Below are 132,382 nucleotides of genomic sequence, written 5' to 3' on the forward strand. Positions count from 1 at the left end.
CCAGCTGGCTCTATATAAGTAAAGCAGGCACAGTGCCTGGCTAGTGCTTAGGTGACTCTCGCGCCGCGATGTGATGTAGTTTTAAAGTTATGAGGTGACCTTAAGGGATGCTGGGTGGCAGCTGGCTCTATATAAGTAAAGCAGTCACAGTGCCTGGCCAGTGCTTAGGTGACTCTCGCGCCGCGATGTGATGTAGTTTTAAAGTCGTGAGGTGACCTTATGGGATGCTGGGTGCCAGCTGGCTCTATATAAGTAAAGCAGGCACAGTGCCTGGCTAGTGCTTAGGTGACTCTCGCGCCGCGATGTGATGTAGTTTTAAAGTGGTGAGGTGACCTTATGGGATGCTGGGTGCCAGCTGGCTCTATATAAGTAAAGCAGGCACAGTGCCTGGTCAGTGCTTAGGTGACTCTCGCGCCGCGATGTGATGTAGTTTTAAAGTCGTGAGGTGACCTTATGGGATGCTGGGTGCCAGCTGGCTCTATATAAGTAAAGCAGGCACAGTGCCTGGCCAGTGCTTAGGTGACTCTCGCGCCGCGATGGGATGTAGTTTTAAAGTCGTGAGGTGACCTTATGGGATGCTGGGTGCCAGCTGGCTCTATATAAGTAAAGCAGGCACAGTGCCTGGTCAGTGCTTAGGTGACTCTCGCGCCGCGATGTGATCTAGTTTTAAAGTCGTGAGGTGACCTTATGGGATGCTGGGTGCCAGCTGGCTCTATATAAGTAAAGCAGGCACAGTGCCTGGCCAGTGCTTAGGTGACTCTCGCGCCGCGATGTGATGTAGTTTTAAAGTCGTGAGGTGACCTTATGGGATGCTGGGTGCCAGCTGGCTCTATATAAGTAAAGCAGGCACAGTGCCTGGTCAGTGCTTAGGTGACTATCGCGCCGCGATGTGATGTAGTTTTAAAGTCGTGAGGTGACCTTATGGGATGCTGGGTGCCAGCTGGCTCTATATAAGTAAAGCAGGCACAGTGCCTGGCCAGTGCTTAGGTGACTCTCGCGCCGCGATGTGATGTAGTTTTAAAGTCGTGAGGTGACCTTATGGGATGCTGGGTGCCAGCTGGCTCTATATAAGTAAAGCAGGCACAGTGCCTGGTCAGTGCTTAGGTGACTCTCGCGCCGCGATGTGATGTAGTTTTAAAGTCGTGAGGTGACCTTATGGGATGCTGGGTGCCAGCTGGCTCTATATAAGTAAAGCAGGCACAGTGCCTGGCCAGTGCTTAGGTGATACTCGCGCCGCGATGTGATGTAGTTTTAAAGTCGTGAGGTGACCTTATGGGATGCTGGGTGCCAGCTGGCTCTATATAAGTAAAGCAGGCACAGTGCCTGGCTAGTGCTTAGGTACCTCTCGCGCCGCAATGTGATGTAGTTTTAAAGTTGTGAGGTGACCTCACGAGAAGCTGACTGCCCAGCAGGCACCGGGTGTTTTACATGTTTCTATGTTTCATGTAGTGGCGAATATGTTAGAAAATGGTGAATTCCTTACGCGGTGTTTTTAAGTTCTGTTAGCCGTCCATTCGAGCAGCATACAACATTCGATTTGCACATTCTCTGTATTTTACGTTCCCTGCCTACTTCGACCACCGGCAGCTAATATAAACTCTCTCCCTCGCTCTCTTTCGGCCAGTTCGTAAATGTTGCTACAAACAATGTTGTTAGCAACATTTGAATGTTGAAAATTACTTTTCGGCTGTCTGCGCCAGCAAAATACACCATAACAGTTAAAACATGTGTTTTAAAACGCATTTCCTCGTAAAATATCGTGCCTGTTTTTTATTATTAGGTTTTTAGATGCATGCACCACCTTTAAATTCATTTATGCACACCCCGCGCAACTAATTAACACACACAAAAAGTCGGGAAAAATCGACAGAGTTCAAATCAACATCTTCATAGCCGGCATTGGTGTTGGCACATAGTAGCTCAAGATACAGGTAAACGCTACGGTTTTCATTTCAAATTACGCCACAGGGCGACGTACGCCCGCGGTGAGAAGGTCATCAGTGGTACAGCGCAGACGTCGTACATCAACAGACCGACGCAGCCATTCAGAAAAGATATGAAAACTACGAGACAGTTGAAAAGTGACTACGAAATCGGAAAGTGGTGTCTGGCGCGCAGCATTGGACACCCTCTGGCTCGTTGTGGGGCAAAAGGCGCAGTACGTGCTCACTTAAATGACCGCCGTATGCCTTCAAGTGTATATTTGGTTCTTTTTTCTCAACTGTTCAGGCCGTATGCGGCAATCGTGGCAGCTGTGTACAAAGATGCTAATGTGCAGTGTAATTCAATACTCTGACGATGGCAGCGGACGCGGGAGAGCAGGCGCATAACCAAAGAGTTCAACAAAAGGGTTCAATTAATGGCGTGCAAGCGTTTTGTTTTGTTTTTTTGTAATTTCATTACCTGTTTGTTATTATTTTTGTAAATTCGTCTCTGAAAGTTCTTATAATGCTGACCAGCGTTTTGGTGGCAGTCGCATGCGCAGCAATTCTTGTGTGCAATTTATATTAACAACCACATAAACTACTCACTTTTCTTGTTGCTGCCTCCAACATTTTGCTCTTTGAAATTGCTTCCAAATTTTTTCTGAACCCGTCTTATAAGCGCGTGTGCATGCTGTGGAGTATTTATTTTACCTTGTTTCACGTTTCAGTTTGTTTAGCCCAAAGTGAAAGGATGCAGTGCATACAAATGCGAGATGATAAGGATGCATCAGCATTTTACTTGATTGGTTTGTTTGTTTTGTTTTCGTATTTGTGTATTTTTTGTTGTGTTTGTGTTGAGTTGGCCCGAAGGTGACGTGTAGGAGCGCGTCAAGTCAAGTCAAGCAAACTACTTAAGTTCATAAATCAGTCAAGTTGTCAGAGTTGTGCATAAGCAGTTGCTCCACTTATGCTCTTTTGGTGGTCCATGTTTGTAAATAACTGTAGTAGATTAGCGCAAGTAGACTTGCATACCCGCTTCAGAGCAACCGAAAGGATTATGTTGTACGAAATTGGATTAACTGATAATTGTTGGGGTAAATATTTACACGAATTACTCAGAATATAAGGAAAGCCTTCTTAGAAATAACAAAGAACAGACAGATGAAACACGTTCAATTTGAAAATTCCTAATTAGAATTTTTGAATCGGAAAATCTTTTGGCAAATATTTGAAAAAACACTCGTACTTATTTCAATATGCTATTAAAGCTTAAGCAATATTGTAACAAGTTATTATTCCTAGCTTTATACAAATAATTTGCATCAAATAAAGAAATCACGATTTTGGAAATCATAAAAATGCATTAATTCAATATGCATGCTCATATATATGTTTATACATACATATACTCGTATAGACACTAGTAGTCATTTTAGAATGTGCTACGGTGTCTCAATAGATATTTTCTCAGAACTTCTTCGTCTTAGCGCGTCTGAAGGCCATAGAAGAGAAGAAGCTCCTCTACAACAATGGCAAAACCAGCCGAATGCCAAAAACATATTGTACAAAGTAAACGCATAGGCATGCGCATCGCTTTGTTAGAACAAGTATTCGAAGACCAGCCGTGCCGTTACGCCCACAACGATTTGTGTGGCGGCGCTGGTGCTGATGCTTACGGCTGCGCCAACAACACTGGTATGCGAGTTTATAACAACGACACGAAATGGCAATTTGTTAAAATTTTATTGCAGAAAATGTGAAAACGCGCAGCACCAATGCTTAAGACACAGCCACACATGCGCACATCCATATTATATATGTATATAGATAGACATATGTTAGATAGTGAAGCGCGTCTGAGCGACGATCCGAAAGCGCAATTTCATTTAACCAACAACGCAAACAATGCGAATAAAGCGCTGCGTTGTTGTCGTAGTTGCTGTTGTTATACTCTTGCAACATATTCCTACACAGTATAGTAGTTTTATTCACTTATCAGTTGTATACAGCTAAAACTGATCGAGATAGATATAGGATTAGATATATATTGTAATATTATATAAGAATAATCAGGATGACGAAACGACTTGAATTCCGGTTATCTGACTGTCCATCCGTCTGTATGTCTGTATATACACAAACATGTCCCACAGTGTATGGATCCGAAATTTTTCACACGTCCCTTTCCCCTCAATAAGCAAAGAGTTCATTGAACTCGAAAAAAGCTAAACAAACAGGTCATTGTCCTAATAATGTAAACAAAGGAGTCATTGACCGCATAAAATGTAAACAAAAGGGTCACTGAACCCAAATGTAAACAAAGGTTGTTGTCTTGGCTAAATTTAAAAACAGGTTGTGGACTTGGCTAAATGTAAACAAAGGGTCATTGAACTCATAAAATGTAAACAAAGGGTTCATTGACCTCGGAAAAAGGTAAACAAACAGGTCATTGTCCTCATAATGTAAACAAAGGAATCATTGACCGCATAAAATGTAAACAAAAGGGTCACTGAACCCAAATGTAAACAAAGGTAGTTGTCTTTGCTAAATTTAAAAATAGGTTGTGGACTTGGCTAAATGTAAACAAAGGGTCATTGAACTCATAAAATGTAAACAAAGGGTTCATTGACCTCGATAAAAGGTAAACAAACAGGTCAATGTCCTCAAAATGTAAACAAAGGAGTCATTGACCGCATAAAATGTAAACAAAAGGGTCACTGAACCCAAATGTAAACAAAGGTTGTTGTCTTGGCTAAATTTAAAAATAGGTTGTGGACTTGGCTAAATGTAAACAAAGGGTCATTGAACTCATAAAATGTAAACAAAGGGTTCATTGACCTCGGAAAAAGGTAAACAAACAGGTCATTGTCCTCATAATGTAAACAAAGGAGTCATTGACCGCATAAAATGTAAACAAAAGGGTCACTGAACCCAAATGTAAACAAAGGTTGTTGTCTTGGCTAAATTTAAAAATAGGTTGTGGACTTGGCTAAATGTAAACAAAGGGTCATTGAACTCATAAAATGTAAACAAAGGGTTCATTGACCTCGGAAAAAGGTAAACAAACAGGTCATTGTCCTCATAATGTAAACAAAGGAGTCATTGACCGCATAAAATGTAAACAAAAGGGTCACTGAACCCAAATGTAAACAAAGGTTGTTGTCTTGGCTAAATTTAAAAATAGGTTGTGGACTTGGCTAAATGTAAACAAAGGGTCATTGAACTCATAAAATGTAAACAAAGGGTTCATTGACCTCGGAAAAAGGTAAACAAACAGGTCATTGTCCTCATAATGTAAACAAAGGAGTCATTGACCGCATAAAATGTAAACAAAAGGGTCACTGAACCCAAATGTAAACAAAGGTTGTTGTCTTGGCTAAATTTAAAAATAGGTTGTGGACTTGGCTAAATGTAAACAAAGGGTCATTGAACTCATAAAATGTAAACAAAGGGTTCATTGACCTCGGAAAAAGGTAAACAAACAGGTCATTGTCCTCATAATGTAAACAAAGGAGTCATTGACCGCATAAAATGTAAACAAAAGGGTCACTGAACCCAAATGTAAACAAAGGTTGTTGTCTTGGCTAAATTTAAAAATAGGTTGTGGACTTGGCTAAATGTAAACAAAGGGTCATTGAACTCATAAAATGTAAACAAAGGGTTCATTGACCTCGGAAAAAGGTAAACAAACAGGTCATTGTCCTCATAATGTAAACAAAGGAGTCATTGACCGCATAAAATGTAAACAAAAGGGTCACTGAACCCAAATGTAAACAAAGGTTGTTGTCTTGGCTAAATTTAAAAATAGGTTGTGGACTTGGCTAAATGTAAACAAAGGGTCATTGAACTCATAAAATGTAAACAAAGGGTTCATTGACCGCGGAAAAAGGTAAACAAACAGGTCATTGTCCTCATAATGTAAACAAAGGAGTCATTGACCGCATAAAATGTAAACAAAAGGGTCACTGAACCCAAATGTAAACAAAGGTTGTTGTCTTGGCTAAATTTAAAAATAGGTTGTGGACTTGGCTAAATGTAAACAAAGGGTCATTGAACTCATAAAATGTAAACAAAGGGTTCATTGACCGCGGAAAAAGGTAAACAAACAGGTCGTTGTCCTCATAATGTAAGCAAAGGAGTCATTGACCTCGATAAAAGGTAAACAAACAGGTCATTGCCCTCAAAATGTAAACAAAGGTTGTGGACTTGGGTAAATGTAAACAAAAGAGTCATTGAACTCGTAAAATGCAAACATAAAAGTCTTTCTATACCCTTTGTGCTAAAATAAATACTCCTGTGAAGGGTATTAAAGCTTCGGTGCAGCTGAAGTTAATGTGTTTTCAAATTTAATATAAAGTTTTGCCACACCTGGAGGTATTTTCCCTGCTTCGATCCTTCCAAGTGGCAAAAGTATAAATTGTTGGGTTCACCCGAACATAGCTCTTCCGTACTTTTAATTGTTTGCAGAAGCAGGAAACCAAAAGAATTTCGCACATTGTGCCGCACGGCTTGGCAGTGATAGTTTTCGAATGTAGTGGCAATTAACCCGCCGCGTGAGTGTAGGTCAAGTTGCCGCCACTCGACACGCGGCACTCGCTGCGTAGATACACACACTCGCGGGCACAAGCTAGCACAATGAAGAGGAAGAGTGCGATCGCGACATGCGAATCGTTTCTTTATTATTATTATCAGCAGCAACCAAACATTATTTTCGCGCACATTTTTATATTTCGGTTTTTTTTTGAGCATTTTTGTGGCGATTATAATTGCCATGCAGTAGCACGGCAGCGGCGGCTTACAAATGAAATGTGGCAGCAGACAGTCGCTGAGTAGCCATTAGTTGAGTCGTTGTCTTGTTGTTGACTGGCGTGTTGTTGTTGTGAATGGCGTTTACCAAAGTCGTTAGCCAAGTTAACAAGACAACGCTGCGTTGTTAAGACTAAAGCTGAAAGCTTTTTGTTGCCATCGCAATTGATTTTACTGTTGCTTTTTATGCTCTTTACACCACCGAGTCACCACGAAGCACTGCGACTGCGCAGATTCTGAAGCCTTTGTCACACTTCATTTCACTTCCTCCATAAGTTAACTGCTTTATTGTGTTCAGGTGAAAGAGCAATTGTGCAGACATTAATCTGGCGAAATGGGTGACAAACGCAACATGTTGCACCAAGCAGTGCCATAAAAGAAACGGTATAAATATGTGTATGTTTGTATTTAAGCACTTGGATACATGCATACCTTTCAAAAATATTGGGTTTGTAGTTTTTTTAGAATGCAAAATTTTTTCCAAATTTTAGATCTAAGAGTATACCATATACAGTACCCAGTAACAATTTGATACTTCAACTTTAAAATTCCTCTCAATTCATTACTCTCCTCTTCATATGACTGCAATACGCCAAAGTAGCGGTTTTCATTACCACTCCGTTAGCATAAATGTCAATATATCAACACATTTGCAACGTTTTATTAAATAAATCATCATTTTCAACAACAACAATGTCTATATTGAAGACAACATTCATTCATTAGCCTATCCACACGCCAATCTGACTCGCATGCACCTCTTGGTTGCATGTGCAACGCAGTGACATTCGCATGCAGCCACTCACAACAACACCGCTTCCAGCTCCGAGCATCGTATTCAAGCTGTTATCACGCGCATTGCCGCCAAATGGCTGTCACCAGTTTATATGCCTTTGCAACTCTCGCAGCCATGTGGCTGTGTAGGTGTGCATGTGCTGGTATCTATTGGAAGCGCATGCTTCAGCGCGTCGTCGCCATTAGCCGCACAGTTCCTGCATTGACATTTCAGATTGTGCGCCAAAGCGAAGCGTTAATGCGTTGTTATGCGCTAACGAAGTTGACATTTTGACATATGAACGCGTAGCATGAAATTGTTGGCGATATTCTCGCATGTTTCATTTAAGCTCTTCACTTTGTTGCTGCCTCACATGCAGCGCCACCTTCACGTTCAACATGTTGCAGCTGCAGTTTCCACTCTCTGGGTAAGAATTTAAAATAACTGGTTCACTACTTGTAGAAATCAGCGCAGACATACAATCCGGCGTGTCAAGAAATACATAAACGCAAATATTTCAGCGATAAAAAGTACTTAGCAATAAATTCTTTCAGCCGATCAACGCTGATTGATGTGACATTTGGTTGCTGCGGTGGCGTTGGCGGCCTGACAGTAGGGCAGTGCACATTCGCGATTCAATTTGCGGTTGCATATTTGTTTTGAAAACTCTCGAGCTACCAAATGTAGTCACGCAGCGACTTCGGAATTGTGCACACGCATTTTCAATTGGCGTGGCAATCCTGGCTTCAGCTAAACGGTGAACTTGCTTAATTGTAGAATATATTTTTAAATTAATTTTTTTTTTTGCACGAATACATTTTTCAATCTTAAATCATAAAAGCGAAATTGTTTCGATACATAATGCTTCCACTAAAATGCAGTTGTTGAAGGTTGTGTGAAGTGTCAACTGTTACCTTTTACTTAACTTTTTTCTGGTACAGAGCTAATTGTAGTACGAAGCATTTAAAAGCGTTAGTTGACGAAGAGAGACTATAATAGTATGGGCTGTAATATGGCTGCACTAACGAAGTGACCGAATGATGGCTTCATATTGATCAATGGTTCAATACATATTTATAACTGTTCTTCGAAAATGGATCGCTTTTCTCAATTTTTCAAAATCTTTCCATTTGCGATACTTGCCGTAAAAGAAAACTAATTTATTTTTATAGCAGGTATATTTTTATATTTTTTCTGTACTAGAAAACTTCAAACACCTTTTCTTATCTTATCGTGCATATACGAGTAATCGTTCAATATGCAAGTGAAGACGAATAATAAAAATTAGTTTATGTAAACTAGTATAATAAGTATGAACCATACGTTTTGAATTAGAAAATCACCCATTATAACAGTGTATTCCATACAATAAGACAGAATTGAAGTTCTTAAACAAAACATTAAATAATTAAATAATTAAGTAAGCAAATTAAGTTAATGTACAACAATACTCATGCTAAACTAGCGCTAATACAAAAGTAAAAAATGAGTTAATTCCACTATATTTTACTAAAGCCAACATTAAACTAATGTCTCTTATCAGTGGTGTTATTTAGTTGGTTTCTCGAACTTTATAGTTTCGCCTTAACTAATGAACTTGACTCAACGGTGGTTTGTTGCGGCGCCACTTTTTCGCCACACTTTTTGCTCTCCTCCAGCCACTGCTCCTCGGTCAGCAAGTTTCCAGCCGCGAAAATATTTTTCGGGTCGAGTTGTCTTTTCGCCGCCAGATACAGTGCACTGCCGGATTTGGAAACAATACTCTGGTACCATTTGCTGCGTATTTTACCAACACCATGGTGATGCGATAGCGAGCCGCCCGAGGCGAGTATCTCGTCGCGCGCACTCATCTCAATCTGTTCGAATGTGTCGACAGGATCGGCAATGCCGGTATGCCTAAAGCCGAAGTAGAAGTAAACGCAGGCGCCAGCATCATAGGTCTGTGTTACGCGACAGGATATGATGACGTTTTTAATATTGCGCTTGTGACATTCCTAAAATACACAGACAGATAGTTAAGGGCTTTCGTTAATTGAGTCAACATTTTGAGAGCAGAAGCAAAACAGGAAGTGTCAAGCTGTGTACCATGTACACAAAATGACGTTTTATACTCTCACAGCAATGTTAAACAAGAAGTAATTATACCAATGATAAACAACTCACCGCTTCCAAACGGCGTTTTACATTCCGACACAACGTACTGCAGCGGTCCCATGGCACAGATGTCTCAAAGGACTCTGCAACGATTTCTTGCTTCAATGCGAAATCCTGCAGTGGAGTAGAAATAAATAATATTACAAATAGTATTGGATTTCTTTTGTTTCTCTCACTCACCCTTATGTACGCTATGACGAATGTTAGTATGTAGCCACGTTCGCCATTTTCACCACCTGCCGGAAATCCTTTAAACTGCTTAGCAATCTGATAAATGAGCGCCTCCTCTCGTCGCACATCTTCCTCATTACCCTCAAATAACAAAGTTGCTGCACACATTTTCGTTAAATCCAATCCCTTCCAAGTCGTGATGTAGGTTTTCTTCAATGAATCAACCAAACCAGCCAACCATCCTCTTACTGGCTTCAGTGTTTGCCCCATAATGAATTGCTCGTTATCCATTAGCCGTACTGATGCCGGTTGGCAGCGGCGGCGAGCAACTTCTCGCATAAAATGTACACCGCTCTCGAAATCGGGAAAAACGAGTGAGCCATAACGTTTAACGGCGGGTAGTGGTCGCACTTTCAGTACCACCTCAGTTACCACGCCCAGTGTGCCTTCGGAGCCCATTATCACATGGTTGAAATCCGGACCGCACGATACACGCGGCGCCATGCACTCACGCTCCAGCACCTCACCAGACGCGGTAACCATACGCACACGCACCACCAAATCCTCAATATTGCCATAGACGTTCTTCTTCATGCCGGAGGCGCGTGTCGCCACCCAACCACCGAGTGTGGAGAACTCATAACTGTCCGGTTCATGACCCACCGTCAATCCGAGCTTATGCAATTCACGCTCCAAATCCTGTCCCACAATGCCCGCCTCAAAGCACACAGTCAAATTAGCTTTGTTCAGCCACAGCATGCCATTCATCTGTGACGTATCCAACACGCAGATCATACGTTGCTCACCTTGCGGACATGTAATTGAGCCAGAGACAGAGGTGCCACCGCCATAAGGTATAATCACAACATTATACTTATTGGCGAGCGCCACAAGCCGCACCACATCCTCATGACTGTGCGGCCAGACGACTATGTCGGGAATACGTTTAAATTCATTGCGCCAAAGATTGTAGATATCATGCAGCGTCTGGCCGTGACAACGAATGAGACGATCCTCACCAGACTGCGAGCTTGTCAGCTTAGTCGCCTCGAGTTCACGCAAGAAGGGCGCATTCACGGTGGGAGCTGGAAACTCGGTAGGCATTTTCGGAGACGGTATATTTTTCTCGATACGTAAATTGAATTTACCGTAAACCCATTCGGTGAAGTAGGGCAACATGCAGCCTTCAAGTGGATATCTGAAAAGACGAATAGCTACAATATAGATATCACTCCACTCATAGGTAAGTCTTATTGTTTGAATGTATGTATCGGAGTACTTTATTGTCAGCAGGAAGAATTGGAGACTACATTGAGTACGACTCAGCTACTTCCACGCCGGCTCAGTGATTCATTCGGCCGCTAAATTAGCGAACAGGAAATACCCAATATTGCCGTTAAACTAACTCGCTGACAATTTATAGCCACTAAACTCTGGCTAATACTAGTTCAGCATAAACAAAGCACTTGCTTACATATTTACATACAAACAATTAAGTCATTACGTAGACTAAACAGCAAACACTACAAAAAACGTGTCTACACAAGCGCGTAGACACACACACACAACCACGAGGTTAATTACATACTTGTCACCCTTGAAGCCGATGATGCCATTGTCCACAAAGAACTGTGAATCTTTGTAGCCCCAGCCGTACCACTTCAGCACGTCCTGACTGCAGCGACCCGGGAACAATATAGATATGTATTTTTAATTAAAAAAATCAGCAATAAATAAATTTTTTTTTAAGTTTCTTCAGTACTCACCGTCTCTGGGGATACACACCCTGCACTTGCCGCGAGAAGCGCTTATCCAGCAGCACAGTGGCGGGCGCAGCGACCGGTCCGTTGGCGTCGCCGAGTTTACCGCTGCAGTTGTTATTTCTGCATTCATCGGCGCTGTGACTACCGCAGCGGGGGGCTTGAGGCAGCGGTTCGAAGCGTATATTTTCTGTCTCCATTCTTAATTATAACGCAGTTTTGGTATAGTTTCCGAAATTCCGCTATTAAAATGCAATTGGCTTGTGTTTACGTGCGTCTCTTTGTTTTTGTGTGCGCGTATGTGTGAAAAGTATGTATTTTTTAAAAGCTTCGCCGCCTTGCGCGCACTTTGTCCGTGTCTTGCTCACGCACAAAAATCGATTTTTTTCAAACTCTCGCCCAATAATCTTTTAGTCTGTGGGTTTCACGTGTTTTTCCTACTTTTTGATATATTATTATGTAGTAAATTATTTGGTTTGTAGTTTCTTAAGTAAACCGTTATTTCGCTGAAATTTTCATTCAACTTATGCACTTTGTTTTCGATAGTATTTTTTCCTTAAATTTGCCAGCCATTCAGTTATACTGTTAAGCACACACGTTGTCGCCTGCCGTTCAACTAACTAAACTCTAGTAGTGAGTAGCATTTCAGGGGTGGTGCAGTGCTTTCGTGGCAAAGCATCAAAGGGAGGCATTTTTCTGTCATATAATATTAACGCTTTGAGTGTTTCTAAGCATAGCCGGCACTCAATAAGTTAACCTAAAAGCGCTCAAGTAGAGCGTCACTACTTTGAAATGCGTGAGAGCGTACGCTTATGGCTAAATGCTTCCTAATGTAAATTGAAATTCTACTCTTGTTTAATTTTGTGCACAGCTGTGTGGCCCAGTTTCGCACAATAATATATTGCACAGTAGTCGCCGTATGCAAATACTTATACATATTGAAATGTTTATATATTTCAGATCAGAAGGCAAGCCCTCGCGTTGTTGTTACTCGTAAATGCTGCCTTTAAATTATTTTTCTAATCAATTTGTCATTTGATAATTTAATAAATTAGAAAGAAATGGCTTTAAAGGCCAAAAAGTGTATCGAGTCCAGAATTATAAAATTAAATTTTAATTTTTAATTTTTTTTTTTTTAATTTAATTTTAACAAAATGCATAGTAGACAAATAAAAAAATGTTTACGCATTGATTTTTTAATTAAATTTTCATTTTTATATTCTCATTAGAGATGCATTGGTTCAAAGTTCGTTAGTTTTCTTAAAGTTCGTTAGTCTTGCTCAAAGTCCACTAGCCTCTCAAAATGTATATTACTCTTCAATTTGCAGGTGTTCAATTGAAATGTAATTATTTGATTAGTTTATTATGATAATTAAAAACATACAACAAACCAAAAAAGTAATTGCGATAACTGTATGATTTACTTGGCCACGTGTTTTTTTTTTCATTTTTTACATATGTGGGCATTGAAAAACTTGATTACAGTTAGCAATAAGCTAAAAGTAATAATATTATTACGCTATTACGCACAAGTAATAATATTATGACGCTATGCAATCTCCACTAAACTCTCCGCTATGCCTGCATTCTCCATCATAGATTTGTGTGATATCACCTTTAAGAGCTTTCAAGTCGTGCATTAAAAAATTTTTATACGAGAAAAGGTCATAAAATTCTAATCTTAAATAAATAAAATTTATGTGCAAGGTGTGAGAATACCCAAACTAGAAAATCCCTGCATTTTTCATATATGTATGTACATATGTAAGTATGCACAAGGTGCGTAAGTGTCTTGGCGGGCAAATATGACACATACTATTGTATTTCTTAGAAATATACACACACCCAACTAAATTTATATTAATATATAAAAATGTACATATGTATATTACTGCTCCCCTTCCCAAAAATGTCAACGCCATGTGCACGCTGCTGATAATAGTCAGCCGTACGGGTACTTGGCTTCGAAAGTGGCGCAATTTTTGTATGACTAAACTCACTCTCGCAGTGAAAACGCTCCAAAGCATTGCACGATTAGCTCATTTCTTTTACGCGGGGGTGCAAAATGAGTGCAAAAGCTGGCGTTTACCGGCTAGACAAAAAATATACGAACTAATAATGATGAATTACTTAAAGAGAACTATGCCCTGTTACGCTCTTCTATAAATGGCTCAAGAGAAAAGATAAAAACATGCTATCGCAAAGAATTTTACTTAAAATTAAACATGTGCCCATAAAACACTGATAGCGCAAAAACATGCTATCGCAAAGAATTTTACTTAAAATTAAACGTGTGCCCATAAATCACTGATATCGCAAAAACATGCTATCGCAAAGAATTTTACTTAAAATTAAGCGTGTGCCCATAAAACACTGACATCGCAAAAACATGCTATCGCAAAGAATTTTACTTAAAATTAAACGTGTGCCCATAAATCACTGATATCGCAAAAACATGCTATCGCAAAGATTTTTACTTAAAATTAAACGTGTGCCCATAAAACACTGATAGCGCAAAAACATGCTATCGCAAAGAATTTTACTTAAAATTAAACGTGTGCCCATAAAACACTGATATCGCAAAAACATGCTATCGCAAAGAATTTTACTTAAAATTAAGCGTGTGCCAATAAAACACTGATAGCGCAAAAACATGCTATCGCAAAGAATTTTACTTAAAATTAAACGTGTGCCCATAAAACACTGATATCGCAAAAACATGCTATCGCAAAGAATTTTACTTAAAATTAAACGTGTGCCCATAAATCACTGATATCGCAAAAACATGCTATCGCAAAGAATTTTACTTAAAATTAAACGTGTGCCCATAAAACACTGATAGCGCAAAAACATGCTATCGGAAAGATTTTTACTTAAAATTAAACGTGTGCCCATAAAACACTGATATCGCAAAAACATGCTATCGCAAAGATTTTTACTTAAAATTAAATATGTGCCCATAAAACACTGATATCGCATCGTTCGGTGTAGATAAGAAAGAGCTGGTAGTATGCGGGACCATACAAGCTGGGCAGCTCTTCAAGCTCATTAAAAAATTAAATAATCTTGCGCTTTGGGCTTTTTAATATAGAAACGTTTTTTTAACACAAAATATATTGTAGAAACACTTTAATTTTCAGCTATAACATACATATTTATTGTAATATAATATAATTAATATTAATATGATAAATCAACACTTTGAAACACTTTTTTATTGTCAAAGTTCCGTCCTTCAATTAAGAAACAAACCTTGTGTCGAAGTTTGTTTAGGGTTGTTTACATCGCACTATTATTATTCTTTTATGTTTCCTTACATTTTTATTAAGCACTTAAACTACTACACATGTATTTTTCATAAAAACTTTAGAATTAACAATTCTCCTTTATTATTAGTTAGTCCTCACACCTGGCAATTTCACATCGTTAATTATAATTATACCACACATAGAAAGCATTTAACTTGGCAGTGGTCACAAAGAGCCAACGTAAATTTAGAACTGAGTTTTTAGTTTATGATTTATTAATTTCTTCACTCACGAAGGTTCCCGCGACTGCTGTTTTTCTTATGTCAATGCAATTGCTGCACTAAAAATTCACTTTAGAATTCAGCATATACATATGTATGCACACAAAAATTTGTACGTTCTTTTCAACCACACTTTGTCGCGTCAAATTCAAATGTTTCAATCAAATGCGCGCCTTTCGCAATTTAAATCGCAACTGACAGCCAGCAATCTGCGACTTTATCAGTTGCAACGCCAATGTTTTGTGAATGGTGATGAAACCAAGCACATACCGATTTGTATTCGTAATTGTTGTATTTGTTAAACACACACATAACAAATGGCAAATATTGTATCATAGAGTTTTATTGCTTTTCCAATTTATTCGGTTTTGTTAATCCCTTCTAAAAAGCGGCATACTCGTGTAATAAGTACCAAATTGTGTTCAATATTTACAAACATCTGAAGTATCGATATCCGTATGTACACATGTGAACGCAACTACAAATATAACAACGTACAGTAAACTGTTTTAGACAAATATTTAAATACCTTTGGGTGTCGCCCAATATTTATAAATGCAAGTGAATTTGCATGCATACATAAACGTACAATAAGTATGCTTATATGTATGTATAAAGGGTATAATTGCGAAATGTGTGAATGTGTTTGAACACCGGAAATTGGTACTGCATGGCTCGAGTATGGAAAAAAAATTTACATTAAAGTCTTTTTTTTTCATACGAAATACTTTACAGTCAGCATTTAGAGAATAGAATTTGAAATTTTACTAGCTTTATAAATAAGTTTCATACAAGGTAAACATATACAGGAGGTATATAAAACATATATAATAAAAGGAGTAACGCATATACACAAACATACATACATGCATGTGTACACATAATATATTTGCCTTGAATGTGCAGCGAAAGCCCAAACCACTTTCGGTTGCAAACGTATTTGTCGAACTTAATAATTATATGTACATATGTATGTATGTAGCCATGTCGCGTTTGGGCGAAAAGTGCTCTGTGTTCATCACCAAATTTGCACTGCACTTGAAGGTGCTTTGTTTGTCTAAACACAGACACAACTCTATGTATATACCAAATACTACGTAGTCATATGATGCCCCACACAAGTTTTCCAATTTTTTACCGTTAAAAGGCTGTTAGAGACAAAAAGCATAAAAACGCGTTAACATCGTGGTTAACATGTTATTTATCCATTAACAATGTTTTGACAAAGTGATAACAAGCAAATTTTCGCGGCACACCCTATAACAGCATTTACATACATATGTTAGCAATTAGAAAAGATGTTAGGCCGCGGAGTAATTAAATTTCACTCCAAATCAGTAGAAACAAAACTACATTTATATAAAATAATGCTACAACAATGCCTTTTTAACCATTTAATTGTTTTTTTTTATTTAATACTACCACATACATATATACGTACGTACCTATAACATACCTATACATATGTTATAACATAAAAAAATGTAAAGCGCACTAATTTACAAAAAGTCCGTTAAAACTTAATCGCAATCACAAACTGCTCATATTAAACATTGCAACCCTGCGTTACAGCTGTGCTTATTAAACACAGTAAGGAAATAAACATGTGTGATATATCGTGTTTTGTTTATAAAATATTTTTTGTTGAGCAAGTGCTTTTGCTTTAAAACTGCATAAATATGGCTGATGACAAATTGGATTTGCAAAAAACGTGGACGGATGAGGAGCGTTTAGCCTTGGCCGCAAAATTGGATGAGGAATTAGATGCGTACATTGATAGTTTAGAGAAGAAACGCTATGAGGAAGGTTGGCCGGAGGATCGGTGGCAGGAAGTATGTAGAAAGTTTTAAAGAAAAGTAAACAAATAAAATATGTTTTGTGCATAGGAAATGGACAAGCATCCGTTCTTTATGAAAAAAGCGCCGCAACCTGGTGACGATGTGCACCCAATGTTCGAGGGTTTGCAAAAGTTGAAATACGACCCAGAGGAAAACACAGCGGAGGAATTGGCTCTTAATTATAAGGAGGATGGCAACTTTTATATGAAGCATAAAAAATTTCGTACTGCAATATATAGTTTCACGGAGGGCTTAAAAGCTAAATGTGATAAACCGGAAGTAAAATCTGTGCTATACAACAATCGTTCAGCTGCACATTTCTTTCTAAAAAATTACCGGTAAGACGAGCTGAAACATATCTATTTTCAGACTACAACTTCTTGTAATTATAGCTCGGCACTCAGTGATGCGCAAAAGGCATTGGAATATAACGCAGAATATGCCAAATCGCGTTGGCGCGCAGCACAGTGTGCCTTTTATTTAGAAAAGTTTGAATTATGCGCTCAACTATGTGAAGAACTACTGAAACGGAATGAAAATAATAACGAAGCACGGGACTTGTTAAAAAGAAACAAAACGAGAAAGGTTGTGTGTTCACGAAAAATTCTTAGCTGAAATATATAACTTTTATATACCTACATATATAGCTGGAAACTGAACGAGATCAACGCAAAGAAGCTGCAGAGGCAAAGAGACGCATTGTGAGCTTTCAACGGCTAACTGAAGCGCTAAAGTCACGCGGTATTAAATTCGATGATCTAAAAAATAATAAACCCATAACGGAGGAATTGTTGCGGCCAAAATTTCTACCGTTAGAAGATCATCCAGTTCATTTGGACCACGACAGTGAGACCCTTGTGTGGCCAACAGCCTTTTCATATCCAGAATTTCTATTTAGCGATTTCCAGCAACAACTGTCGGAGGATGTAGTGTAAGAACATGCATATGGATTTATAAAGTTATAAATTATTTCACAACAATATTTTTGCAGTATGGAAGATTGTGTCAATGACATGTTTAAAGAGCCACTGCCATGTGACAAATCAAATAGCTATCGACCTGGCAATTTAAATATTTACTATGAGAACCGTAAAGTGGGTTGCGTGCGTAAAGTGGATTTAAATAAAACTATAAAGGAGATTCTAAACGAAAACGGGTATGTTGAACGAAAGTATTATTATTTTCCAATATGATTTATCAAAAAAATTGTTTTTTTGACACGCAGATTCTTTGTCACTGGCGGCTCACTGTTATTTTATGTTGTACCAAAGAACTCTCAAGTTGAATGCGAATTCGTTAATCAGCAAAGAAGACCATTGATTTATGTGTGAAAGTGACCAATATATTTGCTTGTTGAAATTATAGGTTCGAGTTCATGTATATAGCATTTTTAAATAATAAAGTAATTGTTTTTTATGCACAGTAGTGTATTTCGAATGTGACTGAAACAAGTTTATTAATATGTGTTCGGGTGCATATATTTCTTATATAACACTTAATATCTTATACATAACAATTCTATCTAATACACCTTCGATTTCATTGTATAACTTTGTTTAATAGTTTCCACGCCAATTGACATATATATGTAAGTTCACAGTGTAGTGCACGCTATACATGTATACATAAGCTAAGCTATTTCAACATGTATGCCAATATTATATTTGTCTTATTATTCACTATTGCAATTCGGATTACTGCAATGATATTTCAATAGCTTTTAAAAACAATGTGTATAAAAATAATGTCGAATTTTTTTTGTGGCAGGAATTGGTAGGATATTATTTATCTACATATGTTCACCATACAAGTATGAGCATTATTTTACTGTGTTCGAGGTTAGCTTATTTTAAGCTTTTTGCTAAAACTATAAAAAACAATAGATGTCATATTGGTAAGAAAAAACTAATTTCGCTTATATAAGCACTCACTGATCATTTAGACTTCAATAGTATCATCTATAGTACACTAAAATACATACATACACAATTTCTACTATAAATTGATCCATATTTGAACTTTTATATTTATGTACAAACTTTGGTTTCTACTACTTGCTATTTAGAGACAGTTTTGCTTTTTGTTATTGAGATTCGTTAAATAATACATATCATGTATATCTATTTACAAAATGTGAATATGCTTGGTGTGTGGAATATACATATTTAAGCTAATGAGAATATACATACAGGAATGGGTTATTATTCAACTAAAATACAGTGCAATTTGTAGGCATGACTCACACATTTAATTAAATAGAAAAACTGTATTAACTGAGTGAGATTTATAAAAAAAAATATTTAAAAAAATATTTAAAAAATTATTAAAAAAAAATTATAAAAAAAAAATTAAAAATATAAAAAAAAATATTTAAAAAAAATTATTCGTTTGCGCTAGCAATCTAATAAAAAATACACAAGAGATTCTACAAATGATTTGCCTTAGTCAGAACATACATATGCATACAAAATAACATTAAACAATATAATATAATTAACAAAACAATTTTCGGGCGCAATTATAAATTTCGGTTCGAATGAAGTAAGAAGTTTTAAGCAACTCTTAAGGCCCCTTCACATACAACTTTCCTCGCTTTTCGTAACTGTTCATACTGAAACAACGAAGCGCGGAAAACAAAAGGTAAGCCATAACATATGAGAGTTCTGACATTTTGCTTGGTTTCGAGTCACTAACTTTTTATGTGCACGCACTCATAAGAAGCAAAATTTCTATGTGAATTGGCCATTCAGATTTGCGTCCGCATTAAACTTTCACATATACATACATAGACAGAAACTAAAAACTATTTCTTACTTTCGTTTCAACGAAATGCTAAAAAAATACTTTTCCTTTTTACCTTAACCTTCTTCAACATTAACTTTTCGTTTTGTTTCTTGTTTGTGTTTTAAAAATACTCGCCTGCTGCTGCATAAACTTTCGGGCAATGCTTTTCGGCCAGAATACCGTAAGCTACGTTTGCACCCACTTTCACGTGCCTTTGCTTGGAGTGTTTGTTCCATACATGTGCTATGTACGAATCCCGAAGCAAATCCAGGGTTTCAGTCAGGTACTGTGCTTCAAAAAAATATTCCCACTTCTTCCAAGGTATCGCATAAAACGCTTCCCTTGGCATTATGTGAAATCCCATACACCGTTTAGCATCCATCATTAACTCAATGTTGGCTGTCTTACAGACATCATTCATGACTCGCGTTATGACACCTGGCCCGTTGTTACCCCAATCGCTCCCATCGAAATTTAACAGGAAATCTCGTAAGCATTTTTCAGCGATTTCATGGCCAAACCCATCAGGAGCGAAATTCATTACACCAGCTGCAAGGTACGTAGTTGACTCCGCTCCTGTATAATTTGGTGGCAATTTTTCTAAACTACGCAGCACTACGACATCCATGTCAAGGTAAGTGCCACCCCATCGCCATAATGTCAAATAGCGTAAGAAATCGGAAAGGTGTGATAGCACATAACTGAAATGTTTAATGTAATATTAGATACACCAGCTACCAGTTAGTTACTAGTGTTTTGTTGTTACCTGGATCGAAAAAGTTTGCCATCTTTTAACCACTGGTACATCGGTGTTCCAGCTGCATAACTCCAAATATTTAGGTTTCGTAAATGTACATTTGGGTAGCTGAGTATCGCTTCTATCACTGGCGGAGTATTATTGTAATCACGGTAAGCAGGACTGGCAAAGAGTACAAAAACACTAAAACCAGGATTGTGTAATGCAGCCGATTCAATGGCACATGCTTCCCGAGCTGTAAGATCCATCATATTAATTGGTGCGCTGCCTAAGTATTGCATCCTACTACGTAGTTTCTCATTCGGACAACTGGTTTCGTGAAAGATAATACTACGCCCACTTGCATTTGGTTTCGGTTCTGAAAGCATTATATCGTCCAGGAGATGCGGACCAACACTAAACTTATTTTGTGCATATTTTTGTTGTGTAGATGAAACTATTGGAGATGCACTGAAGCTATTCATAAAACAGTAGCGTATGTCGGTTTGATTCATGTCTGGACCATAAAGTAGACACCAGCTTATTACAAATATCGATAGCAGGAGGAGGAGTATCCATTTCAATCTGGGTTTGGACATAATTTGTTTCATTTTACTTCAGAAATGCAGTTAAGTTTTGAGATTCAAAGATAGTAGAGAATGCGTAATTCCTCTGTCATATTTTATTCAAGTGATATTTAGTGGCTCAAATTCCACCAACCCGTATTAGGAACTAGGCTCTTTCAGGAGGCCCACATCTTCGTTAAATATGGATAATATCACGGCCTCACCCACATTTAAACACAATCACTTAACACAAAATATAGCAGTTTTCTTATCGCTGTAATATTTATTTTATTGTACTTTTGACAACCTTGAAATTACCAGGGTGTCAGTTTTTCATACTTGTAAAGCAATATAAATTTACAAATATTTTTTACTTCATCTTTATCATTTGAATTGTCTCGAATAAGTACACAAACTTTAAAATAATAGTAACAATTATTACCAAACTGCAATATTATAAAAATTGAATGAGACAACGAAAGTTAATATTACTTGATGTACATTATGTAAAGAAAATCCAAAGAAAGAAACTTATTTATTTCTCTTATTTTCGAAATAACTTCTTTTGTATGTTATAATCTTATAACTATTTTTTATATGGTAAAAGCATATAATTTTATGCAGTGATAACATACCTGCCCCTGCCAAATCGGCACTCAGATAAGTTTTTGCAAATTGTAATCACTGTGCAGGTAACTGCGTGAAGTGCAACTCTGCTCGACGCTTTCAAATGTCAATTGAGCATTTTCTCGAGCCGGGGATTGTAATATTAAGCAAGTTTTGCATGGTAATTTTGATAATGTAAACAATTACAAGATTAAATGCAAGTATTTGAAAATTTAAAAATATTTAGTGACTATATAATTCGAGTGTTAAAATAGGATATTGTTATAGTTCTATCAATCAGACTGAATCATTACAACGGCGGTGTTTGAGGTTAGAACACTTTTGGTGTTGAGAAGTTTTTTTTTGGCATACGTTGACAAGTTTGCGACCGAAGTTTTGTCATCTTATTTGTAAAGCGTTTTTAAAAATTTTGGATTGCATAAAACAGAGATATGAATGTACCTCCGGGAGCGGCTGGTGGTGCAGTTCCGCCACCAATGGGCATGCCGCCAATGTTTAATATACCGCCACCAGGGTTTGGAGGACCACCTCCTCCAGAGCTGGCGGCAGCGTTCGGTGGTATGCCGCCTAACACTGAATGGACAGAGCACAAAGCTCCCGATGGACGACCGTATTACTACAATAACAATACTAAACAAAGCTCATGGGAAAAGCCCGAAGCACTGATGACACCAGCCGAACGTTTGACTCACCAGTGCCCTTGGAAGGAGTATCGTTCTGATGCTGGTAAAGTGTATTATCACAATGTTAACACAAAAGAATCACGTTGGGAACCTCCACCAGAGTTTGTAGAAATGCAAGCTAAAGTAAAAGCAGAAGAGTAAGATATATTATTGTATTTTTTAACTTTTGCAACAAAAAGCTAAGTGTGCTATTTTATAATGTTTTAGAGCTGCTGCTGCTGCCAAAGCCGTTGCTGCGATGACATCTTCCAGCTTGGCGGGAATGGTGCCACCGGCTGCTCTAGCCAGTATACTTCCGGCAACTCTCCCCACCGTGGTAAATATAGCTACACCTGATATTCGTTCACCTATGACCCCAGGCAGTAATGAAAATTCTTCATCAGCCCTTGATCAAGCCATGGCTGCTACATTAGCTTCAATTGAAATGCCACAAGCTGGGAAGGAAGAAAAGGAAAATAGTAATCGAATAACAATATTAAAATTTGTAAACGATAATAATTATTAATATATTATTACAGATAAGAAAGAATCACCTTCGGAGGAACCCAAAATAGTATTTAAAGATAAGAAAGAAGCAATTGAGGCTTTTAAAGACTTACTGCGGGAAAAAAATGTACCATCAAATGCTAACTGGGACCAGTGCGTCAAAATAATTTCAAAAGATCCACGTTATAGTTCGTTTAAAAATTTGAATGAAAAGAAACAAACATTTAACGCATATAAAACACAAAAGCTGAAAGATGAACGAGAAGAGTCGCGTTTGCGCGCTAAAAAAGCCAAGGAAGACCTCGAACGTTTCCTTATGTCAACTGACAAAATGAACTCACAAATCAAATATTATAAATGCGAAGAGTTGTTTGCGTCCAATAAAATATGGACCAGTGTGCCGGAACAGGATCGTCGTGATATTTATGATGACTGTATTTTCAACTTGGCTAAGAGGGAGAGGGAAGAAACACGTTTGCTAAAAAAACGAAATATGAAAGTACTGGGTGAGTTACTCGAGTCGATGACCACAATAACTTACGAAAGTACATGGGCGCAGGCGCAACTAATGTTGCTTCAAAATGCTGCCTTTAAGAATGATGTTAATTTACTTGGAATGGACAAAGAGGATGCGCTCATAGTTTTCGAGGATCATATTCGCTCATTGGAAAAAGAAGAAGAGGAGGAACGTGAACGCGAGAAGAAGCGCCTCAAACGTCAACAGCGAAAAAACCGCGATTCATTTTTATCCTTATTAGATGCACAACATGAAGCCGGAAAACTTACGTCAATGTCGCTTTGGGTAGAACTGTATCCAATAATATCAGCAGATTTGCGGTTTTCAGCTATGCTCGGTCAGCCGGGTTCTACGCCATTGGATCTATTCAAATTCTATGTAGAGGACTTAAAGGCGCGCTACCATGATGAAAAGAAAATCATACGCGAGATACTTAAAGAAAAGCAGTACGTGGTGCAAGCAAACACTTCGTTCGAGGAATTTGCTACTGTTGTTTGTGAGGACAAACGCTCTGCAAATTTAGACGCGGGCAATGTCAAATTGACATATAATGCTCTGCTTGAAAAGGTACAATTGCTTTACACATAAAAAATTAATTATCTAAAGGCATACATTTTTTATTTGTAAATAAAAAAAAAATAGGCCGAAGCCGTCGAAAAGGAGCGTCTGAAAGAAGAAACTCGCCGTTTGCGTAAATTGGAAAACGAAATCAAAGCGGAATGGCAAGAGGCAAATATTTCTGTACAGGAACCGCTCGAAGCTGCAAAGAAGTTGGTGGAGCATTTAGAAGCTTTCACTCTTTATGAAAAGGAAGTCGGTGTGAAAAAAATCTGGGAGGACTATATTAAAGAAAGCGAGGATGCCTGCAGTCATCACCATTCACGTTCGCGAAAATCGAAGAAGAATAAAAAACACAAGAAGAGAGTGCGTTCCAGTTCAAAATCGGTAAGCGACACAAGTGTAACAACAAGTTACAAAACAATAACAAATCTTAAAAAATTTTATTTACAGGATATTGAAAATGATCAAGATGAATTTGAGGCGGCAAAATTAAAAAAGCGAAAATCCCATTCGCGTTCGGTAAATATGCATTGAAAATTCAAAATTTATATTTTGTATATCAATTTGCATTTAATGCTCTTACAGCATTCGATTAGTTCTAGCCTCAGCATGGAAAGTGAACGCATCTCGAAAAAAAAGAAGAAACGAAAGAGCAAAAAGACCTCTCGTGCTGTATGTAGCCTACAATATGCCATGTAAAATGTTTGAATAATGTAAATATTTCTTTACAGTCTTCCTGCGAATCTGAACGCCCCATCGCCTCGCCAATTGCTTCGCCATCCGCTTCCCAATTGGAGGATATTACAGTTACCCGAAAGAAAAAACGCGATAAGAAAAGCAAGAAGGAAAAGAAACATCATCGCTCTATTACACCGATCAGTGCAAATGGTAGCAATCAGTCTGATGTTGAAAATTCAGGTACTAGTTCGCGAAATGCCGAGGAACAAGCGCTAAGCGAAACCGAACTGGAGTCGAAACGCGCCGCATTATTAGCACAATTGAATGAACAAATGGAAGATTGACCAACAGTGAATAGCCCATTATATTACAAATCGTCTAGGCCAATAAGTAACAAACGCAGCAACCAATAACTACGCCAATATCAATAAAGCTTTGTACAGAAAATGCAAGCATTTGACATTCAAAATTCGCTTTTACCAGCATACATTTCGTACAAGACTTTTGAGTAACTGCGAGTCTTTTAAGAATAATATTTATTATTATTATTAATAATGTTAATTATATGTACTTTATGAGCACATACAAACATATATGAATATTGGCATATAGAGACAAGTAATTGAGCACTTGTACGAATAAAATAAATACTAAAATATTGAAGTTCATTGGCGTTGTTTAAATTAAAAATATATCTTTTATTATACAGATCATCCAAAAACTACACGACAATATAAATAAATATATTTAATTAAACGTAGTTTTTTCGGAATTCTCTTTTTATAGTGCACACGCGCTGACCTTTTTACACCCTAAACAGGGTATATTAAGTTTGTAACACCCACAAGAAAACGTCTGCGACTCTATAAAATATAGCTATGTACATATATATGTTTAGCATGACGAGCTAAGTCAATATTTCAATATCCGTCTGTCTGTATATACGCAAACTAGTCCTGCTGTTTTTGAGCTACCGATCTGAAATTTTGCGCATGTACTTTTCTCCTCAAGCTGCTTATTTGTCGCAACCGCTGATATCGTATAACTATAGCATATAGCTGCTATATAAACTACGATCGGACTCAAGTGCATGAAAAACTTTTTCATTTGACGAGATATCTTCACGAAATTTGGCATGTATTATTGCCCAAAGCAACGGTGCACTCCCAAAGAGATTGTTCTGATCGTATCACTATAGCATATAGCTGTCATACAAACTGAACGATCAAACCCAAGTTCCTGCATGAAATATTTTGTATTTGTGAAGAGTATTATAGCGACGGTGCAACCGAATTTAACGTCTTTTCTTGTTTTCTAATAAATGTATTACAAGGTCGGCAGCATCTTCACTAATCAGTTCATGCTGTTGTCCGAGAAAACCGAATAAGTTGAAATCTAGCAATTTTTACAATACATACAAACGAATGAGAATGAATTTATGAGCTGTATTTCCGAGGCACTGCCGCACGAGCGAATATTTGAAAACCCGAAACGTTTTCAATTTTCGCGAATTACTTTACTTTCAATACACCTAAAAATTATGCTCTCGGCGCAGTTGCACTTTGTGCATGTAGAAAATGCAAAATATATTGTAAATGCGAAGAATTCTTTGTATTGGAGACGAGTTTTGCCTGCAAGATAAAATAAATAATCCACACACTACATTTCGGTTAGTGGTTTGGCGTGCAACGAACGTTTCTCCGTGGTAATATTCCTTTTTGAATTTAATTAATTTTCCACTTAGCTGTCTAATAACGCGATTTTAGTTTTCGCTATTTCAAATCCCAGTGAGTTGAAAAATACATGTACATATATTTAAAAAAAAAGTTGCAAGTGCATGTGGAAAGTGCAGGAGTTTAATAAATGTGTTTAAAAGTGTTTGAAAAATATTTTTTATTACGCAATATTCAGCAAATTGTGAATGCTAAATATGAAAGCGTTATGTAAAAATTTAATAACAAACGCTAGAAAACAGTAAAATCAAATAAAAATAAAATACTTCAACTAAATTGCAATAGAAGAGGCGTAGTCAATACTAAAGAATTTTCGCTAATAATATACACTTGAGCTGAAAACGTTAAAAATCAAGTAGTAGTAAAAATCAAAATTAATTTTTAAATTATTTTTTTTAAACTGGCATTAGAAATTCGATTATGTCTGAATTTATTACAGGCTTCTTATTTCGAGTAAAATTTTCTATGCCAAAAAATGCATGGACCTTCAATGTGTTAATGACCTTCTCTGTTGAAGCATAGATAAAATAGAGACAGTTGGCCTCTAATTGTAATCAGCGTATTACATCATTTTTGGCAAAAGACTGCGCTAACCTAAAAGTCATTTAACTGACCGCGAATAAGAATTCAAATTTAATTTTAAATATTTCATTTTATAATTGAATCATTTTTTAATATATATTTTAATATTTACTGCATTTGTTTTACACCAATTTTGCTTTTATTTTTGCGCGTTTCCATAACTTGCAGCCTGAACTGTAAATATCAACGAAATGCTCTTCACATCCCTACTTGAAGCCGCCCAAAATTCTCCCTTTAAAACTCCCTTATCGGCAGCCAGTTGTCAGACGAGCAGCCGCAGCGATGGCTCAAAACTGACGCCAAACCACCAGATAATGGCTGCCGCAGCCGCCGAAGGTGGTAAGTTTAAAGTGATATGAATTTTGTTAACTAGACAAAACACACATGAAAATCTGTTTTGTTTTACAAAGATTCTTGCGCGTTCGGCTCGAACACCTACTTTGCCCTCTGTGGTCTTGGCGGTATCATCTCGTGCGGTCTTACTCACACTATGGTGGTGCCATTGGATTTGGTTAAATGTCGCTTACAAGTCGATCCCGTTAAGTATAAGAGTGTGTTCAATGGCTTTGCCATTACACTTAAAGAAGATGGCGTGAAAGGTCTTTCTAAGGGTTGGGCGCCAACTTTCTTCGGTTATTCTATGCAGGGTCTCTGTAAATTTGGTCTTTACGAAGTATTTAAGGTGATCTATTCTGATGCGATTGGTGAGGAGAACTCTTACTTGTATCGCACTTGGTTGTACCTCGCAGCTTCCGCATCGGCTGAATTCTTTGCCGATATCGCTTTATCACCTATGGAAGCGGCCAAAGTGAAAATTCAAACAACACCTGGATTTGCAAACACTTTACGTGAAGCTTTGCCCAAGATGTCGGCACAAGAAGGCATTGCCGCCTTCTATAAGGGTTTGGTACCATTGTGGATGAGACAAATTCCATATACGATGATGAAATTCGCCTGCTTCGAAAGAACGCTGGAACTTCTATATAAGTAAGTGAAATACTTACAATAAAAAAACAAAAAAAAAAAACATTTTTCTTAAACCATATTAAGAGCATAGTTTTTCGTAAAGACTAATAACTTGAATTGTACGTTTACAGATATGTCGTACCCAAACCCCGTCAGGACTGTACGAAAGGTGAACAGTTGGTGGTAACTTTCGCTGCTGGTTACATTGCTGGCGTCTTCTGTGCCATTGTATCCCATCCAGCTGATACAGTTGTATCCAAATTGAACCAAGCCAAGGGCGCTTCAGCCTTCGATGTGGCCAAGCAACTGGGTTGGGCTGGTACGTAGATACATTTCCATACCATTTCCTTGTTTAATATTTGTAACGCTTTATATTTTTTATGGTTTTCACTTTTCTCCTAACAGGTCTGTGGGGTGGCCTTGTGCCTAGGATTGTGATGATTGGTACTCTAACTGCCGCTCAATGGTTCATCTATGATGCTGTTAAGGTGTACCTGCATATGCCCAGACCACCTCCACCAGAAATGCCCGAGTCTTTGAAGGCTAAACTGGGTGTAGCTTAGTGTGGCGTATGAAATAATTAAATATTTAGTGATAATTGACTAGCGGCATTGTTATTTGTAAATTTACCCACGCAATAAAAACTCAAAAAATATTACAGAATTCGCGATATCATAAGAAACGAAAGATTATGCTGGAATAAAATTTATTATAATTAAAATAACCAATTAATTTTTTCTTAATACAGTCAGTAGTAAAAATACAGTCTCTTAAGGTCTATTGTGCTCTCCCCTCTATCACACAGTTTCACATATGTAGGTCCAACTCTCTGATAAATTCCAGTACCCTGCTGGGTGCTATTGAGGCGATGTGATCCCTAACCAGGTATATAGATCCAAGGGTCTTGGTTGTGCGTCTACAGACTGCTGTCCGGTCTAGAATCAGGTAGTCGGGAGGTTTTGACTCCATGTCGCAAAATCGGTATTTTGCACAAGAGGCCATGTTAAACAGGTACTTCTTGAGCCTGTAGTGCCCAGTATAAAATGGCACAAATAGCCAGAATTTGTCTCTCGGGGGGTTAATTATGCTTTTAATTAAGTGAGATTGTAACCACCTATCAACAATTTTGCCTGGCGCATGCCTGTGAGTTCTTGCCAGCATTTTTCCCTACCCATCTCTGTGCAGTCGTTCTATACACTCCAGCACGAAAAGCGGTCCGTACACGGTCAGACGATACTTATCCCATTGCCTTCCGACGTTTGCCGTCAGTGTACCACTTAATAGCGCTATCACTCAGCAATAGATCAAGCATGAAATTACTCCATTCAGCCTCACTGTCGAGGGTAGCTTTACACTTTTTTGTGAAGTTTAACCTTTTGGTAATGCTTTTCTTTGGGAGAAGGGCCATCACTTAAGGCTTTCATTTGTTGGGACGAGATTACCTTCCAACTTCCATATCCTTCTGTTCTCATTTAAAGAATAGTATGTTTTGCTGATTGATTGATTAGCTCCTCTTAGGAAGATTCCACCATAATGACAATTAGAAAGAAGGTGCTGAAGTTGCTAACAACACATGAAGAAGCCCTGTTTACTAACATTTAAAGTCATGAGCACGTCTGTAGGTAACTACATTACTTCAGTTTAGTCCATGGGAACATTGAGTGTTACAATGGTAAAGCCTTCAGATTTGTCACTCCATCCATTAAGCGGGTGGTGAAATATGTTACTTTACAACAACAACAACAGGTGAAATTTGGGAAGAGTTCAAATCCCTACAGATTTCAAACCAGGGCTGATCCATTAATTTTAAAGCCAAAAATAATAAGTGACGGTTTCCCTGCTATAACAACTGGTAGTACATTGGCTCCCAAACTTAATGTATGTATAAACAAACGCACGTGCCGGACATAAATGTCAAAAAATTTTGTTTTCAGTTAAAACACCCAATTGCAGTAAAAATAATATAAAGTGTGTTTTGCAATTTAGGAAAATGCCTGCAGCTAAAACAAAAAAGATAAAAGTCCAACCGAAATCTAATAAAATAAAAAGTGTTGAAGATGCGCTGGAGAGTAAAGCTTGGGAGAAAGTAAAAATCAAAGGCAATGTAATCTCTGATGACGGTGGCGGCTTTGAAGGTCTCATCGGCCTAGAGGTGTTGGAAGAATATGACCCTAAATTAGTGGAAACTGCTAAAGTATATATTATTTATTATTAGATAATGTGTTTATGTGCATACAAACATCATCTTCCATATTATAGGGGAAACGCTCAAGGAAGGAAAAGAGAATGGAAAGTAAGTTGGAAACTAAAAAACATAAACTGGGGAAGCAATCAAATTCGGAAACTGAAATAGAAGATATGTCGGACGTAGAGGATGAAGATAATACAGGATCGACTACGGCAAAAAACAGAAAGGAACGTCTGGCAGAGCGAAAACTAAATTTAATTGAAAAACGTAAAGCAAAGCGTGAAAAACGTAAACAGAAGAAGAATGTAACTAAGCAAGACGCTAATGTTCAGGTCGATCAAAATAATGAAAAGGAATACCCACCAGATCGCTTTGCTTTGCTGAGACCACCAGTTGGAGATAATGATATAAATATTGAAACCAGTGATGATGAAGCCGAGGCTCCTCAATTGCTGAATGCGTCAGCGATAAGTGTTGATGACCTTGAGGTAAGAACAACTGATATTATCAAATGATAAATTACATATATAAAGATTGCAATTTACTTGCAGGGCTGGAATGGATTAGGTGTGCCACAAGTCATTCTTCAAGCTATTGCTGAAAAAGGCTTCAAATCACCGACGGAAATACAGACTATGACACTACCTGCTGCTATTTTGGGCAAAAAAGACATTCTTGGGGCAGCGGAAACTGGCAGTGGTAAAACGTTAGCATTTGGTATACCGTTATTAGCAGGAATCATGGAGCTGAAATCGAAAAACCTTCGTAGTGGGATACGTAAAGCGCCTAAAGTTAAAGGGCAAATTCAGGATTTGAAAGCCAAAGCCATTGAAGAAGATAGAGAGCTAACACCACCACCAGAAGAACTTGATTTTTATCCTTCTTTACCCACAGAGGACGAAGCAAGTGATTCGGAGCACGATCAGGAGCACAATGGACCACTATATGCTGTTGTGCTCACACCGACCCGTGAGTTAGCAGTACAGGTACGAGATCACTTAGTAGCTGCCGCGAAGTTCACTGGTATGAAAATTCAATTATATTAATAATATTATAGTAATAATTGCATTCAACCTCAGGTGTAAAAGTTGCGGCGATTTTTGGTGGATTAGCAGTCGCTAAACAGGAACGTTTACTAAAACGCTGCCCCGAAATTGTTGTTGCGACTCCCGGACGTTTATGGGAGCTCTATCAACAAGAAAATCCACATTTAAGCAAAATTGAAGACATAAGTTTCTTGGTAATCGACGAAACTGATCGCATGGTAGAAAAAGGCCATTTCGAAGAACTCCGTAGCCTATTGAAAGTGCTGAACGCAAATGAAGAGAAGAAGCAAACACGACAAAATTTCATATTTTCGGCTACTTTAACACTGGTGCATGACTTGCCTGATCATATGCAACGTGATTTCCTTAAACTAAATTTATTAAACCTATTTATTTTGATTATATTTAATTTGCAGGGCGAAATGTTGGAAAACGGCTTAAATTTATAAAACAAACACCCGGCATGAAAATTCAAAGTCTTATTGAGGAGCTTGGAATTTCACAGCCCAAAATAGTGGACATCACCAGAAGTCAACGTAAGTTTAAGCAAGCCACCAACAATAAATTTCCGTATAAACGGGATAAGCATGTTGGTGCTAAAACGGGAGTAAACTACCTAACCAAGAACCACAAACTGGCGCTGGACCACTCTTCATTTATTCGATGTGTGGAAAGTCAGTCACAGTGAAGGCATTAATACCTTCACCGACACCATCCCAGTGAATGGCGTTCTTGAAGTCAAACCACCACCCATAGCAGACGAAGAGCTTGAGTTACTCGAGAATCTAGAGTACCCCTTGCGCAACTTCGTTCTGGATAATGTAGCAATATAAACTCCTACCTAACCAAAATTGACCACGACATACCTAATATATGTCCTGCATGCAATGAGTCCCCGCATGTCTTTAACCACCCCTTTGAGTCCCACTCATTTAACACTCCTCTGACCATGGGTCGACCCCGCCGAAACAGCACGTTTCCTGGTTCGCCCGTTAGATGGCTTCGATGACAACCAAATTGACCCTAATCACCCAAAACGGGATTAGATAACCGCTACAACATCACCAACAGCCGTATAATTATTTGCATATTTCATTGCAGAAACGGCACATAACCTCACCGAATGTCGTCTAATATGTTCAATTGACCAAAAGGACTATTATCTATACTATTTCATACAGCGTCATCCTGGTCGTACTATTGTGTTCTGTAACTCAATTGACTGTGTAAAACGCTTGACAACACTCTTCGGATTGTTGGAATGTGCACCTTTGCCGTTGCACGCAAATATGGTACAAAAACAGCGTCTTAAGAACCTAGAGCGCTTCCGAGACAATCCGAATGGATTCCTAATCGCCACCGATGTTGCGGCGCGTGGGTTAGACATACCCAATGTGGAACATGTGATACACTACCAAGTGCCACGCACCAGCGAAAACTATGTTCACCGTTCAGGGCGAACTGCTCGTGCTAATAAAAATGGCATAACCGTAATGCTCATGGAGCCCGGGGAGGTGAAGAACTATGTAAAGCTGTATAAAACTCTGGACAGATGTGAGTACAAGGAAATTTTTTTTTTTTTTTAATGTGGATGTTAAAATTGAACACCTACAGCGGAAGACTTACCATTGTTTCCCGTTTCTGAGAAGTACCTACGCGCTGTGAAGGAACGTGTGAATTTGGCCAGGGAGGTTGATAAGCAAGAACTTAAGCAACGTCGCACGCAAAGTGAAATTGGTTGGATGAAGAAGCACGCGGACGAGATGGATATGATAATAGATGGATTTAATGACGAGTCGTAAGTAAAAATATTGCAAATAATTGATGGTATTATCATACCATTTAAATTTCCTACATTTTAGTGGCAGTGACCAAGACGAAGACGCTTTTGTTATCGAACGACGACGCGATCATATGCATTTAGAAAATATTCGCGCACAGCTCAGGTCTTTGTTGACAAAACCAATGTTTCCAAGCGGATTTAGTTTTAGGTAAATTGATTTTCTTTTTTTGTAGTATATTTTCTTATTTAATAAAAATATTTGAATTCGTAGATATCCTACTAGTACCGGACAATTGCAAATGCCAGGCATTGGCAACTCCGTCACAGATACTGATAAAGGAAGCGCTGTAAACGTAATGAAGGCAGCAATAGAGGACTTAAAGGAAGCCAAGAAAAATCGGAATAAGAAACGAAAACTAGCATAAAAATACACAATTATTTAATATATCATGTTTTGAAAATAATTATTAAATAAACTCAAATCAGTGTTTTGATACGAAATAGCGCACACCATTCTCCGTAAGAGAGCGTGCATGTTTGGCCAATAAAGTAGACACAGAAAGGGTAGGTGTACTAAAACATCTACAAGAATAAGATTTATATAATACGCGATTGGTGTTTGGTGTACTGGTTGGTGACAGTTATGTTTACTTACTCAATATAAGGCTCCATTTCTTCTTTTGTCCAACGCGTTTTATTCTTGAACAAAATTCGCATTCTTTCGTGAATATTTGTTGGCATGAGCTCTTCGACAAGCGATCGGACGCAAGTGGTGCTACCCTCCCTATCAATAATGCCCAGACCTCGTAAAAATGTCTCCTAAGTTAAAAATTATATAAAATATTGAAATGCAATTATTTATTTTACTTACATCACAACACATGCCCTCTGGCAATGCTTCTTGCCAAGTGCTCATAAATTCATCTTTACGAAACTTTAACTCTGGTTGCAATATATTCTGTGCAATGATACGTGCAACAAGGCTCTCTTTATAGGTATATTTCCCTTCTTTGCCATCAGTGGGCACTGTGTAAATTCGGAAAAGTTCTTTTACAATTTCAGATGGCGCGATTCCTTCCAAAGCCGACAAAGTCTCTCCATATTCCACTTCATCTAAAGCCCACGAATTTTCACTCAACAATCCCAGCATAAAATTCATAATACGCATTTCATATTCACATTCGAGTACACGCATGCGTCCTTCGAATTCTACAGCACGAAATTGTATTAAGCCTTCGTCGAATTGCTTACGACTACATTGCACTGTGTCCAACAGTTGATTATATGTGAATAGCAATTTGCGATCAATATACTCCTCGTTTTCGGGTCCAGAATAACGAGTCAACTGCAGCAATTCGTATATCTTTCGGTAACGTGGTCTTATTTCGCGACATTCAAAATACTCGTGAAAAATTTTAAGTACTTTGCGCTGCTCCAATGCTCGATCAACCGAAATGTCGTCATCATCATCATTCAAACTTGTCTCAAGTGAAGAAGTGCCGGCGCGAGGACTCTTTAATGGTGATGTGCTGGTAGCGGCGGCGAATTTCAAATCCGGCACCAATAATAGACTATTAGATATCTCTGCGGCTTTCACGTCATACGTTTTCTCTTCACTACATAGCACAATTTTTTCATTATGACCCCCTTTAAAATATAGCGTCTGACCTAGACGTATCTGCTGATGCATATGTGTATCCAACTCTAGCAGTTTCAAATTATCGTCGTCCATTGTAGATGGGTAGTAAAGTGCTTGTGTAACTTGTGTAAGGTTCTTAGCATCCAACTTGGCATATTTAATGATACTTTGGACATCTTCCAACGTTCGCACATATCTGAAGCATTTTAAAATTATATCTTATATTATATTAAATCATAGAAATATGTACCAAATCTCCGAATGTTTTAGTTTAATATAAGATTACTTACGGTTTTTCTTCGTTTTCTTCTAAATCTACCTCCATTTCCAATTCACTCATATTTTCGGTAGTAACTATTAAGCGTATATTACAAAAAAAAAACTATTTTATAAATTTTGCGCCAACATTAAAACAGCTGTATTTGTTTACAATGCGAGTAATCGCTATGTTCCATTTTTAATCATTTTTGGATTCTATACAGTTTAGAAAGTACTGTAATGTATTGTAGATTGCATTCACATTTGTAAAGCCAAAATGATTTGGCGCTAAATACCTAAATGTTAAATAAAGATTAATTTGATTTATCAACTATATATTAAAATATCCATATGAATTCATATTTACTTTAAAATTTTCTTAAGGGTAGCACAGATATAGTACTAGCAGAGAACGTATATCATATAACGTATCATATATATAATAAACGTTCTCTGCTAGTGTTGGATTCTGCATTTTTCAAAACTTCGGCAACACTAAAAAGGAACGGTATCCTTCTTGTATGCCTTGATGTGCATTCATTTATTTGTTATTGTACATACAAATTCAATAGATTTTTTTCCAGTGGCTTTTCTGAAAATATAACTTTGAGCGATGTACTTTGTATTTTATACTAAAAAATATTAATTTTATTATAAAAAAACAGTGTAAAAAATGGAAACTAATGAGATTACAATGTATATGGATGTTAAACTGGATATACATAATAAACGCCCGGATTCACTGAAGTTTAAGCAATGGTCCAGATGTGAAGTAAAAATTGAAGGTATCAAATGCCTACCAAGCTACTTACGTATCGCAATCACGGGATGTAATGATGCTGAAGGATGTCTGACAGAAGAACAACGTTTCCAGTCCAAAAGATACATTAGTGTTTCCATTATAGTGCCGGGTGTTAGCATAAGTTTAGCATCTTCGCGAACGAAAGAGTACAGCTATGGGCTGTTTTGGACACAAAATCGTAAACAGTGTTTCATATATTTTGCTTTGGAAACCGAGATGAGTTGCAGACGTCATATGAAATGGATAAAAAAGACTATAAAAAATTTAGAATTACATCGTCAATTAATGCTGGAGCAGAATAGAACCAGCCGCGGTCCAAGCATATGCGTGGCTGGTACAAGGCAGTTCGAAAAGGAAAATATGCAGATTCCTCTGCCAATAAATGTGAATAAAGGGTGAGTAAATTCATACCAAATCCATTAGAGTATACAATACTATTTACAATAAAATAAATTTTCAGTTTGACTGAAGCTATTTATTCATCTCTCGAACCTCTGCAAAAACTTCCTATCTGCCATGATAATAACGAACATGATTGGTCAAGGCATAATTCGGATATTTATGAAGAAATACTTGAATACGTTGACGGCCAGCCGCGTCTCTCACGACGTGTGTCACGAGCATCAATTGCTTCAGGTATTTACGAGGAGATGAAGCCTACTACCCAAGCATTTAACGCCATCCATGAAGAGTCAGCTGAATCACAGCAGAGGTCAACAGCTGAAACTACACCGCCGCCACTGCCTCCGCTTCCACCACCTCGCAAACGTATAAACACTTTCGATGGGCAAGGCATGTTAGGTGAAATACCCCGTTCGAATACAAATCCTGAGTCTGAATTAGCCAAGAAAAAGAAATATAAAAACGTTTTGGACAATATATTTGGCAGTGGACGAGCCAAACGTGCTGAAAGCGTAAGCGAAACACAGGCTTGCACTGCGGAAGATATAATTAATAGTGTTACGCCGACTAAACCGATTAAAAATGATAAAGGAACTACACCTATATATGCTAACGATGCAGCTGCAATACGGCAGAAAAAATCATGCACAACATCTGTACCAGCTATATCAAAGCGAAATAGTTTTTCCTCGCCAGATCTATCAAAGATCAACTACTTGGAGACGTTTGATGAAAATGAAATTGTTGTCGGCGCATTGCAAGATTCAATCGCAACCAGTGATGATCTAAATATAAGCGACGAAGGTCTGCATAACGCTTGTTTCGTGCCGTCCAAAGAAGCATGTTTAATAGCGAATGAAAGGATATCAACGGATAGTCTAAATGTGTCTGAAAAAATTCCAAACAATTTTAATTTTTCTGCTATCAATTCGTCTAGTATAAATTTGATAGGCTATAATGGTGCCACCATACCTGCAAGTAATCAGAAAAGAAATAAAATATTGGTAGACGATTTAACAGGGTATTGTGTGATGGCACCTATCCAACCAAAGAAAACAGAGGAGACGGCTACCGACAAGGTACCTACCGACCCAACCACATCCGGTTACTCGACTAACTCGTATCCATCGACAAGTTCTTCCTCTGCAGAAGAACCGAAAGCATCAGCTGCAAAAGAAACTCGTCAAAATAATGCAGAAGAGAGCGCGATATATGAGCAAATGTTGGATCTGCACAAATCTAGTACCGAAATGGATACCACATCAAATAAATGTAATATGAAAGAAATCGATGTTGCGGCTAATCTCAGCTCAGCAACTGCTTTGACATCTAACTCTAACGTTCATGATTTTACCGGTAATTTGTACGAGAATTTATTGGCTGTTAAAGCATCACAAGAACTGGAACAACAATTGCCGCCTGCGTCGCTAAGCACAAGTACTCCAACAGAATCGCCACACACACAACCTGCTGTGGTAAATGAAAAGACAGCAGAGGAAGAGGAAAACTACTATCAAACGCCGCGAAAGTCAATTATCAGTGTTGATGACAAAATTCCTTCTTACTACCCGAACAGCTGTGATACGGTGAAAACTCGCCGACACCACACATTGGCTACAGCGAGCCCACAACAAGCAGTTGATAATTCTCCACCCACAATATCTGGTGCGAGCACAACCGAGGTAGGCACACCCTGTAAAAAGAAGAAAAAATACAAAATATTTTTGTTAAAATACGTTTTGTTGTGTTTATTTTATTTTGTATGTTTTACAAGTTGTTTGTTGTTGTTAGTTGTTTTTGGGAGTTCGTCTTTCAAATGTTTGAGTTTATTGTATATTGTCTTCGTTGTTGAAAACTTAGTTCGAGCTTTATTTAAATAAACTCTTAATTTACAATGTTGAGTAGACAAATGATGTTGTTGTTGTAGTAGCGGCAGAAAACATTACTCAAGTAATCTCGAGGAATGGTGCCGAGTTGACAGTTCATGGCCGGTTAAAAATCCGGAGAAACTGTTTATTTTCTGTTGTTGGCGTTCTTTTTAGTTTTCGTTTCGTTTTTTTTTGTTGTTTTTTTCTTCGTTTTTGTTGTTTTTATCTTGGACGTTCTTTTTGTGTTTTTCTCTTGGTATTTTTTTTGTGTTTTTTCTTGGATTTTTTTTTTGGTGTTTTTTTCTTGAATTTTTTTTGGTGTTTTTTTTTTGTTGTTTTTTGTTTTTTTTTTGTTGTTTTTTGTTTTTTTTTGTTGTTTTTTGTTTTTTTTTTGTTGTTTTTTGTTTTTTTTTTGTTGTTTTTTGTTTTTTTTTGTTGTTTTTTTTCTTGGTGTTTTTTTCTGGGAATTTTTTTTGTTTTGTTGTTTTGGTTGTTTGTTTTTTTGTTGTTTTTTTTTGGTGTCGTTTATTTTCTTGTTGTTTTTGTGTTGTCTGTTTTGTGGCTGTTGGCATTTTTTTTTTCTTCTTGTTGACGTTTTATGCTGGCATTCTCCAAATAATTTTAAGGAATGCTGTCGAGTTGGCCGTCCTTAACCGGAAATCGATCTAAATGCGTACGGATTTCGGAAACCCAACTGCTCCTTTATATTATTTGGCTAATTATCATTGTCATTGTCAGATTATTTATCTAATAAATCTTAATTTATGAAACTTTCTTCTCCGCTGAGTTTTTTTTTTTTTTACATTTTCGAAATATTTCAGAAATCCAACAATCCCTCATCATCAGTTGGTCTACGTCGCTTAGTTACTTTGAAAATAAAACGTGAGCGCAAAGAGAACCTTTACATATCATCTCCACAAAGCATCATAGAGCAGCGACAATGTGGAAATTATGCGACGGAAGCAGACAACAAAAATGCACATAAGAGCAGCAAAGTGCATAAATCTCTGCGCGCGGGTGCTTTAAAAATTGCCGAACATGTCTATACCGTCAAGCATGCTAAGCAAAAAAGTAATAGTGCCGATAAGAATCTAAATAATAACAACAATGAAGCCGATTTGACGAATTTTCCCGAAGATGTACGTGAACGCCTGCAAACAGAGTTGTTGCAATTCGCACTTTTGCAAAAAATTGACTTCAAATTTGATGACGCAAAAACAGCTGCGGATCAGCCGAATACGTTGGAGGATCTTAAAACGCCATCGCCTACCGGAAGGCGACAGCCAACCAACGCCGCCGATAAGGAGCGCATCTACGAGAATCTGCTGCACCACCACCTACAGTTGCGGCAAGCTGAAAACCGAATTGCTGCTGGAATTAGCAGCAATTTATGCAACACACCAGTGACTAGCGCCAGCGTGACAAACGCCAAATTGGAAATGCATCAGAGCTGCATGGCAGGTGTAGGCGATGAGGTCAACTTGGGCGTTGATGGCATGGCTGAGGTGGGCGACAGTTGCAGCGCCGACGCAGCTGTAGGCGGTTTGAGTGGTGTAAAAAAATTTGCTTCGTTGCCGCGTTTCAAGAAAATTGACTTCTCGCCACTGCGCTTGCGCATCAACAATGTGCTGCAACGCGGTCAGCAGCAGGATTTTTAATTGTATTGCGTCAATTTCCACAGCTATAACGGGATTCAACTGCAATTCAGTTTAAACGAGCATTAATTGCAAGAGATCGCTATTAGTTTAGCTGTAATCGCTTTAAAAGTGTGCTTATGTGAGCTCTAAATTATTTTACACTTGTTGAGTTTTCGATGCTATTTCAATTTTACGCAGCTTTAAGCTTTTGCGCTTGTTTTTAACATCTAATAGTAAGTTTTTATGTAAGCTCTCTCATTTTATATAATATAAGCTTTGGCTGTTCTATGTATGTAAGTATGTAAGCATGCGGGGTACTGCATGTTAAACGCTAATCTCACCATATCAATTGTTATTGTTTGCTTTTATTGGCTGACATTTAGAGTACAAAAACGTCGAAATTCGACCCAAAAGTGTGACTTTCCGTGAATAATCTTGTAGTATTGAAACTATATAAGTCTTATTTTTTCATAATTTTCACAATTTGTGCAAGGTTTATATATATATTTTTTTCTTTTTCGTTTGGTTTTTGTGTGTGAGCGGCAGAATTCTGCCGAGTTGACAGTCCTTGGCCGGATAAAAATCCGTTTCCGTTCCGTTTACGTAGACTCGACTGTCATGGGATTGTTTGTTTGGTGATTGCATTGTGCTTTTTCTTTATATAATTAGTATTTGCAAATATATGTGTGTGCTTACTGTGTGCTGTATAAAAAACAACATTGTACAATGTACAAACAATTATATGCTCAAAATGCTTTGAATTTTTAAATATACATATCTATTTAATTTATTGATTTATTTCATTTGATTTTTTAACTTATTTTTTTATTATTGTCATTATATTTTTTATTATTATTATTTTTTAATATTTTTTTTATTATTATTTTTTAAAATTATTTTTTAATATTTTTTTTATTATTATTTTTAATATTTTTTTATCATTATTTTTAATATTTTTTTATCATTATTTTTAATATTTTTTTTTTTATTATTATTTTTAATATTTTTTTTATTATTATTTTTAATATTTTTGTTATTATTTTTAAAATTTTTTTTTAAATATAATTTTTAATTATTTCAATTTATATACATATAACTTATTATTGTTTATCTTTATATGTTATGTTTAAGCAATTTGTGTGTAAATATATTTAATTAAAATGCTGTCATTTGCTACTATTTTATTTATTCATATCATTTTTTCGCTTTTTTTCACTGACATTTGGAATGCCTGTTCGATTTTAGTTAAGCGAATTATCTTGCTCAATCATATGTGTCTGTGTGTTCAATCAAGAAAAGTCCAAAATAAATATTAAAAGTGAATATGAATGCTACGAGCGCGTATATTATAATCACATATTAAATAAATTATATACTCAAACTAAAAGGAAGCGTACAAATAATAAATAACCGCCGATTTAAAAGTTCTAAACATATTTTATAGATTTGTAACAAGTAAATAATTAATAGTAGCAATATAAAATGAAAATAAAATAGAGTTATGATAGCTCAAAATATTTTAATTAACGGAATACATAGACTAAAGCGTAATATTATTGACAGTAAATTATGCTGCCAGCATGTTTTTATAGCAAATTAGATGCAAAGCAAAAATCTGAACAAAAAAAAAATAAATTAAAATAACAACTAACTTATAGTCTATATATTTAGGCATAACAATATTCCTGCAAATTTAAAAATTTTTAATATAGCCAAGCGAAGAGTAAAAATACATAAAAAGACGCACAAATTTTACTAAACGCATATCCCATAAAAATATCCAGAACTGCTCGAACTTAAGAGAGCAGACGCAACGCTTTGCTTGCATATTACTTTATACAAATAACTATATAACTATAAATATCAGTATTCAATTTATTAAAATAAATAATTTCATAAAAAAATTGAATTTTTTGTGAGCAAAATACTCAATACAGTAGTGTTAAAAATGTTATTTGGATTAGGCTATTGCTGAGTTTTAAAAGTATAATATGTAAGCGTATTTTGCTGGCATTTGTAGAAAAGTACTAAAAAATTGATATGTAAACGATGTCGTAAAATGTGCTCAAGGAAATGCTTTTTGGCTTGCTATTTTTGTTGAACTTAAACCAGAGAATGTTAATGAATAGAGAAGGCGCAAATGTTAGGAAGTACTAATTAACGTTCTCTGCTTAAACATATCATTCAAGCTGCAAACAAACTGCAAATTATCAATGGAATTTCAAAAATATCACTCAACTTATAAGAAGTACATACATATACATTTTATATATCATATAACATTATATATAATTTATTATGTGTGTAATAGACGAAAAATGCTTGTAAACAAACTAATACGCGCAAAATGTGTTCAACGACTGTTATTATTATAGCTAGCCATAAATATGTTTAAGATAAATGCTGAATATTATAGGCGCTTTTTAATATTTTTTTTTTTTTTCAAAAAATTTGAATGGTTTTTTTTCGAACAAAATGTTTAATTTTTTTTTTTAATATATATGTACATATATATATTTTTTTAATTTTTTCGAAAAAGTTTTGAATTTTTTTTTTTGGAAAAATTTTGAAATTTGAAATGTTAGTAAAAAAATTATTTTTTTAAGTTTTATTTAGATGCAGATTTTTTTTCGATAAAGTTTAAATTTTTTTTCGACAAAATTTTAAAATTTTTCTAATGTTACGTATAGAAATTATTTTTTAAAGTTCTATTTAGGTGCAAATTTTTTTTCGAAAATGTTTTGAATTTTTTTTTTCTAAAAAAGTTTTGAATTTTTTCTCAAAAAAGTTTTGAATTTTTTTTCAAAAAAGTTTTGAATTTTTTTTCAAAAAAGTTTTGAATTTTTTTTCAAAAAAGTTTTGAAGTTTTGTTGTCGAAATTTTTGTATACTTTTTTAGGTATAGAAATAATTTTTTTTTAAGTTTTACTTAGGTTATGTAAGGCTTACTTGTTGTTGGTAGCATATACAAATATACATAAATATAACAAAACTATTTTATGCTAGTTCTACGTGTTGCGAGCGTATGGAAAGTAGGTTAGCATCACTATTGACGTTCAAATAGCGAAATTGCCGAATATTATATAGTACATTTATAAAAATAAATAAATTAATATGCACTCGAAAAAGCTTTGTTTAAAAAGCTGTAGAAAACAAAAATTATTCGGAGTTTTATTTTGGAAAATAAATTTGATTTAATTTATTTATAATTATTTAAATTGACTACACGTATTTCAATATAATACACACTCAAACACACAGTTATAAACAATAAAAATTTATCTACAAAAATATGCTCCTCTAACGGCGTCATCACATGCATTCCACCTGCTGATAGCGCAGACAAGCGCCAATATTATCCTCCGCGCTACCCTTGCCTAAACCGCTGCCGAAATGCACGCCTATATAGAAGGGCGTCACGGTTGATTCGATGCGACATGGCCACACGCCACTGGAGCAGAATTGTGAGCCGCAATGCACCGGTTCGCAACCGGGCAATGTCGATGAGCCCAGCGGACCCATGCCTATGAAGTCTTCAACAATACAAGGCATGGTCAGCCGATCTGTACAGCGAGAATATAGCTGACGCGCGCTCGTCACTGGTCTCACACTACCTCTGCTGTTTGGGCTCTTCTCACCCAACTGCCGACTATTGCGTCGAAAGCTGTGGAAATCGAATGCGCTGCGCAGGAAACCGAACAAATCGAAGCCTCCACGCACAGGTCCAGGTCGACGCGTTGGGGCGCCAGCAATCGAGTCGGTATCACCTCCACCGGAGCCTTCATCTGCAATGTCATCACTGAGCGTTGTAGAAGAAGTCGTAGCCGGAGTGGTGCTGCTACGCGTGTCTAATGTAGTGGCGCTACTGCTGCTGGCCGGTGTTTCCGATGTAGCAGCAGGCATTTCGGATGCAGCTGGAGCGGCGGCTTTTTGAAAGCAATAACACGTCCATATACAAATATATAAATATATATTTTTAATGAAAATACTCACATGTAACTTCTGTACTGCCTGGTGGTGCCGCGCTACTACTCGCCGCCTCTGTTGGCATAGTGGCAGCGCTGCTGTCCGTCGCGGTTGTGCTGGCATCCATTACCGCGGCGGTAGTAGTTGTGGTGGCCTCTGACGATGCAGCGCTCGACATCATAGCAGCTATTGTTGTTGCAGCGTCCATCATTTGTAACATATTGGGATCGTCGGCAAGTACTGTAGACTGCATTGTAGGCATGGCATCCATCGCTGGATCGTCGTTAGTTACAGCGCCTGTTGCTGCTCCTCCACCACCCATCATGCTGGTCATTACACCAGCTAACATAGGATCCATCATTAATGCTGGCGCACCCATATTAAGCATGGCTGGTTCCGCAGCGCTGCCTGGGCCAATGCGAAATGATTGCTCATCACACGGCTGGTACATAATTGAACACATAAACTGTTCCTGGCGCATGCAGATGCGATAGTTCTGGTTAGCCAAGTGACGACCGTTCTCAGCGAAATTGAAAGTCTAAAGTGGAGACGTCAGTAAAAAGTGCATATTATAAATTATTTGCTTGGAATAAAGTCATACGCATCGACGCAGACCTGTATGATGCCATCGGTGCCCGTGTGGTACTGCAAACAACCGACCGGCGCCCGTTGACTGAAGGGGATTTGAGCAATGCGTATCTCCCAGAGACGTATAGGTTGGAAGCGTTGCGTAAAATTCATGGCGATCTCAATAATCGGCATGGCACCGTCGCTGCTATTCGGATAGAGCTGACTGAAGGTGAGTGGACGCAGGTTGCCATAGAGAGTTTGTCGAGGAGCAGCAGCGCCACCCACTTCATAATAAACTGTAAGCAGAACACAATTATATACTTTTGTAGCTTGTTCGCCGATCTCTCGCACTCTCTCGGCTCAACTACCTCAACTACTCACTGTGCTGCCCACTGTTTTGTCCACACAAAGACAGCGCGCCACTTGGACCGCCATTAACTGCAAACACGTCACCGTCGCAGACGCCAGTTCGTCGATTCGGTTGCCCCATTGAAAAGTGATAGAAGTCTATACGCAGCTGACTAACCTCATTGCTCATAAGTTTGATCTTGTAGTTACAGGGTGCGCTATAATTGCTCGGCATAAAGCTGGGGAATTGCGGCGACACCAAATATGTGACGTTGCTGCTAATGGTTGTGTTGCAACTGGCGATGACTGAATTGTTTAATAAATAACATTTCTTATTTGTTGACATATAAACATTCGAAGATAACGGTAAAGTTTATACTTACTAATGCAACATACGCCAAAGCCCATTGCGCAATCACCCTTCGCGATTCCACCTTTGGCGCGGCATTCGTATATGTTGAAGCAATTGCCGATGCGGCGGCCATCATCGGAGAGACACTCGCCGTCCACAGGCACAGGAAACAGGTGAATCACTAGATGAATGTTAACTTATATATAGCTTTGAACACAGTAAATAACTGTAAACAATTTTATATAATATTATGTTTATGTATTCGCTATTTCCGCCCGAACATTAAGCTGACGCTACTAAAAGATATTATGTTACGTTCAGTTAGCGTTTTGGTAACTTTTTGCTCGAAAATAAACTCTTCAGCTTAATATTTTTGTTTGCACAGCTATTGCGAACGGTGCAAATGCATTTTTTTTTGTATACGGAGAAAGTTTTCACGCAAAAATTTGCATGCGCACAAGGTCACTTACCGCGATTTTGGCGTTTGCTTGGCAGGTCCAGTGTGTCTTTGCTTTCCAAATGTTTTTCAATCGTATCGCCGACTGCAAATAGATTATAATTTGCATAGTTTCGGCTCAGAAATCACCGCCTTCTCATGCTTACCATGCTTTGGCTTGCTTTCTACTTGCTGCTCCACTTGTGTACGGTTAAGGCCACCGGATGTGAGCTCGTGAGGCGCATCAAAATCCATACCTGCATATTGAAAGTTCTCAATAGTCTGCAATGACTGCACTTCCGGCTGCTCCTCAGCCGCCTGCGCAGCTGCGGTGCTCGACTGTTCGATTGCGCTCCAAATATCGATGTGTTGCAGATTAGCTGGCCAAGCGCGTTCAATGCTATGCGTGCCATTTGTGCGCAAATCCGAATTATGCCCAGCGAGACTGGGCGCAGCTTGCACAAGCAATGGCAGCGTGTGCGTATAACAGCTATTTAGCGCCAATAAAGTGCATGCCAAGCGCAATAATGTCGGCAGTGCCAGCAGCCAATGATTATTGAACGAGCTCCACTTTATTGAGTGCTTATTTGACACAGTTCTACTTAAATAGCGAGCATTCCTTGCATTTGCACTTAATACAGGTCGCGCATGCGCGTTTTCACTTTCCATTCTGGCGGCTTCGTTTAAAATGCAAATGACTTCAAATAAAACGTATTTTTCTGCGTTTATTTGATTTGCTTGTTAATTGAAAATTCGCGCGTCTGCACCTCGGCAACGCTCAAAACAAAATGCACGCAGCTTACATTGTTATGACTGTGCTCGGATACTGAGCCACAGAGCCACTCGGCCGATTGGCTGCTGCCGCGACTAAATAATGTCAACAACGGCAGCCGCTATTATCGGATATGGTGGTTAGAGTGGTATTAGCTTAACGTTAGACTGCATGCGTGTATGCAGCTAACAACAACAATTACAATATTGACACACTGCCACAAAGCGTCTCGTAGTAAATCGAGCTGCGAAATGAAAGTGGCGGTGAGAGTGTTTCTCGTTTTTAACTCCGCCACCGCTGAAACGTGTTCTTTGAAATTGATTGCTCTAGCCGACACACACACCACTGCCTGCATTCGGCTGCACATGTATCGGCCACAGCACTCCAACCAAGCCGTGGTAGCTGTACATCTAGCGTACAGCGCCAGCTCCCTCTAAATGTTGTTCGCTCGCCACATTACCGCATTTATTTGCTCATTGTTAAGGCGTTGCGGCACACGCTCAAACGGATTGTCCTCGTTTGTCGCCACACTGATTGATAAGCGGATTTATTAATGTCAGCTTGTTGACATTATGCGTGTTGTTTGTTCTGCTTGTTGTTATTGTTGTGCCACTCGAAGTTGAACGTTAATTTGTAGTTAAGTTTTTTTTTGTTGGAGATAAAGTGACATTTTGAACAATAAACGAAAATAATTGAAAAGTTCGTTGCTTAAGTCTTTTGTTTGGTTCAGGTGCATTTTGCACTCTAGCGGTGAAACATCGTTTTATTATTATATTATATTTCGAAGCTTAAAGTTTATTGTGTATTTAAGCTTGTGTGCAGTGGCGAAAATGCGGCATATTGCACAAAAATGTAAAATAAGTGAAAAGTTCGTTGCTTAAGTCTTTTGTTTTGGCGCAGAAATTTGTTTGAATTCTAACTGTTTTATTACTATAACTCACATTTAACGACAAAACAAACACAGAATTTTGATTTTTTTTTAAATCTCTTACAGTTATTTTATTCATAAAAAACTTCAGCGTAGTTCATGCCACAACGGCAGCATACGTTTGTGTAAATAATGAAGTGTTCAGATTTATATATTTTATTTGAGTAAACAATTAGTTATTATCTTAAAGTAATTACTTGGGTAAACAACGGTACTTTTTAGATGCATTTGCTGCTGCGCAATTTTTTTTGTTTCTATTTTTTTTTTTTTTTTGTATAAGTACATAATACCTTACACTAAATATATTTACTATATTTTTTAGACATAAAATCGAAATATAAAACGCAGAAAGCATACAATCGCCAAAGTGGCGTCTTAACGACAGACTAAATGCAATTTATATGCTATGTAATATACGACAATATGCGGCAAGAAACAGTTTAAGTCACTCAATTTCATTTACAACAAATTTCTTTAAACATTTTAATGGGCGAAAATCGTATATCTAATGGATGGTTGCATGTAATACTTATTTAATAGCAAAAATAATAAAAAACGTTTGCCTTAACAACTTATGCAAAGTCATCAGATGACAATACCGTTAGTTAGCGTTTGCGTATGTAAAACATTTGCAGCTGCTGTGCGGCACACAGAGCGCAGTCGTGATAATATTAATAATTAAAGTAATAAAGAGAGCGCGGCAATTTCACTTTCACATGAATTTACATTGGCGTTTACAGTATAAAGTAATTTGCAACGTTTTGCAGGTAGAGACGGTGTGTGATGTGTTCGTAGGTAACTTGTAACAGCACAGTTTTAAATGCAACATCTATGTATGTATGTATATGTGTATGCATGCATATGACAGCTTAAGTATATACACTAATCAATAGCTTAAAATGCAAACTTAACGCTATTAAAATTTATATAAAAAAAAAAAAGCTGCAACAAGAAGCAATACCTGGACGCAACTACAAATATGCATGCTTTTAAAAATTGACAAACAAGCGAAGGCATAAAAATACGTTATTCAATAAAAATATGTAAATATTTGCTTAAAACGTAAGCGCTTGGAAGTACTGATTGCGGTAAAGCATTACACATGATTTACGCTTCTAAATCTTAACTTATGCTTACTATAAACTCGCCATCATTTAAGCGAAGCAAACATTTTCTGCGTTAATACTTTCAACTTATTGCTTAATCTATAAAGAGAATATGCGATTCATTGCTATAAAACAGTTGCACGTTCATAGTAACTACGTTTCCGTCGGTTCCATATGCCTATGTACCGTAACCGGCGCTAGAATGTAGCGCGGCGCAGCCATACAGTCTTCGGCCGAGTCGTTTAGCGGCAGTGTCGTCTGTCCATAGACAGTTGCGTTGTCGCCTATGTGACGCGTTGGTGTTACCGCCTGTTGGTACTTCTTCGGTGAGTTTATTTGGTAGCGCGACGCCAACATATCTTTCGCTTGCGTCGGCGCCGGTGCTGGATGATTAAGATATGGATTTTGATAGTGTGGTTGATGGTGGCGGTTTGTTGGGCTCGATATGGAGGTTGATATGGACATTGTGTCGGACTTGCTGTGGCGTTTGTCATGCAGTAGCAGCGGTTCGGCCAGCGCAAAACATTGGTGATCAGAGGAGTCTTCGTGCGGTGTCATTGTGGAGTAACCGTGATCCGATTCACCGTTTGGCGGCCGTCGATAACTGCTGCCTGTGGACATGTGGTAAGGTGAAATGTCGGCGGGATGTATTAGATTGCGCTGGGCGGACGGATGCTCGTAACCACCATTGCCGCCGGGTGGATCGTCATGCGCTTGGCAATCGTCGAAATTGAAGCGCGATAATGGTAGACCGTAATTCTCTTCTTGCATTGAATCCACATAGAATTGCTCCTGCGATTGTGCATCCATATTGTGGCGATAGCAGTAAATGGCAAAACCAATTACGAAGGCCAACACAATAATAGCGCCACCCACCGGACCAAAGGCTGAGTATGAGCTGGGCTTTTGTCCAGGATTGTAGCTGTGTGCAGCGATTATATCCACATCGTCCAAGTCACCATACGGTGTAAGTGAGGAGAGCACGCCTATTTACGAAAGTATAAATGTGTATTCAAATAAAAAATTTAAAATATTTGCTTTTCGCACTCACCATTAAAGCAAGCTGCCTGCGCGGCACAAAAGGACGCCGTAAAGCCATTTCCGTCTAGATCTTGCTGGCACCATTCACAACCCATTACTCCGAGACACTCACTCTGTGTGCCATACACATCACAATTGATGCTGACGCACGAATGCAACAGCTGATATTCTGTGCTGACCGGCGGCAGGGCAATGAAATGTTCGCTGGGCGGTTCGCAATACGAAAACTGTTGTGTGTAATTTAGAAAACGTGCTATAGACGACTCCGCGGGGTACGCATGTTTTGCGCCAACAACGCCATTGAAAACCTCCATTTCCATCGGGCATTCACACGGGCACTCGCAGTCCATCTGATCCATACGATTACAATTTAAACAGATGCGATCAATCGTGCTGCAGGGACAGAAAGCACCACCGTCGCAGGTTGAATTGAGCACTGCGGCAAATATGTTGCTGCCATAGATCAGTGCGATGGCGTATTTAGTGCGTTCGCCATGCACTACATTCGTGAGAATATCGCTCAGCGAGGTGTTGAACACGTAGTAGCGTTGCAGCGTACGATTTTGGTAGTTTGCACAGGCGAGTTTACGCACCAGTGATTTATGATTGAGTATATCATTGGCTAGATAGGATTCCTTGTGTGTGAGGTGCTCGTGTGGCCGGCGTTGGTTGCGTGTTTGTGTACTCGCTTCTAACATACTCGGATGCGCTATAAGATAACCTTCGTTTTCGAAGAGCAGACATTTGATATGCTTCATCTGACATAGCGGCGTTGAGTCAAGTATCATTTTGTAATAGTATGCATAGGGCAGGTCGAGAGCAACAATAGCTACCGGTTCGTCGCGTTCAACCGAATGCAAAGCATTTGATTTGCCCTCGAAAATTGTATGCGCAATGGTGACGATGTAGCCGGCGCCGCCAGCATCCAAATAGGGTTCGGTTGTAATAATTTTACCAGGCTGTTGTAGAGCCTTGCGGAACCATGGCCGTCGTGTTGGATCATAATTGGTGCTAAGCAAACAACCCGGGTAAACTTGCAGCACGCCATTTACACTGGCTATGTAACGGCGTATGATGTAGTTCTTGAGTGTGCCGCGTGCATCTTGATGTCGCTTCTTTAAGTGTTGCATGGCATTATAGAGCGCGCTCACTTCTTGACGTATTTGTGGTCGCAGACCTGGATTGGCTAAGAGACCAGTGGTGTCCTTCAAGTAAGCCATTATACTCTCTACCGTACGAATTTGTGCGCGTGGCGAGTTCACACGATTGTTGTGTAGAAACGTGAAGGGCGACATGAAAGCGGAAGCGCTCAAGAAAAGCGTGGGAGTATCTGAAAAAATACATTTAGCATATTTCATGCTTGAGTTAATACAATTAACATACCCATAGTGGCCACTTGACGAAAGTAACGGCATGCCTGACCATTTGAGGGCGGCAGCAAATCCAGCCGGTGATAAAGCAATTCCATGCTTGAAAAATAGTCATAATTATTGTTGTGGAAGCGCGCTGTATTATCCTTGGTTATGCTGAAACGCTGCAAGTTTATTGGCAAACCGGCTGGCACTTGTAGAGTTGCTGCACGCATGCTGTTATCAATATTTGCAGGCGTGGATGAGTTGCTGAGACTTGTTTCTGCTTTAAAAGTAGACACGAGGCACAGTATGTAGATACCCAATATAGACTGCCATTGATAAATTCGTTCAAAAGACTAAAATTAGTTAAAAATATTTAAATTAAAAATTATATGCGTATGTTATTTTATTTTCATTGCCAGACCTCAATTCTCCGATCCCTGGTGAGGTAAACGTTCGTGGTCAGATTTCCGCGCTCTTCGTGTAGAATTTGTTTCCTCGTATATGCAAAATCTGTTGAGTTCTCCAAGAAGGCTATATCCACGGGAAATGGTGTCTGTTGCTGTGTCATGGGGCGTGGAAATGCCGGATGCGCTATAGTTATACCGTTACGATCAATAAGGAATGCGTAGCTGAACTCATTTTTATTGGCGTTTTGTGTTGGTTGCCCATAGCTGATTACATCCTCTATTAAATCGGTAAGATAAAGATTAACGCCCACTAAACCGAAAGGAGGCACGGCATGTGTGACCGATACAATAGCGTCTGTAATGCGTATATATATAATTATGTATAATTGCTGATTTCTTATACTATTGTAGATAAGTTTTACGTACCACCACTATTTGGCTCCACCACAGGCAGCTGCACCTCCAGACTCTGGCTTAAATATCGCTCGCTGAATGTATGCTGAAATAATGCAACGCACAAACGCATCAGTTCGTCCGTTTGCGTTTTAGTCAGCACGAAAAATTTCCCCACCAATTGTTGGAGATCAGCATCATTTTCTAACCATTCGTTTACTGGTATTTTGTACTTAGTGTAGTTTTGTGTGGCGATATCAGCGAGAAATTGCTTCTCATACATTATGCGCTTTTCATCGGTGATCACCGCGCATGTGTGTATAACTATTGGATCTATTAATTGACGCTGGCCGTTTGCAATCACTTGTAGCACATGCATCGTGTCGGAGAGATTGGTGAGTAGACCACGTGTGGCGTAAATAAATTGTATTGGATTTTGTTCCGTTATCACACTGATGTTCTGCAGCTGATATAGCATTTGGAAGGCATATTCGAAGCCCAGCGAATGGTTTGTTTGGCCTTTTGTAACGGCAAGCGAGTGTATATAGTTCAGAATCTCTTCTTTTCGCGCTCGAGTCGCATAAAAGACGCCGGTTGCTGCGTCGTTGGGATAGGTATCGAATTGCATAATATGTGTTTCATCGGATACGGTCGCTATGGAAATTAGATCGCTGGGCGATAGCAGTTGCAAGATATTTGCAGCTGAAATTAAATGGAAAAATCATGAATATCGTACTTCTTTTTTAGTTTTATTAAAAAAATTACCCAATGCCTTCGTAAGTTCTAGCAATTCCATATTCATAGCCGAACCGACGTCTAGTAATAGAAAAACGTATTTATTTTTTATGGACGTTACATACAATTGCTGGAAGTAATTGTCTTCGTAATAGCGTGTACGCAGATCTTCGGCATGATCGCTGCGCGATAGGAAGTATATATGTTTAAAGTGGTTTCCTAGGAATTTCAGTTTCGCATTAGTTGTAGTTGTTGTTGAGGCGGTGCTGCGCACATTTGTCGATAATTTAGTTAACTCAATGGAAAAATCACTTTTCATCAATACATTCTTTAAAGTTTGTAGTTTTTCGAGTATGTACGCATTGGCGCGCGCCTCAAAGGAACCTTCATCCATAAAATAGTTGGTCTGTTCGAAATGCTGAAAGTACTGTGATTTATGGCTTGGTAAATCAGTTTTAAGATAGTTTAGGATTTGTATTTGTTGCTTGTTGTAATTCGATTCTGCAATTATTTGCCTATTGTTGGCATTGCTTTGAAAAGCCTGTATGCATGAGTGCAAATACAAGCGCAAATTACGCGCGCCATGTGCTGTGTCCACTAAACCATCTAATTCATCGATTTCAACATCAAATTCGTCCTCTTCACTTTCAACTCCGCTTTCTTCATCATCTTCATCTGTCTCCGTATCATCTGCCTCAGTATCGACATCGTCGTTCTCATCACCATATTCGGTTGTCTGTAGATGTTGCTGTAGCAGCACTTTTGTAATGTTGGTACGAAAGAAATCTCGCAGTTCCAGCACTACATGCGTCGCTTTTTGTAGCTTCTTAGCGAGTCGCTTGGCGAAGATCTGCAAATCTTGTTCTAGTGTGGCGGACAAAGAACTGTACTGTGCGTCGCTACTATTCTTCTGTGCGCCCAGGTTGAGTACGGCGCTATTGCCACTAAAATGCATCGAATCAAATAATTCCTGCAAAAGCGAGTGTTTTAGTTTGCGTTATTTGAATTTTTTTTCTAAAAACTCACCTGTATGGTCGCAATACGCATTTCAACATTACGTATAATCCGCAAACGCGCGTCTATGTTGCGTACCAGCTCCAGCACATTTTGTTGATTATGATAGTTTGTGAAAAATACGCTGGCTGAAGTTTGGGTGAATGGCGAAGAAGCCGATGGTACGGTAATACTGCTACTTACAGCGACAGCATTAGATTCCACACTTGTATTGTGTCTCAAAGGCACTTTTTGAGGCGCCACACTGGTTGAGGACGGCTTCGGCACCGGCAACGCATTGGTATTCACAGTGACAAACTCCTTCGCCACTTTCGGCAACTCAGTGGTTACTTTATGATATGCATTAAAGCTAGTATTACTTAATAATAGAGGAACATTACTGTTAATGTAATTAGTAGTATTTGCATTGGAAGTTGTAGCTGTGTCACTGCCATCGAAATCATCAAGCACCACTGCGTCACAGCTGAAGAGCAAAATCAGGACAAATATCCACTCCATATTGCTTAGCATTATAGGCGTTTGTTGTTGTAAATCACATATAACCAGCTACTGAAATGTTCTGTAAATAAATTCCATTATCATTCGCGGGTCGGTTGATACGCTGTAAAAGGAGAAGTATATATTTTTAGACCATTTAAAAGAAAAGTTAAACAAAACGGGTTTGTGAAGCAAGTCTGTTTTTTGCCGCTTGCACATGTTAGTTGTTTGTTGGTGAAAATAAGATGAAAATTTAGTCAAAATATTGTAAATAAAGTAGCTACAATTTATTATTAGGGTATGAATAAGTGAAGCTTCAATTCATGTTTTTTTGTAAAATTTTAGAAAAAATTTCTTAGATGCTTATTTTCGCTCATCTAACAAGCAACTGCATACATACATAGATAGCGCTATGAACAAAACTTATTGCGGCCGTAAATAAGCACAAATCGCGAAATTAAATGTAAATATTTATGCTTATTTCGCTTTCACACACAATTCGAGTTATATATATAGCAACAACAACACATGTAGAACATATACGCGGCAGACTTCAATCACGGACTTGTTTTGTTACCTTTTATATTTTTTCTTGTGCTGACTTTTTTGTTTATTTATCTATTTCCTTTATAGTTTGCCGCTTCGTGCAGTACATTCACACAAACTAACATACACCAAAACGAAAAAAACAGTGAAAAATTCAGGCATGGTCACCTTCACTTCATTGGCTTCTGATCACTTTGGACTTATCCATTTCAAACTCCATTTAACACATAATTATCTGAAAATGATTTTAATTACAGTTTCTAATATTTTTACAGAAAATAAAGGTATCTTTTTTTCAATAAAATGTAAAAATACAAATATGTACTCTACTATCGTGCTATGCGCAACCAAGCAATGAAAAACAGTGCTATACTGCGAATGTCATATGAAGCATAAACTGATAATTGTGATAAGCAAAAGCAAACCAAAAAGTGGTGGATTTTGGATTTAAAGTAATTGTTAAAAATTGGGATTTTCTTATAGCAACGGTAATGATATTTAAAAATTTACAACGATAATATCATTAATTGCCTAAAACTGTCTTCACTTTGTTTATTGCAGTTGGTATCTAACAAATTATTGAGTATGGATCTTTTAATCGAATAAATTCGTTTGTTGAAATTTGGCAACCTCAAAGCTCTTCGGTATTGCGCTTTGTTTTCTTTCCTTCCTCTTTTAATTTTAGTTAGCTCAGTGGAAAATGTACCGCTTTCCGGTGGCGTCAGTAACTGATTTAAATTCTATTTCTTCTAAAAATTGTAAATGTAATACAAAGCTCAACTAATGTGGACCTCTTTAAGAACCGGCATTTCTAGGAGTCATTCGCACTTTTTTTTCAAAAGCTGTTGCCTTAATATGTTTGTGTATATGTTTTTAATTGAAGTGTTGCGTAGTGAAGTAGTGAAATCTTGCTATAAAAAACTTATTTTGTCCAATAAGAAAACAAACACAAATCAGTATAACTAAAAGATATGTACATATTATGTATATTTATTAATTTACACTTTTACTCATAACACGATTATACAACCAAATTATTATATGCCACATGTAACGTAAACATTGCTTTTATTTCTTAACAATTCTCACTAATTGCCCATTGCTGTTGGATTTAAAAATCGGATCGTTAATTTCACCTACAGGCATATACTGCAATTGTGCAGTGAAACCACCATTCCTGCGTGCTTCCTCCTCACTTTGTGTAGTTGTGAAACGCACGAATTGCAAGCGATTATCCGGTCCTAAAACATAATATTGACCTCGAGTCGCACGTGAGGCGGGGTAGCCACCACTTGTTTTCTTTGTACCGTCAACGTTAACCTCCTGCACATCAGCCTCTGATGCACCATCATCACTACTTACTGCATCTGCTTCGAGTTGACGATTGTACGCGTCTTTGGCTGCATTAAGTGCTTCGATGGCAATACGTGCTGCTTCCTCCAATTCAGCATCCGCTTGTCGTGGCTCTAAATCTTGTGGATCCGGATAGTTAATGGTAAATTTTTGCTCGCCTCCGTTGCTTGGTGGCCCATAAGTTTGTGCTGGCCGAGATAATGCAGATTGTTGTTGCACGCCGAAAGCGAAGTTTGTAGGTTTTTGTGTACGCAAAGCACGTTGTGCGCCTGGTTGTTGTTGTTGTTTGGTGGTAGATATTTGAAAGATATTAGTCTTTTGTTGCGGATATGGCCGGTAGTCAGTGGCTTGCAAAACGAATTGTGGTCCTGGCTTCTGGTAGGGTGGGCGCTGTACTTTCAAGTCAAAATCAGTGCTCTGCCTTCTTGGTGGCAAGTATGCATTAGCCGGTCGCCTATTAGGCGAACTTAAAATATTTTCTTGTATTTGTCCTACATATTCAATACGCGCTTTATTGAGTTCTACATCAAATATGGGTTGTTGTGGTTGTCTTTGTTTTTCAATATCACGTGCTGGAGGCAAGTAGTCAGTTGGCAAGTTAAAAGCGCGCAGCGGACGCCAACCTGTAGCGGGATATGGCGCTTCAGCAAGAGCACAGGTAACAAAAAGTAAACAAATAACACCGGTCTGTGGAAGAGAGCGAAACATTTGGTTAGAACTTTAGCTTTCTTGTTAGAATTTACCGAAATGCTGTACATTTGGTACATTTGTTGGAAAAAACATTTTAACACATTTATTATTTCAAATCAGTGCACTAAATCCTAACGTTAATATATTTAATCAGCGTTTAGCAGAACACCACTAAATTTTTTGCACTTTTTAATAAATTTGTTTTGAAAAATAAGCTCTAAATATATTACAGCATTTAATTTATATGAGTTCTGTATTTTACACATATTTGTTTTCTTGTCACCAACCTTAAAGCACGACATTTTTCGACTGTTTTTCGCACCGCAACACAACGAATATTACCGACAACTGATTTCGTGCAATCCAACAAAACACATTTTTATACCCAAAAATGCACTTAATATTATGAATATGCATAAAAACTGCAATGCAAAATATAAAATTTATTAAGTTTCGAAGAGCTAAATTGTAATAATTGAAATTTTAAGCACGTCATAATCGAATGCACTAAACTGTGCTAAGGTGCTATGCATAATGTTCTCTGCAATGCTGCTGATGTCGCGGTCGATAATAAAAGGGTGGAATTTACACATGTGCAAATTATAATAAAATATTGTAGTAACATGCAAGCTTGCTAATAAAACAAATGCAATGTGCAGCGATAACTGTGACAACAACAACTTAAAAAGAAGAAAACTTTAACCGAAAATGGCTGCATCCTCAGTGTGAACGCTCTTGAATATTAATTTTTAGTTTTTAGCGTAAATTCGCGTACATATTGTTTGTATATTGTTATTTGTATGTATGTACGTATTTTTCGTTAACGTATTAACACCGTGTATGCGAGTGTGCATGTGTTTTTGTGTTATTTGCGGTGTTGTCACGTATTTTACTTATTTATTTTAAATTAAATTTGTGTACACTAATTTGTTATGCGATTGCTCAGATAAAGCACTTGCACATAAGTACTTGTGTATATGTATATATATTATATATACTAAACAGTGTATACGCGAATTAGTCCCTGAGCATTTAAGATATTGATCTGCAACTTTGCGCACACACTTTTCTCCCCAAGAAGCTGCTCATTTGTCGGAAACGCCAATATCGGATGACTATAGCATAAAGCTGCCGCACAAGCTGAACGGTGAGAATCAAGTGCTTGTATGGAAAACTTTTTCGTTTGACGAGATATTTTCATGGCTTATTGTCTAATGCAACAGTGCAAGTTCCAAGTTTCAATTGTTCAGATCGAGTCACTATAGCATATAGCTGCCATACAAACTAAACGTGCGGAATCAAATTATTGTAAGAAACATTTTGTATTTGTGAAGGGTGTGAAGGGTAGGGCTACGTTGTAAGTAGTTGTTGTAATTATTATCGCTATATATATATGTATGTAAAGAAGCACACATCAGCTTTTATATCAATAGGTACAATTCAGGACATTTTCCTCTTGAGCAATTAATCATTATCCATTTTATTTATATCTATAAAACTTCTACTACATAAAATTTCAAAAAAAATCAAAACATGTAATATTGAAAAAAATAAAAAAAATTTAATTTTTAACGCATAGAATTGCATAATCGAAACTGATCGTAACTGTATTTTAACAGCATATACTTAAGCCCTACTTGACATATACATACCTAAACAAAGTGTTTTCTAGACTAAAAAAAATTTCCAGTATAAACTAAATCTTTAATAACTGAACATACAAGCACATACACGACAACATGGAGCTGCGTAAAGTTGACGGACAATTAAATTAATATGGTTAGCGCGGCTACTGGCCCTGCTACAGCATTTCGCAGCCATAAGTAGCATATACATATATATACAAATGTTTATGTAAATAAGCAAGCATATATGTATGTATGTATATATTATATACAGTGCGAATAGCTGGTAGCGCCACCAGTCTTTGACCTTTCCTTGTCTTTTTCCAAATTCAGCTTCAACTTGGCCGTCAATGTCGAGTGTGTCAATTAAAGATGAGTGCGCAAGTTGTTTCTTGTTTACACTTGTTCTGGCATGTCTTGTCGTGGTTTATTATTGTTGATGCATGCATACTACATACATACATACAAACATACATAAATGTATAATTATTTAATAGCGGTAAACGGCACGACAAGAGAAGTTGTGCGAAAATATATAGTGTTATATTGTCAATTGCTACTTTTGCCAAAATATTTACCACCAATAAATACATATAATAATTATTTATGTTTTATCAAAATTCTCGTTTGCTCTTTAATTGTTTTTGTCAAATTTAAAAGTGTTATTGTTATTATTGTTTAATAATTTTAATTATTGTGTTTTAAAGCACTTAAAATTTCTGCAATAATTTGTAACAACAATCGTGCAAAGCAAAATTGCAATTAATAACTTAGCCGTGTGCAAAAAACACTTGAATTTCAGCTTTGACTAATTGAGGGTTGCATATCCGCGTGCTATTTGAGTGCCCCTTACAGCCTATTTAACTAAAGACATTGCACCCGCTAATTTAATATTGTAACAATATACCATATGTATGTTCAATAACCATTGTGTGCGCACAAATTGGTTTAATTGAAATTGCTTCGAAATTCGCTCGAATAAAATGCGTCTGCTTTATTGCCTATAATTTTGAGATCTGATATGATCATTACGCCTACTTGCCACAAACACAAATTGTTTTTGTTTTTTTTTTCTAACAAATATTCATACTTAAGTGCTGCTATTAAACGGCAAGTGCACACATACATACACACATTCGAATATTGTATTTGCTCTCGAGCTAAAGCTGCACTTTGTGAGCACTTGTGTGAGGAAATATGTAATCAATTTTTATTGCATTTTATCTATAAAGTAATTTTTTTGTTAAATCGTGGCAATTTCAACACGGCAAACGTCATAACCTACACCAAAAATGCAACAAAAAATTAAATTATGTAGTTTTGTACAGCAACAACAAAGTAATTGTAGCACAACGCCTGTGGCAACATAAAGCCACAAACATAAATGCTGCTGATGAAGCGCATCCTCTTGTGTATATGAGCAGGCAGCTACAGTTGTAAGCGTTTATATATGTATGTACGTATGTGTTTATGCGTGATTTTTTATCTTTTGTAATTATTCATCGATAGTGTGGCGGCAAAATACGTATTAAGCGCTTATAACAGTTTGCCACTTCAACTTGTCCGATTGTGTAATGAGTTTGAGATTGCGCCAACGCTTGGCTTGTAACGTCGTTCGCTCATGCCTTGACTTGTAGCTATTTATACACATTTGATACTCGTACATCGACACATAAGCTGATACAGTTAAATGCCTCTTGACATCGTTTTTGAAAGCAAATTTTTTTCTTTTACATTTAACTGCTCATAAATTTTATTCGACTGTCATATTTAAATTTATTGCCTCTCATTTAATGACGCTTGGAGTGTGGCCAGGGAATTTTCCAAAACTTTAAATCACTTAGCATGCACCAAACTTGCTGCATTAAGCTGAAAACACCACTACTGATAGTAATATTGTAGAAAGAAATTCAAACAGGCGCTGATCGTCTGCTATTTAAGAACTTAAAGAGCTTTAGCACGACCTTTTTCAATTTACAAATCCAAAACCTTATTTCTAATAGAGAACTGGTTTGCTGTCGTATAGTTTACAGCCTTAAATCTATTTTTGCTGTAATATACATGTCATGCTTCCTGGCTTTAAGTATAAGCTTCTGGTTCAACGACAAATTATCTACGTGTTTCTATGAGCTTTCACTCTAAAAGCTCTAGCTTTTCATTCACTTTATAAAAAAGCTCGGGAGCAAGCATAGGTTATTAGGTGTGTTTCTAATTCATTCAATTTTTTTCTCTTCGAAATGAAAGACAGGACTATTTTTTAAACTTTGTTTTATACAAAAATGCTCTTTATTGATATTTTTATGACATGCACAATTGTTCTGGCTTACACGTTATTACATTATTATCTATTGTTGTTGCTTCACAATGATAAGTATTTTTGTTTTGTTTTTGCATTTATAATATAAGAAATTGATGAGTTATGTGTTTCCTCCTAAGTTGAAGGCATGCATGTGTATGTATAGATGAGGGTATGTATGTATGTGTATGCTGGTATTTTATACAAATTGTATGCTTTTGTGTTGTGAGTTTTCAAAAGCTGCAGTTGAAATATACTAAAATGAGAGTGCTTATTGGCTAAGATAGTTGGAGATAGCTGCTACGTTTAACGAATAACAAATTTTACAACAAATGTGTTCCGCCGCAAAGCGCTGTTTTTATTGCTGTTGGTGGTGTCTCGAATTCTGTTGCTATGATTTGTAGTTGTTTGGCGACGGCGGAAACAAATGGCAAGTGACGGGCATCGTTTGATTGATTAGTTGTCGTATGCTTTGTGGAGTTGCGTTAAAGAATCAAGTGAGTTCTTGTCGTTGTTGTTGTGGCAGTTAGAAATAGGCGACGAAAGAGGCTAGCAGATAAAGTAACTATTTGACGCTCACACACAGTTCGTAAGCGGCGGGTGGTGCAATGAGATGAAAGTGAAAGCTTTTGTGCGGCGCCTTCGCAGCGCTTGCAAAGCACGCACACTTACGTATTAAATGAAGCTTATAATCTCAACTGTTTGGCTTAAACTAACAATGAAAACCAATGAGAACTAAAAAAGGAGGAAAAATAAACAAAAAAGTATTAAAAAAAAACTTATGCACTTGGCGATAGGCCGCGCAAGTCATGGAAAATGCTATATAATACATGATTTCATCTCTAATCACTATCGCACATACTCTCTCACTCTCTGGCTTTCTATTTCTCTACACAACGCCAAACTACACTTCAATCTCTGGCAAAAATCGTCTTGTTTAACGATACGCATAAACAGGCTGGACACCTTATTGGTAACCAGCGAATTGACCACCCTGACCGCCGCGTCCACCGGCGGCAGCATTGCCGTTGAAACCGTTGTTGACCTGCTCGTAACGAATGGTGGGACGGTAGCCATGTACATCAGCCTCGTAGTCGACGATCTGTTTGCGACCATCGGGCAAGAGCACGTAGTAACGGCCAATAGCCAAATCACCATCGCGTTGTTCCATGTGTCCGAAGTCATTGCCAGATTCATAGTCTTGTACGTCATATTTGAATTCGTATTTAGCTGGTCCGTATTGTTCCTCGCCACCATAACCGCCGTTGCCGCTGCTGCTGCCGCTGCCATAGCCGCCATTACCGCCTTGCTGCTTGGAGAAGATTGCACCGGTCAGAGCAGGTGCACCATATTGCGAGCTGGGAGCACCGTATTGTGAGCTGGGCGCACCGGCAGCGGGCGCGCCGTAACTGGTGCTGGGTGGTGCGCCAGCAGCACCGCCGTTACGTTGTGGCGGCAGGTAGTTGCTGGAGGGCGACTGGTATGACTGGGTGGGCGGCAGGTATTGACCTGAGGGCTGTTGGCCGCCTTGGTTGGGGGGCAAGTATTGGTTTTGGGGCACTGGTGGTTCGGCACGGGCGAGCGAGACGCAGGCAAGGAGAGCTATCGTTACGAAGCACTGTGAGAATGAAGACAAACAAAAGAATTAGCAATTTACAAAAGTTACAACTGGCACAGTTATGCAGTTAAGTTTGTGCTGTGATAGCTTAATTAATATTTTAATAACATTTTACGCATGGAAATGTGTGATCTCAAGCGTTTAATATGCTTAAAAGTTACTCCATTATTGTCGTAATATCCAATTAAGAACCGCTACTCACTCCCACTCGCTTATCTGCTGCACACATCTTGCACAGCACATTTTCAATTAACTTTTATAACCCATTGTGGATTAAACTCATCGTTATTGTTTAGCTAATTGTATTACATGAAAATTCATAAACTTAATTAACATTTGCATTGGCGCGAATATGAGGCAAATCTGCTTGAAAAGACAAAAGAGGGCAAACTACTCAAAATACTACACGTGAACGCTGTCAAACAAGTGCAAACAATGGCAATTAAGTTGTCAGATCTAATCTAATAAATCTGTCAGATACACAGCGATAACGTGCCTAAGACGCTGCTAGACACTAGACACCCAAGGCGACTGCTGCACCGCCGCCGCCACAGCGTCTCCATTTCCAACTGTTATGGCTGCAAAGCGGCGTTCGGCTGGCAAAATAGAACTGCGCCGAGCAGCGAGTGAGCCGGAACGCTCGCGGCAATTTACATGAGCTGTGCAACTTGTAATTAGAGGAAATTAACATTTTATGTATGACGATGACAGTTGCGCTTTGCGACAGTCCATGCGCTGCAGCGGTGCGGTGTGAGCGCGGCATGGAGCTTAAGGCTGGTAATGCGATACGGACCAAGCGCTAAGAGCGCGCGCAGCCGCAGTCAAGCAAAAAGCGACAAACACCTGTTGACGCTCTTCAAGCGCCGCTAAATCGAAGCGTAGCAGCTGCTGCTTTTGCTGCGGCTGCTGCGCATGCTAATTCGCTGTTGTATTTTGTAGGCCTGAGACAGCGTCGCAACGGCGTCGCGCATTTGAATGAGCGATTGCAAAATTTTGACTATTTTCGAACTTATTTTTCCTTTTCGCAGAGAATTTGGGTAGGAAATAAGTTGGGTTGCACAGCAACGGCGCGACAAATTGTAAATGCTGGCAATTGGGTCGTCAAGAAATGTGCATGAAGCAAGAAATGCAGCGCGGTGAGGCGGAGGTGGCATTGTATGAATGCAGTATTTCAAAGCGCCAGGCAATTGTTGGAGCCAGCTGAGTTTTGTATGCAGATTTTGTGCTTAAGCGCATCAAATTAAAAAAAAAATGCTAATTATTTTTGCGATATTGCATTTGCTGGCAGCATGTGACTGTCGGCGGGCTAATTAAAAATTCCGCCGCATATGATAACTTTGGAACGGTTAAGTCGAGAACATATGTACGCTCTGCTTCATTCATTTTAATTTATTGCATTGCCGTTATCTTCTACACGTTCTGGGAAATACAATTAAAGCGAAAAACGTTGTGTTGCAATAGATGTAATTGAGCGCTGCTTTGCTGCCACAGTTTGTGGCTGCAACTAAAAAAAAATATTACAAATTTGAAAGTGGTGCTTCATTAGTTGCAGCGTCAGGCAGCGCTTTAATGAAGAGCATACCAAAAACAATTTTCAATAGCATAAGCCTAACTCTTTGCGTATTTGCAGCGTTTGTTTTGCCACAAACATACGAATAGTGAACGTGTAGCATTCTAACAAGTGCGGCAAGGTCTGTAGTTGCAAGCAACCTGCTAACATAACATCTTCTGCGCCGTTAGTTGTCATTCTTAATTGAAAGTTGACCATGCGGCTGGCTAGGAACGTGCTGCCGAAATTTTTTTCCTACGGCCATATAAATCATTTTGATGACCATCAGCGACAATTTTATATGTCATTCCAGCGGCAGTTATAATTTTTGCTTCTTTGCCGCTTTATGTGTGCTCTGCAGTTTTTTTCGTTTTTTTTTCTTCTCATTTATGTTGATTAACTGTTAAATTGTTTTAAGCAAGTGTTAATTGTGCTAGTAATCAACTGTTACGCTTAAGTAAGTGATTTTAACACTATCGTAGGAAATATACATAGTAAGTTCGAAAGGAATGTCTCCGTTGCATAAGGCGGCTGATTTTAGCATATAAAAATCGTAAAAATCGGGGTGTGTCAGTATAACAACTTTTATCATAACAAGCAACGATTTTGATAATTATGTAACTTCATCGCACTACAAGCCTTGATATGTGTAGTTATTTTGCACTGTAAGCCTGTGAAATTATATCACTTCAATAACAAATGTCGAAAAGATGGCGTCAAATCTTATTAAGTGAAACTTCGAATAATTTTGCAAATGGTTTTGTTTTTTTAAAATTGCACTTAAATAGTTCAAGCAGCATATATTTCGTTAAAAATTTGGTAAAAAGTGCTCATAAATCAATAAATCATTTGTTTGGGGAACTGTGTTCCACTTATGCGCAGCTACCGTAACTCAACTACGCAGAGGTTCGCCGCTTAAGTCTTTCGTTTGCCTTTACAGACATGCCAACCGTGTAAAACTGATTGTGTTAAGGCATGAAAAATTCGTTTGCAAATGAATATAAATAATATACAAACAAAAATTTGTTGGAAAAAGTAACTGTGACATGCTATTTATTGCATGGCTGTGCGCCGAAAATGAGCTGCGAAGAAAGGTTAAGCATTTTAACATCTCAAGACGAATGGCTTGTCAAATTAAGCGCCATGCATGTCTCGTATATCATCTGGGGCGCCGCTGAGTGAGACACAAGTGTATATAAAAGTGGTTGAAAATAGTGTTTGTTTTTATAAAATTGTTTGCTAGAGAGGGGAAAATAAAAGTTGCTTAGCTGTTGGTGTTTACAGTTTATCTTTTAATTACTTCTGCTGCCGAGTTTTGTACAAATAATAACTGTAAGTTGCTGTGAATGCTGAAATGAAAGAGGCTAATTTTGAGCTAAGCATTTACTTTTTTTTGTAAGCGCGTTAAAATTACAACAAACAAATGTATACTAATCAGCATGCTTTGACATGTTTGCACTTTGGTTTGCTGCGTGATTTTTCTTACTTAACTTTAGATTTGCTAATATTTTTTCCAATACAATTAAAAGCTGAGGAAATTGTAGGCGGCAAAATTAAAAAAAAATTATAAAAAATATAATTTCAAAAAAAAACTATTTTAATTTAGTTATAGAAAGATGTATTCTTATATATATATATATATAAATGTATATCAAAAATAGTAAACATATTTTAATATTTTATAAAAAATTCTATTATTCAAAAGAAATGTCCCTGGTATTGAACAAATACTTCCAGAAATTAAATAATGTAAAATAATTACTGTAATAATAATATTCATTTTTTTTAAACATTTGAATAAAAATTTGTAATTTTAAGCCAACAACTATCAAGTTCTATAAGCAAAGTGAAAATCACAATTTATAATTATTTAACTTGTCTTTCACTTGTTGTTGTAGAATGCTTGTTGCTTAGATGTTTTGCATTGTATACGCTTGAACTATAATATTTTATTTTGAAAATTTACTGAATACGCCAGTGTTACCAGAGTTTTACAATAGAAAGGATTAAATAACAATAAAAATATTGTTGAAAATAGAGTTTTTTTAATTTTTTTTTGTTCAAGCAAATAAATCGAAAAGTGCTTTTAAAAAATTATAGAACTGTAAATTTAATTGTTGAATAGTAATACGGTAAAAAATAAAAAAAAAGCAAAAAATTTTTTTATTTAATTGTTGTGGGTAAGAACACTGTAAATTTTGTAATAAATTTTTGAAAATTTAAAAAAAGTGTTTTGAAAAATTTTTGGAGAACTAAATATTATAAATTGTATTTCTATACCAATTTGGTTTTTTCAGTTCGCCTGCTGCAATGAGCAATTATTTTTTTAAAAACACATTTTGCCTTGTTCCACGAAATATATAAAAATAAATTGACCTTTGCGCTGGTTTTCAAAAGCAAACCCTTTTCACACATTTTCCTCAATGATGTCCTTTAAAAACTCTAAATACTTTTCAGCATACAAATTACTGGCAGCACTGTGAGGCACTTGCTCATTTTCGCAAATAAAATATATTTTCAAATACTTTTTTTTTTCAATAAATTATTTTGAAAACTGTTCTTTTTTATTGGCGTACCTTCATTTTGTATATTCACTTGTTTGGGTTTTGAATTATCACACACAAAAGTTGTTTAGCTACTTAGCTGTTTGTTCTTCTTGCGAAGATGGTTGAATTGAATTTGATACTGAAACAGTTTCGTAGGCCAGTATTTATATTGTTTGAAACAAATAGTAGTGCAGCTAGCAGTTAGCTGTTAGCAGCTAGCAGCAGACAGCTGGCTGCGGCAGGCGAAGAGGCTGCCGAAAGCGTTGGCCCAAAGTGGCAGACGCGACAGACGCGGCAGAGGCATGAACAAGTGCCGCCACATGGAGGGGTGAAAGGGTGCTTAGGTGGCCGAGCATAGGGTAGAGCAACAGATAACATTAAGAAGGCAAAATTGCGCGCCAAATTTTTCAAAAACTACAACAAAAAGGCAGGCAACACAACAAACGAGACAACTTAGAAAATCAACTTGTGCTTGGGTCGGCATACAAGCAAGCAAAAATTAATTGTATCCGGAGAGCAAATGAGCAAAAATTTTGTAGAAACACAAATGTGCAACAACAAAAAGCATAAAATGAAAAAGTAAGCGGCGCAAATGCAAGAGCACACTAACGCTGAGGTGGCGCAGATCGAAGTGGCAAGCGGCATAAATGAGTTGGAGCCGTTTGAAGAGCGCTGGCGGCTGCAGCGAGCGCGGGAACATTAGCTACAACAGCAACAACAACAGCTGCAACCTAACGAATGAAGAAGCAACAATAATGACTGCTGAGCTCACAGCTAATGCGAGTTGTTAGTGCTTTTGCCACTGCCACTGCGAATGCTGTTGTTGCTGTTGCTGTTGCTGTTGTTAGCATCGTCAAAACAACAGTCAAAGGTACAAAACAATAAACACTTGAATAATAGTTGGCGGCAACAACACTAAAAGTCATTCGTAAATGTACGCAACAACACAATGAGCGCTGCTTAAAGGCGCAACAACAACAACAAGCGCATATAAAGCACGCTGCCGCTTGGTAATGATGTCGCTGATGCAGAGCAATAAACAGTTACTATTATAGTCGAGCGCTGCTGGCCATTGCTGTTGTTGGCATTTTCGTTTCAATTTCAGTTTTGGTTTTACGTGAGCCACACACACACACACACATACGCGGCCTCCACTTGGCATTATGCTTCCACGCCAATGGGTGCGAAATGTTTTGCGTTTTGTGCAGGAAACACTGTTATTTTTATGCATTGCGTTAAGGGGCTTGTTGTTGGTATCGTCGTGCGACGGAGGATGCGGCGAAAGGCGTTTTCAATGCGTGCGATCGCGAAAATTCCTTCAAAGTCTTCGCACAGCCATAAAATTTAATGTGCTTTTGTTTAATATAAGAGAGGTTTTATTGAGAATCTCATTAAAAGGATTGGTGTTGTTTTGAAATAAATATTTTTTTTTGTTGTGGTACATATTAGTTGCTCATGAATAGAGTTCGAGTTCGATAGACATTTGAATTATTTTTCTCAAAGTAATTTTGTCAAAATAAGGACCAAATGCATGTAATTATTTTCTAATCAAGAGCATAAGATTACGAACCGATCATCAGCTTAATAGGTTTAAATAATTTTTTCTTTAGAGAACACTATAATGTGGCATCTATGGCTCAAAGAAGGTGCAAAGTAAGAAGTTAACGACGAAAAAATTAAACTTTTGTTGATTTGGCAGAATTTTAATTTTTTTTATCGATTCAGCGGTTCAACATATTTTTTTTTAGACAAAATTTCAAAATTTCAGTGTAAAATAGAATAAATATATTCTTATAGCAGATAAAACAGAACATTTTTTGAATAATCATTAGATGCCACACAGGCAACATGAGCACGCAGGACTCATAAACCGTCAGCATGCAGCAAAAGCATTAGTTCCTTCGTCGCTTGAGACAAAAGCCAGCATAAATGCCAAATGCCGATGAAAAAAACACATATTCGCCATATGAGCGCCACCAATGTATGCATGTATGTGTGTCTCTACGTACAGCGCCTTACATTTGATAATGAGCTTTACACCGTTTTTAATTTGCCGAGTGCGCTCGCGTGTAAAAGCAACAGAGCTACGATGCACATGTGTATGTGGTAGTGGCTCAGCAGAATGCTCATTCAACGTTCCAACGCCGCTTAGCGGCAAATGTGCTGTTATTGTTGCCACCAGCAAAGCATAGAAACAGCAATTAGTAAAGCAACACTAACATGCAGCCAAGCGGCTTGCGCTGCGCCTGTTGTTGTTTTAGTTGTTTTGCCTGCTAACAAATTATAAGTTTCATTCATTTGTAATTAATGTGCTCGCATATTCAACTGCATGTTGTTGCTGCTGCTTTAGCTTCATATTGCTGATGCTGTTGTCTCGATTGTGTTGCCGCAACGTTTTCATGCTCATAGCTTCGTCGCGAGCGAAACTAGTGCACAGCTGACTGTTTGCGATTTTAAGTGTACTCTCGCAGCTTGTTGGAAATTATTTTTGGTGCTCGGCTGGCGTGCCCAAGCGCTCTTTCTTACTTGAAATGCTGTGCGCGCGTCGCAGCTTGAGCGCTTGAAGCTGTGGTATTTCACTCATACGCCATGTGCGCCACAAACGTTGTTAAACGGTGTCAGCGCTATCAGTCTTGCCGAGTTGCTGACACAGTTTGGAGCTGCCATTACAGATTTCTTGGTTTGGCTTTTGAATTTTGGATAATTTCTCGGGACATGGGGAAACTGCGGAATTGAGGATGCAAGATCTCGAGAAAACTGCTGCTTGAAATTGGGAGCATATTTATTCATTCAAAAAAATATTTTTCATCAATTAGGGCAAGAAGTAAATATTGCTAAGGCTCGTTTAGTGCAGTTAGTGCTCTAAGCTCACTAGTTTAGTGACGAAAAATGGAAAGCAAGTTGTTTAGCAGAAGCACTGATAAACGTAGTTTTGGCTGGGGTTGCTATCACAAAAAAAATTTGTTTTTGTGAATATATTTTTTCACTAAAATGGTAAATGGTTAAAACGGTTAAAATTAATTTTCGAAATATTTTTTTTTAATTACAAACTGTAATTTTTGTGTCATATCGGTGAACGATATTTTTATATATATGTTTTGCTTAATATTTTTTTTTGTAAGATTCACTAACAAAAATACTTATATTGTTTGTAAAATTTTTTAGGCAAATAATAATTAAAATGCTTGCAGAAGTAAATAACTTTGTTTTTATAATATTTTTTTATATATAATAATTCAATTTTTATGTTTTTTTTTTTTAATTAATGTTTCAATTTTAATGAGTTTCGTAAAGCTTGAACGTCATTCTTACAGTTTTACAAAAAAAAAATCGCAATATTTGTATTTTTCTTTGCTAAAAACTATTGTGAAATTTTGACATTCTAAATTTTCGCAGCCACGCATTCCCACGCTTCCTTATGTCACACGCGTGCATTGAAGCACAAATCCGCACGCTTATTGCCACAAATTGCAAAGAGCGCATGCGTGCACCTCAAAAATATGCATAAGTGCAAATAGATCATTTAAAAATACATTTAATTTTATATTAACCGCAAAACGCTCATTTGTGCCGCCAACGACACGCAATGCCTGCGCCTGCAACATAACAATGGATGTCATAAAAAACGTACAAATATTTGTGCTGAGCAAATAAGCGAAGAGGGTGTTGAGGCCGCCACACTGCGCATGCCAGCAGCGACCAAACAATAACGGTTTATTGTGCTTTCAACTGTCGGCGCCGGCTGCACATCGTGCGGTGTGCGGTTATGCGTGCGAAGTGTAATTCGAGTTGGCGCACAAAAGACTTAAGCAACGAACTTGACTGTGCTCGATGCGGTTCTAAGCGCAGCTTCGCAAATATTGACGAAAAATATAACAAAATATGCCACAAAAAGCGACGAAAATGAAATGTATATGTATAAAATTGCAAAATTTTGCGAGAAAAACTGATTACTGGTACACAATACTAATAGGCAACAACAACTACTCATTCAAAGAACGCAATCATTGCCGGCCACAGTAGCAACAAATAAAGCAGATTTATAGAAAATAAACAGACGTTAATTTGATGCAATTTGCACACAAAGTGTATGCAGAGATCTGGCAGCAACTGAAGGCGCTGGCAGTTATGGCGGCAGCAATCATTATTTTGGCGGCTGCGCGCGATGCGTCTCGCATTGAGAATAAAAATTGAAAATTTTGCAACTGCCTAAAATAAATTCGCAAAAAGATTGTAGCATTCAAAAGAAATAAATGCACGTACGCGCGTGTTTTTTTTATACTACTAATGAATGGCTGGCTGCTGCGGCAGTCGCAACAACAATGCGCAGCACAATCACCGATCGCAGACACACGCTGTCAGTGCATCGATTGAAGACGAGTGCGCCGTTGAGTTGGCAGCCTTTTTGGTTGCAAACTACGTTCATATGGCCACAGCCGCTGTTGCAGCTGTTGTTGTACACTTCGATCTGTACCATTGATCGTTAATGATGGGCGCGCGGCGGTAGCGGTGTGCTTAGCGCAACAGTCGGTGGCTGCTCGACGGCTAGTCGCAGTTAGCGCGTGGCTCACCCGCTGCCGGTCATTCTTGGTACGCTTCGCTACGTCGACTGAAGGTTTGGCTATTTTAAGGCGCGCAAACCAAATGAGATTTTAGCAGTCCACTGTGCTGCCGTTTTTTGCTACATTTTGTAAGTTTTTCAAATTGAAATTGTAAATGTAAAAAAGCGAAAAGCAGTGGCATTGTGCAATGCGGCGTGGAATTGTTTATGAATCGCAAGGGTGTTTGCATGCTGATGAGTTCATGCGCTTCTCGCCGGGTTACTGTAACATGCTCTAGACTCTTTGTTTCTCGGAAGTCACAGTCAAAGGCCGCTTAGCGCAGAGCACTTTTGCTCGAATTTAGCAGTTTTTTTATTTTTATGTCTAATTTTTTGTTGTTTCCACCAGCGTTCTATGCCAGATTTTGTGCTGTTATGATTTTATGAGCAACACCAGCGTTTGTATGTGTGTTGGCTGTTGCTTGTATTGCACCGTTTTATTGTTCTAAACAAAAAATTTATGAGCACATTTTATAGCCTCTACCGCTTTGCGAAATTTCGCTGGCATGGTACCTAGGCCAAGTTGCAAGTGTGCACATGTTCACATATATATATATGTATATATCGCATGCGGCAGTTTGACCCAGCTGCGTCAAAGTAATAGCTATAAAAAATTACTTAATAACTATAAGAATTCCTAATTATCCATGGCTATAAACACATTTACATTAATATTAGTTGTATTGCGGTGTGGTAATATTTTAAATATAAACAAATTAAGTTTTGCTATTAGATTAGATACATGTGGGCATCTTCACACGATCTTCAACATTTGATTTATTTTTTTCAAAATTGCTTAATTATGAGTAAGTAAGCGGCGATGGTTGGAGGCTTCTTACGAAGCTATATGCGAGAGTGCTAGTAGTGCGGGATTTTAATGCCTATAAAATTAGAATATGAGTTCAATATAATAAATAAAATTTGTTAAATAAATAAAATCATATTTTAAGTGTCTAATTTATTTTATTCTAAAGTAAAAATTCATAGTATGAGAGGCAGTACCAGAAACTGATATCTAAATAATAACTGAAATATAAATAATTCAGCTATAAGATTTTTAATCGAGTTTAACAAGTCCGTTGCGTCAGTCAGTAAATATTTAGAAACTAGCAAGCATATCGCAAGGACTTCATGTGAGAAAAAAGCACAAAATAAAGTGTATGCAGAGATTTTGTTTGAATTTGTATATTAAATTTGCCACGAAGAAGATAAATGGTCAGTGTGACAAGCTTAGTCGATTTGGCCATGTCTGTCTGTCTATTTGTATTGTACGTCCGAAAAGTATGCGAACTACTACTTTGGTTTTTGAGATATCAACCTGAGATTTTGTATACGTTCTTTTCTCCTCAAAAACACACAAACTGACCAATGAAAATAAGTTCTTATATAGAAAACTTTTTTATTTTACAGGATATCTTCTCGGAATTTGGCATGGATTTGTTTTGCAAGGCAACGCTATGATTTCGAAATATATTGTTCAGATCGTATCACTATAACATATAGCTGCCAAACAGACTGACTAATCAAAATCAAGATAAAGATCTTTTTATAACTTTTTATGCAAATGCGTTTGTGAAGGCTATTATAACTATTAATTAATTCTATAAATTGTTGTGAAAATTATATACTTATGTTAAAAACTTGATCAATCCTAATAAAACAGTAATTGAACCTAATAAAACAGTAATAATACTTTAAAAACATTATAGCATATGGTAAAAATACAGTTATGCCATTTTGAAATCTACATATGTGTTTCTATGTTATCAAAGCTGCTTTAGCGTTTGCTCATAATTTTGTGCGCTTCTAACTTCTTCCATTTAAACTTGTAACTTAGCGCTTGCCAGCTAGTTTACCTTACTTTAATTCAGTTTTTCTAATTTTTATTGCGCTAATTAAGCGTTTAAAGCAAGGCGCTGCAAACGTTATATTATACTTTATAGTGTGCGGGCTTGTCGCTTAAGTCTTTAGTTTGCTAGCTGTAGCGCACAAGCCTGAGCTGTCATATATGCGAAAACTCACTTACTGGTATATGCAAATATTTGTAGATATGTTAGTGCGTTGCGCAATTTGGCACTTACTGTGATTACTATTTGCACTTATTCTCGCCATTATGAGCCCTTTAATGAAAAATTTAATGCTATTTTAAGGCCTTCTTAGTCGAACTAGTTTTATGGCAATGCATATTTGACAGCAAGAAGGTCACACGTGCAGAAAAATCGTTGGTTTTTCATTTCTATGATTATGACTTCATTTTCAACTAAAAATATATTATTGCTATATCACCGCCTAAACTCTGTTGGGTAATTGGGGTGGATAAAAGACTTTTTAAACAATAAAAGCGGCAGAGTAATTCGTTAAATGCTTCAAAAAAAATTATTTAATCTTTTTGTTTTCAAATGTAATATAAAACCGCTCTAATTTTATTCGCCGCTTATTCGGGTTTAACGGCAATTCATTTATTCATTTATTGATTTATGTGGTTTTGATAAACATCGCTAAAAGAAAAATTTTATAAATTTAGATTTTTTTCTATTAATTTGCGGGGCTGCTTTGTTTACTTTTATTTAGTGGGTAATTTATACGCAAAAAAATGTTTTTGTATAAAAAAAATATTATCACAGAACTGAAAAAACTGTGTAATTGAACTTTTCTCTATAATTGATGATAGTTATAACATTAAAATTATTGTTTTTATTATATGATAGTTTTCAATTACTTTTTAATTACATTTGTAATCAGATTGCTTTGGACTCAAATAACTAATTTACCCATGAACTTGAACTTACGACAACTGTAGACTCAAAATCAGTAACTAACAAAATTTGTGATGCCAAAAACAACAACTATGCATTGTTGCCATTTTAATTAAGCAAATAACTAAAGGAGCCCGAATGCAAAACACACGCATATACATTTTTGGCAACTCTGACACTGAGTTACCTCATAGCCGATGGCAGTTGGTTGTTTTTGTTGTTGCTTGCATTACATAACGTCCATATGGCGAGCATGCTTACATCATAACTTCTTACTGTAGGTTTTAGCACTCGATATGTTGTAATGGCAGTCTGTGCCACAGGTGATGCGCCCACAGTCGTTTGCTTGGAAAAATGTTAAATAATTTGTAAAAAATTACAAATAAATAAAAATCATAAAAAAATAACTACAAAACCTTTGCCATTCCATGGCATCTTCGGCGCTGCCACTGCTGTATTTGCTATAGTTGTTGCATTGCTGTGTTTGTTCACAGTGCTTGTTGTTGTTTAGTTTGCCTTCAAAAACTGCAATGCGCCGCAATTGAACCGCATTCGTCACGACCCTTCTCTATTTCGGTTCATTTTGTCATTCGTACGTGTGTGTTTTGTCACCAAGTAATTTGCAAACGGATGCTCTTCATTTACTCATGTGCTTAGCTCAGCTCATTCTGTGCTTCATCAAGAACGAATCTGCATACAAACACAGGCATAACAAATTGTTTAATGTTTTTTTTGTTCACAAAAAAGCAGCAATTTTGGCTGCGACAAATTGGTTTACGTGCAACACGGGCCAAGCAACACGAAACGGATATTGAATTGCCTGTCAGTGGAGTGGGTTAGTGTAGACTCGAAACTGCTGGATAATTAATACACTTGCATAAACGTATATATGGTATATTAAACTTATTCAAGTTGGTCGTAATTTTTAGCTTTTGGGGACTATTAGAGATATGTTTCACTTTGATAAAATTAAAGCTCTTGTTGTGTTTGTTAAAGAAATTTGACATCTGATCAATATTACAGACTCAATATGTCTTTTATAATCATATTTAGCGCCTTTAAAAAATAGTAGTTTTTCTGCATATATTCAATATTCTGCCAGGATTTCACTCGTTATTAATGTTTATTTGTAATTCTCAACCGGTTTATGAAACAACCAAAAGTCTTCATAAGCTTCCAAAAGTCGAGAAGTATAACAATTATGCAACTGTAAACACGTGTATATATTTTATATATGTATTTCCACACCTACACAGCAACAAAAAACAAAACCACAACAATTTTATTGCGCCATGTGCAAAATATAATTTAAATTCAGCAAATTTGAAAGCTTTACATGGAACGGCGTGTCAATTGATTGTTTTTGAAATTTAGCGTAGAATTAAAGTTTAATTTGCGCTGGCAATAGCTGAAATCCTCATTTAATTGAATTACCTAATCGTTTGCAAGCAATTCCTGCAGCTGTTTTTTGCGATCCAGGGTTTGTCGAATTTATCAAATATAACAAATTTTGAAATAAAAGCAGATAATGTTATTTTGTGATGTTCTGTGACAAGAAATATTTAATTTAGTGGAAAGATATTTGCCATTTTTATAATTATAATGCTTAGTGTCTACTCTGAACTCGAATGTTTTTATATCTATGCAATTTTATTGTTGAGCGGAATGATTTTTTTCGAATGCGGAAGAAAAAAATATACCCAAAAAAAAAATTTTTTTTTATTATAATTAAAAATAATTTCGATTAAAATAATATTTTGTTCATAATTTTATATTGAATTTAGACAAAAAATGGGGACCGAAAACAAAATGTTAACAGTGGTGTTTTTCAAGCGAGATTGTACTAGAAGTTTCAACTGATGTTATAATACTGGAAGAGTTTTCAAGTACATTTAATTTTTTACGAAAAAAATTTACAGTTTTCACTTCCACACCATTTTTTCTTTAACCAGCGCTGCTTCTTGCTACTTCTACTAACTAGGTATTTATTTCTGATGCCATTACTAAAACAATCGCCACTGCAACGTTTCAATGGTATAATAAATCAAATGTGCAAGCAGGTGAATGGGCGTTTAAGAGGTGTTTTCGAAAAGGTGTTTCCAAATATGTTAACGCTATCCAAGTGGAAGCTGCAACATTTGAATCAGCAACTCCTTGAGAAATCTGCAAAATCAGACTGCTTTTATTTAATGCCAAATCACGTTGCTTAAGCTGACACAGTGTGTGCGAAAACACACATATAACGTGTGTGTGTGTGTGTGTAGTAATCAGAGCAAAATTGTAACAGTCAGCAAAATATTGAATAATCGCATTGTATGTGTGTACTAGCATGAATGTAAAGCTGCTACAGTGGACGCTATCAATATTTTTGTGTATTTGCGGAGTGGCGCAAGCGCAACGGCGTCAAACCTTGAATTATGCTCCTATTTTTCGGCTTTAGAAATTGTATTGCATATTTTCACTTCGTTTTTAACTAGGGCATTAATACAATAGCGCATAATAAGTTCACGCTTTAATACAGATGCACGACATGGCTATTTTGGCTTCGATGGGCCAGCACCTGACACCACATTTTTTATTATATTATTTAATATGTTTATTGGCAATATGTTTTTTGACAGCTCATGCGCAATGGACCGTTAGATATGCTCAAATCAGCGCAAAATAGTGCTATAAGCTGCGCATGTGCCGCAGCTGTTCATTAACTATGAGTAATAAACTGCTTTGATATGCAATTATTAATAGATTGCGTAATTTTTTTAATATAAAAAAATCTTAAATTTTTATTATTTTTCTACAAAAGGTATATTTACTGACTTTAACTATCGTGAATACTAAAAAGAAATTGCTATTTCGGTTTTTATTAAATATTATGTATGTATGTGTAATTATTTTGGTACACAATTTTGCATTAAAATTATCAACTTAAATGATTTATGTTAATAACGTAATTTCAATATATTTAGATATTTATTTTTATTCTGGCATTTATTCAGAAACACTCCAAACATATGTAGTCATGGGTAAGAACAACATTCCTGCTCGCCTCTGCCGCATTTATCTTTACGTCTACGTAGTCATTTATAACATAAGCGATATGCATACTCGTATGTGTTCTCTTATGTGGTCACAGCCAAGAAAAGCACTGAGAAATGTGCGCTTTGCCGTCAAATGCCGACAAGCAGCGGTGATGCGTCAAGTGTCGATGGCGGTATAGCTGTTACGTTGTTTCTTTTTCATATATTTTTTTTCGCATTTAAAGTAGAATTTTTGTTTTCTTTTTATATTACAGCGCGTGGTTGGTTCTGACTGCGTTGGCAGAAGGGCACTTGACGGGTCTTAGGCAAACAGTTGATTACTTACTTAGATAAGTTGAGCTTACGCTAAAGCGGATTTTATGCAAAGCATGTTTAAATTCTATCTGCACACACATCTACGCTTTCATATAACTATGTATAATTTGCTTCAGTGCTTCTACCATAATTATGAGCATAACATCATTTGGGTAAACAAACAGTATTTTCATGATCTAGTTTGAAGTTGAATACGGAAGCGTAATTCTGATTCACACCTACGAAGTGTTTAATATACATACACATATATACGGTATAGAGAAAAACTATTCAACATTCTTATGCGATCATTAATGAAACAGCTTGAACACGCGCTCGCCCCGCTAGTCACCACTTGTCATGAGAGTGCTGTTGTAAGTTCATATTATTCATCATACAACTATTTTGGAATAAGATTTAGTTTTGAATATTTTGTATATATTTTTCTGTGAAGTTCGAATATGCTTCAACGACTAGAAGTTGCCGAATTATATATAATATCTTGTATATAATATCGAGTTGCGATTTCCATGCTATATATATTTTGTAACATACACGTTTTTTAAGCATTTAGCAACAAAAATAACAGCAAATATTCTCCTTCCCTGCTTTGACATACCGAAATCCACTTTTTCTGTATTTGAGCTGCCCTTCAATCAATATCTACTTCTATCACCTGAAGAGATTAAAATTTTGAGACTTGCGTTATTAAAATAATTAAATAAACATAGTTATTCTAAATTACCATAGTAAATCACTTATTTCGTTTTCTAAATAGCTGTGCAATTAAAGCAGACATAAATCAACATTCATTAAATTATTTTCAAGACATTTGGGGCATGCGGAGACGGCGTCATTAGTTACACGAATTCGTGCCAGTTGTAACCGAAGTCCTGCCATGTTGCTCACACATACATACATACACACACAAAGCCGGGAATGCATGTTGGAATGTGAGCATGTGTGTGAGGCCTTGACTTTTCCACTCGAAGATACATTCAAATTATCTCATTTGAGTATTAACTTGCTCGTCGCTTTAGACAACAATTAAGTGCATATTATGTAAACAGATTTGGGTGACAAGGTCGCGAATGCCAAATCATTGAAGCGTACAATTTAATTAAAAATTTTCGGAGACAACAACAACAGCAATGACACTTTAAGCATGCACAAATACACACAAACATGTGAATAAAACATAAGCCAATTTTGATTAGATAAGATGAGGCACAAATTGAAAAGTGGTTGGAAAATAAAACGGAATATCACAAAAACAAAAACAAAAAAGACCGTCACAACAAAATTGATTTTCTTCAAGGTATACAACAACAACAGCGCTGCATTTGAAATGCTTTTGGAATCATTAGCCGAAAATGATGATACATGAAGTACCAATTTACACACACACGCACACACACACACAAATGTGAGCCTCCATGTATGCCATTTAAAAAACATCGTTTCCTGCATGAGAGTAACGAACATGCCGTCGTTTATGCGCCCATTATCAAGAAGACTGTAATTATAACTAAAACAACAACAACAATAACAGCATTTATTTTAAACCCGCAAATGAGAGCAGCCATGCCACGAGCAATATGCAAACGACAACAACAACAGACGCAAATGATTACACTGCTGCTGTAGCCGCGGCATTATACGACAGTAAAGCCAACAACTGCCGCCATACTAACATACATACATGTACATATGTATGATGCAAACAAACACACATATGTTGCACATGTGCAATATTGACAACTAAGCGCTGTTATAATTGCAAACAGCGCCGTCAACAGCATCAGCATTATTAACGCTGTTGTCATCAACGGCAACAGTGCTGACTGCCAAAGCAATCACGGCATCTGCAGCGACAACGGATCCGTCAACGCGCGGCTCATCGCTACATCAGCGACATGTCGACAACATTTATGCATTGCTGCGCCATTCAAAGGCATTCGAAGACATTGAGCTATGGCATGCAGGCATTCAGACGGGCAGGCGTTCAGGCATTCTGGCATTCTGGCGTAGCGAATTAATGTCGTTGCACATATAAACGTAGTAGCCGAACGAAATTGTCGCGCTGTTGCAACCTGCGCAAGGCAACAGCATGTCTGTGTGTGTGCATGTGTGCTGTCTTTGGGGGGTGACCCAATTCCGAAGGTCAAACCCAATGTGCATATGCTACGAAAATCGTCGATAAGTGCCGAACCAAATTGCCAATTGCAAAAGGTAATTTGTGCATCATCGTCAATCATTCACACAGTTGCACTTCGCAGCATTTCGCTTCGTTCATTGCCGCGCCGCCATTAAAAACCAGAGTAAAAACGTTTGCTGTAGCGCAAAATAACAGTTAGCAAGCGATAAAAACAACAACGTGAGCAACAACAACAGCAGCGTTGCTCTAAACACATCGGTTGTATAATATTTCAGAATAATTCTATGTTTTATGAGCGTGGTAGGGTAATTAAATGAAGCGCATGTTGCAAATATATGAGTTGCCTTCATACTTCAATTGCGCAGCCACGTGCACTGCGTTGAGCCTCTGAATGCATATGTGCTAAGCTGGCAAAAAGGCCTTAACAGCAGCCCAAATGCGCTTTAGAATTTTTGAAAAATCGAAAGTAATGTACCATTCACATAATAAAACCGAGTGACCGTTTGTGCGTGTTGTTTTTGCATTTGCCACATTCTCGGCTTGATTTGACGGATGGGCGACTGTTCGAGCGCATAAATTGACTAATAGGCAGACGTGCCTGCTTCGTATTGCAGCTCGCCGTAAAATGTTGGGGTGTTTGCGTGGTTGTGTTGGAGCTGAGCGTGCATGTATGTGTGTGCGTGGCGATTCTTCTGCCCATTTTGGTCGACTTGCCGCACTTGAGACACATTCTGGCGTAGGCATTGTAGCAAAAATCAAGCAACAAGATGAAAATTCGCAGCGAATGCACGTCAGAGTTGTTATATGCGACCAAAAGAGCTGTTGCAAAGGCAGTCACTTGCTAAACTTAAGTAGAGCCCATTACATAAGTATTCAATTTGTCTACAGAGGTGAATCATATAATTAGAAAAAATAGATGAAAAAATGATTAAAAAGAATAGTAACATAGACAAACCTACACAATAGACCTACACAAACCTTTAATGTTGTTTTCGAAAAATATGAGCCTCAACTCAGCGCTTTTAAATGTTTTATGCAACACTGAGGGGCCTCGTCTAATCAAATATCATCATTAAGTATGTTACATTAAACAAAATTCTATTATATATAATAAATATATTTATATTTATTTAATTTTTACGAAAGTTCACTAAATAAAATTATTTTGAGCAAAATTTTTTGTCAATATCAACTCCAAGGAAAATTTTTGCAGCGAGTCCTATTTCCTTTGAATCAGTCGTCAACATCCACCAAACCTTAACCAAGATGGTTAACGTTCACTCTGAGATGATGATTATGAGAGATGATGCTTCCTTCACTTCTTATACTATATAATTTTTTTTTATATATATATTTTTATATATGTGTACAAATATATGTACTTTATTCTTTTAACAAGAATAATGCTTTTAAAAAGTACTTATTAATGTAATTAAAGTAATTATTAATACCATATTCATCGGAATTTATTTTTTTTTTTTCAAATATTTTTTTAAAATATTGCTTGCTTGTCAATTATAACAATTTAAGCAGGCTTCAGCATGAAGCGTTTACTTGCACATTAATTGTGTGCCACATACATACTTTGATTTAGTTCCACTTATTTACGTGTGTCTATAAATGTGTTAAGATCTCAGCGATTGCTGCTAATTTAACCGATGCCAACTGCAACAGATGCTTCAATTGCGTTTTGATTACAAATACACAAGTACAATAAATCAATTAATTGCACAGCAGCCGTTTGAGAAAAAAAAAAAAAACACGAAAACAGTAAAACGCTGTCGAGCTTGATTTATGGATTTTCGATGGACTCGCGAATTGCAATTTCATAATTTGTAATTGCTAATAAGCTTGAAGGATTTTAAACGGAAATGATGCACCAGCAAACTACGCAAACATTTGCCTTTATGACATTTTGCAACTATTAAACACACACATATATATGATATATATACAAAAGTTTGTGGCATGTTGCATGTTGCCATTACAAGGGCTTGAGAAGTAATTAAAATTGCAAAAGATGAATATTTGAACGTTTTTCATTTTGCGTTTAGTTTTAAGCACAAATTTGTTTTAACAATATATTCGCACTGTTTGTACTTTTGTTGTTGCAACATGTTGTTAAGTAATGTCAAATTCACTTCTACTGCGCGCTTCTGTACATATTATACTTGTATGTAACGCGCTTTTTACCAAATTGTTTCTGTGCTCGTATTTCGAAATTCGTGACTTATTGATGTTTACGCTTAGCGCTGCTGCGCCTAGTTGTGTTTTCGTAAACACCTAAGCGCCGATAACAAAGAAGCTCACTGCAACGAATCTTTGCTTGCCCTTACATGCTTCATTATCGAGAAAATCTATTGCCGCATCAGCCGCTCGCGTATCAAAAGCAATCGATCGATCAATGGCAGCTAGTTGACATTGAAATCGAACAATGAGACGAGACTTGTAACCGAAGAGTGATCTTCAGTAACCGAAAAGTGATCTTCAAAGTGTTTGCATTGCGAAATACAGTGATCTTTGTTACCTTAAATTGGCTTTATATTACTGCAGTGGTAAAATACAAAGTATTATCAGGCCTAATCAAACAGCGTTTAAGACGCGTAAGCTTACAAATTTAATACAAAGCGAGGTTTTGGTAACAAGATCATTCGAGTCCAGAATTTACTTAGAGTGCTCAGAAGTAGAATGAAAAGTGTATTTTAAATGATAACTTACTTTGCATATTTCGTTTGGTTTAGAGAAAATTCACAGGAAGTAGTTTGCCGAGCAGATTAACAGCTTTTATATAGAAGAAAAACACTGTAAATAATTTTTGTTTTTTTGGCAATAAAATTTTTTTGTTTTTTTTTAATATTAGCGCACAAAAATTCAAATTCAAATCATATACATATCAATAATAACAAATCATATACATATATACAATAATAATATAATATCTTGTCAAGAAATCGGAAGTTTCTTTCTACTCATAAATGATTGTTGTTTATACGCGTGCAACACAAATTCTTGAGTTGTTTCAATATTTCTTTACAAGTACATAACTACATATGTACAACATTTGGTGTGCCCCTTGGCCATGGGCTACAAATAATCATTGCCCGCGGACATTATTCAAATCATGCTTGAGCTGTCATCTTAACAGCGTCAGCTTCTGCTTCTATTACTTTACTTATTTACGGTATTTTGAATAGAAACTTCTGTTGAATGCCAGCCTAAGGAAAAATACAATTATATTCACTTTGCTATTCTAATATAATTTTTTTTTTTTGAGAAATGTAAGCTGCTGCCTCAACACACCTTTAATAAGCAGCTCAAAGTGTGCTGAAAGTGAAATTAATTTGATTTCAACGCCTGTCCATGTTTTTGTGTTTGTGTAGGTGTGGTCATTCGAGAACTTAATTGTTAAACTTTTCTTTGCCATTCTCAGCTTAAGCTTATTTTTCAAAGTCACTTGCTTACAACTTTGAACACTCTGTCATACATCTTCTCGCCTTAATTTCAAGCAGCTGACATAGAACCTTTTTTTGTTTGTTTTTGTTCCGTTTGATGCGCATAAGCATGATAAATCGGAACGTTGTTAAATGTTGTAGCTGAAGTTAGTGGGTGGTATTGGCCGTCCTTGGAAGTAGTAATTTAGTTTGCATTTGCTGAAAGTGAAAAATGTACGTTAAAGATAGACGTAATGCTCGCCACTGAGCAGTTTGGGCCTTAAGATACATTAAACCCGAATATTATTTTTTAAATATACTAAATACGCTTGCCTGCGCAGTTTAAAGTCCACTTTTAAGGCATATTCTAATGCCTCAATATTGCAGATATTCTGTAACTAACTGGGTTCCAAGCGCTTTCTGCACTCAACGCCAGTAATTTTTTTCGTAAAAATATATCGCGATTTATCTTTCTCTTTTTTCGCATAATACGTGCAACAATTATTATTATTTTTTTTCATTTGCTCACAGTGGCCAAATAGAGGCGAAATAAATTCACCACACTACTATGACTATGTTATACCCGAAATACACTTGTTCGTACAACGTTACAAACAGCTGTTGCTGTCATATATGCCACTGCAACGGCCATTAATTAAATGCAACAAGCGCTTGCAACCATTTGCCTGCGCAGACGCAGCGACGCTTCAAAGCTTTGGTCACTGCGGCTGAACTTGTGAGTGCCAAAATTAGTTTTAATGGCGTTGTTGTTTGGCAAGCTGCGAGCAAAGAAGTCGTAACTTCGTGCAAAATAATGAATGAAGCGGCGCATCCGGCTCCAAATGCGCTTCGCACGTTATTTTTATAACATAATCGTAGTAAAACAGTTAGAGTTGTCGCAAATGAGACAAAATTAAATTGAATATAAAAAATAAATTAAACCCGAATTTGCGCATGCGTGACCACTCAGTCTGTATGCCTTTCATTTAGCCAGTCGCTTAGCTGAGTTCACCACCGCGCTGCCGATTCTAGCATTCGTGCGTGATAGCATCTATGCGCGTGCGTGTGAAAGTTACGACGCACGCTTAACTGCATTGTGCGTATATCCGTTGCATTACTCAGCCGCCCAGCTGCAACGGCGGTGGTGCGGTGGCTCTAGTGGCGAGTCTATTTGTCTGCCTGTCCACAACTATCGCGCCAAATTTTTGCCACGCTTGTCTATTTGTCTCTTTAGCAGCCTGTCAGCTTGTTTGCTTCTTTATCCGGTCCGTCTGTTCGGCGTTGGGGCTATTTGTTTTGATTTATGTGGACTTTTGCCGCTTGGTCATTACCTTTTATGCCTGCGCGCTTTGCTTTGTGGCCCACAAGCCAATCCGCTTAGTTGTTTGCAATGTTAAAAGGTTAATTGGCATGATTTGTACACCTTAGCCATTTGCAGTGGCGCCCCAAGTAGTATACGCGCCGATTCTTGCGTTGCGAATATTTATGTGTGTGTAACGTGTGTTTGTAATGAGGATGTTTTTATTAACTCGTTTGCGCGTCAAGTTCGCCAGTTATTTTTGATTGGTAATTGAATATGACTACTGCTTGATGTAAATGATGCGATAAAATTGTTTGCATGCGATGATGTGTATGGCAACATGCCGTTTCATGGCTGGTAATGTGGAAGTGGTAGCTGCCGGTTATTCGTAAAGAATGTGCATGACTGAATAATTTGATTAAACTTAAGTGTCCAACTTATTTGCAGTCGTTACAGTTGATTAATTTTTATTTCGTTTATTACTCAATAAGCATCATTTCCACCTAAGGCGGTACATCTTATGCCACACTCGTCACTTTTGCGTTCCTCCTCAAGCTTTACGTTAATTTTTGCAAGGAAGCCGGATTTAAAGTCTGTTATTTTATTTTTGCTGGTATCAGAGTATTTTTAGCTCGTAAGTTCGCACGGCTTTGCTCCAATTTACTTCCACATGTCTTCGGCGTTAACGATCTTACCCTGTTGAGGTCAATAGTACGAACGATGTTCCAAAAATGCTTACTGAGTCTTGCCAAACACCCAGGCTATAGCCTATCGGTGTAAAATAACCTGATCTATCTGGTTTATTGACAGACCTACTGGTTGATATGTTTTCTTTACAAAAAGTTGTCCTACCAAATTAGAAATAAATTTCTATGGATTTTTAATATGGTACTATAAGACTTACTCTGAGTATTTACTACTAAGAAATTATATAACTTTAACAAAAACACTATATTTGTATGTGTTAATTTTCTTATGAAAGCATAGGTGTTATCGAAAAATTTAGATTTTCTGCTCTGTGCATAATTTTCTGTAACATTTCGAGTTTGCTGACATTCTGGTAAGAAGAAGAATTTGTTGGTAGAAGCTTATTATAAGAATTCCTATATTTTAGTTTCAATGCTGGTGACTTTTTACGCTCTTAAGCAGTATGCTTTCACGAACTGAGTATAAATTTGCTATACACATCCTTTTCACATGACTTAATTTATAGAAACAAGGTGAGAATTGAAGACACATATTGTCGCGTAAACGAAAAAAGAGAATTATAGATTTGGTTACACCGGAGCTATCGATAAAGTCTCCACAGTGAAGTGTAGTGTGACTTATTGCATTGCAATATCCGGATTATATACAGCCGAGTTAAAATCCATTTAATTATCGAAAAACCACAAAATCGATCAACCGTTGGAATTTGGTTTCTTCAAACTACATAAACATTGAACCGAAAACGTAAACTCCGTGCTGCTGGTCTATAAACCACCTTAGCATTTCTAATTTAGGCACAAAATGGGCTTACCTCCACTGGGCTTGTGGGTTTAATCGCATCTTTCAACGCTCTCAACGCCAATAATTAAACGAAGACGCAAATAGATAAGTAACGAAAACGATAATTGAAGGAATACAAAAAAACAGCGCTGAAATTTAGTTGTAAATGGACTTAAAGAAACACAAACCTACATACATACAGACTTAAATTTGCATAATGGCACACATACATCGGCTTAATTGCGACTACGCTTTTACTAAAATAACCGAAAATTTGGGATGCCATAATTACCAGTTGCAACCACAAGAAAATCAGGTATCGTCTAATGAGAAACAGTTGGAAATTAGCTGAAAAAACAAACCGTGAAAAACTGAGGCAGCCGCAGCAGCACTTAAAGCAGCGCAAAGGCTCATCCATTACTGCACACATACTCCTGCATAAATGGTATATGTATGTGTATATGTGTTAAGTAGAAACCGAAATCGCGGAGAAAACTATGTTAATGGCAAAAAATGTTTAGAAATTGCGGTTTATTCACTTTTGAACATTTGTAAGCGCTTTGGAATGTGCAAATCCGATCGATTACAAACGCGTGGCAGTGATTGGCAGCAGCAGCGGCAACAAGTGGGGGATAAATGCGTAAGCGTGAAGAAGACGAGCGCGCGTACATACATTTTTTTGCACCACAACCGTTCAGAGAACACATACTTAATAGAATTTGTTTGTATGGCTGTTGCTGTAGCAGTCGATAATAGAGACAACATGTCAGGCTTTGCAAATCAGCGGATGTCAAAATTAATCTGTTGCGCCTGCTGCAAGTGTCACAGCTCAGTACAAATGCTTGTTAGTGAGCTGCCACATATATGCGACGAGTACGAGTACATGCACTTATGAGTTCGATTGGTGCCGAAGATGAATATGATGTGCAGCTGGCGGCAGCACGTTTTGAAACACCCTCAAATATGCATTCGTCGCGTTTTTCAATCTCCAATAAATGAATTTTTGTTAGTTGCCAAAAATGCAGCTGCAACATAAGACGTCACGGCAGCCAGGCAACATGCGTTACTTTCGAATTTGTGCCATATACAAAGTTGTTGCCACATACTTGTGAGCATAGCGTCATATATTACAGTAAGTATGCTTAGTTGAGAAGTCGACAGTGATTATCGGCGTAGCATTGATTTCGTACTAAATTCGGGCTGAAATGATCAGTTATGCGCCTCCAACAATTACCTACATATGCAGCGAAAAACAACCCAGCAGACAAGCGAGTGCTTTTGAGTTGTCTGAGTTTTGTTCAACAACAGATATGACAGTCGCACCAGCCATGCATTCAGAAGCCTAGCAAATGTGTTTCAAAAGTTTGGCTAGCAGGGTTAGCGCTTGAACAGTTTGATTCAATGAAAATATTCTGCATAAACGATGAAAATTGTTGGGTTTTGTGTCAAAAAATAATTTTCTAAAAAATTTCATTCGCTTGGTCTAAAATACAAAACTATGCAATGCCATATAATTGAAACAGTTTTTAAAATAAAAAAAGGATCTTTATAACTGCATATGTCAAAAAATTTTTAATTAAACTAGTTTTTGAGTACAGAATAAGCGTTTGTGCTGACGGCATTTCACATTTCATTCTTGAAAGCAAGCAACAACAAACAATATTTTATGCGTAGATAAATGACAGCGTCACTTCAAAATTTCCAATAGGGTTGCTCAATACAGACTCAAAATATACTATAAGCATCCATACATCTATACAAAAGTATTCCTTTTTTTCAAAAAATGAATTATTTTATATTTGACTGATTTTGTTGCTCGCAGCTATGCATATATGTATGTATGTATGTATTCCCACCGCCCCCAAGTGCATTGCAATGCAGAGATGATTATGTTGTTGATGTCTTATTACGTGCTTGCAACAAGCAACAAATGCGTGCGTCAACAAACAAGCAACATCGAAAATTAATTTAATATTTTTCCTTCAGGCAAAGCTTAGCTGCAGAAGCTACTAATAGCATGACAAGAATAAACAAAAAAACAACTTTTTACAACTTATATAATCGATATTCGATTGTTAACTAAGCATTTGGCGATTTCTGTTACACTTGCACCGCGGCAACACCGACAAAACTTGAGCAATGCGCTCTCCTTGGCATGCTTAGTTGCTTAGAAAATTAACAATTTCCATTTAAGCTTTAGTCAAGTGTTTGTATGTGTTTCGCCGACTTGAATTAGCGTATATACCGCATTGTTGCAAGATGTGGCATGCAACATGCCGATGTAATGTATTGACATGGTAAACATGGAGCTAGTTATATGCACTGAATATGCGGTGGCTCATATCGTAGTTAACTTCGTGATTGAGATGCGATATTTGGAAGGATTACGAATAATAAAAAGCTCTTTAAGTTCAATGTGAAAGTCTATTTTCAGTTTAAATGGAGCAGTCCGGCTCAAATTTGATCAGATGGTACATCAAAATTCTTGCTGTATGAAGAGGTAAAACTGTTTTTTCTTTTACCTTTTATGCTTTTTTTTTATATAAGTGAATGCAAAACCATCAAATATGTTTTAGCTAATTTTTAAAGCAATATGAGTCGAACAGTTTCTTGTCATTTACCGCCGAGAATGAAGTGATTGCTTCCCAGCCACTAAAGGAATTCGCTATTTAGTCATATGCTAGGTGCTAATGCAACATTTAGTGGCATTCACTTTGAAACTAAATACCCGTTGATATGATTGTGGCACTGTGTGCTTCTCCGGTTATTAATACATCGATTTTCAGACAGATCTACGAAGTAGAAGCGCAATTGCTTTTGCAATGTAGGCGGTTACTGACGATTTAGTGTTGGAAATTATTAGCACACGAAAACGTTTAAAGCAACGGCAAGCACACATGCGGATAATAACTATTAAAAAACATTAAATAAAGAAAAAAATTGTGCTTACACATAATAAATCCGAAAACTAAATTCGCAACTAAATTTGGTTTGCAACAAAAAAATAACAGAGTTGGTTCAATCCAAACGTTGCGTTGGTCGTATACAAGTTTCTGAAATTGTCTGAGAGAAGTTGAGACAGCAACAGCTGTGCACTTTCTTCTTGACTGTTCTGTATTTAGATTTCCTTTAAGTATCTACGGGAACTATGAAACTATACTTAGCAGACTTGTGATGAGCTCATAACTATTTGATGATAAAAATCTATTTGGCGAAGTTGTATTTCGGCTGGTAAATTAATAATTAGAATGGAACAAAATAAGTTCTCACACCAACGCAAGATCTTTACATCCTTCACAAGTCCCTAATATCATATTATCGTAGAGAATTTAATGAAGAGCTATTTCCTGATATTAAAAATATTTCGCATTTCGAACAACCAGAGCTCACTCCAAATTTTTTAGGCTGAAAGTACTTTGCATAGCGCATAAAAAATACATGCTGAATGCCAGCTAATTTGGTAATTATCTGAAAATATGAAGAATTAAGCCTGTATAGTATATGCACAGCCAGCACACATATACACTTGCATATTTTGAGGCATTGCAAATTTACTCTGGTCAGTTGGTAAGCAAAATATTTTAATGAGTTATTAGCATTTTTTGTTGTTACTTGTTGTTGAAGACTACGTATGTGGCAATAGAGTGTGCGGCAGTGTAGGCAAATTGATTATAAAAGTATTCACGGATTAGTTTCACATTAATTTACTGTAAAAATTATCAATTACTTAATTTCTGGCATACATACTTATGTATGTATTAGGCACCACCTTCCACGTCGTCACAACTAAACGTTGTGGCAGTACGCGGTGTTAAGTGATTTATGCTGCTCCCGCCCTACGGTTGCTTACAATTTTTTATATTTTCCGCATTATCTGAATCGTTTCGTATATATATAATTTGTCTGGCGATATTTTTCATATATCCATAAATTACTTCTGGCATGTTTTAAAGAAATGACAAATGATGAAAATGCATATTTTTGTCATTTTTTTTCTAAACGATTTTGAAAGTTCTTAATTTTTTAATTAAATCAGCGCCAACTAGTTAAATTGTTTAAAAATTAATAGCCCAGAACTTTTAATCAGCTATTATTTCTAGTTAGTAATCGCTAAAGTGACGTCATCAAAAAAACTGTATCCCCCAAATGTATTGAGACACATATTGTAATGTCTTTATGAGCAAATGGAATTAACTTTTTGATAGATACTGTTATGACTAAAACCGAAATTCAATATCAGGACTCATTAACTGGTAGCCACTCACTCATTTTTCATACAATGAAGGTCTTCGCTTATGATTTGCTTGATTGATTAACACAATAGCGCTAAATGCAGATCAATTGCACATTTGACAGCTTAATATTTGTGGAGCAAGCACTGTGGTTAATAGAGATATGAAAAGTCAAATAACACACAGTGTGGGCGTATTTCGTACACAATAAATTCGCCGTACTGTTAATTTATTTTGCGGTTTTGAGGGCAGTAAAAGTAAATGGCCTTGATAAAATGGGTTGGGTGAAAGGTAAACGTATTTTGAAACAAGCATGATTTTGTTGCTTGAACTTGAAATAAATTCAATATGAAAATGCTTCAAAACGCAAAGTGTATTGATCATTATTTTGGGACTTTTAAAGTCGTAACACTTAAAAAAATTAATATTTCCGCAAAAAATGTATAACAACTTTTAAAATAGAATAATAACTAAGTAGACAAACCACTAGTACATACCAAAGCTATTCGTCGTCTTCAACTGCATACCAATCTATACCGAATACTATAGCAACACCAACGGTAAACTATAAATAACTATAATTGCCACTAATATTACGGTATTCGGTTAATGAAATACCCAAAGTAATTGGCAATTGGTCACATGCGCCTACAAACGTTGTTGGTAGCTACTGTTGTTGCTGTTGTTTTCATTGTGCTTATTGTTTCTCTTGCTATTACGTTTATGCCAGCTGGTGTGCGGTAATTTGCTGAGAGTAGGCACGCAGACGCTACATTTAAGAAGCGTTAAAATCAGCTTAAATCGTCAATGATATAGCAAGTCACCGATATGAAGATATGTATGTATATATTGTACTTGTAGATATGTGGTGTTTATGGCGCTCTCATATTAATTGAATGAGGCAAATGGCTAAACGCGACGAATCAGAGCGGTGGTGCAGTTGCGCATGCGCGAAAGCATTGGTGCAATAGGCGAGTGGGCAAATAACAAACGCCTTCGGGGTTAAAGTGGCAAATGTGCATGTAGCAAGCGAGTTTATATAGCGCACACACATATGCGCTGCAGCACTTATGTATATATGTGTGGCTATGATTCACACAGACGGTCCGCTTTCGGTCTCACTAAACTGCTACAATTTTCCATTTTTCACTTAGTTTTCGTTATCTTCAAATGCCTTTGCTTTTTATTGCTTTTCTTGCAACGCGCACAGCATAGGTTTGATGTCAGTATGCCACAGAAGTGCGCCTCTTCGTTGCCGCACATGCATATGCTATTGTTGTTGTTGTTCTTTTTTGTTTTTGTTATTAAAATGTGTCAAAAATCGTGACCGAGTAGTTTTTTTTAGTGGCTCCATAGCAATGCCGCAGCAGAAATGTGGCGGTGCGACAACTACAAATTGCTGTGTGGCATGCAGATGCAACGCTGGCTAGAGCATTTTAGGCTGTTGCGCGGGCAGCAGATGAGCAGTTGATCAGCGCAAAGTTAAACATCAACAGTTTGCTGAAAACTAACAACTTGTTGTTGCTGTTGCCACATTTTGTTGCAATACGCATTTAAATTTGCTGTGTGTGTGGCTCAATATGAGGCGACTCTTGCAACCGTGTTCCCACACACAAACTCCTCTACATGTGGGCAAATGCCAAGAAAAAACATTAACAAATAATAAAATGTAGCAATTTCACAACAGACGCCCGCGCCGCGTACCCCTTAAGTGCCTAATCACCTTGCTGCACGCAAACTACAAAATGAAAAGCCTAAAACGCAATGAGATTTTCAAAAATAATTTTCGAAAATTAAAAAAAAAAAACTGTTCGCGTTAAGCTGCTCAAATCCGCGCTGATGAGGAAGCGCTTTCGGTGCCTTGATTTATGGCCAAATTTTTATAATTCGGTGCTTCTTGCTAGTTTTTTACTCCATTCAAGCTGCCACATACTCATATTTGTGTGTGAAAAATTGTGAATCAGTAACACGTAGGAGAAAGGACAAATCGTTTGCTTCATTTCTTTCCGATAACTTTCTCCACTCAATTGCCATAATTTATGCACATTTCGTACTCCTAAAAATTGCTTTTAAAGCGTGAAACTAGTCAAAGCCGTAAGTGCAAAATTTATAAAACAAAATGCGAATAACTGTATGTAATTAATCATTCATGAAATTGAAAGTCGATTTTTTTCCGAAGATGTCGTAATGAAGTTGGCAGCCAATCCTGCTACGCCATGAGTGTTAAGAGATCAAAATGTTGCATAAGTGTGACTTTGGAACACAGTAATGCACACATACATATACATGTGAAATTTGGCAACAGTGAGAATATAGCTTCGAATACAGTGAAAATGTTGAAGATTCTAAAGAACTAGATTTTGAAAATATGGCTATAATATTATTATTATAATAAAAATAATTTTTTATACGAAATTTTGATCTGAAAAAGTTTATGTTTGGTGTTGAATGTATAAGAATAATACTGCATAGCTGTAACAAGTGTCGGAGTCCCTTTAAAGTTTAGAGTTTCAAAAATATTTGATCGAGAATTTATCCCGCTAACGCACTTAGTACCGCTCATTTTGATAATTTTCATAACCTTTTGGCATGGTGCATGTTCCATGTCTAATACATAAGAATATATTTTAGAAAAATGCAGGAAGGGGCAACGAAGTTGTTTTCTGCACGAACAGATTCACAAGCCAAAAATTAGTGACAATCAATGCTGATTTTTGTAATCTTTGGACAAGTAAACACAATCCATTAATACAAATGTTAAGATTTTATTATTGACACAGTACTTCTTATAGGTATATGCAAACTTTTAATATAATAATACTCCAACAGCGCAAGCTTTGTAATTAGATACCAATCGGCTAGCCACCTGTCAGAGGTAGGCTCATTAATTTAAGGACCTAACGCTTTATCGACTAATTTAATGCCGCCGCTGGCAAAAGACCTCGATGGCTGCGTCAAATTAATCATGAATTGACATTGAAAACACCGTTAGCGAATTTCATTTTCGTATTTTTTAAACGAATGCGGGTTGTTCAAATAAATGACTTTGTGGTCGGGTAATAATTTTTTGCCTGCCATTAAATGCTTTTTGTATATTTCTTCAGCTTTTGCAGTTTTTGCAGCTTTTGGCCCATCTTTTTTTTATCAATACTGTTACCATGTTTGATGGCTTTTGGCAGCTAAACTGCTGCACGGAAAAAATACAGAAAGTGGCGAAAAATTAAATCAGCTCAACAACAGCGCGAGTAAGTGCTGCGCGCATACTTCGTTAATACATAAATGCCATTTGTAACGGTTTGTCGATTTTGTAATCATCAGTACTTAAAAGCTTTTTTTTATTTCTGATTTTTATTGTTCGTATTTATTGCCAAGTTTTTTTTGCTGATTTTTTGTTTTTTCAGCACATTTTTTCAACATATTGCTGCATTGTTGTAGCAATTTGATATTTATAAGTCAAGTACTTGTCAGCTTCGCCGTTGGAGTGCACACCTTTTTGGATGCGGCACAACAATTGCGTAAAAGCTGTCAAAACTTTTGTTGTTATTTTGTATACATTTGATAGCGCGCTCGAAAACCGATTGGCAACGTATTCAAGGTTCGCATTCGGGCTTTATTCATTAGTTTATCGGGTGAAGCGTTTTCTGTGAATATTTGTAATGTGCGCACACACAATCGCACTATACATGATGTGAGAGTAGGTATGCTATATATTATTATTGTGGCTTTTTCTTATATTTGTAAGTAATATGAATTGCGATCTTTTATAGCGGCTATGACTGGCACTTTGACTACATTGAAGTCGTGCTCCAGCGAATCGACGCTTTAGTAATTAAAATAGGCACAATTATTGATTAGCTTACAGCAATGCTTACATATTTCAGTTTGACCACTTATTTATTGCTTAGTTTTTATCGCTTACAATGTCCTCTGCAATTTTTATGCCATAATAATATATTAATTAAAGATTTGATATTTTTTTGGAATTTTTATGATATTTTAATGACTCACGACATTTTTTGTATATGTGTATATAAGTGTGTATACTAGTAATAATATTTCATAGTGAAAAATTAATTTAATTTTATGCATAAATATATATGTATATAGGTGCACACCCGGCAGTGAAGTCAACTAGTTACAAACTACTTACCAGTAGACAAAAAAATACAGAAAAAAATAAAAAAATGTTAATATAACTCAAAGAAACAATTTCTAAAATTATATGCTTAGAATAAAACTCAGCCAAAAAAAGGTATGCCACATAAAGCTAAATTAGTTACAGCTAGTATTGTTTGTGGCTCGCTCAACTAGTCGACCTTTTCTTACAAATAACTGATATTTTTACGAAAAAAGCAATTGCCAGATTTCGGTCAGAAATAAATCTATTTAAAAAAATATATAAAACTATTTCTGGTTGTATTGTATAGCAAGTCTTTATTGGAAAATAGTTCTCCAAGATAAGCCTGTTGTACTCCTGTCTACTTGTTTTGGGTTTCACATGGAAATTTCTACTTGAAACATGTATAATTCCCAACTGGTGTAATGCTTCAATGCAGTGTACATTAAAGTGGAGTGAAAAAGAAAGTTTTTTTTGCTTGACCTGAGGTAAAATCTGTAGATTATAAAATAAGAAAATTTTTGGACAAAACAAAATTTTTTTTCAACATCCCACTCACTTTTAAGGCAAATTTCGAATTAAAATTTTTATTTCGAAAAAAATTTTGATAAGTGTTCTAGAAGCTGTGGAGAGTCCTCTCTCTGGCCAATGAAAAGTTATCAACTTAAAAAAAAATTTTGTGGTTATTATTGGAGATGTAAAATTCGGTAATTTTTATATAAATGTAAAGAGTTTAAACCAAAAATAATTTTTTTTTGTCCAAAAAGAATTTTAACTCGAATGTTAAAACTCGAAAGGGAAAAAAAAATTTTTTTTTGTGCAAAAATTATATTTTTTTTATAATATACAGATTTCACCCTCAGGCTAAGAAAAAAAAACAATTATTTTTCGCTCCACACTAGTGTACATTTGTACAGTAGTTTAAAGTTATGACCACTCCGGTTGATTCATTTAAATGCACCGATTTATTATTATTTGTAAGCAATAAACCAAATATTTATAACCGTAGTAGTTCTTGCACAACCTTCATAGCTATAACCGTTGGAATTGTTGATATAACCTCAAATTGCCAAACTGATATGGCATTGTTCTGCAGTAATCTCAGTTATGTACAGTTATTTATTTAATGAGCGACCTTTGCACACAATTAGAATTTCATGGTAACTAATAACGGTATTCTAGTGCTGTGAGTAATGCTTAAATATATTACATTAATTAAAAATAAAATAAAATATTTTAATAGCTGTCTGCCTTTAATTATAAATCGAACATCATGTGCAAGCTTGAGGTACCTTGATCACACGCCGGAAGCCACTTTGATGTTACAATTGACTCAATATTTGCTGTCGCGCTTTACAGCAACCGACATGCGCAATTTGGCTACCTATGACTTTTTTCTGCTGCCGAATTTAAAATCATTGTTGGAACGAGTGGCATAACAAGCGAAAATGGAATTAATCATTGGAATATGTTGAGAAAGAATAGTCAAAAAGAGTCTAACTTGAAGGCGTTAGTACCTATATTTATTTACACATTACATACATCTATCATACTCGTTACAGTTCTCGTATAATCGCAGATTTTCAATGTCAGAAAACGTGCCATTTTATAGGCGAGATAAATCGGAATAATTGTGTTCTATGCACATTACTATATGGCATTTGTATATCCGCAAACGCTAAGACATAGCCGAATTGCCCTCAGGCCTCAATTGCCGCTGAAGCGTTATTCATTAAATTACTGTGTAGTCCATTTAATGAGTGCACAAAGAATTTTTATGTCAACAATTTAAGCCGCAATAATTGCAATTGATGACAGCATCTACGGTAATTGCGTTCACCAAGGCAAGCGCCGACTTAGACCACACCGGGGATGCTGCTCTACGCGGATATGCGCTGTGGTTGTCGTTGTGGCCATTTGACCTTTACGCAGGCGCAAATACATTCCTCGGCTTATATCGAGCAAACAGCTTCGCAACAAAAAAAAAATATATATATATATATATTCATATATGTTATTGTGTGTGTTGTCAATGCAATTACTCCACACTGTTGAAGTGAATGGAATTTTTTGAGCTGGCTCAGCGCAAATCAATAGACAGTCGGTGACGTGCGAGCAAACACCCGCCAGTCGCTTGAGATAAGCGTTTGCTAACTTAAAATAAATGAAAAAATGCTTCACTAAAACAAAGCAAAAGCAATTTATTTGCCACAACACACACATAATTGCAAATGCATATGCATATATGTGTGTGTGCATGTTTGTACAGCGCGTTCACGGTTGTGAATGAAGTGCGTTGTCTGCGCTCTTGTTTTATCCGCTTTGCTACTACTGTTACGTGCTTTTATGAGCGTTTTTTATGCGCAATTAACTAAACATTTTATTTGTAATTAATTTAATTTTTATTTTATTTGTAATATTTGTTTTTTTTTTGCTATTATGCGCTTTATTGCCACTTGTGGATTTGAGTTTAAGGAAGTTGTCAATTGATTTCGGCTGCTTGAACCTTATTCCGCACTCAAAGTGCTCGACTTAAAGAAGGCAGAGCCAACTAATGCCTCTGCGATTTTTTAACTTTATTTATAATATATATATATATTTACAGAGCTGTTAGTCAGATAAGGCGTATTTGATGATCTGTAGAAAAAATTTATTTGTGAACCAGGGAACGACAGTAGCAATGCAAAATAAAATAAATTTAGTTTTTTCCTGAACTAATTATATGTGAAAAGATATTTGTATACAACTATTTGTTGAATAAAAAAATACTAATGAATGGAGCAGAAACCCTGCCATTGCATCAGACATTGAAAATTTATGCTTTTACCTGTTTGTTTGTATGTAGCTGTGTCTGTGGCTTGTGTGGCACAATGCAATCTCCGTATAAAATCTCTTTGTATCTCAACTGATCGCATTTCGTCACATCTGATCGCATGCCAAGTACATGCGTAATACCAAAGTGATGGTCTTTTGTTTACCCACACTCTTCTTAGCTTGCAATAATTGCGTTTGTTTTTTCATAAATTTTTCTACTTTTCGTTTATTTCCAGGCAGTGCTTGACAATCGCCAGCGATGAATTGACAATATGTTTGAGGTAAGTGCTTATTCTTCTTTTATCTGAAGATCCGATTTGACAACAATTGACTTATTTTTTTTTATGCATAAGTATTGAGTGAATTTGTTGCCAGTGGTGCTGCCATATTATGCAACTTACAAATGCACTTGCTTTACAATTTACTGACATACTGATAGTACACGCCCCAATAAGACTTTCTTTTCGTGTTTACTGAAATTTTGATATTTCATCTGATGTTAATTATGTGCAGTATGCGAAAAGTATTTTTGTTTCTACAAAGAAAATTTTGTTTTTGAAAATTTGTTAAAAGTTAAGCGTAAAATTTGGTAGGGAAAGGTCAAAGGTATGTACTTGACATTATTACCAACTAATTTGAGCTTAAATCGGTTTTATATTAATCAAGCCATAAATAAGCTCTGACAATTAAATTTTTTGGCCGCTGCAACAATGACAAAGAATTCGGTCTGATTACTCATCTACGGAGATCGGCGTAAGTGTGCTACACTCACTCTCTCTGTGGTTATTGTTATTATTATTGTTGCATAGCTCATATTTCTAAAGTGTGTGTATGCATGCAAGAGTGTTATTCAAGAAAAGCCTATTTCATGGAATTCCTCTGAAGACTTGGCATGTTTTGGTGTTTATTTTTGGTATCGGCAATTAGGGACCGAAAGGAAACATGTAGATCAGACAAATTGGAATTCGGGAGAGCCGTGCTTTGCAGTTGGTGATATCTCTTTTTTGATGATATTTGCATGATATTGCCGAGATAATTGTTTGGCACAGCGGTATCTGGTTCATGTTTCCAGGCTTTGAGGTCTACAGATATGACTGATGCGTTAGCTGGATCTCTATATGTTTCTAAACAGCACTCTTCAATTGACTGGCAAAAGTCGGAAAAATCTTGCTTGTGATTCCCAGCTTCATTTTGGTTAATTATTTCGGGTTTTGAAGAAACTATACCTTTCGAATGCTTAAGCGATAGACTGTCTTAACCTCACATAATATTTCGAAAGACCAAGCACCTAGGCAGCAAAACTATATATATTAATTGAATACGATAATGTAAAAGTAAAGCACATTCGAAAAGCCATTGTAGATTTAAATAATTTGTTGCAAGTTTAAGTAACTATTTTACTTTTTTAAGCGTACTGTTCATGCCACTTGCAATTGTGGCGCCACGTTGATATCTACATCTTGCATTTCGCAATTTGTCCAGCAATCTTCACGCTTTTCAACAACTCTGGAGTAATACAATGAGCGACAACAACCAAATACAACAACAAACCCACAATTTTCTGCTCCAATTCTGAAAACGATTTGTTTCGTCTGCTTCTGGATGGACAGCTGAAGTGTGCGTCCACAGCGGTTGGCGTGCCTGTACATATGTATGTATGCGCGGCTGTGCGGCTGCCACTGAGCGAGATTGGTATGTATTAGCATAAGTTGAAGTGGCTTAAAGATTTATTGCGCTGCAGGGCAAGCCAGCGCAACAGATTCGAATTTGCATTTCGAAGCATTGCGCCCCGTTGAGCAGCAGACAAATTGTGCGTTCATGTTGCACTTGGCATGTTGCAGATTGCCGTTAAGCGTGCAGTAGCTACGCTTACTCGAGCAGATGTAGCGGTGGCGATAAAGTGCCGGACACAGCGAGAGCTCCACCCACTTTAAACAGCCCTTGATGCATTTGAGCTGTTGCACAGGCTAGTGGCACTCGTTGTGGCAATATGCTGTTGATTACAAATTACGAATTAACTGGCATATTTGCATGCGATAACGGCTTGTTGTGGCAACTTAATAAATGGTTGCACGTTTCCAACAGCAATCGCAAGTGGCAAGTGACCTATCTTGCCACAAATTAAATTGCAACTCATAGCTTGGAAAAATAACACAAAAGTGGAGAATGTTGGTAGCACAAGCGGCCGAGTTTATTCGTAGCAGCTGCATTGGCAGGAGTGGCAGTGTCGGTGTTGTAGCAGCAGAACACGTGCAACAATCTGTTCATCTGCCCAACTGTTTGTTGTTGTTTGGTGGTCGCACGCATTTCTATTTTCGGTTTTTTTTTTTTGTTTGTTTCGTCCACCGCCTCTGTTGCCCGCCACTTGTTGTTAACACGCAACAACTAATCGCAACGTGCAACACTGCCGTAATAATGGAAATATTAACTGTAGAGTGCCTGAGCTGAAAGTCGTGCGCGCGCAATGATGAAATCGCCATGAGTTGACTGTCGGTGGTGACGGTATGCGCCTGCGCACACACAAACAAATCGAGTTCACAAGTTAGCATGCGTCGCATATAAGTTGCTAGTGTTGAGTGTTGCGTTTTGGTGGCAACATAAATCAAAAAGGATTACAACGTAGTTGTAGTTGTTGTTGTGCGTTATGTAATCGCTATAGCAGAGCAATATTGCGTGGTTGAGGTTAATGGTGTCAGTTCTGGCAATGGGAATGTGCCTTGATTCAAGCGCATGCGTGACAAATGGTTGCGTACAATCGAAGGTTTTGCTTGATTTTTGATGATTTTCAACAAATTTAGAAGCCATTGTTAAAGACAAAGAAAACACAAAGAAACTAAAAACTTTGCCAATTATTAATACAAACTACGAATATACGGGAGAACGGCGATAAAATTATTCGGCAAATTTTTATTTAGCACTTAACATACTTTTCAGTGTTTAATTACTCGACGTATCGAATTGAATGAAATACAAACTAAATAAACAGCGGCGACTTCTTCATTTTACTATTCAATTGGGCTTACCCAAAAAATAATTGAAAACATTTACAAATTTAATTAATTGAAAATCTATTGTATTTGAGTAATAAGTCGTAAAATGAAACGAAATATTCGAGAATGTGCAAAAAGCAAATATGTATGTAAAAATATAATAAAATAGCAACTGTATGCAATGGAGTTTTATGCGGCAAACTCATCAACAAAAAGTTGAGGTTAACTTTTTTTATGCGCATTCATATATAAATATGTATGTATATATGTAGTGCGTTATGGCTTCTACCAAATAAAATCTACAATAAATGCGTCTGTGTGGCAATCAATTAGAACAAATTGCAAATATTTTGTAATTCGAGCAGGTTGTGGTGAATTAGAGAAGTTTGTGTCGTAAGTTTGATTTTCTTTTCTTTTTTTACTCACATAGTTGTACTTTGCTTTTACGAAATCAAATTACTGAAAAGAGAATAAAAATCGTAATGAAATTATCATACAGGGTGATGCCTCCTGTATATACGTACAAAATTTAGCGCATGGCTAATGGTTAAATTTTTTACTAAGGGGTAATTCTGGCTCAGAAATTAAAAAAGAAATTATTATTTTCATATTTCGCTAATTTAATACTCAAAAGTAGCTCTCTAAAAGGATTTTTTAAGATTCATATAATTTTTTAAGTCGCTAAAGTTGTTTGGCTGTCGTGGCGACTCGGCAGGTTTGAACTTGGCTTAATATAATACTTTAAACGCGTTTTTCTTGAAATGACTGGTCGAAGCGATCGTCATGATATTTCAAGCTCTAAGTCGTTTTACTTGAAATTTGGCATGATTATTTATTAAATATCACTCCATCATATCAATCAACAGCAATTTTCCAATTTGCAAAAACCAAATTAGAGACAAAGTTAAAAAAGCAGGGTTAAGCGACCATTTTTAGGCACCCTATATCATATATATATAACTTATTTTATTTTGTATATAAGACTATAATTTCGCCACGGTTTGCTAAGAAAGCAGCCACTTGTTAATTTTTGGAAATTTTAACCTATAAATTTCGTTTGACTTTTCGACTTTTCGTCATTAAAGTAAATGTAAAATTATAATGTTTATTTCATTACCGCAAAACTTGTCGAGTTTTTTTTACCCATTCACATTCATTTAAGTTTGTTTTTAGCTTTTTCTTGGAAATGTTTTCAATAAGCTTGTTGAAGCTCTGCCTGCAAGTAGCGCGCTGTGTCTTTGTTGGCGCTACAGTTGGTATTTTAAAATAGAAGACCCACCTTATAATATATTATAAGACATGATTTTATTGTTACTTTGTTGATTAGTTAGGTTAGGTTACTAGCGTACAACTAAATACACTTCCTGGTGTTTTAGGTATTTTTTAATTAATATAAAGTGAAGAGCACCATTAATATCATCAACATATGAGTACCGCTCCTCGCTGCCCGCCAATGCTGACTCATACGCTGTCAAATGGTGTGACGCGCTGCTCGCGGGCATTTCAACTGTTACTTTGTTAAACAAAAGTGTTGTTGATTGATGAAATCGCGCCTCGACAGCTCTGGTTTATTATTATTTATTTTTGACTAATATCCCTATTATTAATAGACAAAATATTTTCTTTACCGTAGCTTTCGTTGCCAAAATAGTGTGGCGTTATAGTTGAGATCTATTATTTTTCGTTGATTTATGACATTTTAATGTGTCCGTCGAGTGCTTTGAATGCGCTCGAAAATATTTAGGTATGTTGAAGTATACACAGCTGTAACAACATGTATTGCAAGCACCTTGTTATACTTCTTGTTAAATGCCTTTCTATGAACATGTGCCGGACTTGTTCGTAAGAGCCCTAAGCATTTTGTTTGAATGTGCAAATTTGGGACATATCTAACAAAAGATAGGGACGGAGGAAATTATAAAATTGAGGAAATTATAAAATCAGGGGTTGAAAGTAATTTCCAAAATTTAGAAGCAGAAAATCCTGTCTATCGACCATCAACGAATGTGTTAAAGAGATGATTTTCAACTAGTTTGTAGGTTTTAGATTCTAATTGGGGAATATGTAAGTTATAATTAGCACTTTTCGACATATTTAATGTTGCTTGACTTGCTAACAATTCGAAACATATTTATCATGAAAGCCCATCGGATTCGTTTTTTCTCAATGCCCTCACATTCAGCCGTGATCGATACGCACCTATAATCTGTTGATATTCATCAACAAAATAAAATCAAATATATTCACGTCTGTAAAACTCGAAATTGTTTATTTTTTTTTTAATCCCGTAACTCTTAGAACAGATTCGTGCTTAGAAAACAGTCAACAGCTGTCAAATCAATGTCAGGTGATTAGATTGCCATAACCACTTCATTTAAAAATATATACGTTTATATTTCATATAAAAATATTAATTTATTCACATATGTAAATAAATACAATTGTAGTTTAGTTTAATTATTAACATAAATACACTCACATTTAAATGCTTTTACTACGGCTAATACAGATTAATACAAATGTTATTTGTGTTTGGATCAGTACTAGTTTATAAAAATATAAATAAGAGAAATTGATGTGGTTATTGCCATTTAGATGGAAATGGAATGTTCTTTATATAATTCTATATAAAATACAAAACTTTCAAAATCTAAAATTGAAATAACTGGTATGCTGAAACAGTTATAACTTGCATACAGTATTCTTAGTGGCTTAAAAATATTGAAAAAGTATGTATATGTGTTTTATGATGGAAAATCCGTTGGCATATAGGCTATATTGTTGCTCACACGTTTTGCATCAAATTTTTCCATTGCCAAAATCTTCGATTTTCAACAGTTCGCACGAGAATTTGAATGATTTCTTACATTTAGCTGGATCCTTCGCATCTCTATGCATTTGGCCAAGTCCACCATTGCTCAAGTAGCTGCCACCCTTGCCTTCCAGCTTCGGGTCGATGGCGGCAAAGACGACGGTGCGTGAACCCTGCTCGGGATTTTTGAATAAAAGTTTCTTCATGAACGGCACATAAGTGGTGGCGCTGTGCTCGAATAGATCGGTGTCTACAATGCCCGGATGCACAGCATTCACCTGCACATGCGCCGTCTGTGCGTCCAAGATCGTTTGCAGGTGACGTGTAGCGAGGATTTGTGCCAATTTCGATTGACTGTACGCGCTGCCGGGGTAATAATTTTTGCTGCGAACGAGAAGTGTAACAAATAATTTCCAAAAACTAGTGAGGTACAGTTAACTGTACTTACAGTCCATTGATGTCGTTATAATTGATGCGTCCAATCAAATTCACGCAGGAGGAAATGTTCACAATGCGCGCGTTTTTGCCTTCTTTGCCGGCTGCTTTTAGCTCGGGCAAAAGTAGATGAGTAAGCAGGAAGTGACCCAAGTAGTTGGTAGCGAAATGTGATTCGAAACCATCGGCGGTCAGCTTGAAGGGCGCAAACATGATGCCAGCTATGGATGAATTGATATTTGATATTATAATTTTGCAAATAAGGGAGTTTTAAACGCACCATTGTTTATTAGTAAGTCCACTTTGTTGAAGCGCGCTTTCACCTTTTCAGCGAATGTCTTAACGGACGTCAGATCGCCAATGTCAAGTGGCTCACATATCAGTTTGCCGCCGCTTGTGGTGAGGTCGACAACGGAAGTGACCGCAGCTTCGGCGCTAACGGTATCACGAACACCTGAAATACAAGCAAACGGCCAACATAAGAAACGAGCTTAAAATCTAAAAATCGTGCCTAAATGTATGCTATACGAAGAGTTGATAGCAATTGTTTGGTAATTGTAAGCATACTTTTAGGCATATTGCGCGTTCAGCGATGAAGAAAAGAAATTGGCAGTAACTTCCGTTGAAGCTTTTAAGGCTTTATACACATATCAAGTTCAATGTTTGTGTAAGTCGCGCATTTGTACAACAAATTTAAGCTTTATAATTTAATATTTGGCGCCTGACTCAGCTAATTAAAAATATGTGCACGTCTGCAATAAATTCTACAACGTCTGTTGGTATTGAGTAATGAGTTTTTGTTGCAAATGTACTGTACGTCAACGAAGAAGCTTTGCCGGCAAGGACGCTTACAACGTGCATGCTCTGTAGATTTAGGGTCTGTGAGCTAAGCAATCATTTAACATTTAACTCACGTACAAATGAAATCTTAGTACACCTAAAATATCTCTATATAATATAGGTGTGTAGTCTTTATATGTGTGTATGCATATTAGAGAGATTTTTATGAAAGCAAAATACAATTTTATATATGATACTGGACTCCAAGCGCACAGATCGAGGATTAGACTTGTTAACTTATAAAACAAAAGTTTTGCTGTTTGCTGAAAATTATTTGTAAATCGAGTTTTTTTTTCATTTTAATAACCTGAATTTAAATCAGTAGTATTTGGAAGCATTCCAACTTACCCATTATAACCGTTATATCACAGGCCAGTAGTTTCTCCACAATGCGAAGTCCAATGCCACGGTTGCCACCCGTAATTACAGCTACACGTCCAGGTTGCTTATAAAGCGCTAAAGTAAAAGTAAAATATTTGCATTCAATAAATTGTTTAGTCAATAAAAGCGAAATATAGGATTGCGTAAGCATAGCCATATAGCAATAGTATTTCAAACAATAACTTTAATTACAATGCATAAAACGCAGTTAAGCACTAGAACTCACCAACGCGATCGCGTGATCGATATGTGAAATCGTGTATCAGGCCAACTAGGCCAATGTATTGGTAGCGCAGCTCCGTTTTCAGCTCATACCAATTCTTTGGCATCTCCTTAGAGGTTTTGGCAAAATAAAAGCTGCAGAATAATATCACGAAAATAATAATAAAGCAGGTCAGCATTTTGGACGGTTCTGCTCAGTTCGATTCAAGAGAGAAAGAGCTGCAAGAAAATCAAATAGAAAACAAAGTCAGTTTTTGCGACATTTCAGTATAACATAGAAATTTTGATAAGCGCGCTAGCGATAAGCTCTGCAAAACTGCCTTTACTGATAACAGTCGCATGACGACAGTAGAGCAAAGTTCAAATATGATAAACCTCTTGCCGGCCGGCTGCCTTCGTATTTGTATGTTTGTCTAGTTTATTCATACGATATACCTATGTGCGAGTATGTCAGACTTTGACAGGCTGTGGGTTGGCACAGCTTGCAACATATTTCGAAGCACGAACAAGTTTTTAGTTGTACAGAAATATTTTCGTGGATTCTAAACTTTATAAATGACCAAAGACAATTTAACGACAAGTTTATCGATTGTAGAGCGACCCTCTTTAAAGAGGGTATATAATCGATTTCAGAACATCTTTCGCGCAGAATACTTCCTAGTTCTGAGCAAACTGGTTTTAACAAAAAATTTAAAACAACAAATTAGCATAATGAAAATAAACAACAAAAAGATTGCGAAAATAGGCAAACCCGTTTGAAGAACGAGAACTTTAGACGTTTAATTATCCGCAAAAATGAGCCTACTATCAAACATTCAAATTTATAAGTGAGTTAGAAAACCATAAAATATATCAACGTTGTCATAATACCCTGCACAGCTGATCGGTCAGTTTGTAAGGCAGCTATATGCTATAGTGATACGATCTGAATAATTTATTATCGAATTGTAGCGTTGCATTCGACAATAATGCATGCCAAACTTTTTTCAAGAAGATATCTTGTCACATAAAAACGTTTGCTATACAAGGACTTGATTTTGACCGATCAGTTTATAATGACGCTATATGCTATAGTGATTTCGACAAATACGCATTTGCTCATATCTACTTGGCAAATACAGCAACAACAGCTTTGAGTTTACGTATCCAGAACGCACTCGATATCCATACGCCCAAAGATTGTCACTTCATTAGCATTCCATTAAATTTTTTGCTTGCTGTTGTTTTATAAATTTCTCATTTCTTTATCATAAGTCTCTGTGGCACGTGTTATTACAATCTCCAAGTTAATGTTGCCACAATAAGCCTATATATATTTCTCTTCGAGTGGAATGCTGTAGAGCATTTTAAATATTTTCGCACTTTTGTTTGCAAAATTCATCGGCGCATGCGCGTACTCTGCACACAATGTACCTATAGCGCTTTCATATCTCGTTACTTGGCTAAATTGCTTGTTTACGCATCCATTTGTAACGAGTGCTCGCACCATCTCTAGCGAAATTGAGGCGCGTAAGCGTGTCAACGACGCAGTAACGGTGCTGTTCAAGCAGTAAAGCATTTGCTTGCCTTAACTGTGCTTCCACAGCAATGACAAATATTGTGAAGACAGGAAATATGCATAAATTATTATTAATACACATGCATTTGTCAAATAAATGCCAGCATTTGTCATAACGAAGTCCGTTGAAGTCAAACCATCAATTTCCACAAGGGAGCTTTCTATTCAGTAACTTATTCCAAATCACTTGAATAATATGTAACGCCATGCAGTTATAGAAGTGCCAATAGTTGTATAAAGCTGTGGAGTTGGCGCACCTTTTGTTGGCTTTGACAAATATAATCTTCTCCTGTTTTATTATGTTTGTTTTTTACTTTAAGTGTTGACTTCACGGTTGCTTAAATTGCAGTCTAACTAACTAACAGGTGTAATATACTACCGCCAAAAAGTCAACAAATAACAAAGTGCTGTCGTTCTTTTGACACCTGAGAATGGCTTTTGTACTTTCGAACTTGGATACTCTTTCCATTAATAATGATTGTAACTAGTTAAATTATATAATAAAAACGCACATAAAACTAACACTTGTAAAATGTGACATTGGTACGAACCCTTTAAGCTCGCGCCATTGTTTTAGGCGTTAAATTTATTTTTTTTTTGCTGATTAATGGCGCTTGATTTAATTAATGTAACAAACTTTAAATATTTTTTTTTGCCAAACTGGTTTATTTTTGGACCACATTTCTGACCTCCTGTGCACCTTATACGGAAAAGCTTTATTACGAAATGTTACAAAGCTGATGCGCTATATAATGCCAATCAAACAAGAAGATGAAAAACATAAAATGTTGAAACTTTTATAACTACACATGTATGTATGTATGTGTGTATATTTTTACAATTAAGCCGAAACTAGTTTCCCTAAGATGACCCGATGGTCAGCGACGACTTGACAATGAATCTCAACACACAGGAAACGCTTGATGCGACTGGCTGCTAAAGAGATGCTGGCCGTGGTAAATTTAAAACAAAACAAGAAAAAAAATCGATAATACCTTTTACATTTAATAAGAACTTGGTTTTGTTCGTTTAGTTTGTCTTTCAGCTATACGTGTATACTATATATATGGTTTCGACAAATGAGCAGCTTCGTGGCGAGGAAAGGACGTCTGGAAAGGTTCGATATCTCAAAAACTGCGAGGCTAGTTCGCGTATATACAGACGGACGTACATGGCTTGCCATGCTGATCAGATATAGTATACCATATATGTATACATTTATTATTTTATATTTTATAGGCTCTCCGACGCTGCCTTTTGGGTGTTACAAAATTCGTGGCAAACTTAAAATACCCTGTTGAGGGTATAAAAAATACTAGATGACCTTAAAAACAAACGCAATTGTATACGGATATGTGTTGTAAATTCATGTTTTGGAATGAAATGCAAACAAACATATTAACTGAAGAGAGACCTTAAAATAAAAACAAAATTTACATAGAAAGTATTTACAGAAATACTAATATATCAGAGAAGAAAGCTAAAACCAAGGCAGATCATTCGATAAATGAAGAATTCAAAACTGTAGGAAACCAAAGTAACTATTTCAGAGTATATAAGTATACAAAAAGTGTACATGTGTATGCATATATGTGCAAGAAGTAAAATTTGCTGAGTACAAAAGTGTTGTTCAAAAGAAAACGCAAATTTGACACGCGATGACATATGGTCGAATGACGATATGGTGGTGTGTGTGAATATACTAACAATGAGACAACAATCGCCAAACGAATATGGCTAATAAAAGAATTAATGCTGACTACCGCTGGCAAAGTGCCAAGGAAATTAAAAGTAGAAGAAGAAAGAGTTAACAGAAAAAATTATAGATTGAAAAGGTATAGCGAAGAAAATATTTAGAGTTCATTGGCAGCGGTTGAGCACAGAACACAGCATGACGTTTGAAACTTAATATAAGACTGATAGCCTGTTGCTCAAGTGAGAAATGCAAATATATGATAAACCAGCATATCTACTACTAGTTGTTGGCAGGAAGTAGTTAGTTTTATTCATAAATTTTTCAAAGTTTGTTTGAATTTTAATTATATTTAAACTCACTTAACGCGCTTCTTTAAGTTTTGCGCCAAAGAGCACTTTATATTTAAAATGTGGCATGTAGAAATACAAAAATAAAAAATATTTCAACCGCTAAAAAACGCAGCACGAAATAGCAGCGTGCGAGAGCGTGAATTTAAGCTGATAAGCTGAATTTGTGAGTTAGTAAAGCCGCAGACAGACAAATATTTTGGTAGACATATGTATATAAAAGTATAATCGTACATATTCATGCTTATGGCTGTATAATAAGCAAAGCAGAAGCAGCGCCAAAAACTTTCTTTTTCCAACTACCTAAATGCGTGTTCGTATATGCATCCACCAACGTTTATATACTTTCATGATACACCTTTACGCATACTTACATACATATGTAAGACTATGTTTTTACAACAAATCTGGCTTTTGGTGACTTCTTTTGGATACCTATTTAATAAATTTAAAAAATTAAATTAAGTATGTTAGTCTGAGGTGTGAAAGTGTGCACACAGTGCAGACAGCGCCAATAATTTTGAAGGCGTAGATACATACATATTTACATTTAAAAAATATTACAGCAGGCTAAAATCTGCGTGTTTGTTTTTAATTTTTATACAAAATGTAGGAATATACCGCTTACCTTGGATTATAGAAAATATTTTAGGATTTAATGTTGATTGTTGATTAATTATTGTTTAACGCTTTTTAGCTATCGCCAAACGATTTTCACGCTTCTTATACGTATTTGTAATTAATTGTTCAATGATAATTGCTCATAACGACCACGTTTATGTCAAGTCATAACAGTTCATTTAATTGTTGTGTAAATTAATTTCCCTCCAACGCCAAATCACTTATCACGTTTGACGCACTGCTCTGGTCGTTCTGATTGCACCTGTTATATACCAACATTTAATACAGCAACACTTCAAACACCGCGATAATATCCCATCAGAACTGCTCGCGGAGAAAATCTAAATGTGACTAATCGCCAGACCTTGCCAGCACGTCTTCAAAAAGCTCATAGCTATCGCTTCAAATACAAGCAAGCATGTCGTGTGGAGCTATTTCCCCAACAATAACATAATATTGAGCGCAACTCTCTGTTAGCTTATCGTTTTCATACGCAGACGGACTGAAGCAGCACAAGATTAGCCCACCAGAGAGCCTCTGGCAGCAAATTATAGCAATAAAATTTAACTTTTTGTTATAGAAGTCACTTTAGTTTCGTTAAATATGTGCGGTTTCCTTCACTAATTCATTTGGGTTAATTTATTAATATAACAATTCTTTATTAACACTAAAATTGAGCTCAATTTTCTCCTCTCCATTTTCAACTACATTCGCGACTTGCCACTGTAAACACAACGTCGGAACAGCTGTTTATACAGCTGACAAGATAATGGAGTTGCCACTAACTAAAAGTTTTTCTTTATAAGACGTGGTTTCAATTTGAGGGATTTTATTGAGACATTTGTGAGTAATTTCAAATGTTACTGGAAACTGATATATTTAAAAAACTATTGTTGTTCGTTGTTACACTTTTCCTTGGTTAATGTGATGATGATTATATAATATTATAATGAGTACAAAAATGTAAATACGTGTATCGACGAAGTGCTAATAACTAGGTAGGTAGAGTGGCTGTCTGACGACGCAGCTGGGCGTTTAGGAGACCCATTGTGAAACCACCGGGACTATAATCCCCTCACTCGATTGTTTCCTCTCTGAACCACCCACGTGCTTATGATAAAGTTTATCAGTACGTGAACCTCCGAAATATCGTGCAGGAACTGTAGTCCGATGGTTGCGATTCTTATCCTATAAAAAGCTTTACGCTCGCATCGAAGATGTTCTACAATAGTCATTCTATTGTGTTCCCAGTCTAATGGCATGTCTGCAAATTAGTTCTTATATCATTCCGTGCCATGTCATGTTTGCCGATTAAAATATCTACTCGTAGCCAGATCATATAAATTCCCTCTTTTCCGGAGTCTAATTGTAGGGGCGTGCCTGTTCTGACTAGTTCATCTGCTTCATAGTTACCAGGAATACTTTAGAAGTTAGCAATTCTAATTGGCATAAAAATCTTGGAAAATTTTCATATATTTTGAATACACTGTACGTTTTTACAGTTCCTGAGCATACTTAATAATGCTTTGCTGATAACTTCCTACACACTTGCTCTCAACCTTAAGGTTTATCTTAACGCAGTGGCGATTCTGCAGCTCTTTAACTTCTTAACGATATATCTAGAAGTAGTTGCTCTGGAGCATTCGCTGTGAAACGTTGAAATAATTGGAAAATTAAAAAAATCTTATAACGGAATATAATTTGCAATAGTTACAATGCATTTGTATAGGTTATATAATAATTATAGTTGGGTAATATGCATTTTAACAGTGCTTTTCGTTCAACTCACCGCCGCCAACAAATACAATGTGTCCTTGGCGCAAATGGATACGTGCAAGGAATTTCGTATAGTCAACAGCGGATATGCCTACACGCAATTCTTTCACATACACAAATTGGTCAACAACAAATTGAACTCCAATGAGCGGTTGCATTTGAAATTCTACGTGCTTGCACCGATGGATGCACACATCCTGTTATCGACCAACGATAGGCCGCTCTCCAGGGACCGTGTTTATGAAGTGGGTGCGTAGTGAACAACAAAATATATACACATCCGTACATTGTATGTGTGTGTATGCGGTTGAAATGGATAATGAAAAATACTGAAAGGAGTTTCTTTGTGCATTTCTATTTTATTTTATCAGTGATTGGCGCCGGCCAGAATTCCTTCTCCTCTATACGTAGTCGCATGGCCTCACTGCGCGTCTCCACAAGTACGGTGCCAAACATTTTGACGATGTACGATCCGACGCCCATCGAAATCATACAAACGAAGGGTACGTTCATGCATATATATGAATAAATATATACTTTATATATGTATACACATAGGTATATTTATAAATGTGTATATTTAGACGTGTGGGAGTGGCATTGTGCAAACATACTTTGTAAATATGTGTAAAAAAATAAAAAAGTGTCGGTATATATATAAAATAATTGTGAGTGAGCAGCTGATAAGCCGAGTGTAGTTAAACTATGCTTAAAATATCTCGCGGGCACATGTCTCGCTCTCTACAAACAGATTTCCGCAAATCCACTTATGTGTGTGTGTGTGTTTTCTTCCTACCGCAGATGGCACACTTTCCGTTGACATTCCGGGTTTTCAGAAGACCCCGCTTTTGAATTACACTGATCCCGCGCCACTTGAAATTAACTATCTGAGCTTCAGTAGTTTTGGCTCGACTCCGGCGAAATGGTACTACGACTGTCAATTCGATGGCTTCGGTAAGCGAATGCATTTTTATAGAATGTGTGTGTGTAAGTGAATTTGCTTATCTCGAACAAATTATGTATTTACAGCTGAAGAAATGGAGGAGGAAGTACACGAGCTCGACCCTTTTCACTCCATTCTAGCAAATTTGACAAAGAATTTCGCGAACGAGTCGGTGCCCATGGATCTCGAGTCGATCAATTATGCATTCCAACTGAAATCGGTCGTTTATAATCATGAAAAGTCTATTATACACACACGCTTGCACTTAACGTTGGTGAGTAGCGTTGACATTGAAATCATAACGGGAAGTATAGCTGTATAAGTAAAATTATGAAATTAGCGATTAAAACTCTGAGCTAAGAGTTTAGTTGAAGCCATACCGGCTCTGAAAGTTTAATTATATCTTAGAGCATGTGTAATAATGAGCTCTTACTCTTGTAATGATTATTTCACTACAATTTTATGCAATCTTTCTTTACTTCCCCCTCCTGATTAGTATTGGCAAGATCCCAGACTTGGGTGGAATGCGGATGCGTTTGGTGTTGCCGCTATAAGTTTCGGCTACAAAGATGCATCGAAAATTCTATGGATACCAGATTTAATAGTTATCAAGTAAGTTGGTTCAGATCGATATCAATTGATATCAGCTTTGATATGTTTTTTGACAAACATCTGCAGCGCCGCCCACGGGAGCAACACCCGACGTGAACCCGATATCAGTTTTATACTCTATGCCAATGGCAACGTTACCATGATCATCGCTAACGCAGAATACGGGACTTGGTGCGTGGATACGAAACGAAACTGGCCGCATGAACGACTTAATTGTGAACTTATATTGGGCATAGAATCATTTTCACCCCGCACACGCGAGCCGATCATCCTAGAATGCGACAATAGCAAGCCATTGTCTGTGGAACTGTACAACATGCTAAGCGAGTGGCATTTCAAACAAATAAGTATATGGCAGATTGTCAATGAAGCAAACAATACGAGCCGTTATAATAAACAAGCTATTGCCCAATCCATGAGCGGCGACATATCGTTTGATTTTATAATCGAAAGGAATGGCGCGTTTTACCGGAACGTTTACACGATGCCAATTTTGGGTAGCTATGCCGTCAGATATGGAGCAAATCAAGTGTTCCAAAATATGGCTGTGGTTTTTCTTTGCAGCCTGTGAGACGTTGCTGGTTTTGTCTTTCTTGCTGCGCGGCTATCGACGCGGTGGTCTAATATTGGTGGTGTTCCTCGTCATCTCCATGGGTGTGATGTTCGTCACGAAGCATGCACCCATCACCTATATACCTAACATATGTGAGTAGTTGGCTCCTACACGAAAATTTTCGAACTATCTGTTCTATTTTTATTTCAGTGCATGCTTATCGGCATGTTATGCGAACCTCTGCCTTCTGTTATTTGTTGCATGTGGCTTTAATCTGGCTGGAGCTCTATCCACCCAAGGCGAAACCGTTTGACTGGTTGATGTCTTTGATAAATGTGTCGGCTGTGCGGTTGTTGCTTTGTATGCGCTTGGCTCATGTGGGTTTCTAAATTCATTTTACTCAAGCCTTCGTTTAAATTAACGAATGCATTTCGTATATTTCTTTATAATTTTTGAAAGCTAAAATCATTTATTTTCCTCCATCAATATAGAGCGATCAATTTGTGAGTATTCAGACACATCCTTGGCGCGAGTTGGCTAAGATGATCAACAACTGCTGTTTCATCGTCGTCAGCACTTTGTTTATAATTGTCGACATTCTGCTTTTACGGCAGTCCTAAAGTCCTTTGTTTTTCACTTAGAAACGGATGCTATACATTTGACTAATTTTTTCGTATATTACAATTATTTGATTGTATTTGTTAAGAAAAATCCCATAAATTATATTTTTAATAAAAAGTTCACTTAGCATTTTATTTAAATTTGTTTTTATTAAAATTATATACAAAGCATTGAAATAAATACAATATATAATATTTATGCATATATGTATATATATATATATATGTATATGTATATGTATAATATTCTCATTAACCCTTTAATAGACAACTTCCGTATTATTTTGCACCGCATTCCTCAGTTACGCCATTTTGACGCTATTTATGTGGCCTTTATATTAGTTTTTTTGTTAAAACATATGCATTTTGCATTTTTTTTCCGTTACACCACGTTATTGTGAATTTTTCTCGCATGCGTGTCTTTGCTTATTTCCATTTCGTTTTTGCTGCACGTGGATTGTAACGCATTTAATGATAGCCGTGGCCATAACTGAGACCGGCACCGTAGCTGATGGCTGGAGCAGCATACTTCACAATGGATGGGGCAGCTGCAGCGTAGGAGATCGCGGGGGCGGCGTATTTTATGGCGGGTGCGGCGTACGAAATGGTTGGGGCGGATGCGGCGTACGAGATGGTCGGTGCGGCAGCATACGAGATGGCTGGTGCAGCTGCAGCATAAGAAATGGATGGGGCGGCTGCGGCGTACGAAATGGCTGGGGCAGCTGCAGCATAAGAAATGGATGGGGCGGCTGCGGCGTATGAAATGGCTGGAGCGGGGGCGGCGTATGAGATGGAGGGTGCGGCGTACGAAATGGCTGGCGCAGGTGCGGCATACGAGATCGCCGGTGCGGCAGCATACGAGATGGCCGGAGCGGGTGCAGCGTAAGAAATGGCAGGAGCCGCTACGGCAACTGGTGCAGCGGCGGCGACCTTCACGACGGCTGGAGCAGATTGCTGAATGACCTGAGTGAAGTATGGAAATTACGTTTTAAAAATGACTTCAAAGTAATTACTAGTTCCAACTTAAACAGAACTTTGCTTAAAACTGTTGTTTTAATCGAAATTGTATAAAAGAATGAATTCTATCAAAAAATACTTTTTAACCTCTTTTTTTAAATTGTTGGCGAATTTACTATCTGCTCAAAACTTTATTCCTTTTATTTGCTGCAATGCTGACTGATTTCAGGATTCTGTGTCTATCTCCTCTCAACTTACCTGACTGAAGGTGGAGTAGCTGGTGGCGGCTGGGGCTGCTTTCACTATGGTCGGTGCGGCTACTACAGCAGGTGCGGAGTAAGCCTTGACAACGGGCGCTGGAGCAAGGCTGATGGCTGGCGCTGCGTAACTAACAGCTGGAGCGGCGTAACTGATAGCTGGGGCGGGTTGAGCAAAACTAAGAGCTGGAGCGGCGTAACTATAAGCTGGTGCATGACCTAAACTCAGCGCTGGCGCTGCATACGATCCATGACCCAAACCCAATAATCCAGGGGCAGCGGTGGTGGCTGCGATCAAGCTAAGTACGATCTAGTGCGACACAACGAAAAGGACACGTTAAAAAAGATAATTAGGAACATAGTAGCGGTAGAAACTCAAGCACTTCTGGTAACAAATTTGCACTCGAACACACACTTTATCCTCACCAGATATTTCATGTCTGGATATGAAGGTGTTGCGGAGGATTAAAGTGATTTATTTACGAACTCTTTCACACGTTTATTGAACGCACGCTCACGATTTGCTTGTTAGTCGCTCGGTTGGTAGAGAAGTCAACTGTGATTTTTAAGCTGACAAGCAGTTACTTTTATAGTTCAACGCGTTCGATCGTAAATTAGAAAAATGATATCGCAAAAACATAGCATACAAGTAAAACAAAAGCAAATAAGGAACAGCCAAGTTCGGGCTGTTCCGAACATTTTGTACACTAGTAATATACGCGTTTAAAAGGCAGGGAAATATTGTTGAAAAATGCTGGAAAAAGTTTCTATTAAAACTAAATTAAATGTTGTGTGACAACATATCAACATTTATACCGTGAAAAAATAGTGAGTGGATTACAAACATATTTGGTATAATTCATATTATATCGTACGTCATGAACTCACTTAGTTTCATTACCATATTTTGCTTCGTGTCCCCGATATTTATATTAAAATTTACATAAGTAGCTCAAGTGAGATATTACAATTTAAACCCAACCCAAATAGTTGATAATTAAAATATTGTGTATAAGAGAAAAAATCCAGCCAAAGAATCGAATTTCATTATATTACGGATATAAAGTTTAGACCAGAGGACTTGACTAATTTAAGAATTGACTTATCTTTGTTAAGATAGCTTACATATTGTCCGATATATACGGTATAAAGGCAACCGAATTTCATTAGGATACAATATTTATTAATTTTGCAAATTAACGTGATTTTGTGGGCGTGACAATGCTTCGGTTTGTACCCTCTGCAATTCCACTTCAGGTTGGCAAGTTCTCAAGTTTTTTCTTTTACGTATGGTCGGATGGAGAGGCAGACATAAGGAATTCAATTCATCTTGATCATATATATATATACTTGTACATATGCAAGTCTATATCTATCACGTTTGGATGTTCCAAAAAATCGTTAGGCCAACACAACCAGTATACCCTAAGCAACATGTTGCGTTAGTATAACAAATAACAAACAAGTAAGGGCGCAAAAACGCACAACCACCCAAAGCAGAGCGATTGCAATCAGATTTTGCAGCGCTTGAGGCTTTGTACAACAAATGAAAGACGTGAAACTCGAACTTGGGCCGGCGGCAAGTAGCCCGTTTTGGCAAGATGTGGCGGCGGAGACGATTCTTATGCTGCGCAGTGCAGCGATGTTACTGCTGCTTGAGATGTCTGCATTGCTCAGTGGTTGTTGTTTCTATTCTGAGCACTTAGAAATGTGTGCAAACGCCAATTGCAGCAGGAATTGTAGCAACATGCGATCTCCTATGGTCCGCTGTCTGCCGTCAGCTCGGCTGGCGTCATATACTCTATGTTTGGCGGCAAGTATGTGGGAAATGAGTAAATGAATGAAATTGAGATTTTCTTGCAATGACAGATGAGTTTTTGTAGATTTTTTGTGTTCGATTTGCAAATCCGTAATTAAACTGTGTTTATTATCTTCTGAGGGGACCTTTGGTGTACACTAAGCTAATAAGTCTGAAGAAAAAAAATGAATATTTGTAAGTAGAAGATGGCTCCATTAATAAATAATAAGTAAATAGCCTTTACAACAATATTACCACTGCTCAAAATCGTTTGAGACAAATTAAATGCCGGTAACTAGCACTTAACGGGTGTTGTTATCTACTTTAAAATTGCCCTGACACAGATTTTTCCCAAATAGCATCCGAAAATTGAACGGCTTCCAATAGATTCCTTTTATAGGCACGCCATGCACACTGCTATTAAGATAATTTACTTGAAAATTAATAATTCAGTGGGCTACCTTATTTGAAAAATAGTCATGGGAACTAAATTGTAAAAATTAAAGGTGTGTCAAATGTCGGCCAAAAAGTTTATAATGGCCAATCCTAACGCAAAATTCGCGACTTGGTCGCTAATACAAAATGGAACTGGCCACATTAACGACTTATCTGCGGAGTTATATTGGACTTAACGTCATTTACGTCGCGCACATAAGAGCCGACTGCCCTGGAAAACGACAATGCCGCTACCTGTGAGACCGTGCTAAGTCAATGGCATTTCAGAAAAATAAGTATAGTGCAGATCGCTAATAAAGCAAGCCATACAAACCCTTACGACACAAGATATAACATGAGCCCCTAAACCGGCTCCAGCTCTATCCACCCATGGCGAAACCTTTTGACTGGTTGATGCCTTTGCTAAATGTGTCGGCTCTGATGTTGTTGCTTTGTATGCGCTTGGCCGATGTGGGTATCTATATACACTTATACACTTCTTTATTGTACTCAAGTCTTCGTATATATTAACGAATGCATTTCGTATATTTGTTTATAATTTTTGTAAGCAAAAATCCTTTATTTTCCTCCATCAATTTAGTGCGATTACTCACATAGCGGTGGATGATCAATAACTGCAATTCGTTTATAATTGTAGACACTACGCTATTTCCGCAGCAACATACTGGTATGTATTTTACTTAGAGTGCGTTCTCACACGAAAACTTTTGTTGCCCCAACTCGTAATTTGTTGACGAGGAGGCGGCGAGGAAAGATGAAGGAAGGACACTTTCATTTTGAGGTTCTTTCAATCGGTTTCATATTAATTTTAACAATATGTTCGAAATCTTAGCTTTCTCAACTATTTTTGTATGCAATATGTAAATACAAGTGTGTATGTAAACGAATATACGCATAAGGATAAAAATTAGCTAATGAAAAATACTTTTGTGTGCGTTGTAAATGAAGCACACAACAACCTGAGAATATAATTTGAAAAGGAAACCAGGAAGTTGCCCGACTGGAGTCGCGCCCATGTGAATGCAATAGGCAACACGAAAAGAAAATTTCCCGATAATGAGCAACAAACGTTTCGGTGTGTAAACTCAGACTTAAAGGCGAAAGCTATGATTTTTAGTTTAGTTCTCCTTTTAACATATTATTATAAATATTTGTTAACATTTTTTTTATAAAAATCACACGAATTATATTTTTTAACGAAAAAAGTTCACTTAGCATTTTTTTATTTTCTTTTTTTTTAATAATATATACAAAGCATTGAAATAAATACAATATATTTATGCATGCATATATGTATATGTATGTATAATATCCTCATTAATCGTTTGATAGATAAATTCCGTATTATTTTGCACCACATTCCTCAGTTACGCCATTTTGAGCACCCGATGATGTAATTTGCTGTTGCTGTTGTACATACACATGTATATTTTGTAAGCTATGCCATCGTGAACTTAATTTCGGCTTGCCATAATGAATATTTTATTCAAACAATTATTTATTTAGTTTAATACATTTGAAATAGAGATTAATGAAAATGATGAAGAGTACAATTATTGTTGAGGGCGTTGAACGGTGATTTTTTTTCCGCTCATCATACGCTCTTACACTCCACTCTCCTCTTATCTACATATGTATATCGCGCGGCTGCTTGCTGTCGTTATTGTTGTTTGTTGTTCTTGCTGTTGTTGTTACTAAGTATTGTTGTATTGATGAATCACTTTTGTTGTTATTGGTTCTTATTGTCGACACATTTGTAATTCATCACAACAATAGCTACCAAATGCATTGTAAAGTAAGGCGAGTTCCCATATTGAGAGAAGGGAAATATATTATTTAGATCTTTAGATCAGAGAAAATCTTATTAAACCATTTAGTGACTACCAAAAAAAAAAAAAAAACAAAGAGCAAATACTTAAAAGCGCTGACCGCATAAAGGCCGTCTGACGCTATAATGTAAAGCATGTAATCCGTAATTCCATATATCCTTGTTGCATTTATCTTTCTTTTCCACTATACCACGTGATTGTGGTGCGTGTCCTTGCTTAAATCTTATATACTTTTCATTTTTGCTGTACGTGGGTTGTAACTCATTTAATGATAGCCATGGCCATAACTGAGACCGCCACCGTAGCTGATGGCTGGTGCAGCATACTTCACAATGGATGGGGCAGCTGCAGCGTAGGAGATCGCGGGGGCGGCGTATTTTATGGCAGGTGCGGCGTACGAAATGGCTGGCGCGGCTGCGGCATACGAGATAGCTGGGGCGGCTGCAGCGTAGGAGATCGCGGGTGCGGCGTATTTAATGGCGGGTGCGGCGTACGAGATGGCTGGGGCGGGTGCGGCGTACGAAATGGCTGGCGCGGCTGCGGCGTACGAGATGGCCGGAGCAGGTGCAGCGTAAGAAATGGCAGGAGCCGCTACGGCAACTGGTGCGGGGGCGGCGACCTTAACGACGGCTGGCGCAGCATGTTGAATGACCTGATGCGATTAAAGAAGATTTCAATGTAATGTTTAATTATACATGAACTGTTATTTTAATCGATTTTGTTAGATAACTAGTCCTCTTTTAAAATATTTATAGTTTCTAATCTCAATTTTTTTTATTCGGTATAGCAATTATTTGCATTTTTAAAAAGCCGCCTAATAGAAATTGGATTATTTTAAAACCAAAGTACCGCTGTAACAGAATTTTCATTTTTTACTTTATTACTTTTTTCAGTTGGAGAATTTAATTTTTTTTGTGCGATTCTAAATCATTTCCACTAGACAAATATTTGAAACCGAAATGAAATAATTTTTACTTTTGAGTTACCTAACTGCAGAGTACAGTTACCGATTACCGTCGTTGCATTGCAAGGTTATTGGGATTAACTCTCTCTCGTCAACTTACCTGACTGAAAGTGGAGTAGCTGGTGGCGGCTGGAGCTGCTTTCACGATGGTCGGTGCGGCTACTACAGCAGGTGCGGAGTAAGCCTTGACAACGGGCGCTGGAGCAAGGCTGATGGCTGGCGCTGCGTAACTAACAGCTGGAGCGGCGTAACTGATAGCTGGGGCGGGTTGAGCATAACTAAGAGCTGGAGCGGCGTAACTATAAGCTGGTGCATGACCTAAACTCAGCGCTGGCGCTGCATACGATCCATGACCCAAGCCCAATAATCCAGGGGCAGCGGTGGCGGCTGCGATCAAGCTAAGTACGATCTAGTGCGACATAACGGAAAGGACACGTTAAAAAAGGTAATTAGAAACATAGTAGCGGTAGAAACACAAGCACTTATGGTAACAAATTTTGTACTCGAACACACGTTATCCTCACCAGATATTTCATGTCTGGATATGAAGGTGTCACGGAGGATTAAAGTGATTTATTTGCGAACTCTTTCACACGTTTATTGAACGCACGCTCACGATTTGCTTGTTAGTCGCTCGGTTGGTAGAGAAGTCAACTGTGATTTTTAAGCTGACAAGCAGTTACTTTTATAGTTCAACGCGTTCAATCGTAAATTAGAAAAATTATATCGAAGAGCGCAAAAACATAGCAAAATGTGCATTCTTGTGCGAACCGAATTGAATGTACATAAGTAAAACAAAAATGAAAAACATTAAAATAAGAGAGCAAAAACGCACAATCACCCAAAAGCAAAGAGATTGCAATCGATTTTTCCGCGCTCGAAGCTTTTATGCGGCACACGAAAGACGTGAAGCCCGAATTTTAACGGCTCGCTTCGGAAAGATGTGGCGGTGTAGACGATTCTTATGCTGCGCGGTGCAGCGCAATAGCTGCTGCTTGAGATGTTTGCATTACTCAGTGATTGTTGTTGCTATTCTGACCACTTAGCAATGCGTGCAAGCGCCAATTGCAACGGGAATTGTAGCAGCACGCAATCGCCTATGATCTGCCGTCAACGCGGCTGGCTATGAATGCGCACAAAGCATTAGCGGCAAGTTTGTGAAAAATGAGCGAATGAATTGAATTAAGATTTTCGTTGCAACGACCGATGACAGCGAAACTCAATTATTTTTTTGTTTGCTGGCATAAACTGGGGTGGACACTGGGAGCTGACGCGGCTGAAGTAATACAAGTAAAAGCCGAAAATTGAAAGCTCTATAGTACTCCCTTTTTACTCCTACAATAATACTCCCTGAAAACGTTTAAGGCAACTGAAATACTTGTTACTGGTACTTATGGGGCGTAGTTGCCTTAATTTTAAATTCCGTATAATTGCACTGCCCCAGATTTTACCAAAATAGCATCCGAACAATGCACGGCTTCTTACAGTTACCATTTATAGCCACAGTTATGCTCACTGTTATTAAGATAATTTACTTGAAAATTATGAATTCAGTGCGCTTCCTTATTTGTAAAATAGTCATGTACGCAAAAATTAACTGAAAATTGGGCATGGAAAAAAAAGAAAAAAAAGTACATGTAAGGAAATTTTACATTCGGATGCTGCCGTACATTATGTAATCACGCAATTTTTAAGAATTTAAGGCATGACAATCACACTTTACTGAGTTGTTTTTCATACTTTGATATCTCATAGAGTGAAACAAACGGATAAGACAATAAAAAAAGGGTCTTTCGGAAATTTAGGTCTTAGATCTTCCGAAACTTCATTATGCGTGGGTTAGTGAAATGAACGATCAGTGTTCGGTACTGATCGTTAAATAGCTTTCATAAAATGTATTTAATGAAATGAGGATAAGCATGCGGGCTCTGACTTACGCTGTACTTTTAAGTGTACTTTAAAGCATTTCTTTAATAATAATAAGTGGTCAGAAAACTAACTGCGAATCTCTTACTTTTGCTGGATTAATACTGTTCATGTAAAAGGCAATTTCTCTGAGTGCACAAAAGCGTAGCGAAAAATGCGTGACGCCATAGAATGAGTCTGTTGCCTGGGAGTACACAATTAAAAAAATACACCAAATGTTTGGACAAACAATTTTCGGTTATACGAAGTAGTTAAAAATTGCAACACGCACTGAAAACTGAAAGAATTTCAGCGACGGGTGCAACCGAATTTGGGCGTGTCGACGCTTTTAGGAGTTTGCATAAAAAATACACAATTAATTTGATACAAAATAAGTGGCATTCGAAACGAATTGTATGAATTTAGTTAACTTGAATTGAATTGAGTTGAATTGAGATGCAACAGTCGTTACGAAAAGTGCAGCGCAGAAAATTTCAAAAATTCCTAAATCATGTTTCATACAAAAATGGGCATTCAAATATTGCAACGCAATGAGAATTAGTTAGTAAAAGAATTTTGGGTTAAACAATGAATTTATATTATATGAAAATATATTAAAGATATTTAATAATGTTGAAAATCTGTAAAAAAAATTGTACAATGGTCTCCCGTGGGAACAGCAAGTGCCTCGTTGACCACTCCCAGACTCCGTGCGTGGCAACGTTCGCATATGCCTGTATGGCGTACATGTGCGGGTAGGTGTTGAGACTTTTCTCTCTTTTTTTATATAATGCGGCCCGGCAGCCGGGTTGGCGTCATGACTAGTGGTTTGCCGCTGCTTGCGTGCCTATTGTTGTTGTGTTTTGGGGTGGCTGAAAGAGTTTTAATGAATTTGTATGACAACTCAACTGCCACTGTTGCCAGAGTTATTTAATGTATTTAAAAATATATATATATATGTGCATTTATGACACCCTGCTCAGCCATCGCTACAGCCATAACTCATGAGCTGGTTACACAAATTTAAAACCAAAAAATGTCTTGAAACCGAAAATCGTCAATTGCGTGTGATTGCGGTTGCGCGGCTTTTTTTGCGTGCAACTTTTGTTGATGGTAATTGCTGGTAATCACTGCCGCTTAGATAAGTAATAAATTAATGAAATATTTATGCGTTGATTTACCGTTAATTGTGTATCTTGTTTTCATGCGCACGCTGTGCATGTTATATAATGATAAATGGTGCTTTAGATAACATATAGAAGTATATATTTATGTATATATAAACATAAATAATATTGAAAACTAATGCAAAGCGTCAGCACTTCGGATAAAAATATGCTTTAAACTCCGGCGTGCCCCCCACACAACTGCTCACATCCAGTCATTACAATTAAATCTATATAAAATTCGATTTTAGTGTAAATTTTAATGGCGAAAAACTCGTTTGACTCATTTGCCGACAATTATTTAAGCATGTGCAGTTCTATATGCGTATATATGTATGGTATGTGTTCATAGATTTTCACTTTCTAGGCCAAATAAGCTATTAAATATTTATAGCTCGTTTTTACAGCATGTCTTTGCCTTTTAAGGAATTATTGATAAAAGATCTAGTTTAAAAAATTTTATACACTTGCGAATACTTAATAAAAATTTGTCATTTTCAGGCTTGCTAGTTTCTTTACAAATTGGTTGCGGAATTTTAGAGCAAATTACTTGATGATATACTTAAGGCCGATTGGTTAGCTCTACATCAAATTATAACGGGGATAATAGTAAAAATAATTTTTTTCAGATTATATGCATATAACATATCAATTTGAGTTTCAGGTCCTTTACTAGTTAATGTTTGATCGGAAATAATACTTTTTGGTTATTTCCAGATTTTCAGTTCAGTTTTGTGACTCTTAAAATTTTCTAAATCCAGATATTACACATAATATACTGCAGGGTGCTTCCAATAAACAATAAATAAAACTTTTGAAACAAATAAGAAGCAACAACTAACATATTTTTTACTTTTTTATATTCAGCCCAATCGTGGTCCCGCCTAAACTGCTAAATTAACGTGTTTTGGAAGTTCCCACATTCAATTCTCAAGCATAAATTTGTACATCGCATTTTATCCAACATTTCGAGCGCTTCATGCAATTACAATTTTCCAAAAGCGTTAAAAATATTTGTGCAACATTGTGAAAATTTCAAAACCAGATGCTGCGAAACGGTGACTTAGACGAGATAATAAAGCCTGCCACCTTGGCGAAGACTGATTTCAGAAAATAACTATGTGAGTAAAAACTAAATGATCGTCAACATACATACACCTTACATATATATATAAAAGTATATAATTTTATATGACTGTATGTGTATATATCTATAACATACTGTATTTTTACGTGCATATGTATACATACGCACATACATAAATATGTTCAGCGCAATGGCGAATTGCAAACATATTCGGAAAACGAGCGTAAAACAGTAATTATCATCAAATTTTGTTAATGTAATTTGCAATTGACTTTAATTTTTTAATTGACAATTCTACGTTGACAACTTAATTAGAAGCTCATGAGTGATGAGTGCATTTGTATGAGCGTTGTTGTTGGATAGAGAAGAAATAAAATCGTATAGAACATAGAATAAGCATGCGCCGGATTCTCATGAATTTGATAATGATGAAGAAAAGGTTTGAGAGGTCTTAAACTTCTGATTATTGGAAATAAGTATAAATATCGCACTAGGAAAAGTGTCGAATCTCTTCAAAAGCTCACTCGCTCTCTCCTGTTGTATAGAAGCTGAGAATTTGGTGAAGAAACTTTACTTGACCAATTTCTTCGAAGACCGTCTAAAATGTCAAATATTTCCACCTCCAAGTAAATGGTGGCAAACAAGGCCAAAATGTTGGGTCAGTCGCGGTACTTGTTCTTATATTTTCCGCTCCACAGCTTCGTATTCGGTATTATCAAATTACAGCAAGATTAAATACTATAATTAAATTATACCAAATTTCGTAATTTACATTTATTTAAGCGCTTCTATGTCAGCAACAAGTGTCTTATGCACACTCGGGTGTCAAAGCGTCTATGCAATTAACTAATTTCCTTGTAGATTTCACCGCCATTTTTGAGAACTTTACATAACTAGTTTCTCAATTCAGTGTGGCCAATTATTTTAATCAAAAAGCGCGAAAGGAAATAATGACGTTTATGCGACTGACTTAGGTGTTGTGGAGCAACTATCGCCCCAAAAAATGCAGAACCAAAAATAGCCGACGGCTTGAGAAGGCTTTACAGCGGCTCCCCTGGTGAGCTTACTTCGGTTGCTGTCAAATTGCTATCCACCCCACTAGGCGGTGTAATGTTGCCGCTGGCGGCATGCAACACATCATCGTGCTGATTATTGTGCAATATTTGTGTTTAGCTATTAACTATGCTGGTACTTCGTTTTGCCTTCAGGCTTTTGACGTTCGCTCCGGTCACAAATAAGTGATTTCATGAATTCAATGAACAGCCGCATAAAATGGCGAGCGTGCAGCTTACACCTTATTTAGTGTGCACTAGTTCCAGCCAGCCACAGCAAAGCTGGCAGTAGCAGCAAAAATCGAAGGCAAACGTGAATGCGAATTTAATGGATGGCCGCTTGGCAACAGGTGCCACAGCCGCCTTAGCGCGCTGAGCCAACGGAAACTCGGGCGATAAAAAGCGCGAAGTGTGCGACATTTCAAAATCATAGCAAGCGGTGGCAAGCGCGCTGAATGCTGCCATGAAATGTCGTTGCAGCTGAATGACAAGAATTGAAGAATGGCTAACGCAAACCTTCAGCGCTGCAGCCGGAGCTGTGGCAAATGCATGTTTATCAAAATGCGCGCGAGCGGCGAGTCTGTAAGTCGTGCGGTGCGTGCGTACAACATGCTGCTTAAAGCAGAAAAAAATATGAAAAAGTTGACTAAAATAACAAAGACCTATAAAAACATTGAATAACTCGGTCGAATTGTAACGCGTGATAGTTGTCGCCGTTATTGTTTTTTCACTGGTGGTGTTGTTGCTTGACCAGGCCGCACTCTATGAAGCTGTTGACACATTCGCAACTTTATTGTGGCTGCAACATTTTTCAATTATGATTTTACGATGCGACTGACAGTAAACTAGTGTTGCCACTTTGTATTCGTATTTGTTGTTGGTGTTGTTGCTGATTATATCATTTTCGCTATGTTTCTTTGGAAAGTACAAGTGCTCACGGCTGTACAAAGACACCAAGACTGGCCGCACAGTGTGTGTGTGGCGTTTTGTTGCTCAAAAGCAAAAAAAAATTATATATTCTTATTCTCATGAAGTTAACGGCACAAAAATTTGACTCCGATGTGTGCTGTCTCATGTCTAAAATGGTCGAAATCAATCTGTAAAGTATCTTCATGAAGTTTATATAGCAAAATTTAAGCATAATGTGTTCTGATGCCGAAAATAGATCAAATTGGGTCAATAATTGCCATAGCCTACATATGCCTTCACCTCTTCTACCTCCACTTTTGTACACCCCTAGCAAAGTCAGAAACCTTAAGGCTCTTTGTCCACACTAATGGTTGTTGTCTCCGCTATAGCTAAACCAAGGGGACATTTACATGTCCTAAGATCATTGACCTTTGGTAGGGTTGCTGACCTCGCTAAACGTACACAAGAGGGTCATTGATTTCACCAAGCTAAACGAATGACCAAACCTAAAATCATTGACCTTTGGTAGGTTGCTGACCTCGCTAAACGTAAATAAAAGGGTCATTGACCTCACCGAAGTTCATTTCTCTTGGCCTGTTGTGCTTGGCAAATGTAAACAAAGGATCATTGGCCTTATCAAAGTTCTGCAAAAGTTATTCGTTGCAATTTGTTTCAACTGAAAATTTTGTAATTTGTAGTTTTATATAATTTTCACTTGGTTTGCTTCACTTCCAGCACAGGTGCTTGAGTTTAAATAGCTACTTACTAAAAATGCTTAAGTGCATCTGTTGCAAGCTGCCAACAATATAAATGGCGAACGTTGGCAGAACAAAACACGCTTAGCAACAAATGCATAAATGCAATAAAAACAACAATAATACTTATAATCGAGTGGTCATTAGCGGAGCCTCTATTAATTGACGACATGTTTACGTTAAAGGTGACCAACAACAATAGCTGGCGAACACTTTCCACCGCTCACCGCTCCCCGCTCACTGCCAACAAAAAACAACAAATGTAGCAAAATGAGCAGAAAGAGTGTAAATGCAAAGTCTGCAAGCGCTGCGGACTCTCCAAAGCTGCTAATTAAGTTTATAATAGGAAAGACGCATGCATGCCTCACCGCGCAGCAGCAAAAGCTTCGACAACATCAGGAATACCAACAACAACTAGGTTATTTGTCATCAGCTGTTCTGAACCATTCATTGGTCTCAAAAATCGGGGCGAGATAAACATCAGCACTTGTCTGTGTGTTGTATATGTGTGTGAGTGTTTTGGGCTGCGTTGCAATGTCGTTAGCGGCGTGCAGCATTTTTGGGCGTCACTGCAGCCTAATAAAGGCACACGCTCTTACCAAATTCGGTTCATCTAAGATGTCAGCCAATTAAGCGTGTGCACACATATACACAAATAAGTTTTGCAACGTCGTATTTATTTGCGGCCAATTAGCCGTAGCACAAAACAGCCCGACGTCTATTTCGTTCGATTTTTAGGGGTTTATCGGTCTTCCTTGCGTGTGCAAACATTAAATTTACGCCTCTCACCATTTTGCAACAATGCCACATTGTTGTGGTGAGGGCACTATCAGTGTGTTGGTGGCGTGCAACGTGTGTTTGTGGTTTGTCTGAATGTTACGCATGCTTGAAATGCCATGTGTGTATTTGCTGTTGCAAGCGATCTGATTTTGAGCGTGTTGTTGTTGACGGTTTATTTGCCATTTAATTAAACCGATGCGCCACACTCCGAGTGTTGACCAATTTAAATTCTGCAACGTCACTAAGCTGTCCATTATTCGGTTGTAGGCTGCCACCTGTTGCAACTTGCAAGGCCTCTGCGTTGCTGTGTTGCAACCTTCTGCGACGTTAGATGTGCATAAGTCTCTACTCGCCTAGAATGGCATGCAAACCATGCCTTGCATAGTTGTGTTTAGAGCGAAGTGTTCTGGTATTTTCGCATTTAATTTAGTGGTTTTTGCCACAATTTTGCTAAAATTTTGTTTTGATTTACTTTTCGTTAAAATTTTTAGATCTTCGCCTTGCTTCGGTTTGGAGTTCGTTGCATGCGCGCTTTCTGACACTTGAGCCACTTGACAGTTGTAGAGCCGACAGGGCGGCGCAAACGCCTACTTGAGACACTCTCAATTGCGCTCTGCTCTTATCGGCGCTCTTTTCGGTTCTAGCTTGCATTGACGTTGGCAAAAAGCGTGTGAAAATCATTTGAAGTAGAATTTATTTTGGTACTTATGTTTCTGCGTTTAAATGCTGTCGATGTTATTGCTGTTGTTGCTGTCGTAAATTTGTTAGATTTATGTGCGCCGAATCGCGTTGTACCAGCATTTTTTTTTTGCTGTGTGCGTCGATATCAGTCTTGTTATTGTAATAAACTTTAAATATCAGCAGTGACAACATGTTTGTTTTTTACAAATGGAACTTGTTATGATGCTTAATTTTGGAGTAAAATATTTTTAGAATAATTGATTTGGAAACTTTTTAGCTTATTCCGATTTTTTGACTTACAAAATAATTACGCTCAAAATCGCCACAATATATATAGTATACAGCTTCGACTATTTCGCCACAGGAGAAACCTTAAAGACCTAACATAAGCGCTCTTCCGAATAACTGAGCTGATAATCTTCTCAATAAATTTAAGGGTATTGAAAGCGCCAAAAAAAGTACACTTTTAATATTCTGCCGGCAGTCAGGTATTCAACGAAGCCAACTACGTTAACTATGATGTAAATGATACTTTAGCATCACGCTATGAAATCCAACAACGTCCGTGGCAACGTAACGTATAAAAAATATACTTATATAAAATATTAGCATGATGAGCTGAGTTGTTTTAGCCATGTACGTCTGTCTGCATTTAAGTATATACGCGAACTACTCCCTTAGGTTTTTAGATATCGATATGAAATGTTGCACACGTCTTTCTCCCCTCAAGGAGCTGCTTATTTGTCGGAACCACCGATATCGAACAGCTATAACTTATAACTGCCATATAAACTGAACGATCAAAATGAAGTCCTTGTAAGGAATTTTTTTTTATTTAACGAGATATCTTCATGAAATTTGGCACGGATTATTGTTTAAGGCAACGGTACAATCTCCAATGAAATTATTCAGATCGGAAAACTATAGCATATAGCTGCCATACAAACTGACCGATCAAAGTCAGGTTCCTCTGTGGAAACATTTTTTATTTCTGAAGAATATGATAGTTGGGGTGTAACCAAAGACAACGTTTTTTTTTTCTTGAAATGATTATTTGCCACATTTTGCCCTTAAATATTTTTTTTTCGACGTAAAGGAATATACAAAAATTCAAAATCACATAATGAAGTAGAGGTTACCCGAGCTGAGGAGTATAACTAGTTTATATTTTTATAAACGGGTCTATGTGTGTGTATAAAATTTGCTTTACAAATGCAATTACATATTAATTGGGCAAGAATTGTTAAAATTTTAGAAAGTGCATTTGAATGCATATAGTTAATATTTAATTTAATTCATTCGTTCACGAAATTATTCTGTACGCATATATATGTATTTAGAAACAAGCAAATAGCAATGGAATTCCTGCGCCATCGTTTTTACCCATGCAGCAAGCTGCGCAAAACGGAAATGTTGCTTGCCACATGAAATTTGAATTTATAGCATACCTTTAGGCGCGTAGCAAAACATGCGCTTTAAATTCCACCACTCTCCACAGCACACACACACGCAGGGGCTTAAACACTGCTCAAACAGTTCCTCAATTCAACGGCGTCATTTAAGCAAAAATGCAGCAAAAAAGCAACAACAACAACCGCCGAGGCGCAAAAGCATCTTTTTAGCATTTGAGGTAGCCAGCGAAATGGAAGGTCAGCTGATGGCCAAGTTTAAATTTTAAAGGCTATCAGCGACACATATGCACCTACCACGATAACAAGCGGGTGTGCTAGCAGCATGTGCATGTGTGTTTGTGTGGCAGTGGTGACTACGCCTCGCACACACCAGAATAGATCAAAGTCAATGAAAATCAACGAGGTGTAAAGCAAATTAATCGATATCTGCGCGGCTGTTGAGTAAATGTGTATATTGGTGTTGTTGTTGTATGTGGCAGTCCATTGATGTGACATTGTGTCTATTTGTTGCAGGTGAGGTTATGAATCTCCAATGTGGGTAGCGGAGGTGTGTTGATGAGACACTGCGCGCTGTTGTTGTTGTATGGCTGTTTAAAGGTTTGGTGGTTATGAACATTTTTATTTTTGTTTTATTATTATTTTCTTTTTGTTTTATTTATTTTTTTCTTTTTGTTTTATTTATTTATGGTGTTTTTTGTTTCAGTAGCAGTTGTGCGCGTGTGTGGCCAACCTCGAAGTAAAAGGGCCATAGTTGTTTACTGGAGGTAGTCACTTTATATTTACTCACATTTTCGCTTTGTTGCTTTTCTGTTAATATTTTTAACCCTGTTGGTGTTTTCGTAAGCTTTGCTGTTCACAATAACGCTCAATCGTCTTGTGTGCGCAACACCTCATAGTTATTTTATTTTTATTTATATTTTTTTTTAGATATCTGTACCCATTGATTAGCCACCCAGCTTTTCTGAAGAACATATAATTGACAAAATTATCTAATTGGACGTGAAAAAAATTTACTAATTTTTAATTAACCTTTTAATTACATATTTTCAAAGCGATATATGTTGAAACTGTGAAAAAAAGCTTCGGCTGGGCCTTATGTTTGTAGAAATAAAGATTTCTTGGCCCTTTTATAATAAAGAAGTCTTATGTCAATTTTTAGCTGAAAATCTACATATGTATATGGTACTCTCTTCCTATCATATCGTTCTTACATTTACATACATATGTACTGTAGAAATTTGTACATAAATATGTAGTCATGTTAGAGGTTTCTTCTTGGTTTCTGCTTTGTTGTTTTTTCCTAATTTCATTTCAATACGGTAGCACTGTTGATTAACCAATCCATCAATATTTGATAGAATGCTATCAAATATTTACAACAAAAATATTTATTTACCTGAAACTTCCTACCTTTTTCTTGCATGTGTGTACATAAACACATACATATGCACTCCATAACTTGAAAAGAAAACCCCATAATTAAAAGCGACAAAGCGTGTATGCGTGATTTAAAGCGCAAGTAACAAGCTGTCTTCGATTCGCCATTTCTCTGCTCGCTTGTGCTCTTTACGTGTAAAAACAACGACAAAGTAATCGAGTTAAATTCGTGCATCACGCTTGACGAATCGAAGACAGCCACTGTGCCAAGTGGACAATCTGCCTGGGTGTTTTTTAAACTATTTTCAAGTAGTGTCAAAGGATCATATGCATATATATTTCCATATCTTGCACCGCGGTAGCTCTCCTTTTTCGAAAATCTCTAATGCATTCTATAGCTCCCAACTATATTTTACTGCACCTCAATCAGCGTAGTTGTCCTTCAAAAATATTCTACGAATAATGCCAGCTGTTGGTGAACAGACTAGGCCAGTAGTCTTTAATATACTCATATGTATGTATGTATATGAAAAAGAAATATTTTCAACTACTCATAAATAAAAGGTGTCTCCAATCAATCTGTAGAACTGTCGGTATTTGAGAATTTATTCAAAATTTGCATAACTGTTTGCATGCAACAACAGCGCAGTTGGAATACAAAACAAGCTGCCGGTTGTTGTGTTGAAGGGCCGCACAGGTGGGCCATACACGTACATATACATAAAAAAGCATACGCAAAGAGAAGGCAACCATTTAGGTATGTGGAAATGACTAAATGAAGTTGTATTTACGAGGCATGTTTCATATAAGGCATCTTTCAAAATGCCCAGTAGGAAATCAGTTGGAAATTTAAGTTGTATACTAAATTTGAAGTTAGAACTTTGTTTAGTCTAGTAGAAAGATTATTGTGTAGAACTGCTGCATGTATTTTAAGTCAAGTCAAGAAATCAAAACAATAACATAACACTTTTTATTTAGCAATTAATTCTGGAAAAATGGTAAAATTTTATGGTCTTTCGAAAATTTCATTGAAAGCCGTAAATTCCCAGAAATTTATAATTTGACTAACTCATTCACTGGTTGAAATTTTTCCTACTGGGTAGCCAATGTTAAAGTTTAAACGATCATCTAAATATGTACGTATATAATTATGCGCAAAAAAGGAAGAGTGTGAGGGGCTGCATGCGCGGCGCATTTATGAGTAATATTGTCAATAGTTGCGGCTTCAAATAACAAATACTTGGCAGCGAGGCAGCAAAACTTATTGAAGTGACTGCAGCTGAAGCCCCAACTAAGCTAAGCTGGCGAATGTGGCAAGCGCTTATGTGCGGCGCGGTCGTGTCTTCATACAAATATGCACTTATGTCAAGATATTTGAGCTGAGTGTATGTGTGTGTGCGTGTGTGTGGCACTTAGAAGTACGCAAAACGCATTCAGGTGATGAGCAGCACTTTGCCGCATTTTTTTCATAAGCAAAGAGGGGCTCTTATGATGGGCGGCGAATTGCCTACAAACGACGTTGCAGTAGGTAAAGTTACACACATACGACTTCACTTACACTAACATGCTAACATAAAGCTGTTTTTATGCATGTGTGTTTGTGTATGCGTGCTTATGTAACTGTATGTGAGTGCGCGGGTACTTTGGCTGCGCGCCAAGCAATGAAGTATGAAAAAACAAATACGCAAGTCAAGTAATGCACGCTTTTTACACACACATATTTACGCGCGCGCGCGTGTGTGTGTCTGTGTGAGCATGAAGGTACTTGTGCAGGAATGAGTTTGTAGAAAACAAAGCTAAGATGACAGTTGCTTTGGTTTGGGAATAAAAAAGCGACATAAGCATATGCATGTGTGTTGGTATGTGTGCATGTAAGTAAGTAAGTAAGACACAAAAGAATTTCCATCAATAAAGTCAATACACTCACTCTTCTGGTGCTTCTCAAAGCACCGCTCGCCTATTTTTTTTTTTTTTTTTTTTTGCTTCTGCTCGCTTTGGCGCTCCATTGTGACTTTGATGAAGAAGAATGACTGCAGTCATGCTTTGCAAGCGTTAAAGAGGTATTTCACATGTGCGTAGGTACGCCAGCATGTGTGTGTGCGTGTGTGCAACGTCGCATTGGAAATGTAGAAAGTAACTGCCGCATTGATGCAACTCCGCATAATACCCACTGACAATATGAGGTAAATGATGATGACGAGATGATGTAATGCACTTACGAGCGACACGCATTTTTTTCAATCATGCAACAAACCTACAAACATACTGTTTCTTTAGATCTTATACGAAGACAAGCGTTCTAAGCCATTATCGGCTGACCTCTGAGTGTATTTAGCCTTTGTTTGGCATGTGTTTGTCCCCCAGTTGCGTTTCTTCTCTATTAGATAACAGTTTAATAAGCATTACGTACTTGCGTATACTCACACACACACCCACACAAATTTTGATGCATTTAGAAAGGTACTGCAATCAGCTTTTGCTTTCTCACTGTGTGAAAAAGTAATTTAAGCTCCTTTTCGTAGCTAAAAGTCGAGGAAATAGTGACATTGCTTTGCTGCTTCGTAAGCCAAATAAGCATTTCGTTAGAAAAAGGTCTGAAGTTACATTCTAAGCCTCAGCTGCCTCTCTTGTTTCATTTCCGAGCTTTTAAGTAACGATGTTTGAAAATTGAGCAATTAGCGGTGTTCAAACGTCAAAAGCTTAGTCAACTGGAAGTCGGGCATTGTGTGCCCATTGAGCGA

The 132,382-nt window shown here is 37.2% G+C and overlaps 15 protein-coding genes across 26 annotated transcripts; 6 read left to right on the forward strand and 9 right to left on the reverse strand.

The window, feature by feature from the left end:
- Positions 1–8,665: 8,665 nt before the first annotated feature.
- On the reverse strand, positions 8,666–15,357 carry Agps (alkyldihydroxyacetonephosphate synthase). 9 transcript variants are annotated; one of them, XM_036374531.2, is made up of 6 exons: positions 15,132–15,357; positions 11,598–12,028; positions 11,420–11,506; positions 9,841–11,029; positions 9,670–9,774; positions 8,666–9,500 (listed from the first exon to the last, which is right to left on the reverse strand). In XM_036374531.2, the coding sequence occupies exons 2-6, from the start codon at positions 11,789–11,791 to the stop codon at positions 9,078–9,080; spliced, it is 1,998 nt and encodes a 665-aa protein (XP_036230424.2). In that variant the 5' UTR covers positions 11,792–12,028; positions 15,132–15,357; the 3' UTR covers positions 8,666–9,077. The 9 variants fall into 9 exon arrangements, with proteins under 9 accessions (XP_036230424.2, XP_036230427.2, XP_069965208.1 ...); XM_036374534.2 differs by having other exon boundaries at positions 11,598–12,031; XM_070109107.1 differs by having other exon boundaries at positions 11,598–12,097.
- Positions 15,358–16,741: 1,384 nt separating this feature from the next.
- Positions 16,742–21,375, reverse strand: alpha4GT1 (alpha1,4-galactosyltransferase 1). Its single transcript, XM_014241105.3, has 2 exons — positions 20,509–21,375; positions 16,742–20,443 (listed from the first exon to the last, which is right to left on the reverse strand). The coding sequence occupies exons 1-2, from the start codon at positions 21,087–21,089 to the stop codon at positions 19,864–19,866; spliced, it is 1,161 nt and encodes a 386-aa protein (XP_014096580.1). The 5' UTR covers positions 21,090–21,375; the 3' UTR covers positions 16,742–19,863.
- On the forward strand, positions 16,800–18,395 carry Dpit47 (DNA polymerase interacting tpr containing protein of 47kD). The gene is made up of 6 exons (XM_014241103.3): positions 16,800–16,952; positions 17,007–17,296; positions 17,351–17,543; positions 17,606–17,889; positions 17,950–18,114; positions 18,184–18,395. The coding sequence occupies exons 1-6, from the start codon at positions 16,800–16,802 to the stop codon at positions 18,287–18,289; spliced, it is 1,191 nt and encodes a 396-aa protein (XP_014096578.3). The 3' UTR covers positions 18,290–18,395.
- A 392-nt stretch (positions 21,376–21,767) lies between the features above and the next one.
- Positions 21,768–25,264, forward strand: Prp40 (pre-mRNA processing factor 40). Its single transcript, XM_014241109.3, has 7 exons — positions 21,768–22,491; positions 22,562–22,812; positions 22,873–23,924; positions 24,000–24,302; positions 24,369–24,437; positions 24,504–24,590; positions 24,650–25,264. Exons 1-7 carry the CDS (start codon positions 22,103–22,105, stop codon positions 24,938–24,940), a joined length of 2,442 nt encoding a protein of 813 aa, XP_014096584.1. The 5' UTR covers positions 21,768–22,102; the 3' UTR covers positions 24,941–25,264.
- Positions 25,265–26,192: 928 nt separating this feature from the next.
- Mpcp1 (Mitochondrial phosphate carrier protein 1) lies at positions 26,193–28,601 on the forward strand. Of its 3 annotated transcripts, none has more exons than XM_014241095.3 (5): positions 26,193–26,301; positions 27,080–27,250; positions 27,322–27,898; positions 28,009–28,196; positions 28,283–28,601. In XM_014241095.3, the coding sequence occupies exons 2-5, from the start codon at positions 27,103–27,105 to the stop codon at positions 28,438–28,440; spliced, it is 1,071 nt and encodes a 356-aa protein (XP_014096570.2). In that variant the 5' UTR covers positions 26,193–26,301; positions 27,080–27,102; the 3' UTR covers positions 28,441–28,601. The 3 variants fall into 3 exon arrangements, with proteins under 3 accessions (XP_014096570.2, XP_014096571.2, XP_014096572.2); XM_014241096.3 differs by having other exon boundaries at positions 26,247–26,383; XM_014241097.3 differs by having other exon boundaries at positions 26,250–26,425.
- A 1,178-nt stretch (positions 28,602–29,779) lies between these two features.
- Positions 29,780–33,376, forward strand: LOC106622045 (ATP-dependent RNA helicase DDX24). Its single transcript, XM_014241106.3, has 9 exons — positions 29,780–30,071; positions 30,137–30,553; positions 30,617–31,088; positions 31,145–31,468; positions 31,528–31,647; positions 32,213–32,665; positions 32,726–32,909; positions 32,974–33,102; positions 33,166–33,376. Exons 1-9 carry the CDS (start codon positions 29,868–29,870, stop codon positions 33,317–33,319), a joined length of 2,457 nt encoding a protein of 818 aa, XP_014096581.3. The 5' UTR covers positions 29,780–29,867; the 3' UTR covers positions 33,320–33,376.
- On the reverse strand, positions 33,312–34,966 carry LOC106622046 (sister chromatid cohesion protein DCC1). Its single transcript, XM_014241108.3, has 4 exons — positions 34,824–34,966; positions 33,766–34,729; positions 33,550–33,713; positions 33,312–33,476 (listed from the first exon to the last, which is right to left on the reverse strand). The coding sequence occupies exons 1-4, from the start codon at positions 34,871–34,873 to the stop codon at positions 33,377–33,379; spliced, it is 1,278 nt and encodes a 425-aa protein (XP_014096583.2). The 5' UTR covers positions 34,874–34,966; the 3' UTR covers positions 33,312–33,376.
- A 308-nt stretch (positions 34,967–35,274) lies between these two features.
- sced (scrambled) lies at positions 35,275–40,111 on the forward strand. Its single transcript, XM_014241093.3, has 3 exons — positions 35,275–35,988; positions 36,054–37,677; positions 38,685–40,111. The coding sequence occupies exons 1-3, from the start codon at positions 35,465–35,467 to the stop codon at positions 39,519–39,521; spliced, it is 2,985 nt and encodes a 994-aa protein (XP_014096568.3). The 5' UTR covers positions 35,275–35,464; the 3' UTR covers positions 39,522–40,111.
- Positions 40,112–42,732: 2,621 nt separating this feature from the next.
- Positions 42,733–45,953, reverse strand: LOC106622039 (uncharacterized). Its single transcript, XM_014241098.3, has 7 exons — positions 45,339–45,953; positions 45,206–45,277; positions 44,767–44,916; positions 44,417–44,689; positions 44,081–44,331; positions 43,493–44,003; positions 42,733–43,425 (listed from the first exon to the last, which is right to left on the reverse strand). The coding sequence occupies exons 1-7, from the start codon at positions 45,838–45,840 to the stop codon at positions 42,812–42,814; spliced, it is 2,373 nt and encodes a 790-aa protein (XP_014096573.2). The 5' UTR covers positions 45,841–45,953; the 3' UTR covers positions 42,733–42,811.
- Positions 45,954–46,909: 956 nt separating this feature from the next.
- Positions 46,910–54,191, reverse strand: LOC106622040 (VWFA and cache domain-containing protein CG16868). Of its 2 annotated transcripts, none has more exons than XM_014241099.3 (8): positions 53,977–54,191; positions 52,935–53,523; positions 51,939–52,878; positions 51,207–51,875; positions 50,795–51,135; positions 50,402–50,726; positions 49,029–50,348; positions 46,910–48,963 (listed from the first exon to the last, which is right to left on the reverse strand). In XM_014241099.3, the coding sequence occupies exons 2-8, from the start codon at positions 53,430–53,432 to the stop codon at positions 48,131–48,133; spliced, it is 4,926 nt and encodes a 1,641-aa protein (XP_014096574.2). In that variant the 5' UTR covers positions 53,433–53,523; positions 53,977–54,191; the 3' UTR covers positions 46,910–48,130. The 2 variants fall into 2 exon arrangements, with proteins under 2 accessions (XP_014096574.2, XP_014096575.2); XM_014241100.3 differs by lacking the exon at positions 53,977–54,191 and adding an exon at positions 53,800–53,898.
- A 711-nt stretch (positions 54,192–54,902) lies between these two features.
- LOC106622035 (uncharacterized) lies at positions 54,903–56,437 on the reverse strand. Its single transcript, XM_036374539.2, has 2 exons — positions 56,276–56,437; positions 54,903–55,985 (listed from the first exon to the last, which is right to left on the reverse strand). The coding sequence occupies exons 1-2, from the start codon at positions 56,288–56,290 to the stop codon at positions 55,014–55,016; spliced, it is 987 nt and encodes a 328-aa protein (XP_036230432.2). The 5' UTR covers positions 56,291–56,437; the 3' UTR covers positions 54,903–55,013.
- A 3,427-nt stretch (positions 56,438–59,864) lies between these two features.
- Cpr56F (Cuticular protein 56F) lies at positions 59,865–65,744 on the reverse strand. The gene is made up of 2 exons (XM_036374540.2): positions 65,653–65,744; positions 59,865–61,527 (listed from the first exon to the last, which is right to left on the reverse strand). Exons 1-2 carry the CDS (start codon positions 65,656–65,658, stop codon positions 60,877–60,879), a joined length of 657 nt encoding a protein of 218 aa, XP_036230433.2. The 5' UTR covers positions 65,659–65,744; the 3' UTR covers positions 59,865–60,876.
- Positions 65,745–101,082: 35,338 nt separating this feature from the next.
- LOC106625373 (polyprenol dehydrogenase) lies at positions 101,083–108,447 on the reverse strand. Its single transcript, XM_014245193.3, has 6 exons — positions 107,760–108,447; positions 103,535–103,749; positions 103,276–103,383; positions 102,368–102,541; positions 102,101–102,308; positions 101,083–102,036 (listed from the first exon to the last, which is right to left on the reverse strand). Exons 2-6 carry the CDS (start codon positions 103,707–103,709, stop codon positions 101,640–101,642), a joined length of 1,062 nt encoding a protein of 353 aa, XP_014100668.2. The 5' UTR covers positions 103,710–103,749; positions 107,760–108,447; the 3' UTR covers positions 101,083–101,639.
- A 929-nt stretch (positions 108,448–109,376) lies between these two features.
- NtR (neuronal acetylcholine receptor subunit NtR) lies at positions 109,377–112,391 on the forward strand. Its single transcript, XM_014245195.3, has 9 exons — positions 109,377–109,777; positions 109,900–110,031; positions 110,330–110,482; positions 110,558–110,745; positions 110,968–111,083; positions 111,150–111,580; positions 111,648–111,788; positions 111,847–112,013; positions 112,128–112,391. The coding sequence occupies exons 1-9, from the start codon at positions 109,468–109,470 to the stop codon at positions 112,254–112,256; spliced, it is 1,767 nt and encodes a 588-aa protein (XP_014100670.3). The 5' UTR covers positions 109,377–109,467; the 3' UTR covers positions 112,257–112,391.
- A 129-nt stretch (positions 112,392–112,520) lies between these two features.
- Positions 112,521–119,170, reverse strand: LOC106626435 (ice-structuring glycoprotein). The gene is made up of 6 exons (XM_036375810.2): positions 119,042–119,170; positions 118,618–118,926; positions 117,821–118,205; positions 113,897–113,910; positions 113,472–113,780; positions 112,521–113,219 (listed from the first exon to the last, which is right to left on the reverse strand). The coding sequence occupies exons 1-6, from the start codon at positions 119,051–119,053 to the stop codon at positions 112,725–112,727; spliced, it is 1,524 nt and encodes a 507-aa protein (XP_036231703.2). The 5' UTR covers positions 119,054–119,170; the 3' UTR covers positions 112,521–112,724.
- Positions 119,171–132,382: the final 13,212 nt, after the last annotated feature.

This window comes from Bactrocera oleae, chromosome 4 (genome assembly GCF_042242935.1).
Source record: "Bactrocera oleae isolate idBacOlea1 chromosome 4, idBacOlea1, whole genome shotgun sequence".
Classification (NCBI taxonomy): domain Eukaryota; kingdom Metazoa; phylum Arthropoda; class Insecta; order Diptera; family Tephritidae; genus Bactrocera; species Bactrocera oleae.

What these genes read in the sequence shown, in the direction of transcription:
- NtR (XM_014245195.3), top strand. Translation starts at nt 109,468, where the DNA reads ATGCATTTGTATAGGTTATATAATAATTATAGTTGGGTAATATGCATT. An exon ending in CACGCTTGCACTTAACGTTG is followed by an intron (nt 110,746 to 110,967) that starts GTGAGTAGCGTT and finishes CCTCCTGATTAG; the next exon opens with TATTGGCAAGATCCCAGACT. An exon ending in CACCTATATACCTAACATAT is followed by an intron (nt 111,789 to 111,846) that starts GTGAGTAGTTGG and finishes TTTTTATTTCAG; the next exon opens with TGCATGCTTATCGGCATGTT.
- Prp40 (XM_014241109.3), top strand. Translation starts at nt 22,103, where the DNA reads ATGAATGTACCTCCGGGAGCGGCTGGTGGTGCAGTTCCGCCACCAATG. An exon ending in GCTAAAGTAAAAGCAGAAGA is followed by an intron (nt 22,492 to 22,561) that starts GTAAGATATATT and finishes ATAATGTTTTAG; the next exon opens with AGCTGCTGCTGCTGCCAAAG. An exon ending in ATAATGCTCTGCTTGAAAAG is followed by an intron (nt 23,925 to 23,999) that starts GTACAATTGCTT and finishes AAAAAAAAATAG; the next exon opens with GCCGAAGCCGTCGAAAAGGA.
- LOC106622046 (XM_014241108.3), bottom strand. Translation starts at nt 34,873, where the DNA reads ATGAGTGAATTGGAAATGGAGGTAGATTTAGAAGAAAACGAAGAAAAA. An exon ending in CAGAGGGCATGTGTTGTGAT is followed by an intron (nt 33,714 to 33,765) that starts GTAAGTAAAATA and finishes TTTTTAACTTAG; the next exon opens with GAGACATTTTTACGAGGTCT. An exon ending in GAAATGGAGCCTTATATTGA is followed by an intron (nt 33,477 to 33,549) that starts GTAAGTAAACAT and finishes TTATTCTTGTAG; the next exon opens with ATGTTTTAGTACACCTACCC.
- LOC106622045 (XM_014241106.3), top strand. Translation starts at nt 29,868, where the DNA reads ATGCCTGCAGCTAAAACAAAAAAGATAAAAGTCCAACCGAAATCTAAT. An exon ending in GGACATCACCAGAAGTCAAC is followed by an intron (nt 31,648 to 32,212) that starts GTAAGTTTAAGC and finishes ATTTCATTGCAG; the next exon opens with AAACGGCACATAACCTCACC. An exon ending in GTATAAAACTCTGGACAGAT is followed by an intron (nt 32,666 to 32,725) that starts GTGAGTACAAGG and finishes GAACACCTACAG; the next exon opens with CGGAAGACTTACCATTGTTT.
- alpha4GT1 (XM_014241105.3), bottom strand. Translation starts at nt 21,089, where the DNA reads ATGAAACAAATTATGTCCAAACCCAGATTGAAATGGATACTCCTCCTC. An exon ending in GGCAAACTTTTTCGATCCAG is followed by an intron (nt 20,444 to 20,508) that starts GTAACAACAAAA and finishes TAAACATTTCAG; the next exon opens with TTATGTGCTATCACACCTTT.
- Mpcp1 (XM_014241095.3), top strand. Translation starts at nt 27,103, where the DNA reads ATGCTCTTCACATCCCTACTTGAAGCCGCCCAAAATTCTCCCTTTAAA. An exon ending in TGCCGCAGCCGCCGAAGGTG is followed by an intron (nt 27,251 to 27,321) that starts GTAAGTTTAAAG and finishes TGTTTTACAAAG; the next exon opens with ATTCTTGCGCGTTCGGCTCG. An exon ending in CAAGCAACTGGGTTGGGCTG is followed by an intron (nt 28,197 to 28,282) that starts GTACGTAGATAC and finishes TTCTCCTAACAG; the next exon opens with GTCTGTGGGGTGGCCTTGTG.
- LOC106625373 (XM_014245193.3), bottom strand. Translation starts at nt 103,709, where the DNA reads ATGCTGACCTGCTTTATTATTATTTTCGTGATATTATTCTGCAGCTTT. An exon ending in GGACTTACTAATAAACAATG is followed by an intron (nt 102,309 to 102,367) that starts GTGCGTTTAAAA and finishes ATTCATCCATAG; the next exon opens with CTGGCATCATGTTTGCGCCC. An exon ending in TATAACGACATCAATGGACT is followed by an intron (nt 102,037 to 102,100) that starts GTAAGTACAGTT and finishes TCTCGTTCGCAG; the next exon opens with CAAAAATTATTACCCCGGCA.
- Dpit47 (XM_014241103.3), top strand. Translation starts at nt 16,800, where the DNA reads ATGGCTGATGACAAATTGGATTTGCAAAAAACGTGGACGGATGAGGAG. An exon ending in TTCTTTCTAAAAAATTACCG is followed by an intron (nt 17,297 to 17,350) that starts GTAAGACGAGCT and finishes TTGTAATTATAG; the next exon opens with CTCGGCACTCAGTGATGCGC. An exon ending in AAAGAAACAAAACGAGAAAG is followed by an intron (nt 17,544 to 17,605) that starts GTTGTGTGTTCA and finishes CTACATATATAG; the next exon opens with CTGGAAACTGAACGAGATCA.
- sced (XM_014241093.3), top strand. Translation starts at nt 35,465, where the DNA reads ATGGAAACTAATGAGATTACAATGTATATGGATGTTAAACTGGATATA. An exon ending in CCAATAAATGTGAATAAAGG is followed by an intron (nt 35,989 to 36,053) that starts GTGAGTAAATTC and finishes ATAAATTTTCAG; the next exon opens with TTTGACTGAAGCTATTTATT. An exon ending in CTGGTGCGAGCACAACCGAG is followed by an intron (nt 37,678 to 38,684) that starts GTAGGCACACCC and finishes GAAATATTTCAG; the next exon opens with AAATCCAACAATCCCTCATC.
- LOC106622039 (XM_014241098.3), bottom strand. Translation starts at nt 45,840, where the DNA reads ATGGAAAGTGAAAACGCGCATGCGCGACCTGTATTAAGTGCAAATGCA. An exon ending in AGAAAGCAAGCCAAAGCATG is followed by an intron (nt 45,278 to 45,338) that starts GTAAGCATGAGA and finishes ATCTATTTGCAG; the next exon opens with TCGGCGATACGATTGAAAAA. An exon ending in AAGCAAACGCCAAAATCGCG is followed by an intron (nt 44,917 to 45,205) that starts GTAAGTGACCTT and finishes ACATTCATCTAG; the next exon opens with TGATTCACCTGTTTCCTGTG.
- LOC106622040 (XM_014241099.3), bottom strand. Translation starts at nt 53,432, where the DNA reads ATGCTAAGCAATATGGAGTGGATATTTGTCCTGATTTTGCTCTTCAGC. An exon ending in GGTGGAGCCAAATAGTGGTG is followed by an intron (nt 51,136 to 51,206) that starts GTACGTAAAACT and finishes TACGCATTACAG; the next exon opens with ACGCTATTGTATCGGTCACA. An exon ending in TCGTCAAGTGGCCACTATGG is followed by an intron (nt 50,349 to 50,401) that starts GTATGTTAATTG and finishes GTATTTTTTCAG; the next exon opens with ATACTCCCACGCTTTTCTTG.
- LOC106626435 (XM_036375810.2), bottom strand. An exon ending in GCTACTCCACTTTCAGTCAG is followed by an intron (nt 118,206 to 118,617) that starts GTAAGTTGACGA and finishes TAATCGCATCAG; the next exon opens with GTCATTCAACATGCTGCGCC. An exon ending in GCTACTCCACCTTCAGTCAG is followed by an intron (nt 113,220 to 113,471) that starts GTAAGTTGAGAG and finishes TACTTCACTCAG; the next exon opens with GTCATTCAGCAATCTGCTCC.
- Agps (XM_036374531.2), bottom strand. Translation starts at nt 11,791, where the DNA reads ATGGAGACAGAAAATATACGCTTCGAACCGCTGCCTCAAGCCCCCCGC. An exon ending in GGTGTGTATCCCCAGAGACG is followed by an intron (nt 11,507 to 11,597) that starts GTGAGTACTGAA and finishes GGGTCGCTGCAG; the next exon opens with TCAGGACGTGCTGAAGTGGT. An exon ending in TCGTCATAGCGTACATAAGG is followed by an intron (nt 9,775 to 9,840) that starts GTGAGTGAGAGA and finishes ACTCCACTGCAG; the next exon opens with GATTTCGCATTGAAGCAAGA.